The following is a 139,740-nucleotide window of genomic DNA, read 5'->3' as shown; positions in this document are numbered from 1 at the left end:
CGGAGGGCTTGAAGCCTTCACAGTGATGTCGGAGAAGCGGCCACTGGGCACCTTGGGGCCTGTGATGTATGGCAAGCTGCCCCGCCTAGAGGCCGACTCTGGGCCTGGGCACAACTTGCCCCCCTCTGCTGGTAACCAGGACCCCTGCAGCTACAAGGGTGCCTACTTCTCCTGCCCCATGGGGAGTGCTCCCAAAGTAGGGTCTGAGCGGTTGGCATCCTGGACCCCGTACCCACCCTTGTATCCTACCAGCGTGGCAGGACCCCCACTTCGGGGAGACAACGTGTTGTCTGGCTGCGTGCTCTACCGTCCACCAGCAGAGAGCTCTGAGAAGGTGCGGGACCCTGGTCCTGTCGAACTCCTGCCATTCAGTCCCCAGGCTCATTCCTACTCAGGCCCGCCGCTGGCAGCACCCAAACCTGTCTATCGCAGCCCTCTGTGTTACGGGCTTTCAGCCTGCCTGGGGGAAGGGGCAGCAAAGAGGTCACTGGATGTTGATTGGACAATGGTAACTGGGCCCCTAATACCCCCAGCCGACCCACCTTGTTCTCTGACCCTGGCTCCTGGCAAGGGCCAGTCCCTGGATGGCACCTTCTTGCGTGGGGTGCCAGCTGGGGGATCTGGCAGAGACTCCTCAGGGAGCTTCTCCCCGTGCCAAACATCAGGGAGCTTCTCCCCATGCCAGACATTCCTGGACAAGTATCGGACCATCCACAGCGCGGGCTTCCTGGCCTCCAAGTACACAGGTCCTTACTCTGGGGACCCTAAGCAGGCATTGTCCGAGGGACCCCCCAGTCCTTGGACCCAGCTGGCCCAGCCCCTAGGGCCAACCTACCAGGATACAGTACCGTCCCACTACCCACTGCCCCATCCTCCACAAGCCCTGTCTTGCCCTCCAGCCTGTCGCCACCCAGAGAAGCAGAGCAACTACAGTTCAGTTCCCCCACTGCAGCCTCTGGGAGCCCACAAGGGGGTTGGGTACCCAGCTGGTGGGCTGAACAGCCCCTACCTGAGGCAGCAGGCAGCCCAGACACACTGTATGCCCCCGCTGGGGCTGGACACTTACTCCTATTCCCCTGCTCCCCTCCCAGCACCCTCACCAAGCCTCAAGCTGGAGCCACCTATCACTCCACGGTGCCCACTGGACTTTGCCCCCCAGACTCTGGGCTTTCCTTATGCCAGGGAGGACCTCTCTCTCTGTGGAGCATCCCCGGGACTCGGAGGGTCACCGCCTTCCCAGAACAGTGTGCAGGCTGTGCCGCAGCCCAGTGCCTTCCAGCGGGCGTGCCAGCCTGTGCCTGCCAGCCAGCCATGCCCAGAGCCTGTGAGGCCTGCAGAGAAGCTGGTACGGGAAGCTGAGGACACGGTGTGGCTGCCCAGCTGCAGGAAAGAGAAACTCCAGCCCCAGCTCAGTGAGCACCCTGGGGCACCCATTGTTATCGCAGACAGTCCAGTTCCCCGAACCCCCCCGGCGCTCCCCCCGTGTGCGCAAGCGCGCCGGGCTCTTCCACGGAACGAGGCTGCGTTGCCGTCAGGCTCTCCGCCCATGCCCATTATTGACAACGTCTTCAGCCTTGCCCCCTACCGTGACTATCTGGATGTGCAGGCACCAGAGGCCGCAGGTGAGCCTGACCCACCCCCAGCTCCCAAGAACAGCCATGACAAAGACTCCAGGGGGACCCCTCCCGCCCAGGAGGCCCCTTCGAGGGTGCACTGCTCACTTAGGGAGGAGGTGGCACTGGACTTGAGTGTGAAGAAGTCAGTGGCAGAGTCTCCTATCAAGGTTTCTAGTCCTGCAGTGCAGGCCAAGCCCCCTGCAGCCATAGATGTGCCACCCCTGGGGAGCACAGTCCCTGAGGTACCAGTGACCACAGAAGCCACTCCAAAGACCAACTTCCACAGCTCTGTGGCCTTCATGTTCCGAAAATTCAAGATCCTCCGGCCCGCACCCCTGCCTGCAGCCGTGGTCCCGTCCGTGCCCACCTCAGCCCCTGCCTCTGCCCAGCCTTCGCCCACCCCTACATCTGTGCCCGTCGGACTACAGCTTCTCACCCAGCCCTTGCCCGTGGCCTGCTTCGACCTGCCGCTGCCCAGCCCTCCAGCTGTGGCTGTGGCAGCCACAGCCCAGACTCCTGCTCCATCGCCTTCTCCAGCTCAGCCTCCGATCCCAGCTTCTGCCCCTGCCACAGTGGACTCCCCAGAGCAGCACTTTGCAGGACTGCATGAGTCCTTATGTGACGCCATCTCAGGCTCGGTGGCCCACTCCCCGCCTGAGAAGCTGCGTGAATGGCTTGAGATGGCTGGGCCTTGGGGCCAGGCAGCATGGCAGGACTGCCAAGGTGTGCAGGGGCTGCTGGGCAAGCTGCTGTCCCAGCTGCAGCGCTTTGTGTGCACGCAGCAGTGTCCCTTCCCCCACGTGGTGCGGGCTGGTGCCATCTTTGTCCCCATCCACCTGGTGAAGGAGCGGCTCTTCCCAAGGCTGCCCCCTGCGTCCGTGGACCTGGTGCTGCAGGAGCACCGCGTGGAGCTCCGGCCTACCACACTGTCCGAGGAGCGGGCGCTGCGGGAGCGGGCGCTGCGGGGATGTACCTCACGCATGCTGAAACTGCTGGCACTGCGCCAGCTGCCTGACATCTACCCTGACCTACTCGGCCTGCAGTGGCGGGATTGTGTACGCCGCCAGCTGGGTGAGCATGCAACTGCCCCAGTCGCCACCGGAGCTGTGTGAGTGACAGGTGTGTGGCCTGTGTGTGCTCACAGCCAGAGGCTGAGGGGGTCCTGGGCCTCTGGAAAGGGCAAGGAGGCCCCAGAACTTGGGCCAGTGGGGGAGCTGGCCTTCCGGGTGGGCTCGGCCCCCAGGCATCCCTGAGAGCCTTCATAGCCTCTAAGCCTCTGAACATGCCAATTGCTCTATCCACATGGAAATGCTTTCCTGGCCATCCTAGCCCTGCGACCTCCCAAATCCGCCCCCCTCTGCCGTGCTTTCTGTGTCTTTGCTGCAGGCTGCTTTGGGCTCTTCGGGTCTGCCCTGGCCCTGTTTTCTATCTGATGTCATTTCCCGTGTCTGTACTGCCCAGCCTTCCCTGTTCTGAGCTCCCGCCCCAACACAGTTGCCTTCCCTGGTGTGCAGTTTTCAGTCTTCCCGAGTATTTGCAGTTTGCTTTTCGCAACTAAATGATGTCTGGTGCACATTGTCCTGCGTGTGCTCTGTGTGTCCCGGGGCCCCCCCTGATCCGTTCAGTAGCTTGAGCTTGCCTCCAGGAGCTGCTGCAGTGTCACATAGTGTGATACCATCTCACTCCTTCCTCCAGGACTTTGGTGGCGGTGCCCCACGGTGTCCGTCGCTGCCTCTCCTGCCTCAGATCTGGTGTCAATGCCCGAACCCCGCGTTGTCTCTCTCCACCCCCTGCCTTCTCACCACCAAGTCTGCCTGGGCTGTACCTGTAGAACTCTTCCTTGTCCCCTCCCTGTCCTGGCAGCCTTGCAAGCCCTGGCTTCTTACCTGGTTCAGGCTCCAGGTCCAGTGGAGAAGGGGCCTGGGGTAATGAGGGGCAGGTGTGGAGCTTGCAGTCTGGGTGATAAACATTGCTGACCCCGAAGCACTTAAGAAGTTGGGGTATTTGACCTAACGGTGAAAAGAAAATATAAATGTGAGCTTTCTGTGTTGAGTGAGAGACTGTGGGTGGGTGTCCTGCATCATTCAGAGGCCGCCCCAGCCCTGTCTGCTCCCTGTACAATTGGCTGTCTGTGGCCCAGAGACAGACGGGTCATTTATCCTGGGCTGCCTGCTGGACAGTGGGGCCCAGGTTCCTCACAGTGCCTGTCTGCTCTGAGTGGGCCTGCAGGAGTCGGACCTGGTGAGAAAATGATGGGCCCAGCTTCCTGCCACTGGCTGGATTTTGGTACCTCTGTCTCCACTCCCTCTCTGAGCTATGGGTCCTCCCCTCCATCTTTGGGGTGCCATGCCTCTGTGGTGTCCTTAGATAGTGTTCCCCGGGCAGCCTCTCTTCTAAGTAGGTATGCTTTTGGTCAGGAGTCCCCTCCCATACCCCGCTGTGTCTGGGCATTGCTTTCATGGCAGTCCCTGCCTGGGCTCCAGCAGAAAGATGGTGTTCTGTGCTGTATGGCCCTCTCTCCGTGCCTCAGTTTCCTCACCTGTACAGTGGGCCTTTGGACCAGGCTAATGGTTCCTGGCCTGTTGTGCCCCTTTCCTTTTGTCTTTGCACCCAAACAGCTTCCCCTGAGCGGTATCCTCATCAGATAGACCTCTGGCGTCACCTGGCGAGAAGCACGCCCTCCCAGCGTAATGGTCTGGCCAGTGGGCTCATGTAGGGAAGAAGGCTCTGATTCCTGTCACCCTGCTGGGGCCGTGCTGGCCTGGGACAGAATAGAACCACTGGTCTAGATGGCTTTGGAGGCCAGGAGATAGGACCTGGGGGTTTTGGGGTCTGTATCCTGACTGTGTTCATTTTCTAGGTGACGTGGAGGTTGAGGCTGGATCTGTGCCCTCCTCAGAACCCACCATGACCAGTAGTGAGCCAGAGAGCCTAGCCCTGGCCCAGAAGTCTTCCGTCTCCAAAGCCAGGAAGCCCAGGAGGAAGCCACCAACCCCTGGTCAGGAGAAAGCAGAGGTGACTGCTGGGGGAGGGTCCCGCGGTGCCTCACCTGTTCCTGCTCCCAGCACCAGCCCATCCAGCTCCACACTGAAGGCCCGCTTTCGCAGCCTGCTGGAAACCACCTGGCTCAGTGGCCTGGCACTGCCCACTTGGGGCCACAAGACCTCAGGACCAGCCCAGCCAGCGCCCCACGCACAGCTTTTGGGCAACCAGAGCCATTAGCTGTAGTGCTGGGGGCTGGTGCTGTTTGGACAGCTACTGTTTGGGGATCACTTTCTGTACCCCCTCCCTTCCACCTACACAGCTGCCCAGGGCCAGGAGTGGACATGCCCGAAGAGTTTCTCTGGCTCTCACCTGCGCGCCCCCACACCCCACACACCCCCACACCCCCGCTGGCATGACTGTCCCTGAGCTTTTAACTTGAGGCTTGCTCTTGGAAAAGACTATTTCCTGTTTCTTCTGGGAGAAGATGTGGGTTTTAGAGCCCAACTGACTTGGGCTTGGATCCTGGCTCCTGTGTTTCTTGCTGTGTGACCTGGCAAGTTACTTCCTCTCTTGAGCCCTCAGTTCCCCATTTGTAAAACAGGACAACACAGCCTACCTCACAGGGTTGTTGTGGGGGTGATGCCTGACACACACCCATCATGGTTTTCTCTCTGCTCCCTCCCTAGGACGGGCCCAGACCCCAGGCAGAACCCTCCTCCAATGGGACTTGGTTATCTTGGGGTGGTACAGTGGACAGTGTATATGACGCCCACACTTTCTAGAGTCGCCCCAGGGTTTGGGCCTGTAGCTCCCTGAGGGAGCCTGCCCTTCCCCTCCCCTGCTACAGGGGTGCAGGGGTATGGCCTGGGGCTGGCATCTTGGTTCTCGGCCTGCTGCTCTGAGGAGGTCCCAGGCCTGTCCTGAATTGACACTAGTGACTTCCCTGAGTGGCCAACCCCACCTGGTGTGTTATCCCAAGAAAGCTGTGTGTTTGCTGGAAGCCAGGGAGCCGCAGGACGGGAAGGGACAGCTGAGTGATGACAGCTCAGTTCTGGGAGGTCTCCAAAGATGTGGACTGAGGATGTCGCTGCTGTCCGAGCTGGAGCACCACTGTCCAAGCCTGCTGTAGGTCACCTCCTTACAGTGCTAAACTGAGCCGAGAGGCTGGCAAGCTGGGCTCGTGGCCTCTGAGGTTTGTAATAAGGGGGTGGGCCCTGGAGAGGGGCCATTAAACATTAAAGCATTTGGGTTGATTTTGGACCTGCAGCCTGGCTCTGGGGGTGGGGGTGGGGGTGGGGGTGGGGTCGGGGGCAGGTCGTAAGTTTAGTATGTCATCACTAGGTGCCTAGCCTTTCACTGGAACGTTGTAGCTGTCCTTGCTCCCAGCCCAGAAGGCTCTCTATGAACCTTGTCCCAGCTGGCTCTGGCCCCATGGGCCCTTGTCATGCCCACTGGCAGCCAGTTTTCTGCTTGGGAAAGCCCCTCCCTCCTGACACCTTTCTGGGTCCTGATGGCTGTTGGTCTGTAGCTCACTCACTGCCTGGTGAGAAATGCTGGTCACCAGGCCCCAGGACATGCCCCTCTCCTAGGAGCAAGGATGTGCCTGCCAGTTGCCCACTCCCCATGCTGGTGACTTCATCCTGGGGAAGGACAGCCCTTCCCACACTTTAGTTGGGCTTTAGAGGTTTGTTCTCAGCTGCTGAGGGTACTTCCTGCGCGATTTCCATTTCCACCCCATCTGCTCCAGGGGCTAGGCCAGGGGGCTAGCCTAACTTGGTTAAATCCAGTTACACATCCCTCCTGCACACAGCTGCGTCTCACGGCGGGAGCCTGGCCTGGCCCCAGGCGGCACTCACCCCGAGTACTGGACAGGCCGGAAGATAGGCAAGCCCAGCATATGGTCCCTGCAGCGACCTGGGGGAAGGGTGCTGTGGGAGCTCAGGAGGGCCCACCGCCTGGGGATAAGATGTCAGGTCCCAGAATAGCTGCTGCCTAAAGTGGGCCTTGCAGACCAGTAGGAAGGAGTAGTAAAAGCAGTTGTGAAGTGGTGTGAGTTGAACAGCCTAGAGGTGTGTCTGGGAAAGGGAAAATATCTTGGGTGTCAGGTACAGGGAACTGGACAGGAGGGGTGGGGCCCGAAGCCATGGCTCCAAATCCAACAAGCTTATAGCACTCAGGCAACTCATTCAGTCCTGGAACCTAGAGAATAGGGGTTGTGGTCCGTGTTGTCGACAGAAAACCAGTGTGGAGAGTTGGAAGCACCGGAGCCTACTTGTGTAGGAGGAAAGGGTGGTGACAGGCGGGGTCACTGGATCCCCCAGCCAGCCACACGCAGCCTCACCCACCTCGGCAAGGCCTTGTTAGATTGGGCCGTTTCTCCTTTATTTTTTACCGTTTTCCCTTCCTTTCTTCTTCCATCCCTTCCAGGCATAAATCTTGCTTATGGTTACCATGGTTTCAGGGCAGGGTCTGAGGTCTCAGGACGGCAGGGCTGCTCAGCTCCCGAGTCCATCTGTCTGCTTGTGTTCTAGAGGGCCATAATGGTGCAGAGGCTGGGTTAGTCATGTCGCGCTGGACCCAACCAAGGGAGGTGGCTGCTCCCCACGGGACAGCTCTGTCCTGGGAGCGTCAGTCTGAGGACAGAGACCTGGCTGGAACAGAATTGCTCAGGACTCCTCTGAGGGAGGCAGTGCTCCCTCCAAAGCCCGTCCCATTCCTTGGTGAGAGCTGAGGAAAGGGAAGTGTGTGGTGGAGGGAGCTAAACGTGCTTGTCCTCCCTCAGGGAAACGACTGAGACCCACTTGTTTCCTTGGTGAAATGTGGCTCATCTGGCCCCATGGTTCCCCTGTAACCGTCCAAGGCTCCTGGGCTGGGCTGTGCCCAGGCAGTACTTCTCAGACAGAATCACCTGGAAAATGATGTCCGGGCACCATCGAGAACTGGCTTAGGTAGAACCCAGGAATCTGAGTTTTAATCAAATTGCCAAGACGATTCTGAGCCAGGTGTTCAGGAATCATTCTGAGCATCGTCGACCACTCTAGGTTACAGACGGGGAGACAGAGGTCTAGGAACTTGCTAATGGTCACATCAAGTCAGGGGCTGTGACAAGACCCGGAGCCAGTCCTGAGGACTCAGGGCCAGCCGGCAAGCCAGAAACCAAAACGTCTACTCCTGGCTCTGCTCCATCCTCCTCTGCTGCCACTGGGTAGTCATCTACAGACCCTTTGCTTCTCAGAGCAGGCTGCTCTCCAAGCCCTAACTGTAGCCCCTCGCTCCTACCTGTAGTTCAGAGCTGGGACTCCAAGCTTGGTGGCTATTTCTCCTGAAACCCTACAAACCTCCCTCTGCCAGAGGGACCCGATCTTCTGCCAGTCTTTCGTCTGCTGACCTCAGCTCTTCCTCCTGAAGTGTCCCCAGTGAGGCCTGGCTGTCATCCACCCTGAATGGGAAAGAGACCCTAGAGACGGCGCCTACTCAGGGAGGCCTGGGTCCCCCACAGACCTGGATCCTGCCTGTCTTCCATAAGGCTCAGCTCCTCCCGCATGTGAGAGAGCCAGGGCAGCTGTGCCCAGCCTTCCCTGCCATCCCTCAGCTTGCCACCTGCTGGCCCTGAAGACACCCCAGGACCCCGCTTACAGAGGCCAGGTCTTCCCCAGCCCTGCCTACTACCACTCCAGTGGCCTCACGCCCAGCAGGTAGCAAGGGTCCCCAGCTGCTAAAGGACTGGTCTTTACCAGATATGCCTGGTTCTCCCCCAACACTGCCTTCTGGACCACTGCTTCTGGGCGCCCAGTCCTTTCTGGTTGTTGCCAGCTTGGAGCCTTCTTCCAGACCTGCTTCATCTGGAGTTAGCTTACCCTTCTGGCCTCAGGGCACCTCTGGCCCCAAGCCCCAGACAGCCTGGTCCCCTCCGGAATTCCTCAGGACTCCTGGCTCAGCTGATGCCGTGCTCTGCACATGAGACTTGCTTTCCATAAAGCCCCAGCTGGTAGCCCTGTTCCCTTCTGGTCCCCAGGCCCACCCCCCTGATGTAGGCCACAAACCCACCCCTACAGAGGAGGTGCTAAGGCTTCTGCACCACTTCCTCTTGCACTGGTCTTCCTCCCTCTGGAGCCCCTGTCAGGAACCTCGGGGGGACACAGCCCAATCCCTCTCCCCCATCACCCATGGGGGTTCTGGGTCCAGCATGGTCCTGACTGCTAGCGGACCCACACCAAGGCCTTGGCCTAGCCTAGCCGTGTAGTCCCCTCCTTTCTGACTGCTGGTCCTTCCACAGTGTAGACGCTTGAGTCCTGGGCAGGGAAGTAATGACGCCCCAAAGGTTCCTCTCAAGCAGAGAGGCTGTTTGACACCAGGCCCTGGCTCACTGGGCTGAGCGGGGCAGCAAGTCTCCAAGGCCACCTGGGCAGAGGGACTCGGTCCTGAGGAACCAATGCTCACAACTCCTGCCATGTTCCTGTCAAGCATTCTACCCCAGAGACCCAGCTATCCTCCTAACACGACTTCTGGGACCCCCATCCTGACTCACCCAGGGCCGTAGAGACCACCTCAGGAGGCTACAACCAGCTGGAAGGGGTATCCAATATACTGCACCCCTTTATATGGTACCCACTTTGGTGGGAGGGAACATGGCTCTGGGGAGTCGGCAAGTGCCGTCTTCCCCAGCCCCGAGCAGGTGGGTTCTCAGCTCAGGAGTCTGACCAGGTGAGACTGCCTGAGTCCAGTGCAGTCCTGCCCTCTAGCAGAGCCTCCCACCATGTTTGTCTTTGCAGCTGGCTAGCAGGCGCAGAGCCCCAGTGATGTCTGGGTGGCCTGTGTCCCCATCCCCAAGAGGAGATGGCTCCCGTCCTGGCCTGGACTTGGCTACCTTCAAGTTGGAAGCCACAGCTAACAGAAGGCTCTGGCACGGCCTGCCCACGGCCAGGGCAGGTACCATGTCAGGCTCCAGACCTGACCCTCAGGGTCCCTTGCTCTCCACTTCTATGTCACACAGGTCACCTGTGCACAGCTCCTGAGGAATACAGGCTCTGTCAGCGTCCGGCACGGACAGGAAGGAGAGGCTTGCCATCTGAGTTATGGGCAAGTCGATGGAGAAGCCTGGTTTAAGGGTCGGTGGAAGAGGGCCTGAGGTAGAATGTCTGGGCTTCCTCTCTCTGCTTAGCTTCCCTTCTTGGCCCTCAAGGCAGTTGCCCCCCATGTTGCTTACCTGCTCCAGGAACACACCATACTGCCCTTGGTCATTCCCTCCCTAGAGTGTAGCCTACTGTCTCCCGTGGGACTGAGGGTTTTGTTTTGCCCCAGGGTCCATGTGAGATGTAATTAGCCCTGATTTCCTCAACACAAAGCCAACGGGGGCAGAGACGTGGGGCAGAAATGCACGACGGTTGGTTCCTCCACAGCCCAGCTCTTAATGGCAGGTCATGCCCAGTGGATGGCAAGCTTAGAGGCCCCCTCTTTCTTGTCTTCTCTCATCGGCTCAGGTGCCCGCTGTCCTCTATGCCCGGCTCCCAGAAATCCACAGGTTGTTTCTAGTGAGTCTTCTCGGCTCCCTGGGGTTGGATGGAGCTCAGGCCTAGGGTTTGGGGCCCTGCCTGGCCTTCAAGGCCCGTCCAGGCTGAGGAGGCTCCTGGGCCAACAGTGCGACTACCACCCTCTGGCCGAGCCCTTTCCATACCCGCTGCTACAACCAGAGGTAAGGCTGAGTCTAGAGCCAGGTGGGGACACGCTGCCCCAGCTCAGACCTCCCACACTCTGTGGCAGCCCAAGTATGCCCATGCATGGGGGCTACTTTTCCTGGCGCGTGGACCTGGCCTTGCCGAGCCTGCTGGTGACTGGGGGGGTGCCTGCTGACTTCCAGAACATACCCACCCCCCCCACACACATTTGTCCCTCCTGGGTTCCCTGGCAGCCCCTCTGAAGATGTCTGTCCCTTTACCCCTCTGACTGTCCTGGGGCCCAGCTCAAACCTTCCCTGCCCTAAGAACCTTTCCATGAAGCATTGCCCCACCCTCACACACCTCACTTTATAGCTTTTGGTGGGGGCTTCTGTTGAATCTACACTACCGACCTGGTAGGAAGTATCACGGGTTGGGTTTTAGGGGACGGAACATGAGGTTCTAGACTAGGACCCAGATAGTGGTAACTCCCATAGGGATGTCTCTCATCTGCCTCAGCCTCACCTTCCAGGACCGGCCAGAGCCCTGCTTCCTCTGGCCCAGTGCCTGCTGAGAAGTGGGGTTGCCTCTGCTACCTAACTTGACTTTCAAGGCAATACTGACATCCCCAATGAGACAGGGGAGGACTGAGGCCCAGCATGGGGTTGCCCCAGGTCACAGACAACAGGAGTGAGCAGAGCTTGGGCCATGGCCCCGTGGAGGCTGGGCTAGCTTCTTTCCCAAACTGTCATCTACCAAAGCCTGGGGCTGCATGCCCTGTCCCCTGGTGTGTGGGGGAAGAGTGTTCCCACCTCCCAGATTTAGATTTGTAAAGCCCCCACCATGGGGATGTGTGGTGGTCAAGAAGGCAGGCTCTGGATTCAGATGGCTGGGGTTCAAGCCCAGCCCTGTCACTCTGTGACTTTGAGCAAGTCACTGAGCCTCTGTGCTTCCCTTTCCCCAGCTGTGTGATGGGGATAACAGTGCCGTTTCAGAGGTACTGGATGTGTGAACGGGGACTTCTGCAGGAGGTGGCAGGAGAGTGATCTAGGCAGCCTGCTTGTTTCCCTCTCTGAGCCTCTTTGTATTCATCTGGAGAATGGGGCTGCTCTGCTCCGGGACTGCTGTGAGAATTAAACAAGTCTGTGTCCTGCTGTGGTGGACCGAGTGTGGGAAGTGTGTCCTGCATGTCCTATCTGCCCACAGGGACGACCCCTTAGGAAAGACTCCTTGGCATGCCAGGCCCCTGCACCAGCCTGCAGACCCTCGAAGTCCGTCCAGCCTGATGGCCATCTGGTGGGCTCATCTTTCCCGGGGGTTCTGTCTCCTTATGTGTGGTAGGTTCTGTCGCACCACCTCCAAAGAGGCCACCTGAGCTGCATGGGTTCCCTTCCCTGTGTCCCCTCCTAGAGTCTGTGCCACCTCCTAAAACCTGCAGCATTCACTGGGTGTGTCTGACATCTACCTTCCTGCAATGCCTTCCATGAGGTTCCACACAGCCTGGGTTGTGGAGGGCCAGGAAACAAAAGCCCAGACAGGGGAGGGGCTCAGCTCACCTCAGTCCTCAGGCTCTGTGCCTGGTTATTCCACGCCCTTCCCTCCCAGGTCACCTCCAAGGGCTTGTGTAGTAATGGAGGTAGCTTAAGAGAACAAGGCTGGAATACCCTTTCTCCCTCCCAAAGATGAGAAACAGTAATGGGGATGTTTTACGTATAATGAAAGCTGGGGAGCATCTTCCAGCATCCCCTCCTCTACACTGGCCTGCGCTGCCCTGTATTCAGAAGATGTGGCTGCATGGAGAGAGGGGCTCCCTGGGATATGTGCATATATCAGGCTACAGCCTTGGGGGTGGGGGGTGAGCACAGGGGCCCTTCAGGGTAGGAATGAGAAGTTACAGAGGGACCTGCCACCCGCTACAGTCAACCCCAGTGTGGTGACTTGCCTGCCCACCCTCTTTGGCATTTGGTGCCAACTGCTGGGTTAGGCCAGGCTAAGCCTGGTCTGGGTCCTGGGCTCCTGGGTCCCCTGCAGGTGGGGAAGCCTTTGGGGCAGTATGTACTTGAGCCCCCCTGCCCTCCCAGATCCTGGGTTCAGAGACCATCCCCTGTGCCCATGCTGCCAAACAACTCTGCTTCCGGTGGGCCCAGGGGCCATCGGAGCTTTGTGGATCAAGGCCTTTGCCTCCTGGGAGATGCCAACGCTGCCCTGTCTGCTACCACCCCCTGGAGGCCAGTGGCTGGGTTCGGCCTCAGTCCCAGACCTCCCCAGCCAGGATCGCCTGCTCTCTGACCCTGGCTCGCCTCTGCAGCCCCGAACCTCCCCTGGCACAGCTCACACCCGCAGCACTCTGCTTTGCTACGCAGCAGCCAGGCCTCAGCTCAGCTCCCAGCACCCAAGCCTTCTGGTCTGAAGCTGCCCCCAGAAGTCCTCGTTCCCTCCCAGCACCCTGTCAGCCTTCTGCCCCGGCTGCCTCCTGTGGGCTCTACTCCGTACTGCTCCTGTCCTCACATTGGATGAATGCCTAAAACAAAAGGAATTTTTATACCAACTTCTGATTGCCCCTTGTCATTTAATTTTCCATACCTCAAAAGGACTGGAGTTTCACTTCCTTAAGACCAGTAATACCTCCAGGCCCCCTGTGCCAGGCCAGGTGTCGGGGAGCCAGCTCTGTTCCCTATCCTGTGACCTCTGAGGGGATGCAGTCTTCTCTCAGAGCTCTAGGGGAGGGACGCCAGGCTGTCATCGCCATGTGCTCCTGGGCCTGCGCTGCTGGGCAATCCTAGGGCCTGCCTCAGACTTAGGGACAGGTGTGTACAGCTTGGACCCTGCCCCTTCCTCCCCGGCTGCTCCCTCGTCTGTGCTGTGCCCCACTGTGAGCACTGGCTGGATCCCCACCGCCCTGGCATGGCCCTGGCCCTGCAGGGAGAGAAGACAGCACAAGGAGAGGCAGACTGGGGGCCCCTCGCCTGGGCCTAGGTCCTTGCTGTCATTGTCTGGCTGTGTGTGCTAGGGGTGGCCCTGCCTCAATTTCCCCATCTTCAGTGAAGTGGAGAGGTGGGAGGCCTGTGCGAGTGTGGGAAGCATTTGGATGGGGCCTGGCCCCAGTGAGCACGGACGTGGTAGTGAGGATTTTCTGAGACTGCACCCACCTTGGGTGTGGGGAGTCTGTGGTTAAAGCGCAGGTGGTCTCCCCAGTCTGGGGGTGTGAGTGACAAGCTGTTGCTTTCCTCCATGCCCCCTCTGTCCCAGCCCTGGGAGTCCAGGCCTTGGGAGTCTGAGGAGGAAAGAAGCCCCTTGCTGTGTGGCTCTGGCTGGTGCCTGCCCTCTCTGGCTCTGGGCTCTGTCTGTGGCTGTAGGAGGAGAGGCCTGCAGTTTGCGTTTCAGTGGAGGGAACAGCGGCATGAAGGGTCACCTGGGGGCAGAGAAAAGAGGGCAAAAACCAGGAGTCTGGAATAACTGAATGTATCCTGGGACAGTGCTGCCTGCCCTCCCTCACATCCACCTGGCCCTGGGGCTAAGGGGGAAACTCAGTTGGGGTCACACGTGTCCCTGTTTCTTGGAGGTGCCACTGGCTGGTCCTCATGTGGGGGAGGTAGAGAAGGCAAGCTCCCTCCCCCGGACTCCCTGGCATGTGCCGTCCTAGTTCTATCTGCCAGCCCCATACCCCTCCACGTCACATCTGGAGGTCAGGGGAAGGCTGGGAATGGACTGGGGTGAGTGGGGCCTGCTCAGAGGGTTCTGCTTTACCACTTTTGGGTCATCCTACCCCCATCCCCTCACCCATGGCAGAGCTTTGAGCTTTTGGGCGTATTGGTTTTACCACCCAGGCTTTATCGACACCCACTGGGAACTGTCTGCGACCTTGGCGGCTGGAGGACAGACCCCATCCACAGAGTAAATGTCCAGGGAGAGCAGAAACGGTTGAGCTCATCCCTGTCTGGAGAGGATCCTCAGGCCTCGGCATGTGGCCACCCTGGGGGTGGGGCTTCAGGCCCCCAGGCTGAGTGCTCCGAAGCGGGCACTCCATCACAGTGCCTGCAACAGGAAGGGTAGAGCTGCTGGCATCAGGCTGAGCCCCGGATGGAAACCCTTCAGCTCCAGGTGGAGGGCTCAGGTGGAGTGAGTAGGAAAGGGGCCAGCTCACCCCTCAGCTTGACTCAGAGGTCAAAGGCCCATCAGGCCCCACCAATCCCCCGAAAGAGCCCTGGCCTAGCCAGACATTCACTAGGACAAAGGAGAGGCCAAGAAACAGGACAAGAGCCACAGGATAGTTGGGGATGGGGTTACCTGGCCAGCTTGAGGTTTCAGAGCGGGTGACACCTAGAGCAGAGCAGGAAGATGACGGCTGGTATGGGTCCCCATCCTCCCAGACCGCAGACCTCTTAGAAGGCAAAGCCGGGCTTGCAGAGAAGTCCCAGGCGTGGTATCCAGGCCCAGAAGTTGCTGCGGGAACAGTTAGAGCTGGAGATGCCTTGGAGAGTTCCCAGGAGGACTCAGGGCCAGGCCTCTGGCCTAAAGACCCACTGAGGCTGAGTGGAGGCCGGGAGGCAGGCAGGGGAGGCAGTCTTTATAAGCAGGGCAAGCAGGGGCAGCAAGGCGGCGAGCCTGAGGCAGGAGGCAGATGGGGACGTGGGATACAGCCGAGGGAAGAGACCTGCAGGGAGAGGGTCTGGGGTGCCCATGTGCAGCAAGAGGCCCTCAGCTTCCTGCAGGGGGCGCAAGTCCAACGCAAGGCCCGGGCTGGTGCAGCCCTGAAGGTGATGTCCTCCCTGGCGGTCAGAGGGTTCAGCCTGGCAGGAGGAGTGTCACGGATGTCAGGGGTTGGACCACCCTGGGAGGTCAGGTCATCTCTTTCACTTCCTGCCCCACCCCCAGCATCCAGTCCTGATCCCTGTGTCACCAGAGCCACCATGGACTTATTGGAACTCCAAAGTTCTGCAGAGGTCTGAGGACAGTGGTTAGCTGGGGGTCAGGAGAGGACGAAGAGTGTCCCAGCTCTACGGAGCCTTGTAGGGTTCCTTCCATGAGGCTCCAGTCTCCTGCCTCTCCCTCCCCTTCACCCCATCCTTCACATATCTCGTCAGCATCCCCCAAAGTTCCTGGGACTCGGGATTCAAGCCCTTAGTGAAGAGTTGGTCCAGGATCTGCAGCTGACCTCACTTAGCACCAGCTCTGCATTCTCCCCAAGAGCCATGCAGGGGGTGGCATCAGCCTAGGCCCCTCTCTGGGAGCCCTGGGGTAGGACCAAGCTCTAGCGTTCTCATCCAGTGATCGGCCAAATCTAGTCCAAGGACCCAGTCCAGCCCACTACCTGTTTGGGTACAGCCCATGAGCTGAGAGTAGTTTTTACACTTTTAAATGATTAAAAAACATCAACAGTAAAATAATGTTTTGTGACACATGAAAGTTGTGTGATGTACAAACTCTGGTGTCCAGTAGGTTGTGCTGGCACACAGATACACGCCCACTGCTGGGAAGAGTGGGGGGTCGGCTCCAAGACCCTCTGGCCTCCAGGACTTCCTCTCTGATCTCTACAGAAACATCTCGCTCAGCCCTGCTCTCATCTAACTAACGCAATAATGCCACATAACTCTGCTCAGTCCCAGGGCTGCTGTAAGAAGGGCCTGCTGATAATTCAACTTATGCCTTTTTGGTTTTATTTGTACCTTTCTCTGCTCTGGTGGGAGACATGTAAGAAAGCCATTCCCTGGTCAGGGGTTCTATTGGGGCTTGTGAACATAAACAGTGCAGCCCTCTTTAAGAGGATGGGTGTGTGGGGAGCTCCAGTGTCTGCTGAAAGGGGTGTGATGGGCCCTCTGTGCGGAGGTTGAAGAGGGAACGTGCCCCATTGCTGGATGCTGGCTCCCTAGGGAGGGGGAGAGAGGGTAGAGACCCAAACCAATCCCACAGTACCCTGGGCTGCTGGCCCCCAGGGCAGCTGTGTGTGTGGCGCAGGGCAGAGCCCCGTGAAGAGGCTGCAGTGATGGGGCAGGTGGGGCTGGCCCAGCACCCTCTGTGGCTGCTCCCAAGAGCAGCTCCAGGCTGTGTAGCTGGAGTAGACTGATTGGACCCAGAACTCTCCTAAGTTGGGTGTTGAACTGATGCCCTCCTGGATTGCACAAGCCTGTATAAGTGTTCCTTTTGGGGAGGGGGTGCCCAGGAGAAGAAACTGAGCCTCCTGCAGACCGGGCACTGGGGTTGGAGCTGGGCACTTTTGCCCCTGACTTGGTGGGACGGTTTTTGTTGCTTATGTCAGGATTAAATAAGATCCTGTGCAGTAAGAGACTTCACTGGACCATACTGTGTCTGATCCAGCTTCTCATCTCTATCCAGCTCCCCATCAAAGGCTCCGTAGCCAATTCCTCTCTGTGGCCCCAGCACATGAGTATTTGTTGTGGAAATGAAATTCCATCCATTCTCCAGAAGAGGATCATTGAAGCCCAGAGAGACTCAGAGGCTGCTGGCCAAAGACACATGGGAATCCCAGCCCTGACCCACCATTAGCCCTGATGTAGGGTTTCTGGGGGGGGGGGATCCATTATGTAATTGGCCAGGCCTTGGAGGTGGGTGAGAAAGAGGGTCTAGAACTGGTATTAGATGTACATGCCCACCCACTGGTCTGAACTACTAGGGCAAGTACAGGGGAGAGTGAAGGTGTCACAGGTTCTGCCAGCACATGTTTGCAGAAGCAGGCCTCCAGCCCCCGCTGGCACACCCCCAGGCGTGGCTCCCACCTCCTAGGGCCAGCAGGAGCTACCTGGGACCCAGTCCTCCCCTGCACGGCCCCCAAACCCATGCTTCCTGTATGCTGTCTCGGAGTCACTGCGTGGCGCTCCCTCCTCTGCCCAGGACAGCCCCAGGAGAGGAGCAGGGCCGGCATGGCAGCAGGAGGGAACACCTGAGCCACCTGTGAAGGAGCGGGGCACCTTCCTGGGGATACACCTTATAGAATCCTGACGCCATGGGCATGGCCTGTGGGGAGTGGGCCTGGGAGCTGTCGGGGGAGCAGGGGCAGGGCTAGGGTGGGGCCACTGAGACATGACCCCAGGAGCATGCGTGTCCTTAAACATTGAGCCTGAGCGCCTCACTGGCTCACCCTGCATTAGCCCTGGATGGAGGTGTCTGGTTGCTGAGCCTGGCCAACTGCCCCCAGGACAGGCATCACCTCTCAAATGGGGCCCCTAGGGTAGGGCTATGTGCCTTCCATGCCTGCATTCCCCACAGAGCCGTGGCTGGGTGCGGCCCCATGGAGTTCCACCCACCCCGCACCCCCAAGCCGTGGAGGCCTACAGTCAAGGGAAGCAAAGTGAATGTCCCAGGCCTCAGCGGGGGAGCAAGAGGCCACCCCGCCTGCCGGAGGATCTGCTTTCCCAGCAGAACAAAGGGGGCAGAGCCAGGCCGAGGAGCTGGGGCAGGAAGGGCCTCCTGGCTGTGAGGCAAACGCTGATGGTCTCTGGGGCCAGGTTGGTCAGCTTGGACCCTGCAGGGCCATGGGGGTAGTTCAGGAAGCCCCAGGAGCCTCCTCACCCACCACACCTGCTTTGGGGCCAGGGCACACATTGGACCCCTCTAGGGAGCCCCCGGCACTCCCCAGACAAGGAGGCATTGGGAAGGGGGTGGGCTGGGGTGGAGACCCACTGTCAGAGGGACAGCTTCCCGACACCCGCCCTGCGCCTTTCACCTCGTGGTGCAGAGGCCAGAGGACTGTCAGAGGAGCCCTGGGCACGGCCCCCAAACACTAGGGAGGTGTTCACGCTACAGAGCCACATCCTCAGCGGGGCCCATGGGAGGCGGGGGGGACCCTGGGGCTGGATGGGGACCTGGCTGGTCCAATGAGTCAGCCAGTGTCCCAAGGGGGGCAAGCCACAGCCTGCACAGGAAAGAGCCGCCCTGTGTGACGTCACCCATCTGGGCCTCAGCTGCCTCCTCCATAAAATCGGGATAATGACCCCTTTCCTGAGGGTGTGCGCAAGGACTAACGGTATAGCCAGCAGCGCACAACGCTGGAGACAGTAAGTTCCCTTGGACAGCTCAAGCAGCTGGCTGTAATGGGAACATGGTGAATCCCACCCAGGGAGAGCCAGGAGCGGGGTTACCCAGCCAGGCTGCGCCGTCTAGGAGCTGTCCGGAAGCCAGCCTGGCCAGACTGAGAAAAACGTCCTTGGCTGCTTCATAAGGAGCAGGCCCTGGAGAGAGGGAAGGGTCTGAGGAACCTCAGAAAGCCTGTGGGCGACGGACCACCATGGACAGCCTCTCCACCATGGCCTGATGAGGCAGCCTGGCCTCAGCGTGGGGCTGAAAGAGCTTGTAGAGGGAGGCCTGGAAACCAGCAGATTCGAGATCCAAGATCGCTTTCTTTCTTCCTTCTCCTGAGTTTTGTGCTGTGCCATCCTGGAGTTGAAGAGACAAAACTTCTGTTCAGAATCAGAGCAGGGAAGTCAGAGAGGGAGATTTCAGTTCATTAAAAAGGGAATTTTCTAACCAGCTGGGAGCAAGACCTAGAGAGGTGGCACTGGTGAGCTCCCTGTCACTGGCAGTAATCAAGCCCCTATATTCCTACACTGGGAGGGATTTGCCTATAGGACTCAAGGTACACACTGAACTCACAACTCAAGTGGAGCTGTGATGACTTGGAAGTTCTCTCTCATGGGATTTCAGGGCTGGTACCCACTGGCAAACCTGGCTTTGGGTCTCCCCCAGCATCTGCAGAGTCTCAGGACCGGAAAGGGCCCCACCCCAGGGGATTTGTAGCTATTTACGTGTCATTTAAAGGTCCTGGCCTCAGGGAAGTGCCCTGGTGCTCTTGTTGGCCCTGCCTTCCCCACCACACTCGAGCAATGCCTGGCACCCCTACTGCAGCTGGAACTGGGGCTCAGAGCCGGCAGGTCACCTTAGGTCACACAGCAGAGCCAGTGGCAAAATCAGACATGGCCCTCCTGCCTGCCCATCCAGGGCTCTTCCTGGTCCCCAGGGTGCGCCGGGGGGCTGGGGAGGGCTGGCAGGATAGGACAGTCTAGAAAGTGCTCTCGTGGCCTGCAGAGGCACAAATTGGCTGGCAGGCGTGTGGCAGAGTCTGAGACTTGCTCATTTACCTGAAGGGCAGGACATCAATGCTCTCAAAGCTAGAGAAGCCTTCATGATAGATGGGCTGGAGCTGAGGACAGGCAGAGGCGCTGGAGGGTCATCACGCCCCTCCCCCCACTTCTCTGCAGCATCAGCTCAGCCTGTCCCCCCTCATTATCCCTGGCCTGGCCCCTCGCTGACCACCTGGACTGCCTGGGGCCACCCAAGCCATTCCCCGTACAGCCACAAGAGATCGCCTGCCAATCACCCTCTACTGAAAACCACAGGTGGCTCCAACTGTCTCCCAAACACACAGCTGTCCTAGGCCTTTCCTTCTCTGCTATTTCATTGAAAATCGCTCTCCAGTCCACTCATCCTGCGTCCCCACAGCTGCCACCCTGGCCCAGATCTGGACCTCTCTCTTGGGATGACAGCCCCTCCTCCTAACTGGTCTCCCATTCTCCCCGGTCAGCCCCCTGGCCCATGCTGTTCTCTATACAGCCGGTTGGCCTCTGCCCAGCTTCTCACCTCGGGGTCCTTGCACATGCTGTTTCCTCTGCTTAGAAAGCCACACGCTGTTTCATCTGGATGCCTTCTCTCCATCCCAGTTAAAATTCCCCTTTCAGTGTTGGAACTTTCAGTCCCACCCCAGTCCTCGGGGGAGGGGAGAGGGCCTGGAGATTGAGTCAATGGTTTAATCAATCATGCCTAGGTAATAAAAACATTTTTAATTCCCTTCTCAAAAAGGTGTTCTCTGGGCAACCCCACCCCCTAAATCAGTCTTCTACTTATCCTGTCTGTACTTCTGTATGTAGCTTATCAGGATTTGCTCCACCATTCCTTCGTTCTGTCTCCTTCTGCAGGCCGCAGGCTCCCTAGGGGCCAAGCTTGTCTTGCTCACTGTGGTTCCCCCAGCACTTAGGACAGTACCTTGTACAGTAGGTGCTCAGTTAGTTGTATGAATTAAGGAATTAGTTGAATGAACAAACAAATGCACTAATGGGCACAGATTCAGATAGAAGCCCCCTGGATGACAGGCAAGAGGCCGGGGCACGTTCTCTGTCCGTGGTTCCTAGGCAGGAGGCAGGTTTGGTTTGGGAACTCCGGCAGGGGCAGGCAGGCAGGGCATGGAATGTTGAGGGCCTGTTGGCCCTGACGGTGTTTGGAGTGGACAAAAATGCCAGGTGGCCCTCAAATCCCTGTCTAGTGCCCTGGTGGGTGGGGTCTCGGGGAGCAGGGGGAGTCCTCTCCCACAACACCCCCTGGAGTATTTCTGCCTGGGCTCTCCCTCCCTCTCACTTTTCTACTTAAGTTCCCACCTCACATCCTCCTCCCCACACCCAAAGGAGAGGCACAGGTGGGTGTTTGTTCGTTTGTCCATTCACTCGCTCATTCATTCAGCACTCCAGAGCCCCTAGCTGTACGTAGCTCTGTGCCCAGCTGCCCTCAGGGAGCTCATGGTTTGGGAGGCAGGCGGCGTAGGACTGTGTGGGAAAGATCGCGCCAGAGAGAGATATGCTGATGGGGGGCAGGGGTCTGAGTCAGCAGGAAAGGCCTCTCCCAAGAGACAGGCTTCACCGGGCAGAAAGGGCAGTGCAGGGCACGAGCTGGTCCACGGTGATGAGACAGCTTGCGCCAAAGCACAGAGGGGTGGCTGGGTTTAGTAGGCTCAGAAAGTAGGTGGGCCGGGCAGGCTGAGGCCAGCATCCAGCAACTGGTATCACACATTGTCACTCCAGGGAGGCAGGATTCCTCCGCTGAGAGGCTTCGCTGGTGATTCTGAAGGTCATGGAGCAGGTCACACGCCTGTCCTGGGGAGGAGGGTCCTGAACCCTGCACTGAGAGGGCCTGGCCTGGCCAGGATGAAGCAGAGAAGCAGACCGGGAGGGGGGCGGCACCTCCAGTGGCACCTGGGCAGCCAGAGGGAAGGTGGGAGGCACAGCTGAGGAAGAGGGTGGCTGATGAGTCTGGGCTGCCGGGGACCCTTGGCCCAGGCTGGGCTGCCCACGGAAGAGTGGCAGCCTGTAACAACCCGGGTAGCAGGGCAGGGGGCAGGCTGGAGATGTGGATGAAGCCTGTTGTTGTGGGGGGAGCGCAGACATGCAAGAGCCCGGAGAAGTTCTGGCTGCGATGGTGAAGGGAGATGCTATTGGTGACTGCCATGGTGGTGGTGGTAAGGAAGCTGGTGGCGACAGCAGCAAAGATAGAAGTGCAGGCGATGGGGACGATAATGTGAAGATAACTGAACAGGGTGCAGCTGAGGGCAATGGCGGCGTCAAAGGGCCACTGGGCCCAAACTGAAGGCCAGGCCATTTCTGGGTGACCCTGAGCCCACTGCGAGGACTGGGGAGGCCATGTGCAGCCCTGACCACCTTGGGCCTACAGGGAGAAGAGGCTCTGTGGCGGCCAAGCTGTTCACAATTGTTGGAAACACAGGTGGCCCCTGCGTTACTAAGGACACGGCCTTCTCTGGGGCCCTCGGAGCCAATGTCAAAAGTGGGGAGGCCCCTGACCCAACATTTCTAGCCCTTGATACAGATGGATCCAGGCTGTAGGGCTTGTGTATCTGCCCCTGAGCCAGGCTGTCAATTGCAGGTGTCCAGATGTGGGCGCAGGAGTGCTCCAACTGGCTGACAGGTTGGTCCAGAGACAACAGACGGAAGCAGCATGGATGGTCACAGCCAACCCAGGGACCTCCCTGGACTTTGTCCCAACCCCGAGATGCTTTGGGTCAGGAGAAGCCTGCGAGGGTGAGGTGGCAGCGACCTGTGGAGATCCAGGGGCCAAGGGCTGTTCTGCAGGTCCAGACACATAGCATGCTGGTTGGGACTTGGTGGCCCCGTAACTGCAGGCTCAGCCCCCGCGGATGGAGCTGCTCCAGGTGTGGCTCTGCCTGAGGCCCCAGCAGTTCCCAGAGGGGCAAGCTAGTCCGCGTGGGGAAAGGCTAGAGGAACTTCCTGGTCTCCGGCTGCTTCTGGGGAGGGCTCCTGTCTGGTGCCAGGAGGTCCTCCTGTCCTCTCAGCTGAGGGACAGACCCCAACAAGGACTATACCGAGGAGCTCAATGACAGGACTTTCTTCTTGCTGCCGCCTCGCAAAACAGATGTGCCAGAGGCCACGGGAGACCAGCGCAGGTCTTTGTGAGCTGGAAGAAGGGGTGGGGCAGAGGTCAAGACCACCAGGACAGCGGCAAACCAGGAGAGGCTGATTCTGTCAGCCACCAGTGGGGTGGCATTGGCCCACAGCCACTCAGCCAGCTGCCCTGCCTCCTTTAGGGGCCTGAGGAGATCCAAATCCTGGCCCCAGCTCTGTCCCCAAACCACTGAGCGACCCTGGCAGAGACCTCCCCTCTCTGATCCTAGCCCACCAAAGTTGGGGAAACCTTGCCCTGCCACCCAGAAAGGAGGACCATAAGGATAAGGGGCATCCTCAGGGTTCCTCTTCTCTCCCAGCCCAGCGCCACCCCGCTGCAGGGCCCCTGCCCAAGGAAAGGGAGACCTCTCCTGTGAGGCGCAGGCCCACCCGCGTGCTGGGAAGTGCTGCTCAGCTGTCCATCATAGAACAGGCTATTATCTTCTCACATTCCCAGAACACGGGGTGTTTCTTGAGGGCTGGGTGGGGTGCGGAACCATCTTTGAAAATCTTGGGGGTTAATACCATACCTGTTGACAAGTATGCACTGAGCCCCATGGGGGGCCAGCCCTGTGCCCCCCAAGTAGGTGACCCTGAGTGCCCCCAGGGAGCCCCAAGCCTGGCTGACTGGGGAGGGGATCCCCCAGCTGCTTGAAGCCAGAGTGCCATGAGAACAGGGAAGGTCAGGCCTGATGTGGCAGCCATGGGAGTCAGCTGAAGAGGAGGAATCGTATCCCTCAGGTGAGCACATGGGGTGTGGGACAGGCCCCAGGGCCAGCCTGCCCCACCTCCACTGCCCAGCCAGGAGAATGCCAGCAGCCAGAAGCTACTGCCCACCCACGCTGAAGGCTCCTGCTCATCTTCCAAGCCTCCAGAATCAGGGGCAGACACCCTCTCAGGTCCCCCTTCAGGAAAGGATTGTGGCCCAGTGGTGAGTTGTGGTTAGCAGACAGCCTCCAGCTGCCCCCAGGACTGCTCTGCCCTGCAGCTCAGGTCCCCACTGCCCAACCCACCTGGAGCCTCTAGCAAAAGGCCTCCAGCAAAGCCCTTCTCTGGGACTGCAGGCACTGCTGAATGAGGCCCCACCGCCTGAGAGGTTATGGGCCTCAAGGCCCATTGAGGACGAGTTAGAAGTCTTGTCCATGCTTCAAATGTCAGGTGGGATGCCCCTCATGGACGTGGTGAGGGTTTCAATGGTGTGACGGTCCGAGTGGGGGGTATTAGTGGTGCTGATGGTAGGGTGGGAATGGCTGTGGTGATGATGGCAGTCATGGCAGAGTTGTGATCGTGGCAGAGCACTAAGCATGGTGAGGGCTGTGTGTCCAGGAGGGGTGGCACTTAGTGGGAGGCAGCAACCCTAGCAGCCACATACCGCCCCCCACCCCAATCCTGCAGTTGCTTGGTCCCTGCTCCTGTTCCATCAGGTTGGATGGGGAGCCTGAGGGACTGAGGATGAGAAAATGGCCCCCCGGCCAACCCCGTGTTAGGCCCACGGGGATCCTGGCCAGAGGCTTGACGGGGTGCTGAGTGAGGAGGCGGTGGGCTTTGTGTACAGGCATTCTTCCCAGGTGCCCACCACTGCTCTGCCCAGTGGGTGGCAGGCCCAGAATGGTGTGGGCTCTCGCCAAGAGGCTCCTCCGGGGCCTTGCTTATGCCACTGCAGACACGGGAAAGGGCTGGGGTGGCCCTAAGAGGACAAGAAAGTTGGGGTGGGGCTGGAGGCTGGTGCCTTCATGGAAGCCCGGCACAGAGGATTACATTGTGCTCCACACCTCACCTCTGGGGGCCACAGGAAGTTGTCAGCTCTTTCCAAATCCTCCCACCAGGCTCCTGGCCTCTGTGGGACCTCCACGAGGGTCAGTGACTTTCAGACTAGAGAAAGCTGAGCCAGACTGCCACCCTCCCCTTCTCCCCACCCACTCTTTTTTTCTAAGGAAAGAAATCCTCCATGACCCACCCCCACCCCAAACACATCTCAGCTTTGCCCTTTGTCACTGTTCAATCCTTTGCTTTGTAAACCTGTGCTCCTCTGTCTGCACACCACCCACAAACCCCTTCTGGGTGAAGAGGTTACAGGTCCAAGCCTGGCCTGGCCAGTGTGGGGTGCGATGGCCCCCACCGAGGGCAGGGAGGCAGGCTGTGGTCTGTGGCCACTTCCACCTCCAGTCCTGATTTCATTACTCCTGTTCTCACCACAGCCCTTCCGTGAACCCCTCCTGTCCTGCAGGTTTGTGACTCCGGCCCCCAGGCCAAACAACCCACTATGGCATCCCCATTCTGTCTCCCTTGCTTGGATGCCCAGGTCTTACCTGATGACAGCCAAGAAGTGTCAGTGCCTCACGGAGCAAAGTGAGAGCTGCGTCAGTGCCCTCTGTCCAAGCCCTGCCCAGCCTGACAGGCCACCCGCGTTTCCAGGCACCCTCAGGGCCAGGAAGGTTTGGTTCTGTCTGATAGCTCCAGTCCAAGAGTGACAGCCGCCCACAGCACAGGACACTGGATCCTCCTCTCCTGCCCCTCCAGCTTCCCTCCGGGCCAGGCTGGACTGGAACCCAAGCTGCGCAGACCTAGACCCCTGCTAGAGATTCTCAGGGCTGAGGCCTACCTAGCAGCAATGGGCGAAGCAGGAGCTCCTGGGACGGGATGAGGGACAGAAGTGTGACTGAAGGCCACCCACAGCAGGTGAGGGCTCTGAGGTCGGGCTCCAGTCGCTGGAGCGGGCATATGCTTTCTAACCACCAAGGCCCTCTGGATCAAGAACAACTTTACAGAGAAAGCTCCGTCAAGAACTGAAGATCAGGGCTCAGCCTGTGTCTAGGGTGAGGGCCCAGGGTTTGCCCAGGATTGGGGCTCAGTCTGGGACAGGGTTGGTACTAGAATTGGCATTTGAGCTGGGCTAGACCTGGGCTCTCTCACTGCTCTTCCCCTGCATGGGCCTCCCATTGGAGGTGCTCTCAACACTTGAAATAGCCCATCCTAATACCTGAAATAAATCGAGTAGGAATTCTAGCCTCAGATCAACAAGGTTTCAATAAAAGAACATTTCAAATGTCCATAAGCTCCAGGACAGGATGGGGACCCAGCACGGAGGGTTGGGTGATACTCCTCTTCTCCTGGACCCGCCCCAACCCTCAGCCAGGGCCATCCCTGGTGTGCCAGCCCAGGCAGTGCCTCCCTCCTCCCCTGACAGGACCACCATCTAGCTCTTCTATGTTGAGTGCTTCCCCCCTCTGTGACCCCTCCGTAACACAGCTGAGTACAGATAGCAGCCCTCTCTCACTCTGTGATAGCTTAGGGCTTTCCACAGGGCTTCATTCTGCTTGACTCGAGAACAGGAAGAGGGGTCTGCACTGGGGGTCATCCTGTGTCCCTAGTCCAGCACCAGAAGAGAGGGTGTGTGGAGACCCAAAGGGTCCTGGAGAGCTGGACAGCAGCGGGCAAGGCGGAACCCCAAGGGGAGGATTGGACTGACCAGTCATCTCAGGGCTGACCAGGCAGAGCTTTGCCTAGACACACCGGTAGTAGGTCCAGTGGGAGCTCAGCTTTGCCTGTGTACCCAGCAGAGGTAAGGCCTGTCCAGCCGCAGAGATGGGTACAAATCTGGGCCTGCCCTTCCTGGCACTCTCCTCTGGCTCCCAAATCCCCTGTGGAGAAGGGGTGGGACCAGCGACCCTTGGCAAATGCCTGCCAGATCCAACCTTTAATCCCTGTTACCTTGCTTCTCAGAAAGGGGTTGCTGTGATGGTCTGAAGGCTCCAACCACTTGGCCAGGACAGAACAGGGGCTCGCAGGAGAGACAGGAGAAGAGCGTGGGAGCCAAGGACCCCCCCATCCTCTGCCAAGTTCTAAGTCCCCAGGGCTCCAGCCTGTCTTATTGACCTCATCCTGGCCCCTCCCCACACTAGCTCCTGCAGGAGCCCCTCCATTCTCCCGCTCTGCCACTCTCGCCCAGGTGGCCACATGCTGGCTCTGAGGGACAGCAGAGGCAGTATGAGAAAGGAAACAGCACCTTTCAGACTCACGGCGCTTCCAGGGAGGGTGTTGCCGGCAGACAGAACAGCATTAGCAAAAATGTCCAGGTGAGTCAGCTGAGAGGAGGAGAGAGGGCAGACCCCCCCACCCCCGCCTCCAGCCACATTCCAGAGCCTCCAGCTTCCAGTATCAGGGACGCAGCCAAGGCTCCCTCAGGGTCTGGGAAGGGTCCCTGCCTACTTCCTCATCGCCCAAGTATCCAGGATGTCACCCCACATCTTCCAAGCGGGCTGACAGGGTCAGAATCAGTCTGTGAGCCCTTGCCTGGGCCGAGGCCAAGTAGATGCCCCTGCTGAATGAGATTTTCTGTCTCCTTTCTGCACCTTAGCACTGCCTCTCCTCTGCCCACCTTTGCCCCATCTGTGGCCTCTCTCTCTCTCTCTCCTGGAAATAATGGTGCCCCAAGAAGGAAACCTGCCCCGGACTCCTCGGTCAGAGGCCCGACATCCAATGCCCCTCCTTCCTGAACCTTCCGCCCAGACTGGTACCTCTCCTGCTGGAACCTCTGGCTGGATTCCCCCCTTACCAAGTCAGCTGGTGTGTGGAGTTGAAAAATAATTTAAAAAAAGGAAATGATGGTTCTCATATAAAGATGAGCACATGTTAAAGGTTGTGCTTAATTCACTATTAATCAGGGAACCAAGCAGATATTACAACCAGTTCAAAGGAGAAGTCAAAGAAGCATAAATTAAATGGAGTAAAGGAATGTTACAAAAAATTATAAATGTAAAACTGGGTTTTCCATTGGTAGATAGTCAACTGAATCTCCAGCGGGCAATTTATTTGCATGATTATCGACAAGAATTATTTTGCATTGCCATCTGTCATCTACAATGTATAGAGTGGTTAAAAAGTGGTAAATTCTGTTCCACTTCATAGTGATAAAGTTAATTTATATATCAGGATCCACAAAATGGAGGCCATCACAGTGGCCCAGCCCACGTCACAAATCTAAATCTGCCTAAGTCGCCTACACTTATGGAAAACACCTCTGTCAAGGAATCCTAACAGACACTGATCACAATCCTCCAACTCAGCTTTAGGTAATTTACTTTATCCTAGAAAATAGAACCTGGTAGCCTTATAAGGAGATCCCCACTCTCCCAGCCAATCGTGCCCTGTGTCTTCTAATGATGTATAAAACTCAGCCCTGCCCAAAATCTCTAGGAAAGAGCTCTCCACTACTTGTGTGGTCTTGTACTCCCCCAATCCATAGATTGTTTTTCCTTAAATAAAATACATCCAAAAAAAAAAAAAAGGTCACAATGGTAAATGTTATGTGTATTTTTGCACAACAAAGAATTTTCCTTCATGGTAATCCTAAAGTATAGTTTGTATCAGAACAGCAGAAAAAAAAACTCAATTCTTTCCCTTTACTAACCAGCTTTTAAAATACAAGTTGGTTCTCTAGCATCTTCCAAAAGTGATTAACTTATTTTCTTCTAAATAAATAGAATGACAGACAGGCTTGACTCAGCCAACTATCAACTCAGAGCACTCCTAGATTGTTAACATATTTGGTGTGTTTCATTTCTTTGCAGTTCTTTTCGATGCTTGAAATGTCCTATCTTTGCTCAGCAGCAACAGGCTCTTCAAAGCCAAAGATAGGACTTAAAGAAACTCTCTTCTCCTGTTCCTAAAATCAGACACAGAATCAAATCATAAGGTTGGCAGAATTGCAAAGGAGACTGAATGTAATGGGTCTCTTATCCTCAGTGCAGAGCTCCTGATAGAAAAGGAATAGGATCTCCGTACCTATATGGGAAATGTGAGTGGGTACACCTGAGAACCTTGAACCTTCAGTTCCCCTGAATGCTGTGGCCTAGGACCAGTGAACCACCCACCCTCTGCCTCCTTACTGGAGGCCTACCTCTGCCTGGAGACGAGGCACAGAACTTCTCAGAGGCCTTACAGAGTGATTGCGTGTGTCCTTCTTATTACCACCAGACCAATAACTAGGGTCAGTCCCGCTCTGGGTGAAATGATTTATTCACCAAAAGTTTGCAAGAGCTTTCTGATATGTACTGGAAGACTCTGTGAGAGGAGGTGTAGGAGAAAATGAGGGTGGTGGACCAAGGGTAGAATAAAAGGTTGTATACATGAGAACGTATGGACCTGGGAGCCCTCAGCTGTGACTAAGGATTTAATGTCCTGGCAAGGACACCCCTGGCACGGCTCCTTGAAGCATCGGCATAGGCATGGTGGCTGCTGAGGTGGAGATTGTGTAACTGCTTTCCCAAAGCATCCCAAGGTTCAGGGAGGTAAGAGTGTTAGAAGATTTCATTACGTGCAAGCAGAGAATCCACCATGTGTCTCAGAGAAATGCTGCCAAGTTAACAAGGAGGGCTCCAGTGAAGGGGCACCTGAATCTCTGCAGGCCAGGCTTGCCAGCAGGTTATGCTGCCATGAAACCACCTTCCCAATGTCAGTGGGGATGGTGGGATGCCAGCACAGCACAGGGAAGGCGGCTGCCATAATTGAGTCTCTGCTATTCTTTTGTCACATCCTGGGAATTGGAGACCTAGCCCCACCCAAATTTTGGGCACACCCAGGCTGCTTCTGTGCAGACCGCCTGCCTTGGCTCAACTGCAGACTTTCTTAGGTTTGCTCAAAGGTTCACGGAACCGAGTAAAGCAGTGTCCGTCTTGAGCGTGTCCTGTACCTCTGGCTGAGCAGCCCTAAGAGCAGCACTAGTGGCAGCTGGCCTTAGTTTGCAGCTTGGCCTCTCAAGGTGATTCCAAGCACAGCACAGGTAGCAGCCATCTGTGGATTTCTTTGTGGCTCCTGTTGGGTGGGGCACATGCTGTGGCTGAACTTGACCTACGGCGGATCCTCCAAGGCGGTCCTGGGGCTGGCGCCCCCATTGGCCAGCTTCAAAAGGAGCTGGAGTATTACCCAGCCGCCTCAAAGTACGACACACCCAAGGGGCAGACTGGGCAGGCACCAGAGTCCTGCTGAGGCAGATCCTGCTCCGTAGGGTCAGCCCCTGCACAACAACTCTTCCACTGTAGTCACGGCCAGTCCTCACAACCAGTGAGGACACAAGTCCCTCCCACTGATGTGCGATTATCAACCAAGGCTCAACTGCAAGAGGAGGGCACACACACCCCACACAAGGGACACACCTGGGGCATGTGGCTCAGGTGATCAGGTGTGCCACTGGCCCCACAGCACACCTACTACATTAGGCCACTCTACTAAGACCGGAAGACACAGTAGCCCTACCTTGTCGTGTCCCACGCCACGAGAGTTGTGGGGAGCGAGGAGGGCTGCGCGCAGGGTTAAGAAAATACAGTAGTCAATAATAGATTATAAACAGGGCCAAGGGACCCCCAGTCTCAAGGACTGGATGCCCCGAATCGCGCCTATGCATTAGCTTTTATTAGTTAGGTGGGGAAGTAAGGGAGATAAAGCTTGTCAATCTCAAGATCTGTGAATCCTATACATCATAATAGGAAACTGATTCAAGCCAATCACCCTTGCCTGCAGGCAGCAGAACTGTAAGCCTCAGGATGTATGTACCTCCCCAAGGGACAAAACCTATATGCATATGAATACATGGAGAGCACATCACTGAATCTCTTCCCTTGCAGGTTTCGGGAAGGAATGCCGCTGCTGAGGCAGATGCTTTCTTTAGCCTGAGGAAGGTGGGGGGCTGTGCCCACCTCTATGAACCCCGTGGGTTCTCCTGTTGGTCCCCACTCAACTGCACCTGGCTTGAGTTGTCCCCCCTGTGGGGAATCTTACTCATTATTGGCTGACCAGCCATCTTTTTGGGGCCAAACAGGGAGACATAAGGTGCAAACACAAAGGTGAAGCAATGTCCCTGAAAGGATCTGTCTCACAGACTCTCCTTTCTTTAGGGGCAGGTACAAGGGGACAGATGGGTAGGCTGCTGTGTGGCCACACTACCTAATACATAGAAACAAACAGGGAGGCAGCCAAAATGGGGAGACAAAGAAACAGGTCCCAAATAAAAGAACAGAACAAAGCTCCAGAAAAAGAACTAAGCGAAATGGAGATAAGCAATCTATCAGATGCAGAGTTCCAAACACTGGTTATAAGGATGTTCATTGATCTTGTTAAGGTCTAGAATCGACCGCCCCTCAATTGGACAGAGGACACACGCGATAATGCAAGTCACACAGCGAGGTTTATTTCCAGCTAGCTGGGGTCCGAGTATCTGCCCGACGCAGCGGGTTTCAACAAGGACCCCGAGCACTCAAAGCCAAGGGTTTATATAGCATCTTTAAAGCATCCAGTAATTTTCCATAGCTTCAAAGAGTATACATATCATGGGCTTGTACCACATTCTGGGGATTTGACAAGATAAGCCAGCTTGTACCCCATCCAGTCGGCAGTTAACAAGATAAGCTCTTTTCAAACAGAACATCTGGTCCACACCCTGTTAAGGTCATCCAGAAAATGGCTTCCTTTCTTATGCTAACCTACTCTTACAATCTCAGGGAGAACTTCAACAGAGAGCTAGGAAGCATAAAAATGGAGATGGAAACCATGAAAAAGTCAGAAATAAAGGATTAAATAATGGAAATGGAGAATATATTACAGGGAATCAACAGTAGATTAGATGAAGCAGGGGATCCAACCAGCAATGTAGAGGATAAGGTAGCAGAAAACACCCAACCAGAACAGCAAAAAGAAAAAAGAATCCAAAAAATTGAGGAGAGTTTAAGGGGCCTCTGGGACAATATCAAGCGTACCGACATTCACATTATAGGGGTACCAGAAGGAGAAGAGAGTGAGCAAGGAACTGAAAACCTATTTGAAGAAATAATGACAGAAAACTTTCATAACCTGGTGAAAGAAATAGACATACAAGCCCAGGAAGAACAGAGTCCAAAACAAGATAAACCCAAAGAGGCCAACACCAAGACACATCATAATTAAAATGCCAAAGGTTAAAGACAATCAAATATATGGTGATGGAAGGAGAACTGACTCTGGGTGGTGAACACACAATGGGATTTATAGATGATGTAATACAGAATTGTCACCTGAAATCTATGTAATTTTACTAACAATTGTCACCCCAATAAATTAAAAAAAAAAAGGTTAAAGACAAAGAGAGAATCTTAAAAGCAGCAAGAGAAAAGCAGTTAGTTAGCTACAAAGGAGCCCCATAAGACTGGCAGCTGATTTCTCAACAGAAACTTTGCAGGTAAGAAGGGAGTGGCAGGAAATATTCCAAGTGATGAAAAGCAATAACATACAACCAAGAATACTCTACCCACAAAGGCTACCATTTAGAATTGAAGGACAGATAAGGAGCTTCCCAGACAAGAGAAAGCTGAAGGAGTTCATCACCACCACAATCACCACCACAATCACAAACGAGTATTACAAGACACATAATCTTAAAGGGACTTCTTTAAGATTGGAGGGGGGGTTAAGGATGGGTGAAAGGGGAAGGGATTAAGAAGTACAAATTGGGGGGTGGCCAGATGGCTCAATTGGTTAGAGCATAAGCTCTGAACAACAGGGTTGTTGGTTTGATTCCCACATGGGCCAGTGAGCTGCACCCTCCACAACTAGATTAAAGACAACGAGCTGCCGCTGAGCTACCGGAGGGGCGCCTGATTCCCACATGGGATGGTGGGCTGTGCCTCCTGCAATTAAAAATTGAAAACAACAACTGGACTTGGAGCTGAGCTGCGCCCTCCACAACTAGATTGAAGGACAATGACTTAGAGCTGATGGGCCCTGGAGAAACACACTGTTCCCCAGTATTCCCCAATAAAATAAAATAAAAATAGTACAGATTGGCTGTTATACAGTAGTCATGGTGATGTAGGGTATAAGGAATATCGTCAATAATATTGTAATAACTAGGTATGATGCCAGATAGGTACTAGATCTATCAGGGTGATAGATGGGAATGGGGTTGGGGGCAGGGTGAAAAAGGTGAAGGTATTAAGAAATACAAATTGACAGTTAATACAGTGTGGGGAATATAATCAACAATGCTGTAAAGATCGTGCAAGGTGCCTGATGGGCACGGGACTTCTCAGGGGGACCACGTTATGGACTGTGTCCAATGCACTGCACACCTGAAGCTGAGGTAGACTAATACTGAATGTCAACTATAACTAATATATAGGTGTATGTAGTCACGGGATGTGGAGTACAGCATAGGGAAGGTAGTCGATGGTATTGTAACAGCTGTATTATGTCAGAGGGGTAGTAGCTTGGGGGGTGGGTTATCACTTTATGAGGGGTTCAAATGTCTATTATGTTGCTCTGTACGCCTGAAACTAATAAAAAATAAATTTAAAAAAATGCAACCAATTTCTGAATATTAATTTTGTATCCTGCTACTTTACTTAATTCACTTATCAGTTCTAATACATTTTTGGTAGACTTTTTGGGATTCTCTCTATATAGTATCATGTCATCTGCAAATAATGACAATTTTACTTCCTCCTTTCCAATTTGGAGGCCTTTCATTTCTTTATCTTGTCTGACTGCGGTGGCGAGGACTTCCAGCACTGTGTGGTGAAAGCAGGCGTCCTCGTCTTGTTCTGATCTTAAGGGGAATGCTTTCAGTTTTTCCCCATTGAATACGATGTTAGCTATGATTTTGTCATGTAAGACCTTTATTATGTTGAGATATGTTTTCTCTATTCCCATTTTGTTGAGAGTTTTTATCATAAATGAATGCTGAATTTTTTCAGATGCTTTTTCTTCATCCATTGTTATAACCATATGATTCTTATTTTTTATTTTATTATGTATCACAATCATTGATTTGTGGCTATTGAACCAACTTTGCATACCAGGAATGAATCCCACTTGGTCATGGTGTATTATCTTTTTAGTGTATTGCTGAATTCAATTTGCTAATTTATTTTTGGGGGGGAACAATGTGTACTTCCAGGACTTTTTTCCATTCAAGTTGTTGTCCTTTCAATCTTAGTTGTGGAGGGTGCCATTCAGCTTCAAGTTGTTGTCCTTTCAGTCTTAGTTGTGGAGGGTGCAGCTCAGCTCCAGGTCCAGTTGCCGTTGCTAATTGCAGGGGGCACAGCCCACCATCCCTTGCGGGACTCGAGGAGTTGAACCAGCAACCTTGTGGTTGAGAGCCCACGGGCCCATGTGGGAATCGAACCAGCAGCCTTCGGAATTAGGAGCACGGAGCTCCAACCTCTTGAGCCACTGGGCTGGCCCCTCAATTTGCTAATATTTTGTTGAGGAGTTTTGCATCTATATTCATTAGGGATATCAGCTTATAATTTTCTTTTTTTTGTAATGTCTTTGTCTGGTTTGTGGATCAAGGTAATGGTGGCCTCGCAAAATCAGCGTGGGAGCTTTCCCTCCTGGATTTTTTGGAATAGTTTGAGGAGAATAGGTGTTATGTGTCAAAAAGTCTTTATTTTGCCTTCATTTATAAAAGTTTTTCTCTGAATATAGAATTCTAGAAAGATAACTTTTTTTTCAACACATTAGAGATAACAATCAATTATTTTTTAGTTTACATAGTTGCTAAGGAGAGTGGCCATCTTTATTCCTCTATGAATAATGGGCCTTCATTCTCTACCTTCTTTGAAGAGATATTTTTCTTTATCACTTTTTTTTTCTACAAATGTTATTGGCGAATATTGGGGAACAGTGTGTTTCTCCAGGGCCCCTCAGCGCCAAGTCGTTGTCCTTCAATCTAGTGGTGGAGGGAGCAGCTCAGCTCCAAGTCCAGTTGCCGTTTTCAATCTTTAGTTGCAGGGGGCGCTGCCCAGCATCCCATGTGGGAATTGAACCAGCAAGCTTGTTGTTAAGAGCTCACACTCTAACCAATTGAGCCATCCGGCCGCCCCTCTTTATCCCTTTTTTAAATGCAATTTTTAATGACACGTCTTGGTGTGGTTTTCTTCTCCTTGGAGTTAATTGAGGATCTTGGTTCTCTGGGATTACAGTTTTCATCAAATTTGGAAATTTTTTGGCCGTGATTTCTTCAAATATTTTTGTCTCCTCTCTCTTCTCTCTTTCTGGGATTTCAATTACATGTATGTTAGACAACTTGATATTGTCTCACAAATCACTGAAGTTCTCTCCATTTTTTTTCAGTCTTTTTTTTCTCTTTATCTTTCATTGTTCATGGCTTCTATTCAAGTCATTGCCTTCAAGGTCACTTTTTTTTTTCCTGTGGTGACTAATTTGTGTTAATCTCATGCACTGCTGACATTTTTATCTCTAGAGATTCCATATTATATTATATCTTCCATTTATCTCTTCTCACCATGTTCAGGCTTTTCCCTACCTTCTTGAACTTCTGGAGCATATTTTAAATTTTTAAATATCCCTATCTGGTAATTACATCATGGGGGATACGTTCTAAGACCCCCGCCCGCCACACTAGATGCCTGAATCCTATATATATGATGCAATAGGAAACTACAACATATCAATAATAAAGTTTAATTTATACATCAGGCACAGTAAGAGATTAACAACAATAACTAATAATAAAATAGAATACTAAGAATATACTGTAGTAAGATATGTCAATGTGTTCTTTCTGTCTTTCTAAATCTTATTGTACTGTACTCACCTTTTCACTTAAAGGCAGCACTTTACGCCTATACTAAATATATATACACTAAAATTCCCATTTTTAGTCCCTTGTGGGACTAAAAAAAATTCTTCCTCTTTATCGGAAACCTAAATTTTACTGGGCATCTTGTATTTTATCTGAAAACCCTACCCCAATGCCAAGGAGGAAAAAGAGTGCAAAGCCCCAGCCTTCTGCAGTTGGCCTGGCCTAGACTGCAACTGGTGCGGACGACTGCTCATTGAACAGATTAGAGATGTTCAGTTATTTACTATGTCAAAATTTTTGCCAGATTTGCATACTATTAAGTATTATATTTCACTTAATATTTTTATTTAAATCAATTATATTTCATTTTTTATTTAACTTTTAGTTTGAAATCATTATAGATTCCGAGATTTCAAAAATAACACAGAGAGGTTCAAAGTGTCCTTCACTCCATGTCCTCGAACGGTGACATCTGACATAAGTAGAGTACAATATCAAAACAATGACAAATGTATAGTTCTGCATCATTGTATTACATATGCATATTCATATAACCACCTATAATCAAAATACAGAACTATTCCATCAATGCAAAGAGTTCCTTCTGCTATTCCTTTGTAGTCACACCTACCTCCTCCCTTCCACCGTCCCTGTCCCCTGGCAACCAGTGATCTGCTTTGCATTTCTATAATTTTGTCATTTCAAGACTGTTATATATAATGGAATCATATACTATGATCTTTGGAGATTGGCTTTTTGTTTTCCACCCAGGATAAATCCCTTGAGACCCATCCAAGTTGTTGCATGTATCAATAGCTTGTTCCTCTTTATTGCTAAGTAGTATTTTATAGCATGGTTATAAAAAACTTTGCTTAACCATTCACCATTTGAAGAACATTTGATTGTTTCCAGGTTGGGGTTATGACAAATAAGTATGCCATGAATAATCACGTACAGGTTTTTGTGCAAACATAAGTTTTCATTTTTCTTGGACAAATGCCCAGGAGTGCAATTCGGTCATATAGAAGACATATGTTTAGTTTTTAAAGAAACTGACAAACTGTTTTCCAGAATGTCTGTACCATTTTATATTCCCATCAGCAATGTATGACAGATCCAGTTTACCCACGTCTTTGCCAGGAATTGATATTGTCACTTCTTTTGGGTTCAGCTGTCTTAATAAGTCTGTACTAATCTTTTACCATGGTCTTTATTTGCATTTCCCTAGTGGTTAGTGATGTTGAATATCTATTCATATGTTTTAAATCAACTCATTGTTAAAACCTAAACAAATATATTTAAAAAGGCTACTTGATTAGGGGATCTGAAAGTGTGGTCCCTGAACCAGGAGCATTAGCATCACCTGGGAACTTGTTAGGAATGCAAATTCTCAGGCTCCACTCCAGACCTACTGAATCACACACTCTGGGGAGTGGGGCTCAGCAATCTGTGATTTAACAAATGCTTCAGGGGATTCTGATATACCAAAGGTGGAAAATGAGGATCATGTACGAGAAATAGAAAGGACAGTAACCATAAAAATAAACGTGTCTGCATACCACCTAACACCGCCTTCTGTACCACCAGGCTCACATACCACCTTCTGGGCAGGGCCCATTTGCTGCCCAGCTCTGTTCTCACAGATTATGACAAGAGTACCCCGCCTCTTGGGGTTGTACAGTACACAACCTACACAGCTTTAGGTGGTGTTTCTGACTTTGGGGAACTTTGATCTAGTCCTAGCCACACCCCTGCCTGACCTTAATTTGACTAAGAACACGGAGGCTCTGAGGAGGGTAGAGACTTGCCCAAGGTCACCCAGCATCATGGGTAGACTCCTCTTCTAGTGGTCTTATCCCTGCTGAGACCCAGGGCAGGCTGCATACAATTTTTAGTCTGTTCAAAGCCTGCCCCTAGTCACTGCTGAGTGAAAAACTAGGTTCTGATACAGAATATAGACTAGGGTAGCATTTTATGAAATTCGTATTTATGCTGGCCAAAAGGAAAAACTCTACTCCTCTACACAATTAATACTCTGACATCAAATGTGTGGGTTTTCCCCCCACACCAACCAGCTCTCTGACACCAGCTGACCACCCAGGTTAAGGGCTCAGTCTCACATGATAGCCCCCATTTCAACAACAATTGCAAGTAGTGGGCCCACTGGTTACTCACGCGTCTGCCTGACTTGGCTTGAAATCAGGACCTCACAACCACTCCTCACATTTGACAATTTGCAAGAACGGTTCACGGAACTCAGGGAAACACTTACACTCACTGGTTCACTATACGGTTATAATACAGGACATGATAAAGGATACAGATGGGAAGCCCGATGAAGAGATACATAGGGTGAGACCTGGGCGGGTCCTGAGAGCAGAAGCTTCCGCCTCTGTAGAGTGCGTCACCCTCCCAACATGGCGGTGTGTTCAGCACCTGGGATCTTCGTGGCTCAGGGATTCTATAGAGGCTTCATCACACAGGCATGACCGACTGCTAACTCACGTCCAGCCCCTCTGCGAGCTTCTCATCAAGGCTTGGTATTCCTGGTACCAGCCGCCTCCTGAAGCTATCCAAGAGCCCACCAAGAGTTGCCTCATCGGGCCACAAAATGCTCAACCACCCACGAAATTCTGAGGGATTTAGGAGCTCTCTGTCAGGAACAAAGGGCAGAGACCAAATATATATTTCTTATTATACTATGCTTGTATACATATGGAAAAAGAAAATACTGTTAGAGCAGTTATTGGAAAGAGAGAGGGTTACCGATTTGGAGACGGGGTTTGTTAACTTTTCCTGATTTTTATACAAGAATGATTTTTTTTATATAATGTATTAAATATCATTTAAAAAATTAACATGAAGCCTTTACCTGTGACCCAGACCGGGCCTACCACTGGTAGGGTCAGAAAGCCTTCCCGATAGAACAGGCCCTGCCTCCACCCCAGTTTTGTAGGCTGGGCCCTCTGCCTGGACACCCCCACCTCCCTCCACATTCACACTCACCACCACCCCTCCCTCCAGGCCTGGGCACACACCTGACCAGAGGACATCATGGTCTGAGGGTCTTTCTGTCTGTCTGTCTGTCTGTTTCTAAAAAGAAAGGGGGGCTCCTTGGATTAGGCACTCGATTTCACCTATCACCCCGGGGCCTGGCATAGAGAAGCAGACGTTTCTCCAGCAGGTAGGACCAGCTCCCCTTTAACAATCCCCTGAGCAGGGAACCAGGTGTGGAGAGAGGGGTGGGTATGAAGCCCAGTGTTCTGCAGCCTGAGGAGGCGGAGGGGATGGACATGGGGCTTGCGGCGGGTCTGGAGGTGTGAGTGATGCAGTGGGGGCCGCAAGGACATGACCAGTCTCAGGGAGGGCTCATCCCTGGATTCCCCCTCTGTACACCTTAGTGCCCCACAGCTCCCTTGCCCCATGCCATGGCTGCACAGTGCAGGAAGGCCCAGCTGACGGTGAAGTTGTGCAGGGCCACCTGCTCCAGCCTGAGTCCTGTGCCCCCAGACCCTTCAAACCCCTTCAGGGAGACACTCATCTTTAATGTGGGGCTGCACGAATGTGGCAGCAAGCTGCAGGTGAGAGGAAGTAAGGCCCTTGGCGTTGGAAGCCAAAAACTCACATCCTGACCAGAGGCTGGACTGAACTTCCACTTTGATCTGTGGGATGAAAGGATGGGTCTTCAGGCCCCAGGGTTTCTGGATTGTGGTTAGAGCCCTTCCGTTATGGGCTCAGTGACTTGGGCTGACCCTGCCTTTCCCTGGGTCTCACCTCCATAGGTGCAGGCAGGGCTGGGCCAGGGCTTTCAAGACTCCCAGCTCTGAACGCTGGCTTTCTCTCAGGCTGGCAGGAGGTAAGACAGATGTGGCCTGGGCTCCCCTGCTTGCCTCCAACTCCTTGTGAAGCTCCTTCTCTTCACCTGTGAGGTGGCCGAGGCTGGAGCAAACAGGGTCTCGGACTCCTTCCCCAGGTGGGCCTGGGGAGCCTGCTTTACACGCCATGTTCCACTATACCCCACAGGGCACCTGGCATTCTGTGACTTCTAATTGTTCTTTGTTTTCTTAGATAGACTTTCATCTGCAAATACTAATGTGATGGACGGAAAAGGGGCCACAGGTTAAACCTGACAAGCTCAGGAAACTGAAAATGACCACCTAAGATGGCGTGAACATAAAAAATAAAAATTCATAAATCACATCTATAGTCTGAAGCTTCCTTCATAAAGTCCATCTTCACCTTAAGTTGGCCCGTCTATTATCTTTTTGCACCTGAGACGACATCCTTGGAATGTCAGTCATCGTGTTTTTTTTTCTGGACCAGAGCAGGAAAGTACAGAATCCCTCATTATTATTCTTGTCCCTTGATTAACATCTCTGTGAACTGTTAACTATCCTGTACCCACCTGTGTGAAAGAAGTACCTGCCTCTCCAATTTACTTTTATCCAATCCCAGAGGCATCCCCGCTTTGCTTTCTGCTACGCTCTTAATCCACCACCAATGGGTTTCCTGTAACCCTCCTCTGATTCCATGTATAAAATAAGCTGCAAAACCACCATTTTACGGAGCACTTTCTCAGTCCGTTGAGATTTTGCTTCCCAGCAATTGTCAGTTTGGCTCAAATAAACTCTTCCTAGCTTTTTCTTAGACTGGATATTTTTTCATAACACTAGTTTATTCTTTTACAACACTTATGCTAACGATGCTTATCTGTTTAGAATAGAGTTCTGTTTAGAACTGAGTTTCTCAATAGTAGCACTATTGACATTTTTGGCTGGATACTTCGTTGTTATGGAAACCGTCCCGTGCACTTTGGGAGGTTTAGCAGCGTCCCTGGCCTCTGCCCTCTAGATTCCAGCAGTACTCCCAAGCTGTGACAACCAAAGACATTGCCCAATATCCCCTGGGAGGCAGCATCACCCCCACTTGAGAATTCCTGGCCTAAGAGCCTCTAGAACAACGCTGGATCATAGCAATGATAGCACATTACTGCTGTTGACCTTAATGGGAATAGCCCTAGTGATAAAACATACTAGTGTCTGTACACTGCTGTCCAGGGCTACTATACTAGTGTAAAAAACAATAAACGGAGCCACTTTAAAATGGAACCAGAGCTATCATCTCAGAGGAACTGCCTTGCACGTCTTATACCTCAAAACTTTGGAAAGTTAAAACAAAGTGAAGGGAACCAAAAATTTTCCACCATGACGCTGCTTTTTTGGGATATTGATTTTCAGCTGTTTATTAAGAAACAAGGCTCAGAAAGAACCTTTGAGCCTCCCCCCTTTCCTGCCCAAGAGATTCAGACAGAAAAGCCTGCTGTAAGAAAGGAAACTTGGCTTAATCGCTTTAAGAATCTTCACCGTAGCACTCCTCAGGAAGGCTCCAAGCTTGTTACGCTAGATACCCCCTGGGTCCCAATCTTTCTGAGGTGCAGCAAGAATTTTCCTGCCCTGTATGTTCCCCTCTTCCTCAACTAACTGTAAATCGCCCATTCTCATTTCTGAAATCTAATACCCATTCCCCTCCTTCTCCTTTGTCACGTGGGGTGGCCTGCGGGGTCTCAGGTCCCACTCTGCACACAAGAATGCAGGACATGGTCAGACCAAAAAGGAATACCCACAGAGCCATAAGTAGGGGAGTCATACCACTATATTCTCACTGGCGGCATCCGCCTCTTTGCAATCCGCTCTTGCTAGCTCAGCCACCATCTTCTTGCTAGCCCCCATTCCCTCTGCTAGCGTAGCCATGGCAGTTATATTAGTGGCCAATGGCTCACTGGTTACAGCTGACGGCCAACTAGCCACAGCTGCTGGCCATCTGATCACAGTTGATGGCCATTTACTACCTGAGCCAGCACTTTTCTATGTGAGGTCAAGAGCCTCGAAACCACTCTCTGGGGCTCTGTCTGCACATCCTTTATTCAAAAATGTCGTGTTTGCCCAGTGTTGCCTCACTGTCTTTGGAATTTTCATGCTTATGTGAATTCCCTGTGCGCATGTATTAACACTTTGATTTTCTCCTGTTAATTTGCCTCTGTTAATTTGATCATTAACCCAGGTAAAAGAACTTAGAAAGTGGGAGGACAAGTAATAATTTTTTTTAGCCCCCACAAGGGCAAAGTAGTAACCTTTGGAATGGGCCTAAAGCAACATGATATCTCAAAGAACTGTTTGCAGGGCTTACAAGGAAGCAAATGTGACTACCAGACTGATGATTATGGAAATGAAAATTAAAAACATTGTTTAGACTAGCATCTCTATGTCAGCTTCTCTGCACCAATAGAAATTCCTTCCTTCTATTGATGTCATTGTTCCCCTTCTCTTTCTCATAAATATCCCCTGCCTTTGTCTCCTAATCGCAACACTATATGGAATTCTACCTGAATCAGTGATTCCGGAATAGCTATCCTTTTTTTTTTAATCTCATATAAATGTTGCCTCTCACTTTGGCTTCTTGTTTTCAGGTTAACATACTACACCATATCAAAGTTTAATTTGCAAAAAGTGAAAAACATGATGTCATGCGGGGCGGCCTGCGGGGTCTCAGCTCCCGCTCCCCACATAAGAACGCAGGACATGGTGAGGCCCAAAAGGAACACCCATGGAGCTATAGGTAGCAGAGTCATACCACTATAATCTCACTGGCGGCTGGGTTGGAGACACAGGAAGCAGGAGCCACACTGTCCGCAACCCTCACTGCTCCGCTTGCAGGCTCAGCCACCATCTTCTTGCTAGCCCCCATTTTCTGCTAGCGTAGCCACGGCAGTTATATTAGTGGCCAATGGCTCACTGGTTACAGCTGACAGCCAACTAGCCACAGCTGATGGCCGTCTGATCACAGTTGATGGCCATTTACTACCTGAGCCAGCACCTTTGTATGTGAGGCCGAGAGCCTGGAAACTGCTTTCTGGGGCTCTGTCCCCACACATGACTTTCACACAAAATATGAAGGAATGTGTCAAATAATTAATGAGGGAACAATAAGGTGGTAAAGCTGGTTCAAGGAACTTTTTGAGAAAAAGTATCTATATTATACTTGGCAAGGCATTTGAAATGTAAATGTGTGCTGAGTTACAGACAAAACTCGTTAAAGTCCTATAGGGCAACAGAACATGATCTTTGGAGTTATCTTTTCTACTGAACAGAAATCTGTAAGTTAACATTTTCTTACAGTATTGGTTTTCAAAGTATCGTCCCCAAACTGGAAGCATCAGCATCACTGGGGAACATGTTGGAAATGCAAATTTTCAGGTCCCCCACTGACGTATTTAAGAGAAACTGTGGGGGTGGGGCCCAGTGCTCTGTTTTAACAAGCCTACCAGTGACTCTGATGCACTATAATGTTTGAGAACCACTGCTCTAAATAGTCAAGTAATCTTTATTTGCAAAACAAATATCAGACAACACTCCAGTATGACACTAAAAGAATAAGCCATCCATCTTTTTGTCTTATTTCCAAATTTAAATCATTGGACTATCAGATGTTAAAGTTTGCTGTTTTGTTTTTCAAATATTCTATCAACTTAAGGAAGTTTTCATCTATTCCTAATTTTTCTTTTTTCTCTTTTTCAATAAAAAATGGTTTTCCAATTATATCACCTGTCTTCTTCTTTAACCTACAATATGATAAAATAGAAGTCGAACCATTCTTTTTTTTTTTTAACTTTTATTTATTTAAGTGTGTTTTTCCAGGACCCATCAGCTCCAAGTCAAGTAGTTGTTTCAATCTAGTTGTGGAGGGCGCAGCTCACTGACCCAGGTAGGGATCGAATCTGCAACCTTGTTGTTAAGAGCACTGCGCAGCGCTAACCCGCAGTCCCTGAAGTATTCTTAGATTCTTCAAATAAAATTTTCTTTGGCCGGTAATATTTTAACACACCATTGACTTCAGCATGATGTTTATGAGTTTTAAAAAGCTCTTTATAAATGAGATCAATTTTAGCATAAACTGGGAACCTTTCCACATCTTTCTGTTTGTGGAGTTGAATTGTCATGGGCTTTATCTGTCCTTCGTAACTTTGTGAGGCTCCAACAACAAAACCAGCTGGGCCTGGTGTACAGAGGGGTGGGACATGGCGGTGAAGAGAGACCTCAAACTGTTGTATTTCTTGTTTGATTATTAATCCATTCTCTCGTGTACTTGTGTTGTTGCTTTTTGGTGGTTGTTTTTCCCTCTTCAAGTGAATATTGGAAATAGTTTTCCTAGACCACCTATTTCCTCAAGCTCACCAGTAAGCAAACTAAGCAATTTATAACGTATGTTTCTCCCATCAGATTGGGAGAAATTAAGATAAAACATCTAATGTTGGTGAGGCAGTAGTGGAAGAATGCTCGTGAGCATGGCAATCCTTACCATCCTCTTTGCTAGGCAACCAGGGGGGGGGGCATCAAAACGGAAAAAAAATACCCAGGCACTTTGAAGATGTTTCCTTTCATGGGTGCCGGTGACATGGGGTGTACAGTTCATGGAACTTCACCAAGGTTTGTACTTACAATATGTACAATTTTCTGTACGTATATCGTATTTCAATAACGTTTAAAAAATATGGCTTTTATCAGAGCTCTATATGTGGGTGTCGCTTAGCGGTGGAGACCGTGGGAATGACCCGAGTGACCCTCCTAAGGGCGTTACTCTTAAGTGCCAGGCCCAGCTCCGGGGCCCCTGCTCCTTTAACTAGAACAGATGAAGTGGCTTCCGCTTCCTGTTTTCTGCGGCTTTGGGCGCCTCGGTTAAACGGGTTGTCGCCGGTCATTTCCGGGGAGGGTTTCTGGGGAGGCCGAGAAGAGCCTGTAGCATTTCGCCGCGTGGCAGCTCCGGGAACCACGAGCAGACCCCGCCCCGCGGAGGAGGCCCCGCCCCGCGGAGGAGGCCCCGCCCCGCGGAGGAGGCCCCGCCCCGCGGAGGAGGCCCCGCCCCGGTGTCACGTGACCGCCGTCTCAGCTGACCCCAGCGGCAGGAAGGAGAAAGGCCCAGGCCGGGCTTTCTGGCGCCATGGTGAGGGCGGAGGCGGGGGTGCGAGGCCGGGGTGCTGGGCGGGAAGGGCAGGAGCCCCCAGACGCCGTCGCTGCCCCCGCGGCAGGGTGCGGCGCGGCTGCGAGCAGGGGGAGGCGCCCGGGCCCTCGGCGAACGGCGTTGGTGCCGCGCGCGCCCAGGGGCCGGGGCGGGAGAGGCCCCGCCACCCGCGTGGCGCCGGGCGTCCGGGAGCCTCCTTGGCGGGAAGGACGGCGGAGCGGCCGTCCTGTGCCCGGCCCGCAGCGGAGCCCGCGGGGGTGCCCGCTTCTCCGCTCCCGCGCGCCGTGGGCGGCGGCGTGCCGAGCGTCGGGCGTGGTGTGACTCTCCACGTCGAGCAGCCCTTCTCTCTGGCTCCCGGAGCCACGGGAGCCGGTGCGGGGCGGAACGCGCCAACCATGCACCCGTTCGTTCCTTCGGCAGGGTTTGGGGACCCCTGTCCCCGGGCACCGCCCCAGCACGGGGACTCCAGCTGCAGGAGGGCGGGCAAGGTGGGGCTTCGGTGGCGTTCCTGGTGAAGCCTGGGGGGACGACCGAAGCGCCTCCGAGCCGCTGTGTGCGGAGGCTCCCTGAGGGCGGGCAGGGAGCAGCTGGCTCCGGTGCGTGCGTGGCGCGGCTCGCAGGGTGCAGGGTGGCGGCCACAGCTGCCGGCGGAGTCGCCTGCTCAGAGATGTCAGGGCACAGAGCACGGCCCCTAGAAATGCATGCCTTTCCCCTAGCTGGAAGAGCACAGCTGGAGGTTACTGAAATACGTGAGGCTGGACAGCCAAGCAAAGACCAAAGCTCGCTGGGTCTCGAGAGCCACTAAGGGAGTTTGGACTTGAAGAAGAGGGCGCCGGGAGGCTGATCCTTTTGGCCGACTTGTGGAGGGAACGAGAGGGGAGCAGAGAGCCTAGGCCGCGGCCGCAGACTCCCAGAAGATGCTGGTGACCTGAGTTAGGGTGGAGAGCGTGCAGACAGAATTGGGGACAGTCAGCTGGGTTCAGGAACTAAATGCATGGAGGAAAGGGAGAGGGAGGTGTCTGGGTCCGGTTCCCAGATGGTGGTGGTGGGTGGGGTGGGAAACCCAGCCGGGGAAGCAGGTTTCAGTGGGAAGGACGCGGAGCGAGGCGTCTGTGGGCCGCCAGATGCGCCTGGCTGGGTCCAGATTTAAGGCCCCGGAGCTCAGGAGAGGATCTACGATGGCAGTTATAAGTCAGGGAGTCATCAGCACAAAGATGATCGTCAGATCCTGAAAATATGTAACCTGTCTCAACGAAAATGTGAATTGGGAAGAGAGGGCCTAGGACAGAGCCTAGAGAAATGCCTGCATTTTAAGAAATTACACAAGGAACACATTCTTGTGATAAAGAATGTAAATAATGTAGAGGTAGCAGAAGTCAGGGGACCATGAACTTAGGAAAAATTATATATTTTAATTTTCACCAAATTCAAACTGAAGTGTAGTATTTCTTTTAATTATGAATGCCAGCAACAAACCCCAGGATTATTAGCAGCAACTCTGGCTTTGCCACTAATAGACGTCAGATACTGTCATCTCACATCACAGCTGTTGGCTTTGTTATGTAGTGTGTGCTCACCATTTCTAAATTACCATGGCTATTAGACTTGAAACATAGCATGTCACCAATTTGTTTTGAAGATTTGGATAACTTAGTTTCCCTTGCAGTCCTATGTATTTGTAAACTCATTGAGAAAGGCCAATAGACGCCAGCCGATGCACCCATGGCACAAAAAGGTTAAAAACCCTTAGAAAGAAGTACAAGGCTATCCTGAACACTCTGTCACCTTCTCAGCAGTCGCAGTCCACTGTCCCAAAGTAGTGACAGCAGGCTGTCTGCAGAGATCATCCCTGGGGCCTGGGAAAGGCAGGTGAGCCAGCCAATGAGACCGAGGCCAGGCCGGGGGAGCAGTCTGGAAGAGTATGCTACTTCAGGAAGCATGGGTGCGTGTCAGATGCCGCCGAGTTAAGGAAGGGGACCCTGGATTTAGTGATGAGCCGTTTGTGACTGTGGCTAGAGGACTTCACTGGAGGCCCACATAGAAGCCCCAGCAGTGGGATCAGGTGTGGTTGGGGAGTAGAGAGGAGCAGGAGGGTTGGAGGTGGAAGGGCCGTGGCGCAGGTCTAGTGGTGGATAAGGTGAACAGTGAGGCCAGGTAGAGGACACGGAGTTGCCAGGCTCCACTGAGGGCCCAGCCGATTCAGGAGGACATGGATTTGCCATACCCTCTGTTTGCAGCGTTTGTGCCCAGCAGCTGGAAGCAGCCCAGGTAGAGGTGTAGAAAGGTGGACATGTGTATTACTGCGGGTTAGCCTTGCCAGGCAAACAGGACAAAGACAGCTGATCAGGGCAATGCAGGATATTGGCAAGAAGTGGTTGACAGGGTGGGTCTGCATTCTGATGGAGAAGACAGAACTCACATAAATAACAAAATGTGACATATGTGGTGATAATTGCTGTGGAGATCAAGAAAGAAGGGACTAGAGCATTATGGTAAAGAGTGATTTCATTTTTTTAACCGCTTTATTGAGAACCACACATATGTAAATGTTCAATAATTTTGACATGTATGTGCTCATGAAAACATTACCAGGATCAAGATAAGGATATCCACTGGCCCTGAAAGTTCCGTGTGCAAGGGGCAGAGAAGGCCCCTTGGAAGAGGTGTTTGAGCAGAGGCCTGAGTGAGCTGAGAGAGAGAAAGCAAGCCACAGGGACGTGGCGGAGTGTGCCTGGTGTCACTGAGGAAAAGCAGGGAGGCCACGGTGGCTGGAGCCGGCTGGGAAAGGAGGAGGGGCCAGAGGTCCCTGGTGGCCAGAGGTCCCTGGCGGCGAGGCCACGGCCTTTGTTTTGATCTGTGCTGTACCCCAGCACTTCCAGTGGCACCTGTCTTAGAGAGGCAGCCAGTCGATGTTTGCTGAGCAGATCAATGCCTGGGGCAGGTGTCAGACAGAACAAGGCTGGGTGGCAGGGTGGGTGAGGGAGAGAGGGTTCTCTACACAGCTTGGTGGTCAGGGAGGACGAGTGGCTAGCGGGCATCCATCCTGGACAGAGCAGGGTCCTGGAGGAGCGGTAACCCCTGGCCCACCTCAGCCCCTCTCGCCTGACTGCCTGCCTCACTCCCATGCAGAGGTTCCGGTTCTGTGGAGACCTGGACTGTCCCGACTGGGTCCTGGCGGAGATCAGCACACTTGCCAAGATTGTTGAGTGCACAGGGTCCTCTCGGGGGCAGGGGGTGGAGGCTCTGGGAACCGGGGTGAGAGGTCAGCCTCTCCCCCCATCCTTGCATGCTGTGATGGTCACGTGGCTGGCCCTCTGTGAGCCGGCCCCCCAGCATGGAGGGAGGGCTGTGGTGGGCCAGTGTGGCTGACGTAAGGCCTTCCCCTGCAGTCCTCTGTGAAGCTGAGGCTGCTGTGCAGCCAGGTGCTGAAGGAGCTTCTGGGACAGGGGATTGATGTGAGTGCCGGGCCCAGCACCCCACTGTCCCCCGACTCTACGAACCTCCCCCCTGCCCTGAAAGTGCCCCAGCCCCAGGGAGGTGGCTGATGAGCCTCCAGCCTGGCCTGGAGTCCAACCACGGGGTCCAGGCTGAGGGCGTGGGGGCAGCTGCGAGTGGGGTGCAGTACCCCCTGAGGGCCGCCTTTCCCCACAGTACGAGAAGATCCTGAAGCTCACAGCTGACGCCAGGTTTGGTGAGTACCCCACCGAGCCTGCAGACCTTTGGACAAGTCTGGGTCCTCGGCCTGGGGCTGGCACCTCCTGAGGCCCCTCCCAGCAGCCCGCCCGGACCACCTGCCTGGGCAGAGAGACCTGAGGAGAAAGGTGTCGGCAGCCCTGTCGCCAGGGCCCTGCCCACAGTAGCAGCGCTCCTGGCTCAGGGAGGCCCGGGGACTGTGAACTGAGGATAGTAAGGCAACAAGGACACGGCTCGGGCCACTGACACCCCCTGCCTCGCCATGGGTCCCCCCAGAGTCAGGCGACGTGAAGGCCACGGTGGCAGTGCTGAGCTTCATCCTGTCCAGTGCGGCCAAGCACAGTGTGGACGGCGAGTCCTTGTCCAGTGAACTACAGCAGCTGGGGCTGCCCAAAGGTAGGGACGTGGGCAGGCGGGGGGGGGGAGGCCCTCCCGGGGCCAGGGGCCCGAGGCCTGCCCTCCTGGCGGCCCAGCCCCCACCTTCCCTCTGCCCCAGAGCACGCGGCCGGCCTGTGTCGCTGCTACGAGGAGAAGCAAAGCCCTCTGCGGGAGCACCTGCGAGCCGGCAGCCTGCGCGGTGAGGGTGGCGCGCGTCCGCGCGGGGGAATCCGGGCTCCATTCTTCAAGGGCATGTAGATGGGAGGCACTTGTCCTCAGAGGTTACCCATGATCACACGTCACAGAGCCAGGCCTGCGGACTCCAGCTAGGCTTCTTTCCTCTGGGGTCCGCTGTGGATAACTGAGCTCCCAGTTATGAGCACCTGCCCTGGGTCAGAGGTGAAAGGGAGAAGAGCTTCCAAGGGTCACACGGCCTGGAAGGCTGTGGGCTGTCTGGCCTGCCTCCCTGGTCCTGAGCGCCCCCCCCATGTCGCAGTGAACAGGTTGGCTGGCGTGGGCTGGCGGGTAGACTACACCCTGAGCTCCAGCCTGCTGCGCTCCGTGGAAGAGCCCTTAGTACACCTGCGGCTGGAGGTGGCAGCTGCCCCGGGAGCCCCAGCCCAGCCTGTTGCCATGTCCCTCTCAGCAGACAAGTTCCAGGTCCTCCTGACAGGTAAGGCTCCTGTACCTGGAGGGGTCCGGGGCCCTCCCGGGTCCCACCTGACTGCTGCCCACCTGCCTACCTCTCCCCCTGCAGAACTCAAGCAGGCCCAGACCCTGATGAGCTCCCTGGGCTGAGGAGAAGAGCGTCCGGGGCCGCGTGGAGCTGCCCTACCCATGTTGAGTCGCTGCCCTTTGAATCTCTCTTCAGGACCCTGGGGGCCTGGCTCCTGTATCTCCAGGTTCCCGCCTCAGAATTCAGCATAGGGGCCCTCAGGACTTTCCCAGTATTGCCTTCCCTCCCCCATGAAAGACACTTGTCAGTGGTTTTCTCGAGCAAGAGGAATAAACAGAAGTGTAAAGGAGTGTGTGCTAGGTTTCTTTTAGGTTCAGGTCAAAGGTTTTTGTGAGAGACATCAAGTAACATACAGACCTTCCTGGCCATCACTCGTTTTCTCTTTTCAACTGCTGACTGAGGCAGCTCAGGGGTGAGGCAGATGGAGGACCAAAATAGAACAGCCTGTCTGTAAATGGGAAAGTCAGGGTTCTTGCTCCCAGTCCTGTGATGCTCTTGGCTCTGCCCTGAGTGGCCTTGTCCTTACAGCAAGCGGTGGCCCCAAAGCCAGATGCCCCAAGTAGAGAAAGAAGAGAGCCCTTGTCTTCCTGCCATCTTTAGAAAGAGAGAAGGGCCCATGCAAGAACCACTCGTTGGCAAGATGGGGCTATGGAAGGAATATGCCCCCCCTGCTCCAAATTTCATATGTTGAAGCCCTAACTCCCAATAAGATGGTTTTAAGAGGTGGGGCCTTTGGGAGGTGATTGAGGGACCCTTGTGATGGGATAGGTGCCCATAAAAGAAGAGGAAGAGAGACTCTCTACAAGCGTGTACACATGAGAACACAGCAAGAAAACAGCTGTCTATAGGGCAGGAGAGGACTAAATTTGCCAGCTGGTTGATCTTGGACTTCCAAGAATCATGGAACCATGACAAATAGATGTCTGTTGTTGAAGCCCCCAGTCTAGGGTATTTTGTTATAGCAGTCTGAGCTGACTAAGGCAGATGGCCTCCCACGACTGGCTTAGACCAACCAGGGCTCCTTGTAGAAGAGATGAAGTCCAGGGCTGGGGTGGGTACCAAGAACCAAGAAAAACTCGAATGAGAGACAACCGACACCAACACCAAAGTAACTCATATGTTAGAATTCAATGCCAAGGATTTTAAAGCAGCCATCATAAAAATCCTTCAAGTCTCAGCAAAGAAATAGAAGATATAAAGAACCAGATAGAAATTTTAGAACTAAAGCTACAATAACCAAAGTGAAAATATCAGTGGATGGACTTAACAGCAGAAGAAAGGTCAATAGAAATTACCCAATCTGAACAACAGAGAAAATAGCTTGGAAAACAAACAAGAAAAATACACAATGAAACAGAACCTTGGAGACCTGTAGGACTATAACAAAAGATTAATATTTGTATCACCACAGAGTCCAAAAGATGAAGAAAAGAAGGTGGGACAGAAAAAGTATTGAAAGAAATAATGGCTAAAAAACTCCCAAGTATGGCAAAAGACTTAAACTTATAGCCCAAGAAGCAGAATGGACCCCACACAGGTTAAACCCAAAGAAATCCATGCCAAGATATATCATAATCAAACTTTTGAAAACTAAAGAAAAAGTCTTGAGAACAGCAAGCTAGAAACGACACCTTGCTGAGACGGGGGAAACAATTCGAATAACAGTGGCTTTCTCATCAGAAACTGCAGAGGCCAGAAGAAAGAGGCATGGCATTTTTCAGGCCCTGAAAGAAAAGAAGTGTCAACCCAGAAGTCTGTGGCTAGGGAAAATGACCTCAGGAATAAATGGGGACATTAAGACATTCTCAGATGAAAGAGAGAATGTACTTTGTACATAACTAATATGTACACAATAATGTATTTGTACATAACTAGTATACTTTGTTACCAGCAGACCTAACCCCAAAATACAAAGGCTAAAGGAGGATCTCTGAACAGAAAGGAAATGATAAAAGAAGGACTCTTGGAAAGAGTAAAAATATGGATATAGTAGACTTTGCTTCTCTTGTATATTTTAAAGTATGTTCAACAGTTGAAGCAAAACTTGTAACACTGTTGGATGTGGTTCTCAAGATATGTAGAGAAAATATTTAAGGTTATTATAAAAAGGAGAGGGTTAAAGGGAGGTAAGGTTTATACACTTCACTCAAGTTGACAAAGTGTTGATACCAGTGAACTGTGCATACGTGTGTAATGTAATATAGTAAGTCCTCAATGTTGATAGGTTGTGTGACTTGAACTGAAGTGACATAATTAATCCAACTTTACTACAGGCTAATTGATACAAACAAGAATTAAGTTCCTATAGCATCTCGTCAGTGTTATAACGACATTGTACAAAATGTTTATTTGAGGACCCTGCAGTAGGTAGAGTGACCACTTCAAAGGCTATACAATGTAACACTCAAAACAATTTAGATAAGTCAAACTGGAATTCTGAAAAATGTTCAGGTATCCCAAAGGAGGGCAAGAAAAAGAAAACAAAAGTGAAAAACAATAAAACAAGTGGCAGATAAGAGTCACAAGGAAAGCTCTAGGTCTCATCAAACGTGTAACATGAGCTTCGCCTCTTGTGGCATTGCCAGGGCGCATTGATTGCCTCTTCTGAGTTAGCGCAGAATCCCGTGGGCACTTTTCTCATTGCTATTGTAACATTGCATTGTAACTTTGTATTTACTCATTTGCCTTTTTTACCAGCCTGAGTTTAAGGATGAAGATTGTGTTTCCATGTGTGTATTAATATATCCTCAATGCCCAGTAAATGAAGGGGGTGGGGTGGAGAGATAAGAACTGCAACAGATTTAAAGATGTTGAATGTAAAAAAATCCATGAATCCATAAAAAAGTCTCTGCCCCCCCCAACTCCAAGTCAATCCTAATTTGTCACCATTGGTGGTTGTTATTGAACCAAATTCTTAGTCTGAAAATTGATCATTAAAAGGAAGGAATTTAGAATTTATTCTGTCCTTTTAATATTTCAGGATAATCAAACAGCCCTAGTCAATGAGGTAAAATTATTCTTCACAGAAAAATTCCAACTAATGTATTAATAGAAGGAATGACAGAATTAGAAAATAACCATTTTGGACTCCCAGTGAAACTGGGTATTTGTGTCATGCTAAATAGTCACTCACGTACAGAACCAAGGCCCCTCAGCCCGTAAGAGGGTAAGCACACAGTTTACTAAGAACACTACTCATCAGTAAGAAGGAATGCACTGATAAGCATAACAGCTTGGACGGATCTCAAATGCACTATGCTAAGAGAAAAAAAACAGACTCAAAAGGCTACATACTAAGGATTCCATTTATTTATTATGGAGAGGGCAAAACCGGAGGGACAGAAACCTAGTAACCAGTGGTTGTTGATTACAAAGGTGCATGGGCAAGTTTGGGGGGGATTATGGAAATGTTATCATTTGATTGTGGTGATGTGTATGTGTCAAAAGTCATACTCCAGGGCCTGCCCGGTGGCTCAGGTGGTGGGAGCGCTGGGCTCCTAATGCTGAGGTCTCTGGTTTGATTCGCACCTGGGCCAGTGAGCTGCGCCCTCTACAGCTGAGATTGCGAACAACAGCTCTCCCTGGAGCTGGGCTGCGGTGAGCGGCCGGAGGTCGGCGTGAGCTGTGGTGAGCCGCCGCGAGTGGCCAGCAGCCAGCGTGAGTGGCTGGTAGCCTCTGTGAGCTGCTGACCGACGGCTCATGATACCACGTGGGCGAGGGAGCTGTGTCCTACACAACTAGACTGAGACACAGCGGCTTGACCTGGAGCGTGGGGGGGGGAAGGCGGAAAAAGGGGGAAAAACAAAACAAACAGAAAAACTCATGCTCCAAAAAGGGTGAATTTACTGTATGTAAATTTTACCTTAATTTAAACAAACAAGAGTAACGAAACGAATCACCCCACAGATCAGGGTCGGCAGGTGTGAGACATTCCTCTACACACAGGTCTCGCCTCACAACCTCGCCTGGGAGCAATTCAGCATCACTGGTGTGGCAAAACCGGTGTTGTGTGTCTCCTGTTGTGGCGCAATTTGCAGTGCAGGCCAGCATCTAGGAGGTATCCTTGAATATATGCAGCCAGGCCGTTAGATGTGACACCCAATGTGCACGAAAAACTAGACAGGAACAAGCTTAAGGACATCCGAGAAAACAGCCCAATTCAGAACGTGATGGGGCATCTTAGAGCACAGCTGGCTTGGACTCTCCAGAAAGGTCAGAATGGTGGAAAGCAAAAAAGGAGATGAGGTGGGTGGGCAGTGGGGAGGGTGATTCCATCTACATTAAAAATGATTATAAAGAGACATACAATCCTTGATTGGACTTTGCCTTGAAAAAACAGCTATAAATGACATTTTGGGGACAATTAGGGAAATTTGAATGTGGACTATGTGTTACATGATATTAAGAAGTTACTGTTGGGGTGGCTGGTTGGCTCAGTTGGTTAGAGCACGGTGCTCATAACACCAAGGTTGGCGGGTTCCATCCCCACATGGGCCCCTGTGAGCTGCGCCCTCCACAACTAGATGGAAGCTACTTGACTTGGAGCTGATGGGGCCTGGAAAAACACAGGTTGTTTTTTTTTAGTTACTGTTTACACCTGAAACTAATATAAAATAATCTGAATGTCAGCTATAATTAAATAGAGGGATATAAAGTACAGGAATGTAGTCAATAATATTGTAATAACGGCAGTGTCAGATGGGTGACAGACTTACTGGAGTTATGACTGTGAGATATATAAATGTCTAATCACTATGTTTTGTACACCGGAAACTAATAAAAAAAGTTATTGTTTACTAGGTATGATAAAGGTATTGTGGCTGTGTAGGAAGTTGGTTTTTAGAGATGCATGCTGAAGTATTAGGAATGAAATGGTCGTTTGTCCACCTGAAATACATCAAACTAAATGAATTAATAGATGGGGGGGAGGAAGCACACGTTCTAGTATGAAGGGGGCAAATCGTGGCTACGCGTCAGACTCGCGTAGGCTGAGACCACAGCCGACCGTGACCGTGACTTAGCCTGTGTGTCTGCCTGTCCTCGCCTTTTCCTGGCCAATTGCTCTCCTCCCTCCTGGCACGTGATCTTATCCCCGCTCTGCCGGCCGTCTCGGGTCTCAGCCCACGACAACCGCAGACGGACCCTCCCCCACAAAACCGTGTGATGTGGGTTGTACTTCTGGGCCCCTGCTTTTTGTCGCTTGGCTGCGCTTCCCACCCGCAGGTGGCGATGATGTTTCTGTTTATATGCCATGTCTGACTGCGATGATACTTAGGGCCACCGCCAGGTCCCCCGGGCCTGCACCTGTCGCCCACCTGCCGCTCCCTGCGCACATCTGCAGGCGCCCCTGCAGTGACAGTAGCTGCTGCTTCTGCTGGGAGTGCCGACCCTGTCACTAGCCTGGCGACTTCCGTAGCCATAGACATCCGCGGCGCGGCACCTCGGACCTGACCGCAGATCCCGCCGGCGCCCCTCCTAGCCAAAGGCTTTGTCACACCCCCGCACCCCAGCTCGGGAACCCCGCCCCGAAGGCCCCTGCCCCCTGCCCCCTGCCCCCTGCCCGAGGAACTGCACTTCCCAGCAGACGCCGGAGCAGCGCCCGCAGCGCCCGGCCTGCTCTTTGGCTCCGCCGGCGACATCAACCGTTCAGCGGCTGCAGGTTGGCGGGGAGCGGCGCGGGGAGCAGGTGCCCCGGGGTGGGGGCGCCCCGGGCGTGTGCGGCAGCGCGCGGGACGGTGCGATCTGGGGGCCGGGGAGGGGCGGAGCAGGGTGTGCCGGGCACGGGCAGCCGGCCACACAGCGCTCGGCCCCGGCGGGCTCGGCCTCGGCCTCGGGACCGCCCTTTTCCCTCCGAGCGGGGCCTCGCGGGTGCCCGGTCCCGGGCGGCGCGGACGTGGGGGACAGGAAAGGGGCCTGTATGGGCCCAACTCCCCCCCGCCCGACCCCCGATCCCTCCGCGTCGGGGAGCGGGGCGGGAGTGGGCTGGCCGGGGCGTTCCTGCTGCACGCGGGCCCTCGGCCGGGGGCTCCTAGACGCCTTCCCGGCTGCCCTGCCCTCCTCGCAGCCCGGGGGCCGTCCCCGCGGCCCGCGCCTGCGTTTTAACTCGGCCTCACCGCCAACCGAGCCCCCGCGCGGTAGTTTCCCCGCTCCCACCTCCCAGGCGGGGCCGCTCACGCCCTCGGTGGCGTGGCAACGGCGGAGCTCGGGTCCGAGCGTGGGGCGAAGAGCAAGCGGAGCTTCCACTGGGGGGCAGTCGCGGTGCAGGCAGACGACAGTCACACAATTTGGGATTCGGGAGTGCGCGGGGGCGTGCGCTGCTACCTCCCAAGGCTGTGCGGGGAGGGCGGCTCGCGTTCCTAGACAGGGGACGGCAGGGCCACGGGCTGAGGACAGCAGGGCGGTGTGCTGGGCGCCAGCGGGGCGGGGCTGGGGCGAAATGAGGCGACAGCGTGGGCCCGGGAAGGGCCGGGCTTCGTTCTAAAGGCAGCAGGGTCCCCGGAAGGCCGCGGAAGGGCGAGCCGGCAGGGCGGGCAGCCTTGCCCAGCCGGCTCGCCGCGTGGCCTGCGCCGTCCCAGCTTTTCCAGCTGGGGGCCGGGGCGGGGCGGGGCCGGGCCAGCACCCTCCTGCCTGCCCCGGCCCTGCTGACCCTCCGGCGCCCTCTCTGCAAACCCCACCTCACGAGGGGCACACCTGGCCCGCTGGCCGTCCTCCTCCCGCACAGGATGCCCGAGGGCCCCGAGCTGCACCTGGCCAGCCGCTTTGTGAACGAGGCGTGCGGAGGGCTGCTGTTCGCCGGCCGCGTGGAGAAGTCACCCGTCAGCCGCAACCCGGAGGTGCCCTTTGAGAGCAGCGCCTACCGCATCGCGGCGTCAGCCCGCGGCAAGGAGCTGCGCCTGACCCTGCGCCCGCTGCCGGGGGCCCGGCCCCCACGGGCGCCCCTGGCGCTGGTCTTCCGCTTCGGCATGTCGGGCTCCTTCCAGCTGGCGCCCCGCGAGGCGCTGCCCGCCCACGCGCACCTGCGCTTCTACACAGCTCCGCCCGCGCCCCGCCTCGCCCTGTGCTTCGTGGACGTCCGCCGCTTCGGCCGCTGGGACGTCGGGGGCGAGTGGCAGCCAGGCCGCGGGCCCTGTGTCTTGCTGCAGTACGAGCAGTTCAGGTGGGACCAGCAGCTGCTGTGATGCCCAGCGCTGGGCTCTGCGCCTGGCTCTGTCAGCGCCTCGGAGGCCCGCGAGGGGCAAGTCCCAGCCCCTTCTGAGCCTCAGTCCCCTCCTCTGAGACCAAGGCAGTGTCCTTCCCTGGGGACAGCTCCCTGAGCTAATGGGTGTGAAGCCCCCAAACTGATGTGGTATGAGGTGCGGGCAAGACGTGGGCGAGCAGGCATGCCACGGCCCCTCACACGGCTCCTGGGCCCTCAGGGGCTAAGAAAGGTGGAGGGCTCTCACCTGGCGAAGGGAGGCTGGGCAGGAAGGAAGGGTTTCAAGGTGGTGGGGAGGGGACTGCCTCATGACATGGTTTCTGAGTCAGCTTTCGTGGTCTCCCACATTCTGCCTGCCCACTGGTCTGTCTCTCACCGTCTCCGTGACTGTCTCCTGCCTGCGGGAGGAGTTAGCAGCCCGACCTGGGGTGTGATACAGTTAGTAAGATGGCAGGGTCAGCCACTTCCCTTCCTCTGAAGAGGAAACGTGTACGAGTCTCTGCTTCATACCAGGCCCTATTCTAGGTGATGGGGTGCAGCAGTGATGAAGACCGATGTATTCCTTGCTCTCAGAGCCCACGTTCACGCAGGGCAGGGGAAACAAGGAAACAAACTAGATAAATTCAAATAGACACATTCCTGAAGGAAAAATCTAATGACTTTTGGCCCAGGAGGTGGGGGCATTAGGAAAGGCCACTCTAGGAGGTGATATTTGAGCTGAGGCCTGGCTGAGAGCCAGCCCTACGATGCTCTAGAGGAAAAGGATTCAAACTGGAGATCTGGCAGGTCCTCCTTTCCTCGGAGCAGCTCACCTTCATGGGCCCCGAGGAGTGGCGCAGGGTGTCTCTGGTGCCACAGAAGCCACTGAGCCTTCCCAGGCATGACCCCAAGTGCAGCCCCAAGGAGACACCTGTGGTCCTGGATTCTCCTCCTGTCAGGTCCCAGTGTAACTCGTGGCCAGCTGGCTCTGAAGTTGCTAATGCCTGGTGAGCATTTCAGTTGTTTGGTCCTACAGCTGGGAGCCTGGAGGGATCTACTCCCCTCAGAGAGCTGGCCACCCAGGCGAACCTTCCACTCTTCCTTTCCCCCCAGTACTCTGTCTTTGGGCCCCCTATTTTAGATGCTCTTCAGGTCCATCACTGAGTCAGTCTTGCCATGACACAGTGAAGAGAGACCCATGACCCTTGGAGGTGGGGTGGGGGCTGCTGGGGCCCTCGCTAGCCAGGATTGGCTCACACACACACACACAACCTGCTGCACAGAGCTAGTACCAGCCTCCTTGGAATCGGCAGGTCTTGAGAAGAATTGACCCCACCAATGTTAATTCCCCATCTCTAACTAACCAGAAGTTCTAGAAAGGGAGCTCCAGATCACAGGCATGCCTGAGGTCCTGTGATTACCTTGCTCTCAAAAATGTCTGGAGCCTGAGGCACTCTGGTGATATACAAACAACAGATACAGACTCACGTGTGTTCTCTTGAACTTGTAGCTTTTGATTGGTATGTTTTATCTTTCATAGTGAATTAAAAATCCTGTTGTTCCCATTTAACAGATAGGAAAACTGAGGTTTCCACTGTCAAAACAGCAGAGGCTGGGGTAAGGGGAACTGGGACTCCCAATTTCCTTCCCCTGGCACTTAGGAACAGGATCCCCCAGCTCCTCCTCCCATCCCATGGCGAGGTGGGGGATGGGAGCAGAATTGGTCTCACATGCCCAGGCTGTGTCCCACCAGGGAGAATGTGTTACGAAACCTAGCAGACAAGACCTTTGACCGGCCCATCTGCGAAGCTCTCTTGGACCAGAGGTTCTTCAATGGCATTGGCAACTACCTGCGGGCAGAGATTCTGTACCGGTCAGCAGGCAGGCCATGGACACGAGGGAAGCCTGGGGTGGGCTGGTGTGCCCTGCAATCCCCACTGCTTAGCATGGCCCCCCTCCACCCACTGCAGGCTGAGGATACCCCCCTTTGAGAAGGCCCGTACGGTTCTGGAGGCCCTGCAGCAGCACAAGCCGGTGAGCATGTAGCGAGGCCGGTGCACACTTGTCAGTGAGGGCTGCAGGTGGGCTCGGCTAGGTGTCTCCAGTGTGGCTCATGCAGGTCCTTTCTGGGCTTCAAGCCTCAGTTTCCCCTTCTTACAATGTGTGTGTTGGGGTTGGGGCTGAGGATAAGTCCTACCAAGCTCAGAGATGGTCTGCTCCCTGGGGGTGGCCAGCTGCCTCACGCTGACAGCCAGGCCCTGCCCCTGCCGCTTCTCCAGAGCCCGGAGCTGACCCTGAGCCAGAAGATCAGGGCCAAGCTGCAGAACCCGGACCTGCTGGAGCTGTGCCACTCAGTGCCCAAGGAAGTGGTTCAGCTGGGTGAGTCCCGGGAGGCAGAGACGCCCAACTACGTCTGCTTTGGAATGCTGTAACCCCGGGACAGCTGCTGCGCCCCTCTGGGCCCGGTTCCCTGCCTGGGAAATGGAAGTTTGTAGACCCAGTCGTTGCTAAGTGGACTAGGCCTCCTCCTCATCAGGTGTCTATGTCCTCCAAGCTGCTCAGGAGGCAAGCGGGGCAGGATTCTTAACCCTCCTCTAGGATGGGCAAGCCATGGCCCAGAGTGGGGAAGACACCAACCTGAGACCACACAGCTGGAGAAGGGAGAGCCTTGGCCCCTGATTCGGTCCGTCAGGCTCCCCCTCCTGTGTCCGCCTGAGTCTGACCTCTGCCCTCTGCCTGGCTCCTCTTTCCACAGGGGGCAAGGGTTATGGTCAGGAGAGTGGGGAGGAGGACTTCGCGGCCTTTCGAGCCTGGCTGCAGTGCTATGGCGTGGCGGGCATGAGCTCCCTTCGGGACCGGCACGGCCGTACCATCTGGTTCCAGGTTTGGGCCCTAATGCTCACATAGGCAGACAGAGACCCCCAAGGAGGCGGGTATGGTGGAGAGACCTTGGGTCACAGTAGGGCAGGAGCTGGGGTTTCTGTCTAGGTCCCCAAGATTTAACTATTAAATCTTGCATTTTTGTCCTTTATTAAATCTTGCATTTTTGTCCCCCAAGATTTAACTTTATTAAATCTTGCATTTTTGTCCTTAACCCCTCAATAATAAAGAATGTGTCCCTGAGAGGCTAAGCCTTCCCTTGGTATCCTCCTCCCATCCTCTGAGTCCCAGGGTCCCAGCTAGTGGAGCAGCCCAAGGCAGGGTGGCTTTGATGCTGGTTCTAACCCGGCAGAGAGTGTGTGTGTGGGGGGGATCAGAGGCTTCCAAGGGGAAGAGCTACAAGGATATGGAAGGATCAGTGAGTCCTGCCTCTCCAAGGAAAAACAGCCCCCGCGCCAATCAGGCTGATCCTTGAATTCTCCCCATCCCTTTAGGGGGATCCTGGACCTCTGGCACCCAAAGGTGAGTTACTTCTACTCTAGGGAGCTAAGAGAGCAGAAAGGACGCGTTGCCTGCAAGGGCTGCAGCAGTCCCTGCTCCCCACGCCACCCCTGGGAGTTACCCTGGAGTGGGAGGGTGGGAATCTGGAGAAAGGTCCCAAGGCACCAGGACATGCAACACCAGCGTCAGTATTGTGCAGGGGGCAAGTCCCGCAAGAAGAAATCCAAGGGAGCACCGCGGGGTCCTGAGGACAGAATGGAGGTAGCTCCCATTCCCAATGCCTCCCTGCACTCTCCCCTGCCCTGGGGGACCTCCCACACCAGCCTTTTGGTCAGCTGACTTCTGTTGACAATGGGAGGCAGTAGGGGGTCCTAACCCACCTCTGAACTACTCTCTCTGAGCCCCTCAGGAACCTGTGCCTCTCCCACCCAGGACCCTCCACCTCCAAACAAGACCCCTTCCAGGACACGAAGGGCACAGAGAGGCCATCCTGAGCAAACTACAGCCCAGCAGCCCGAGGGGACTAGCGTCCAGCAGGACCCAGAAGTCCCCCCAGTTGCTGAGAAAGGGAAGAGGAGGGGGCGACAGGCAACCTCAGGTGGGCCTTCCTCAGCACCCTCCTTTGCGGATGGACAGGCACCACCCACAGGGGTTCTCCAGGGGATTCGGTGTGGACAAAGGAGGGAGGGGGGCTGTCAAGGCCTGGGCCTGAGCTGCCACCTCACCTGTCCTCCCCGCAGCCTGCCACAAACCCCGAAGCATCAAGGCTGACACCGTGTCTCTGGAGCCCGAGGGCACCGTGGCGCCATAGCAGGGGGCTCTCCCAGCTGGCGCCTTCCTTCCGGCTGCCTGGCCTTGGGTCTCCGCCTGTGCCTCCCTAGGGGCAGGCGGTGGCTGAAGGGGGCTGGGTGCCCACGGCCCTGGGGCTGCTCCCTAAACAACTGTGATGTTTTCAACTGTATCTCACCTCCCCCATTTTTAAGCCCATGTGAAAAATGCTGTATTTTTAAAAAAATAAGTTAATAAACTTGGGAACTTCTTGGGTTGGCTGCAGAAGTCTGGGATGGCCGAGTTAGGAGGGCCTATTGCCTGGCCCTGAGGACGGGGCCACCTCCTGGTCTGTAAGGCCCTGGCTCTCAGAGAGGACAGTCGGCCTCTGCAGGCGCAACCCCTCAGGGTGCATAGACGCTGGCCCCAGGCAGCCCGGGGCTCCCGGGCCTGCAGCTGCCCCGGACTAGGTAGGGGCCAGCCAGAGCCCAGCAAGCGCAGGCCCTCCGCCTGCTCAGGGGCTTCTTACCTCATGCTTAGTCAATTCGGGGTCACTGATATCCCCACGCTCTCACGGGGCTGCAACCCAGCCCCTGCACACAGATCACCTCAGACTTTGCCCCTGTCCCCCAATGCCTGGGGACAAGCCTGGGGCTGGGCCCTAAGGGGAGAGAGGAAGGGCCACCAGCAGGGTTCCTAAGGCACGGGTTTATTGTTCTAGAGGTAACTCGTCCTTGCTTCAGATGGGGGAGGCAAAAAAGAGGAGCCCCCAAAGCCTTCGGGAAACAAACCCCACCCTCAGGGACTCAGTTCAGTGGGGGCTGCAGTGTGAGCAACAGGGATCGCACTTGGAAGGGAGAAAAGGTGAGCTTCAGGCGGGCCTCCCTAAGGGGCAAGTGGCCAGCAGGGTCGCGCTGTTCCAGGAGGTCGCAGCTGGAGAACAAGAGGGACTGTGAGGGCCCTTCGAGGGCAGGACACCCACTCCCACCCCGCAGCCCACTCACAGGACGGCCTCCTGAACCGGCAGCGATGTGTGCAGCCAGCAGTCCACGTGGCTCCCATGGGCCTCGTACAGCCTGAGGACCAGCGTGCGACCCTGAGGACTGGCCTCAGCCTGCGGAGGGCGGTGGGCGGTGGGCGGGGGGGCGGCGGGCGCAGGCGGGGCGGGCGCACCCCACTCAGGCCCGCCCCTCCGCGCCCAGCCCCGCCGCGCCCAGCCCCGCCCCGCCGCACCCCGCCCCGCCCCGCCGCACCCCGCCCCGCCCCGCCGCGCCCCGCCCCGCCGCACCCCACCGCGCCCCGCCGCACCCCGCCCCGCCCCGCCGCACCCCGCCCCGCCCCGCCGCACCCCACCCCGCCCCGCCGCACCCCGCCCCGCCCCGCCCCGCCGCACCCCACCCCGCCCCGCCCCGCCGCACCCCGCCCCGCCCCGCCCCGCCGCACCCCACCCCGCCCCGCCCCGCCGCACCCCGCCCCGCCCCGCCCCGCCGCACCCCACCCCGCCCCGCCCCGCCGCACCCCACCCCGCCCCGCCCCGCCGCACCCCGCCCCGCCCCGCCCCGCCGCACCCCACCCCGCCCCGCCCCGCCGCACCCCGCCCCGCCCCGCCGCACCCCGCCGCGCCCCGCCGCTTGCCTGCTTGACGGTCTCCAGCACGACGGCTGGCGAGGACACGGAGAAGGCACTCCAGGCCGCGGCGGGCGCCGGGCCCGGGGCGGGCAGCGCCAACAGTGGGAAATTGAGGCTGTAGGCCGCGCGGATAACGCCCGCGTCCTGGAAGGAGCCTAGGCGCGGGCCGGAGAGGGATACGCGCTGGGAACGGGGGTCGGCGCGAGGCGCCGGTTTCCCCAGCGACAAGCGCACAAAGCGAGGCTCGGAGAGGGGCGCGGCGGCACTCACCCTCGTGCGGCATCAGCGCGTAGGTGAACTCGTGGCGCCCCATGTCCGCAGTGGCGTCGGGGGCCTTGGGCGCCCGCAAGCTGGGGGGGGAGGGCTGGGCTGCAGTTCCGGCCGGGGAGACCCGCGGGCCCGCCCGCCCGCGCCCGCGCGCCGCACTCACAGCGACAGGCTGAGGACGCCGCCGCGCGCCGCCGCGCCGTACTTGCAGTCGTTGAGCAGCGCCAGCCCGAAGCCGTGCTCCGACAGGTCCATCCAGCGGTGCGCCCACACCTGCAGGGCCCACGCCAGGCGTCCTCAGGCCCGCCTCGGCCCGTCATTCGGGCGAGCGCACGGTCTGGGGGCCCAGGACTGACGCCAGCTCTCAGCCACGGGCGGCCTAGTACCCGCTACACAGCGGCCACTAGCCGCCGGCTCCCCAGGAGGACGCCGCGCACCCGCCCACCCCGCACGGCCCCGCACACCTCGTAGCGCGCCCAGTCCCAAGACGTGTTGTAGTGGGTGGGCCGCTGCAGGTGTCCGAACTGGACCTCATAGGTGGCCTGGGGGCTCCGCACACGAGCAGGGAACTCCACCTTCAGGAACTTGTGGGCCTCGTGCCAGTGCACCTGGAGTGGGGGAAGGGGTGAGGGAGGGGCAGACACAGCCGGGGAGGACGGCCGCCACCCGCGCCTGCTACCTCGGTGTGGAAGCGGACGTAGGGGCAGCCCACGTCCAGGACGACCTCCTGGCTGAGCCGACTGTTGGGGCTGATCTGCAGCAGGAAGCAGGCGCTGCCCCGCACCCCGCCCGCAGTGCCGACCTCCAGGGCCCCTGCCTGGCCCAGCACTGGCTTCCTGTGGGGTAGGGGTGGGAGGCACTGAGCCCGGGCCTGCTGACGGGTAGGCGGAGCCAGAGGCCTGTCTACCCCTCCCCCACCCCTGCGCCCTGCCCGCAGCACCGTGTCTCCAGGTGGTAGTCCATGACGTCCCACGCGTCCCAGTAGAGGGGGACATCATCAAACAGCACAAACTGGTTTCCCAAGGCACCCTCGGCAATGGCCTCCCTGAGAGGAGATGACGTTTGGTTCTTTACATCTGTATGCTCAGTGGTCTCTCCAGCTGCTTGACGTAGAGTGGGGACAGGGTGACTAGGCCCAGGGGGATGGGTCTCCCAGCCCCGCCTGCCCTGCTCCATGAGTGGGTCCCAGCCCAGAGCCACTGGTGAGCTGCTGTGGGCAGTGCTGGGGCAGGGAACGGAACGGGGTCTAGAATCCACCTGCCAGACCCGGAGAGAGGGCAGCGAGAGGCTGGTACCTGCCAGAGGCCACCAGCAGCAGGGATGTCAGGCGGCCGGTCGGCTCCAACCTCACCCGGATGATGCCATTGTCCAGAGTCACAGAACCATCAGTCTTGGCAGGAGGGGGCCTTGAAGTTGAGTTGGCAGGGGCTTCCCAACAATAGCTCCCCACCCCAGCCCCAGCCCTGCCTCACCACGTGCTCCAGACTAGGGGGCTCAGAAGCCCATGTTGAGGAGGGCCCAGGACAGCCCCCGCCCCACCCGGATGTGTGTGCCAGCACTCACCTCTTGCACGACAAACACGGGCTGCTGGGGCAGGAAAGGCTGCAGTGAGTTGGGGGCAGGCGCAGGAGCATAGCCCATGCTGGGCACTGTCACCAGGGCTGGGGACGAGGCCTGGGCATCAGCGCAGCCTCATGTGGGGGTGAACGGCTGGGCGGAGATGCCCCTCCTATCGTGCTACTCTCCAGCCTAGGGCACCCAGGCAGGGAGCCCTAGGGGAGTGTGGCTGGCCTCTATCCGTCCTGCTGCGTGGCAGCTTCTCCCCAGCTCATACCTAAGCTGTGGGCCCCTCCAGGCCTGGGCAGGGCCAGCACTTCAGTGCGTTTCCAGGGCAGCGTGTTGACAATGAGGAGACCCTCAGGACCTGGCTCCCCGGCACACAGCGCTGCGGCTGCCTTGCTGAGCAGTGTGTTGCCATGGGAACGGATGTCTGAGGAAAGATTGGTTGGTCACGGTGGGCAGTGGGTCTGGGGTGACGCAAGTGTCCCACAGGGGACACTGGGCTCAGTCCTGGGTGTGGAGAGGGCAGCCTAACCTTCGTAGTGGGACATGGCCTCCTCTGCTACCAGCTGAATGCAACTTCCCGTCACTACGTCATGGAACTGGTTCAGCAGCAGGAGCCTGGAGGAGCCAAGGGCAGGGATGGGGAAGACTGAGTGGGCTGGCAGGAGGAAGGAGGGCTGGGAGGGGCAGCTACACAGGTGTCTGGGGTGAGGGCAGGCGGGGTGGGGGGCAGGGGGCAGAGCAGGGCCAACCTCCAGAGGTCCTGCAGCTGGGCTGCCGGGTACAGGAAGTGGACACTGCGGGCTAGGGCCAGGCTGCTGAGCAGCTCCACGTCGTGCAGGATGCGCTCACATTCCCGGTTCCCTTTCTTGATCTGAGCCAGGACAGCGGGGGTGGGGGGACGAGTGGCAGTGTTGTCTGCTCAAGCATCCCAGGAACCTGCCCAAGCCCTCCCTGGCTCAGACCCCGATGGCCCTGCAAGTCCTCCTGATAAAGACCCCTGTAGGTGTCGCAGCCTCCCTCCCTCAGCTCAAGCCTCCTCCAGGCTCCTGACCCAGCAGGCTCTTGCACTTCTCTCCTCAGCTCCTCCTTGGAACACACCTCCTCCCCAGGTCTAGGCCGGCTCTGTCTCCTGCTTCCTCACTGACCCTCTACAGATCAAGAGCACACTCTCCCTGCTCAGCTGAGCTGCCAGCTTCTGACCTGAGCGTGGGTGGTGTAAGTGCCATTATGCAGCTCCAGGAAGAGCTCCCCGACCCACGTGCACAGCTGCCCCGAGTCACTCTCCAGCGCAGAGAAGAGTCGCCCAGGAGAAGACAGCTGCACCCTGAGGGAGACCACAAGCCTGGCTCACCGTTCTTCCACACCACAACGGACAAGAGGTACAGCCCCCAAAGAAAGGAGCTGCCCCCAGAACGCTCCCAGTCCACACAGAGCCAGCTCTGGACACTCCACGAGAGTTCTCTCTCTGGTGAGTTTAAGTCCCTTCCCACTCAGCTTTCCCCCCACCGCCACCCCCAAAGTGGAAGGTGGGAGGAGCCCAAGGTCCAGGATTGGGGAAGGACAGGCCCAGTGGAGGGTGGAGCCACATGTTTGAGCAGAAAGAACGGCTCAAGCCAAGGGCTCTGGACAGGGCTGTGAGCAGCTCAGTGAGGGCTGCAAGTGGGCCAGGCCTGACCTGGGCAGCCCATCTGTATTGCACAGTCGCTTCAAGCGGTCCACCATGGTCTGGGTGGGGCCACCGCCCCCATCCCCAAAGCCAAAAAGGAAGGCACTGTGGTTGGTCCTCCCTTTGTCCCGGTTTTTGGCCACTGTCTTCAGCACCTGAACAGGCAGGGGCAGGTCAGGTCAGCATGGGTCAGCCTAGGACAAGACACCCAGCCCTCTTCAGTCTTCCCCACCCCCCAGACCCCCACCTCAGCTACTAGGTACCCTCTCACCTCCTCCACACTGCCCTCCATTCCATATGAGTCACCGGGTGGGAAGTGGGTCAGCACACGGGAGCCATCCAGCCCCTCCCAGAAAAAGGTATGGTGCTTCAGGTAAGGAGACAGAGGCAGAGGAGAGCAGCCAGCATCAGGGCTGAGGCGGGCTTGGGCCTTCCCGACCTGCCCTGCCCTGCCCGCGTGACTAAGCAGGGGGCATGCCCTCTCTGCGTGGGGGTGGGGGGGTCTGTCCAGGACCCCTGAATAAGCCTGGGAAGAGATGAATGGGCCAGGTGGGGCTCAGGCCCACTCTAACGTCACCTCCTGGGGTCTGCTCACCGGGAAGGAGTTCACCAAGTTCCAGCTCAGTTTCTGGGTCAGGAAGTGCCTGATGCCACAGCCGCGCATGATCTGGGGGAGCTGAGCTGAGTAGCCAAATGTGTCCGGCAGCCAGAACTGTGCGGGAGAAGGGGCTCTGGGGCGTGGGAACAAGGGCTGTTGGTGCAGCAGCCCCCGCCTCAGCCCTCACTCAAGGTCCAGGTCCAGCCCCCTGCGCCTGCAGGCACGGCAGCCCCTAGCCTACCTCGGAACATATCTTCCCAAACTCCTGCAGGAAGAAGCTCTGGCCCTGGAGGAACTGTCTCACCATGGCCTCTCCACTGGGCAGGTTCCCATCCTAGCAGAGGGAAGAGTGAGGCAGCCGGGGTCACGCCAGATGGGGACAGGCAGGAGCGCAGGCCGCACACCCCGTCAGGACGAGCCAGGGCTCTGACCCAGGGCTAGAGCCAGCACCCAGCTGTCCACCTGTCTGCGTGCCGGGGGAGCTTCTGGGCTGGGTCGTGCAGTCCCAGTGCTTGAGGCCCTCCTCCGCCTTAGAATTCCAGAGACTAATAAGCACTGCACAGAAGGGTGTGAAGGGCCTACAGGAAGCCACAAAGCCGAGGCAGGAAGCCCATGACCCTGGCCAGAGGCTGAGGGTGTGCAGACCACTTACCATCTCCACCCAGGTGCCCCCCACAGGCACGAACTGCCCTCGGCAGGCGAACTCCTGGAGCCGGGCGTGCAGGCCAGGGTAGTGGGTCTTCACCCACTCCAGCTGCTGCGCCTGTGAGGCAGATGGGGAGGGAGCTGCACAGGGAGTGACAAGGACCCCACCCAGGGCAGAGTATCTGGGGCCCAGTGCGAAGCTGAGGGTGGGAAGAGCCCTGCCCCTCAGGCCAGAGAAGCTCCCGGAAGCTGTTTTGGATCTGGTGCCCCACATGGCTGTCCCTCTGACCTGAGAGCAGGCAAAGATGAACTCAGGATTCCGCTCCATGAGCCGCACGGCTGTCACCCAACTCCGGGCACATTTCCGCACAGTCTCCTTGAAGGGCCAAAGCCAGGCTAGATGGGAAGGGGGCGGAGGGTGGAGGCGAGCAGCAAGGCCCAGCTGCACACAGGTCTGCAGCCTCACGCGTCCGCCCTACCCTGACCAGGCCCAGCCTGGACCTCGAGGGCTGTCCTTGCTTTCCTCCCACCCAGGTCCTTCCTTTTGCAGCCTGTGGCACCCGTCCTGAGCTGTCACTTCAATCACCTCTGCAAGGTGGGAGGAGGGGTTGGGGAAAGGAGGCCACCAGGGCTATCAGGTCAATTTTACAGGTCAGGAAATGGAGGCCCTGCACCCTGGTTTAGACACCCCCAGAGAGGATCCTATGAGAAGCGGGTTAACCCTCGGTCAACTCTTTCTCTAACACACACTGATGGATATCTCAGAACAGAGGGCACAGCTCCCCAAGATGGGCCGTGCAGGGCAGCCATCCTGCGTGAAGCTCTCCAGCCTCTCTTGAGCACTAGGCCTCGGTTCCTTACCAGCCAGAGCCCCAACCCCCCACCCCCCACCCTGGCATATCAGAGAAAGCCCTTGTTCTGGTCCTGAAACCTTAGTTGCATCAGATCCAATACTTTGGGGAGCTTGTTAAAAATGTGGACTTCCCATAAGCCTCACAAATACTGCCAATTCATCAGGTTAAAAACTGAACCCCTGATCCTCCCTAGGAAACCTCACCCGGCACTTGAACCCCCACCTCAATTACTTCCACATCACTCCTCTCTGATGACATGGGCACCTTGTCAAATTCTTATTCATTCTCACTCAGTTCAGTCACTTCCTCCTGAAAGTCTCTTTTGAATCCCCCCAACCCAGCTGAGTTAAGTGCCTCTTCTGGGCTCCCCAGCCCCCGCATACTTTCCTCCATCATGGCACCAACTGTGTCTGCCCATTTTGTGATCATCAGTCTATAATTCTACCCAGCACCTAGCCTGGGGTCACATGGGGTATCAGATTTTGTTGAAATGAATAAATGAAGTTATATCCAGCAAAGCCCATGGTCCAAACCCCTTGCTCCATTTTACAGATGGAGAAAATCGAGGCCCAAGAGAGGCAAGAACTTGCTGAGAATCACATAGAGCTCCCAGGGCATTCCTGTCCCCCCAGCCAACCCAGCCAGCTGCCCCCTACCTGTATCAATGTGGCAGTGCCCTGTGGCATGGATGGTATGTTGGCTTTCACCTCCACGCTGGCCAAAGAACCTGGAGGCCAGGTCCTGGGCCATCGGGAAGGTCTGGGGCTGGGTAGGATCGCACACGTTCACGATCTGGTTGGCTGTGTACAGCGCCTGGAAGCTGCGCTGGTTGTCCTCCCCGAGGCCCTGCGGCAGGGTTCTCTCCTTAATCCCATCTCCAAGGGTTCTCAGCAGAGCTCTGCCCTACCTCCAGCCCTCTGCCCTGCTGGTCTCCCTCCTCCCCCCTTTAGAGAAATCCTCAGCACCGGGCTAGGCAGAAACACTCTCCCTGTTTGGGATTCCCAGAGTCCCAACTATCCAAGCCAAGAAACTGCCTGCCTCGAGTTCTCTAGAGAGTGGCCAAGTGGGGTGGGGCGTCAAGTACCTTGGCAATGCCCAGTAGCAGCTCCAGGTCCACCAGGAGCTTATGGACATCCCGGTGGAAGACGGCCAGCTCAGCCCGGCTCACCTGGAACATCTTCCCTGGGTCAGGGGCTGCGATCATGGTGCCCTTGCCAGCCCCCAGGAGCCCATTGCAGGCTACTTCCACATAGAGGGTCAGGCTGCAAACGTGGGGAGGCAGCCTCAGGCCAAGGGACTGGCAGAGGCCTCTGGGGGTTTGGGGAGGGAGGTCTGAGGAGGCATCCAGACGACCCCTCCCCACTCACCTCCAGGACCCACCACCCAGAGGACCCTGCAGTACGTCAGGTGTGTGTGCGCGCGGGTGGGCCACAGTACAAGCAGCAGCCTAAACGCACACTGTGATGGTGACAGCCTGGCCACGGTCGGCACGAGCAAGCAGCCCAGCCTGGAACTGTGTGACTCATGCTGCTCTTTAGACTTTTGTTCCCCCAGCTGTCTTTACAGAGCACTGCCTTGGTCTCAGAACCCTCTCTGCATATTAAAAACATGTTTGGATCTCCCAGAGCAAAGACCCATCAGCCAACACGGGGCAGGTCGTTCTTTGGAGCAGCACGGTGGGCTGCGGTGCTGTTCTGCTCGGTCTTCAGAGAGCAAACACGACTTCCTTAGGGCAGCCCTCCCCGACCTTCCTCCCACCCCTCTCCTAAGTCTGGAACCGAGTTCTCACACTGAGCTCCCAGCATTGTCTCTGAGTCCTCAGAGGTTTGTAATTGCATACGTGTATGAGGCCCCTGGCTGTGGAGGACCGCACCACTCACCATCAGTCCCAGCATCCAGAAGCACCAGACACACCGAGTTCAACAAATATTATAACATACAATCGTAATGTCTAAGAAAGAGTTTTTAATGGTCTCATAAAATGCTTGTGTTGTAAAACGGAATGAAAAAAATCAGGATGCAAAATATCAAAGAAATACAACCTCAACTAGTACAAACTGTGCGTGGAAGAATTCTGAGATGAATGCCTAGATATGAATAATGGTCATCTCCAGGTGGTGGGACAATGTGATGTATTTACTTCTTTGTGTTTTTCTGTGTTTACCGTAAAAAAGCAAGCATTACTTTTTTTATAGCCAGAAAAAACAACCTGCTTTTAAAAAACAAAATGAGATTTGAGGATGGTGTGTTGGAAGCAGGTGTGTTTCCAAGATCATTCTGGGCCTCAGCTCCTCCTCCCCCACTGTTGTCCCCTCCCCCATAACCCTGGTCAACCAGGGCACAGGGACTCACTCACCTCCGGGGGTCTCCTGCCCCCAGCCTGTCAGTAAGGACATAGCTGGTCTTCTCTCCCTCTTTGGTCAAACCCTGGTAGAAGAGGAGTGACAGAGACCGGCCTGAGGATTTTGGACAGTTCAGGTGAAGTATAAGCTGAGGGAGGCCAGGCCCCTCCACCTGGTCCCCAGCTCTGCCTTCTCTCTCCCAGCAAGGCCGATTGATAAATCAGGGACCCCTGGTAGCAGGTGCCCCAATCCCCATGGCAGCCAGTGTCATGACCACCAAATGGCACCAGCAGAAAAGACCCTGGTGTTATGGGAAGGGTCTTGGGCAGGCATCAGAAGACCTGAGTGTGGCTTCTGGTGGCCTCTGTATTCCTGAGGAAGTATCTGAAAGGAAACTCTTGAAATCAGGGATAGGTCTGCCTCAGTCCCTGCTTTATCCCCCGTGCTTAGCCTAGCGCCCTGCCTGGAGAGGGCATTTAGGAGCCACCTGCTGAGCCAATGGAGGGAAGGGGCAGGTCTTTGCCATCCTTCCATACAGGAAGGACAACAGTCCTACCCTGAGGCCGAGTCCAGCTGGAATGGAAACTCTATGTGCAGAGTATGTCTATAGAAACTACGTGGAAGAAGGAAGTAAGCTCCGTCTACCTCAGCTTGTTAATCTGGAATGGGCATAAGGACCCACCACATAGGGTTATAAAGATTAGACGTGATGTGGTTGGGGGCATAAACAAGACGCTGAATCAGTCGCTATCTCTGGGGAACTGGGCTGGGACGGCAGGCAGAGATCCATTACTCCAGGGCAAGAGGACTTAATTTTTACTTTATACTGTCCAGAACTGTTTGAAAAATTTCCCCCATATGTGTACATTACAGATAATAAAAACTAGTTCATTAAAAACTAAACAGTGATGTGGTCTACAAAACCACTGGTCTGGTGCCTGGCACCTAGTAGAGGGTTAATAAATGATTCTGCTGTACTTATTATTGCATGACACTTGACTAGGAACTCCTGTCAGCCCAGAATGAGAAGGGGGCCAAGGAGTGGTGGTGTTGGTTTAGCGCTAATTACGTTGCAACCCATAAGCCATCCATTTAACTTCCCAGTATAAGGGGGGCCAATAAAACAGGGGTGCAAGCAGCAACCCCCCCAGTCCTGAAGTCCTGGTATCAGCCTGTAGGGACAACCACTCAGCTGCGGCTTCTCCAGAGACCAGAACTGAAATGCGGCCATGCTGGGCCTTAGGGCAAGGCTCCTTACCTGCACAGGTTCCCCGTCGTGCCACACCAGGCCTTCTCCATCACTTTCCCAGCAAAGGTGAACTTCCTGACCCACCCATGCCTCCGGGATGGTCAGCTCCACCCGGAACCAACAGGTCCACCATCTGCAAGAGAGCCACTGAGATGGACCTCAGGGTTGGCTGCGTCCTTTTGAAACGGTGCTTCCTTGAATAAAGGGTCAGTAGGGGCTTGAGACTTTCCCTAAGTATCTGTAGCATCACAAGGTACACACTTTTGATCGACAAGAAAGAAGCCACGGGGTGTGCAGCATGGTGCAGAACAGAGGCAGAGGAGACAGCGGTCTGTGACCCATCCTTCAGGACTGGGGGAAAGGGGGAAAGAGCTGCCGCGACGGCCGAGGGACGGGGGGCTGTTCCCAGCGGAGGGGGCTGCTCTGCCGCGGGCGGCCGCCTAGGCCAGAGGGTCGGCACCGGAGGTGCGGGTGGCCCCTCCCGAGGGTGGGCGGCCAGGAAGGGGGCCCCTGCCTTGGGCCCGCTGGCCCCACGCTCCTCTGCGAGTTACCCACGTGGGTCCGAAGCTGTCGCCGACCTGCGCGGGGCGGAAGTCCTGCCGGACCGCCTCCTGGTAGGGAAGCCTGTCCGGGGTCAGGAAGCTGGCGAGCGCGGACACCGGGCAGCTGTCCCCGAAGAGCCTGGCCGGGAGGGACCAGTGGGCGCGCGCTCGAGGCCCGCTCTCCCCCCGTCCCCTCCTCCCGGCTCCTGCCTGGCCCCCGGCTCGGGTGGCCGCAGTGTGGCGATCCCCCGGGAAGGGAAGGCTGAGGCGCCCTGGACGAGGGGCCACACCTGCCGCGGAGATTACAGTCGGTAAAGTAGAGCGGCGACACGAACTTCTCCACCCGCTCCAGCGTCGTGCGCCAGTGCTTCAGGGCCGGGGCCGCCGCCGCCGCCATCGCCGCGCCGTGCTCCCGGGAGAGGCCCGGGCGCTGCCAGCGCGGGCTGCAGCCAAAGGTTCCGGCGTCCCGAGGCGCCTTCCCGCGGGGCCGTTGTTCTTGCAGCACGCAGCTCCCAACTTGGAGCCGGGCGCTGAAAACGGAAGGCAGTGCTTCCGGGGCTGTCTTCGCTGTCGCCCGGGCTAGCGGGCCGGCCACCCGGCAAACCCCTACACGGGAAGCGTGACGCCTCGCTTCCCCGCCCGTTTCCGGCGGACCGTCTCCGTCCGGAAGCTAACGAGGCGCGAGACGCCGAGCGCGCAGCTCCGCGGGAGCGCGCGGCAACCCCCCGGCCCTCCAGGCCCAGCCCACCTCTGGCTCTGGCGTCCCGGGGCAAGAACCGGGGCTCCAGGGATGCACATGGTGTTAAACGGGGAGGGATTTGCACCCCAGGGACCGCTGCTTCCTCTGCTGTTCTATATCAATGACTGTCAGTCATCACCAGAAACCAGCAAGATTGTAACTTGCGATGCCTATCAGTCATAGCACTGCAGACCCTAATAGAATACTGTATTTCACCACAGCACCGACGAATTCAGAGAAACCATAATGCCAGAAACACCTCAATTTTCACGTTACCCTAGTAGACCACTGGCAGCTTTTTCCCCCCTCCTAGGATTACCAGGGAGTTATCTATAAAACCGTTAGTAAGAAAAATATATACACAGCATTAGCCCTGATATTTTAATGAAAATACTGACCAAGTCAAATTTACATTTCAAATGCAAATTACACGGAAAGGTGACTGTACAGAATATCAAACATGATTTAAAATAAAGATAACTTGCTATAATACAGGCTGGGTTCAGAGCTTGGAGCTCAGATATCAGAAGGCAGGAGGGTTAAAAATGCTGCTTGTGAAAACCCTGGTTGTAGGTGAAGCCCCCCCTTCTTTCAGTTGCACTGGTAGACTGGGATTTTCTCCTGAACCGGCCCCGAAACCCTATCCTGACCTGCAAGCAGGTGCTCTGGACTTAACTGTGCAGAAACAGCAACAGCTGGGGCCCCATCAGTTTCCCCTGCAATTCCATGCAGGGATCAAACCAGCAACCTTGGTGTTACATATTAGCACCATGCTCTAACCAACTGAGCTAATCAGCCACCCCACATGATCTTCTTCTTGAGTGAGCAGAGGGGAATAGTTGAGTTATTGCTGAGAAAACCTGAAGATCTCCCCCTTCCCAATCAGTCTGTATCACTCTATCCCAAAGTTAAGACATTGCCACAGCTTCACCCTAGAATCTCCTCCCACAAGGCTCTTGTGTCACTCTACATTTCTGGGTTCAGTGTCTCTTGTGTTATGTTCCCCCCACCCCACCTCCAACACACAAACAAATAAAAAATCTAAAATCATTAGTTTACCATGTATTTTGAAAGTCCAGAAGCCAAAACTTTGTGGGGTTTTAGTGGTGGTGATGGTGATTTTTAATTAAAAAGCAAAAACCACACAACACTGGTTACTTACAACTCTGACTAGGGTCACAGTTGCTAAAGGAAAATCCAGAAGTCCAGGCTGACCACACGTAAAAATCCTAATCACTCATGTCTGCCAGTTTAAATTTATGTTATTAAAAAAATATATATTCCATTTTCACTTGCTAATGAAATGTACCAAATCTGTTCCCTCCCAACCCCATTTATACCACACGCCTTATACACACTTCTTTGAAATACTGGTTTGGTATTTAAGTTGTTCACCCCCATTTCCAATAAGGGTAACAAAAAATATAGAGAATACAAACTATATAGCTGGACAACTTACACAAATATAAAGTATTTCCAAACAGTTGAAATAAGGGGGGGGGGAACCATGTACTAAAAGAATGAAAATTTGGGATATTTTGACTTGAGACAAATACAAGTGACTGCTAACTATTTAAAGCAAAATCCTGTTGGTACCGTGGATAAGGAACTAAGCCCAAATCCCTGCTTCCCAATAGTTCTCCTCTGAGGACAAGGGACTTGGGTTGCAAGTTTATTCCTTAAGTAAGAACCAAGCTTTATTTATTTACAAAAAAAAAAAAAAAGAAAAGAAAAATAAAGTTGGGGCAAAGGGGAAGACAAGTTTTACACAAAAGTACTACAACGGTAACTCCCTTTGGTAAAAAGTGTAATAAATGTCTTGTACATCTGTTCATAGGTACTAAATCTGAAGCCACATAGAACTATGGTACACAAGAAGCTAGAGCAGTTATGCTAGCACATCAAAGCATATTTCTTTTAATAAAAAATTGACAGTATGTACATTATTTACAAAAAAAGAAAAAAACCAAGTTAAAATTGTGTGTGTGTGTGTGTGTGTGTGTGAGAGAGAGAGAGAGAGAGAGAGAGAGAGAGAGAGAGAGAGAGAGAGAGAGAGAGAGAGAGAGAGAAAGCTGGTGGATGGCACTAAGGTAGACTAGTGAAGAAGCAGGTACAAAACAGTTCCACGGGAGCTAAAAAGGAGGACTGATTGGAACTTGTTGAGGTTGCGAACCAGAGGAGAGAGTGAAGGGAAGGTGGCAAGGGAGTCACCAGGAGTCACACCCACGAGATGACCAAGTCTAAAGCCAGACGCAGCTCCTCTATCAAATCTAGATGTGCTCGAGCGAGTGACCAGGAATAGAATCAAATCCAGTTTTGTCCCCCTTTTGGGGGGAGAGGAGTAGTGACCATCAGTTACCACCCATCTAGGTGTTGAGTCCTCCCCCAGTCTGTTTGTCGATGCATGCCCATCAGTTAAGGTGTGAACAGCACCTGGTTCCCTCAGCAAAGGTCAGGCCCCAGGAAACTCCAGTCTTAGCTCTGCTGGTGTGTGCACGCAAGCTGAGTGTCTCTGTGCTTGCATGGATTTCCTTCCCCTTCAGGCAGGATACTACCGAAAACCCCGTGAGGAATGTTCCAGCTCCAGCCGTGTAAGGTACCCATGTTTCTTACACATAGCCCACTTGGCGCCAGGTTGCACCAGCCACATACAGGTCAGGTGGCCATGTCCCAGAGAGGCCCAGTGAGGCTTGAAAGGCATGTTCCTCATTTCTTCAGTGCATGGGAGGGTCCGTGAACCCACCCCCACCCCACACACACCTCCCTCCAGTTATGTACTCTGGCTCTGCAGTTACGGGGCTTTGAACACGGTGCCGTACTTGACACGGTACTTGTTAATGCTGACAAAGTGCAGGGTTTCTGTGTCACAGGTGGTGGTACAGGGCACCAGGCCCTCCAGCCCCTCACCCATGAGCCACTTGCTGGTCTCTGCTGCCATTTCACGGGGCACATGCTCCTTGGTCCATTTATCTACCCAGGCCTGGAACCTCTGATGGAGCCTCTTGCTTACACGCTCATGGGACTGCAAAATAGAACAAGCAAAAAACAATGAACTAGGACCGAAAACTCCCTTCAAATACAAAGCCCAATTTTCTCCTAAAGTAGCAAAGATGTGGGCTCAAGTCTCTGATACCACTGGTTAAAAACGAACGAACAAACAAACGATTGAATGAAAGAAAGAGAGACAGGAAGAAAGCAAGCAAGCAGGCAGGCAATAGGAGTCTGTTCAAGAAGAGAACTGAAAAGGTTAAGAACAGAGCATGTAAGGAGTTGGAACCCATTAAGCCCCCAAAGAAATTCCAACTCAGGGTCCGGGCAGAAGTAGCTCAGCACTTCTCAATTTTAGCATTCATTAGCATCACCTGGGCAACCTGATAAACTACAGACTGCCTTCCATCTACCTACATTTTAAAATCAGCATCGCAGCTGATTCTAATGTACCCCAAGTGCGACCCAAGTTGCGGTACATTAGGTGGCACCTGGGGTGCTGCTGGTCATTTCTATCAGCATGGCATGCACCGCGAAGGAAGGCAGCACACCACAGAAGACTTCAGACCCACTCTCCCTTCAGAGCACCCCAACCCCACCTGGCACAGCACATCTCCAATGCAGGTTCACGTTCCTACCTATGCAACCAGAAATATGTACTGGTGCCCACATGCAAGGCAGAGTAGGGGATAAGGGTGGATGAGGGGCTGCCCAGTTCCCCAAACCATTTGAATCAGAAACATACAAACAACGCACAGCACCAGGCGCGAAGCACATCAAAGCGCCCACCCAACATCTGCCAATGTTCTGTCGTCCTTGCACACACATCCAATTCCAAGCAGTGCTTGATCGGCCCCTCAAACCTGGCAACCCCTTTCTATTCACAGCTGTGCCCCCAAATTTCCCACTGACTCAAGCAAAACAAATAAAACCAAACAGCGAAGACCGCCAGGCATCATCCTGGACGCCCTCCTTCCTCTTCCCTCGGGTGCTGACCTAATCATTACCACATCCTGACAACTGCACCTCCGAATTACATCTCCAGTCTGTCTGATTCTCACAACTCCACTGCCACCCTTCTGCTAGCCCGTCAGCAGCACGTCTCATTTGGACAAAAGCAGTCCAACTCAGTGCTCACACTCAGTCCCATTCTCCTCAGAGTCCAAACCATGTCCCCCATGTACCTCAAACAAAATCCAAACCATGGCCTGCGAGACTAAGTATGTGGCCTCTGCCCACCCTTCCAACGTCACGCCTCCCACATTCCTGTGGCTCCAGCCACACGGCTGGTGTTAGTTCCTCACACATGCCAAGTCCTTTCCTCCCTCCCTTGCCTTGCACTTGCTTGTTTCCTCTGCCTAGAAAATACCAACCACCAACTCTTTACCAGGCTGGATCCTTGTCACTGTTCAGGCCTTAAGTGTCTCCTCCTTAGAGAGGTCCCCCCCCAATGAACGCTGGGCCTGCGTGCCGGTTCCCCTTGGTCACTTCACCTAGTTTCTCTGTTGGTAGTGCAGATCACACTATCTTATCTGCTCTATTTCATGACTGTCGTCCAGGACCTGGAACAATATCTGGTACCTAAGTGCGTCAGGAAGCCCTCACAATTGAGATGACGTGTGAGAGCAAGGAGGCCTCATGCAAGCAATACCACCTGCAAGTAAATGCTGGAAGGTGCCACCAGCTGTTACGGGTTCAACCGTGCTCCCCGCCCTCCAATTCACAGGGTGACATTCTAACCCCCAGCACCTCGGAATGGGACCTTGTTTGGAAGTAAGGCTGTTGAAGATATAATTAGTTTCGTGGAGGTCGTAGGTTGTAGGGTGAACCCATAATGCAGTATGACTGGCATCCTTTAAGAGGGGGAAATTGTGGACAGACATGCACACAGGGAGAGCACTATGTGAGAGGCGGGCAGATATTCGCAAGCCGCAGAATTCCAAAGGCCAGCACAGCACCCGAGCCCAGGAGAGGAGGAAGATTCTCCCAGACAGCCCTTGGCAGGTCTGAACCCCTCTGCAGCACCCCGATCTCGGACTTCTGGCTTCCAGAACTCTGAGACAATACACTTCTGATTGTGTAAGTCATGCACCTGTGGTACTCTGTCGCGGAATCAACAGACTAATACTCCTGCTTACTCAACAGTTCTCAAACGAAGAGGAGGTTTTCATAAAGGAAGAGCAAAGCCCCGACGCCTTGGGGCCGGCTGGGCCTCACCTGATGGGCCCGGAGCAGGGCGGTCCTCCGATACATGTAGTCCTCAGACTTGATCACATACACCATCTTGTAGGAATTCAGCTTGAACCTACACTCCAGCTTATCCAGGCTATCCACATTCTCCATGTTCTTCTTGCTGTTGCCTTCCTTCCCTTCCTTTTCCTGCTGTTCTCGACCACGCTGGCACTTCCGGATCCTCCGAAGGTTCCTGCAAAGCAGAAAGCCCCGCAGGATGACAGCTCATCCAGACAGACTCACACGACTCCTCCAGAAGAGTTTTCCTTATTCTGCGTTCACAGCACTCATCACAAGTTTATTTACATACATATAAAAAGTGCCCAGTGGTGTCATTGTAAAACAAATATTCAACTGCAGAGATACACAGAAATCTTCAACCATGCCCTACCCCAATTTTTCAAATCCCACTTGCCTTGGCAGAGGTAGCAATTGTTAGCAGTTTTGATTTAAAACCTTCGAGGTCTCCCAAAATTAAATAAGCAGTCACTTGCTGTAGTTCTGCTTTTGGGATTTAAGAGACAAAATCAGATCACACTATAAATATTACCCTGCTCTTCTCAACTTTGCCCTGACTCTCATGCAGATGTTTTCATCTCACCGCACATAGATCTGTCTCCCTCTCTTTAATGGCTGCAGAGGAATGTGACTTAATTTAACCATTCCTTAACAGGAATCAATCAGGGCTCCTCCTCTGAACCACAGAGCACAGAAAATTATTTTAATGCCTATTTTTTCAATTCTTCCATAGATGGTTCATTAACTAATGTTATTCTACATACACAGGAAAGAAGACAATTCTCATCAATGGATGCCTTGATGCGTATTTAGAGCTTCATTCTCTCCAACAATGACCAGAGAAAGCTTAGCTAGACAATTACACTTTTTCCAATACTTTGCTCTTAGAAACACTGCTTCGGTGAATGTCTTTCTATACATGTATTTCTGTAGGACAGCAGTTCTTTGGTCCAAGGACCCCTGGCAGTCTCAAGACCCTTTTCAGGAGGTTTGTGAAATCACAATTACTTTTATCATAGTACTAAAACATTATTTGCCTTCCCTTTTTACTTCATTAACACACACACTCGCAGTGCGAAAGTAGTGGAGAATAAAAATGCTGGTGGCAGCACCAAGCTGTCCTCAGAAACCGTGGTATCCTTCTTTCCAGGTACTGGCAATGAAAAAGAAAGCTGGTTTAGCGGAAGAATGTCCTGATGAAACTGAATTTTAAATGGGACCCCAATCCCTTAGTTCGCATGGTTTTAGTATGCTATGTGGTGAAATGGGAACCACACCGAAGTACAGAACCCCTGAAGAAAGGCACTGAGTTTGCCTGAGCTGCAGACGGAGCACCAGTGTTACCTGAAAGACGACCGACTAGACAGCTTGGGGTAGCTGGTACACACGTGCCCAAAACTGAACAAGGGAGACTGGCACTTCAAGGAAAACAACTGCACACATTGTTGCCCATAGTAAGATTTGAGCTTTCTAGTGAAACTTGGGAGTTTGGTACACTAGTACTTGCCACCGTAAGCTAACAGCTGCCCACTATCTAAACATGTGTCTGATGAGGTCAACGGCAATGTTAATGTGATTTTTTTGGATATTGTAAAATGAAAATGTGTAAACGCCTGGGAGGTCTACCGTTTTCCGAAAAAACAATTGCATGAAGCTATATAGAACGCGTGGAAACAATTCATTCCAAGTATAAGATACACAAATGGACTTTGATATTAACTACGACAAGCTCATTGATGTTTCACTGACACCGCAACTAACCTTCAGGAAACTACCACTCGAAGAGTTTTGTCCTATCAAAGAATATCCCCAATTATTTGAAAGAATATGAGAATAATTATCTTTCTAGCTACACATTTGAGTAAGGCCAGATTTTCTTCACATGTTTCAACCAAATAACATAGTGGTAAATACTACCAGACATAATTCGTATAAACAAAAGCTCAATCTCTCAGAGTGAAGGAATCTCAAGGCCCAAAAGACTGAGAACCGCAGCTCTAAGGCAATTAGAAACCAAAGTTCTGGGGTAAAGGTCACACACATTAACGCGGACTCCAGAATGACTGCATCAATTCCTGTATTTTCCTAGGGCACATCAAAGTGCCTCCCTTCTCTGTACTCTCTGCACACAGATTACAAATCTTTTAAAACCTTGTGCCGACCTAGTGAGAAACATGTATTTTTATTATACCATTTCATAAACACAGAGACTAAGTCTGTTCTGTTTCGGGGCCTGGCAGAGCAGCTGCCCGAAGTCTGCGCCAGGCATCAGTGACCGCAGGAACCTAGCAGAGCCCTTCCGCTCACACCCCTTTCCTAGTTCCCACTGGGGCGGAGTCTAATGATCCTGGGGTAATACTGTGTTTCCCCGAAAATAAGACCTAGCTGGACAATCACCTTTAATGTGTCTTTTGGAGCAAAAATTAATGTGAGACCCGGTCTTACACCATATTGTATTGTATTATATATTATAGAAGACCTGGTCTTACATTATAGTAAAATAATACCGGGTCTTATATTAATTTTTGCTCCAAAAGATGCATTAGAGGTGATTGTCCAGCTAGGTCTTATTTTTGGGGAAACACGGTACCTTTCTGGAAATGTAAGGCATGAAATTCAATTCTAAACTTTTGGGATGGAAGAAAGCCACTCTACTACAGCAAGACCTGTTTCCTACTTTTGAAACTCTTTTTCAACCTCAGAGAACCAGCATTACAATCTGCCCTTATGTGGGAGTGGTGGGGAATTGAAAAGATGATCCCCAAAGAGTTAATAGAGTGGATGGCTGGTTTGCTCAGTGTTAGCGTGCAGTGCTCATAACAGCAAGGTAACCGGTTCGATTCCCACATGGGCCAGTGAGCTGCGCCCTCCACAACTAGATTGAAAACAACGACTTGACATGGAGCTAATGGGTCCTGGAAAAACACACTGTTCCCCAATATTTCCCAAAAATAAAAAATAAAAAGTTAACAGAGCAGGCCTAAGACTGTTATCCTTTGCAAAGCCTGCTTATTATAAGGTTGTGTCCTTTGGCTGGGGGTTTGGATCTTGGATTTGGGGAGAGTCTCCATGTTCCCTAAATGGTAAGAGTTAGCTCACTATACGTAAACGATTTGTACAAAATAATATGGTTCATGCTGAAAATGTGCTTTCCTTCTGGAAGTCTGAAATTTGGGTACATGCTGGGCAGGGGTGCCCACATGACTAGCACACAATAAAAAACCCTGGCAGACAGCATTGGAGACGTGTAGTAGTAGTTTGCTGCTGGGGGAACCCTGAGTACTCTGCGTGACTCCACGGGAAGAGGGCTCTGGAACCGTGTGCCTGTTCCCGAATGGCTTGGCTTTGTGTCCTGTCACACGTCCCTAACCAACGCACGGATAGTCACTGCGGGTTCTCTAAAAAGCTCCCTTCCCTGATGCTTTGGCATGGGCTCCAGGTAAGCTCCTGGTGTAACAGCAACACAAGCCTTGACTAGTGTCCTAAGCAGACAGAACAATGACTGGAGTATGTGACAAGCAAGAATCTGAAGGTGGTTTAAGGCTCTCACAGCCTGCGCAGGTGCACACGGACACGTAACTTGGGCCACTCACCGTGGGAGAAATACTGGTTTCCGAGTGAGATGTTCACGAAGCTCCGGAGAGGCAGCATCGGAATTCACGTATCGCTCCACGTAGTCTGACCAGCGCTAGGGGAGGTGGGGAGAGCACACACACTGAACTCCATCCTCAGCAGGCAGCCTAGCAAACGCTATGACTACAATGTCTGAGACCCCTAAAGTTTCAAGGTCAAAAAATTTCTTTCCATAATAACATGCTTGTTACTTGGTATTGAAACACAGCTTAAAAATCCTATTAGACAGCAAAACCCAAAGTTTCTCTGAGATATTTAAATGTTACCAGAAGTCATAAATGTGCAGAAGCTGGCTCATTGACAAGTTTTAATTCCCCACAGAGCGTTTTGTTAAAGAATACAATGATAGTGGCAAATGTATGGAAATCGGTGTCTTTCACATTAAAATCTGGATTCTGGCATCTCTTTAAAAAATTGTAAAGATCCGGCAACCACAAGCCAGTATTCCCACAAAAACAGTCTCCCCTCCGTATACCCCAACACCACACATGGGGCTTGCCTCTCTCATTGACAGTACCAGCCAGACCCAGCTGTGATAACCAACTCACTCTGTCTGCTCTGTGGGGTTGGGAGCTCCTGGCTTCATCTATCCCAACAAAAAGTAAACAAGACACAAAGAGTCCAGATGATACCAGGCAGATGGTACCTCATTTGTTGTTTCTTATATTTCACGATAAAACCAAGAAACGTGCCAGTCACGACACTGCCTCAGAGGAGATAGCTTTACTGAGGGCTAGATGACTGCCATCACCTGAATACTTACCACCCGGCAGCCCTTCTATTCAGTTTAAGACATGGCAGGAATGACCTGTACTTTAAGCATCAGGCCCTGACACTTAAACAGGCCTACGGCTGTCTTGGCCTTCTAGAAGACTGTCAAGTGGGCAGACTCTCAGGACGTGACAGCTCTCGGAGCAATTTCTGCAATATACTTGTCCATACCTCTGCTTCTACTGGGTCATCCGAGTTCTCCTCTTCTGTGTCCAAAAGCTCAATGGTCAGCTGAACCTGGCCTTGGCTCTGAATGAACATAAGCTGCAACAAGAAACCTGAATGTAAACAAAAGACCATCTCCAAAGCTATACACTACCTAGCTTCTCAAGGGGTGGGAGGTGGGGAGGCAATAAAGTTGTAAAGCTCTGTTCCAAAGGAAGAGATGAGGAAGGCACTCCAAAGCTCAGGAGACCGCTGATTACAAAGGGAAGTTTAATGTAGCTACCAGCAAAATGAAGTGTTAGAGCAAAAAGCACCATGTTATGTTTCATATGTCTTGAATTAGCTAAAACAATAATCAATGTCAGTAAGAGTGCTTTAAAAGCAGTTTGTTCATTAGGAAGAAACATGGCAAAGAAGAACTATAAAATGACAATGCCATTTCACTTGATAATTCCATTTCTAGGACTTAATGCAAAGATTCAAACAAGTCTACAGTGGTTTAAAAAAAAAAGAGAAAGAAAAAAAGGAATAAGAAGAAAAAAGGAACCCTCGCACACCAAGGTGAAGTGGAAAACATCAACATGACAGAGCAGCAACCGCATTTCCATTGCAAAGGAGTCACACCGCCTGGGGTTAGGAACACAAATACTGCCATAGGAAGTGATTGATATGTGTAGTGGTATCAGTCACTGGAAGTTCTGGAAATTCTCAGTTCTGCTAATGCTATTTGTGCGATTTTGTAAAAAGTCCACATTTAAAAGCAATACCGTGATAGAGGTAAAAAGCAAGTCATGTTTCGGCGATAGCACGCGTAAGTCCCCTTTCAGAGCCCCTGGATTCCCACAGCCCTCATCCTCAGGGCTTGCTGCGGACAAGATCACTACTCAAATCACCCGGGAAGATACTAGAAGGAAGCTTGAGAATCATTTATTTCTACTTTCTTTCCTTTAGGTTTACACAGGAAAAAACCTAAAATTCAGAGTTCTGATTTCTCAGTCAGTAAGCAAACAGGACCAGAAGCCAGTTATGGTTCCTAATGCTCTTCTGGAGAAGCTTTAAAAATTCCCATCTGCTAGTAAAATTTAAAACACGGCAAGAACAACTCTCTCTCTCTCTCTCTCTCTCTTCCAAAATCGATTTGGAAAAAACTGCCCCTAGGAGTTTACTAACTGCCCTGCACCTAGGACGACCTATAGTACAGACTGGTCCTACTGCTCTAAGGAAATCACCCTTCAAAGTGACATTAAGCAGATATGCTTCAAACCGAACTCAATTTCACCGCCGCAGGCTCCTTCTCCTGCTGCCGGTCCTGCCCACGTGTACGCCCAGCACTCTCCAAGCTCTCCAAGTCTCGACTAGCCGCATTATTACACTGCCCACACCCATCACCCCAATTTGGTAACTGCCTCCAGTGGTGTGCATGCCCCTCTGATCCTTCCACTACTCCTTCCTCCGTGCTACCAAACTGATCTTTCTGAAAGCTCAAATCCAGTGGGACAGTGAGCCCTTACTAATGCCTCCCTGCTCACCCACCACAAGAAACCCAAACCATGTCCTCAGTGTGGCTGTCAAGCTCCTCTACCATTTGGAGTCCCCTTCTACACAGCCCCTCGGCCAGCACCTGTACTTCATTCACTCCACACAGTCACTGGATGTCTGCTATTTATCAGGCAGGGGCACACTCAGAAAAGAACATGGTTTCTGGTTTGGAGCAGCTCAATTTAGTACCGGAAACAGGAATACAAACAGCTGTATTTACATTAGAACTAAGTAACTACAAAGGTACTGTATTTTAGAGACATGACCAATATGCTGTGAGAACAAACATTTCCTCCTCAGTGAGCTGAAAACGATTTCACTTCACTTAAGTGACACTCAGCTGGACACCGAAGGTCTAGGGGAAGACCAATCAGTGATAGATAAATTATGACAGCGAGAAACATTTTAGTAAGCACATAAAAAGAACCCCATCCCTACCCGGAGAGGTGAAAGACATGAATAAGCAATACACAGAAGAGGGTGAAAAAAAGGGCAACAGTAGGAAATGGGGAAATGTGAATTTAAATAACATAATTTTCTAACCACCTAACTGGCAAAAACAAAGAAGTTGGATAACACCGAATGACTAAGGATGATGCAATAAATGCCCTTAGGAAAGTGTACACTGGTATAGCCTGACATTTTGAAGAGTGAAGTGGTAATATCCATTAAAATTGAAAATTAAAAATATGCATACCCTTTTAACCAGTTAATTTCACTTGTTTGTCTCTACTCTAGGCAAATACTAACAAGCACACAAAAACACAAGTATAAGAAAATGCATTCAATGTAGTGCTATTTGAGATAGTAGGAAAATGGAAATAGTTTAAATGTTTACACATAAGGGAATGATTTTTAAAAATATATGGTACATTCATACTATTGACACAGCAGTTGAAAAAAAATAAACTGGATCTACAAAAACCAAAATAGAGCAATTCTAAGACATATTAGGTGAAAAAGCAGATGTAGAATATACACGGTCTAATATCATTTATTTCTAAATACACACACATATGTACGTATATATAATAAATGCATAGAAAAGGGTCTGAATGGACAGAGAGAACTAAACATACTGATTTTTTAAAAGCAGTATAGAATGTGCATAGGAGAAATAAAGGGAGAGGAGGCTGGAGTTTTGGGCGGGGCTGGCAGGGGCTCTGGAGGCTGCTTACTCTGAACTTAGTGGTCATGCTGTTAACATTTACTGAGGAAACACTTCCAAGACAACGATCACTTGGTGACACGATTTTCCTGCTTACTAAATAAGCCTTTGCCCTGCTATTCTCTCTGCCACTCTAACAACTATTCTTACCTACTACAGGGTCTGTCCATTTCTTCACAGGCCCTCACCAACAGTTTCATATGCTGTTAACTCACTGTGGGTACTCATTGAAAGTAAACACGCAGTCAACTCAAAATAAACACTTACATTAAATCTTTCTACTAGGCCAACTATAAACCTGAACCTGCCCTCCTAAATACATACAGGCTTTGTTTACCTATGCACATTTATTACATAGCTGCAATCATAGTATTTTATTTGCGTCAGTATTCTTATAATTTATAATTAACTTTAAAGGGCTGCAAAATATGCCATCCAGTATTCACATAATACCACCCCCATAGTGGGAAGAACATGTAGATTGTTTCCATACATGCTTTTCAAATTAGCGATTACAATGGTGGAAAACTGGAAACAACCTAGAGAGGTATAATTCAAACAAGAGAGGTATAATTCTCTACAAAATGAAATATCAGAGAGTCACAAATAGATGCTGAAGGCTCTGAAGTGTTGTTAATTGAGCAAAATAAGTTACACAACACTGTCTAGTATAATCTCTTTCAAAATATTTACAAGCATAGAAAAGTCTAGTAATGTCATCAGTGATTATTTCTGAGAAGAATTGTAGGTAACTTTTTTCTGCATTTCCTATTTTTTCTACTGTGATAAAGGATTACATTTATAAACATTTTAAGACAAAATACTTACAAAGTTCTACCCTATGAAAAAATGTTCAAAGAAATAAAGCAGAACACAAAATTGTAAAAATCATATGTAACTAATTTTTTTCAAAGGAAAAGTAATAGACTGTGCTTGGGAGACTTTACTTCTACTTTTCTATATTTGTGTGTTTCCTTAGTGAGCTCACAGGAACTCGGAGGTTCTCTGGGAGTGGCATCACTGGGCAAAGCACCCATATGGTACGGCTTTGACTGCTGGTGGAGACGGTCCCAACTACGCACAGTCACCACCAGTCCTTCACTGCACAAGTGACTCTCACCTTAAAGCAGTTCTCATCCGACATGAGCTGCTCTGCCTTCCGCTGATACGCTGACTCCAGCAGATTCCTCGAGGTCTGCGTGTTCAGCTGGCCTCCAGTGGCCCCGTTGTTATTTTCTGCCAGGTATAGGTCAGTCACCTGTACACAGATCTCATCGCTCACGATGTGCTGCAGCTGGAATCAAGCAAAGGCGAGGTGCCAGTGAACCAAGAAGACGCTTGTCCCTGTCACACAGTTAACCTTCCTCTAACCGGTCCTGTCACTCAGCTCAAAAAGGTTTTTTGGGTTGGTCATTTAAAAAAATCAATCACACAAGACCACTATTTTATTTTCTTGGAGAATAACCAAGCTAGAATCTTCAACCATATCACTGGTCCATGAGTAAAACTTTCATACCTATTTAAGGGCAAAACCACAGGCAAGTCAGGTTAACGTGCTACTTATTTCAAGTTCTAAAGAACTTTAAAAAGATTTTTATGTGACATGGCTTCCCATTTTTATAGCACTTATTTACCATTTACAATTTGCTTTCATACATACTCTCTTTTGATCCAGACAAGTGTACTGGGAAGAGGTTGTAGAGGAGTGACACACGAGATAAATTTACACGTTAGATGAGAAAACTCGGTGTGTGTCAAGGAGCCTTAGAGACCAGTCTGTATTTTTAGCCCTTGTACAAAGTCTGAAACTCAAGAGGTGTTTAAGAAGCTGTTGCTGAATTAACTGCCCTGAAGGAGGAAGCTGAAGGAGCAGAGTTAGGACTAATATTCGAGCTCTCTGATGCCAGGCCAATATTCTTTCTAACACCCCATCTATTTTCCTACATCTGATATGTAGGAAACTATCAGATTAGATAGACTTACAACTGTCTTATCAAACTATCTGGTAACTAGAAAGTTGAATCAGAGTTTCTTTCCATGGTCATGGATATTTCTATTGTGAAATAAAAATTCCCTCAAATGAAATTATCCATCAAAATGCCAGAGAACGTAAAAAACAAGATACAAGCAAGCAAAAATTTCAATGCAATATCAATTTGTCTACTTTCCTTTAAAATTCTCATAACCACTAAGCCATTCTATTTTTAGGAAGATACATTCTTTTTGAAGTACTATTAACTATGAAAATTATTTTTAATATTTAAAAAAGTCTTAAATGACAAGTATTTGTAGATAAATGGACACAGTGAGACATCAGAAGGTGAGTGATTTGATGGTGGCAGGAAAGCCAGCAACTGGAGATGGCTGAATAAATTACAATCAGTCCAGACAAAGGCTACTAATGGACAATTAAAATCATGCTTATAACGTGGTAAGAGAAAAGCTTAAGATACCATGTTTCAGAGAAAGAGAAAGTAGTGTTAACAAAGAATATCCAAAGCCTGGTATCCACCACGTAGACCAGGTCACTGACTCTCCACCCACACCCTCTTTCTTGGACATGTTCGCCCTTCTAGTCTTTGGAAAGGGCAGCACTGTAACTATTCCAGCGACAACTAGACAACTGCACCCGGAAGCTGGCAGATTCTTGCTACTGCCAATGTGAAATGACACAATGAGTGTGCCTAGCAGACAGAGGAGTGTCTGGATGGGAGGTCAGGTCGCTCTGGGACCAGGGGCACTGCCGTGGTAAGCCGAAGCCTCAGGGGCAGAGAAAAGCATGAGAATGAGCAGACATCCAGAAGGCAGGCATGCAGGCAAGGAAAAAATGTCCCAGTGCAATCTCTACGTGGTTGGGCATATTTTGAATTCTGTACTAGATGTGTGAGACCACCTACAGTAATCTTAAGACAAATCCCTCTTAAACTCGTTTGGAAACGGTAAGATAAATGAATGGCTTGACCTTGAATTGTATGTTCTATCTTTAGTCAGCAATGAACTCTGGGAGAACACCAAATGAACTGAGAGAAGATGTCACCAACTGAGGGGTTAAGATAAGAACCATGAACATGTTTCAAAAAGCACTGAATTTGGGTTTCTGGATAAAACCTGTTTCCATAAAAAGACTGGACGTTATGTGTTATTGACTCAAAATCATAACCAGGTGCTTCTAATAAATGGACTAATTATGTCTATTGTTTCAAAAACCAACCTCAACTTATAAAAAGTTCCTTTTAGGGTGGCTGGAAGGCTCAGTTGGTTAGAGCGCGAGCTCTGAACAACAGGGTTGCCGGTTCGATTCCCCCATGGGATGGTGGGCTGCGCCCCCTGCAACTAAAGATTGAAAACGGCAACTGGACTTAGAGCTGAGCGACACTGGAGAAACACACTGTCTCCCAATATTCCCCAAGAAAAAACAAAGTTCCTTGTATTGAATTCATAGTAGTTGTGCTGGAAGTATGAAAGACAACTTCTAGCTGTAGCAGCAGCAAACTTGTAAGCAGAAACATAAGCACATGGCAACTTTCAGGGGATGTTAACTGGGATTAGTCTCTCAAAAATTATGACCAGAACTCACTGCATTCATCCAGTGATTTCTGTTAGTCACCACACAGACCGCTTAAGGGAAGGCCTAAAAATTCTTCAACTTTCAAGAACAAAACTGCCTGACAACTTCTGTGAAGATGCCAAAACTCAGTCACATGAAGTGCTCTTACTTGACTCAGCAGATTCTGTGAGAAAGATGCAGAGCCATGCGTCCTTTCAGATTCGAGGCAAAAGCATGGGCACTCTGCAAATGATTCCACATTTTACACCAAGCACTGAGCAACAACAAGCTTTCTTTCTACAATGGCAATGTAGACTCTAGAAGTATAACTTTATTTTTTAGGTTTTCACTTTAAAGAAAATAATGCACAGGTGTGGTCTCTTTGGGGGCCGACTGGGAGAAAGACTGGGAGAAAGACAAATCAATAATGCAAGTGTCTTGATACTGAACAGTGACAGGTGACCTTTTCCAAAAAAAGAAGCAGTCCCTCAAAAATCAATCAATCAATCAATTAATAAAATTAAAAAAAAATTTAAAAAGCAGTGCATCGACAACAGCCTGCCTTCAGGAGTTCAGAACTCAAGGCAACGAAGCAGAGGAGCGGAAACCTGACTGACTGACTATTCATGCTCTCTGCTATGAAGTTATCGCTGTTGCAGAGAACATGTTTACAAGCTCCCAGAGTGCCCCAGGAAAACACCACAAACCTAACTCAGAGGGAACCTCAGATAGTAAGGTGGGCAATGTGTTATAAAAGATGGTATGTGAAACCTTCCTGTAAAAAGAACTTCAAATATTAAACAAGGAAAGTATGAGAATTACCAGCATCTACAGAAGCTGAAAGCTCTCCCCACACTCAGAAGACGAGGGAAGGGCCAGGCCAGCGGGCAGAGCGCCAGGCCTGGGGGCTCACAGCTGGGAGGGGGGGCACACTGAGCAAAGCAGGGGTCAGTGCTGTGGCAGAAGTACTGCCCCATGGTTGCCAATGGAAACGACAGCCCACCACCAAACCACTCGTTACCCACAGGGCTGTGAGCCTGCCGGCGCTCACCTGCCGGACGATGCTTTGGATGAGCTTGTCCATGGTGAAGGCGATGTAGGCATGGATGGTGAACATCTCCCGCAGCGAGTCCTCGTACTGGGACGAGTCGATGTTGCCGTCTAGCAGGCTACGCACCATGTCCAGGAAAGCTGGGTAATAGTCCTCCACATCCACGTCCACTGCGGGAGAGGGCAAAGGTGAGGCTCCACTGCTGGGAGGCTCGGGGAGCAGGCAGGGCGGCTGCGCCGCGCTCAGCAGCACCGGGAGGACCAGCCCTCAGGGACTGCACATCCCTCTCAACCTGTTGCGCAGACCAAATCCGACCGGTGGCCGCAGCCCCCAGCGCCGCCCACCGGAGTGACTAGGTCGTGACCAGCGGCTTCTCCCTGACAAGCCACAAAGACACTTACTGCCAGCTTGGCTGGCTCTGCATAGGCGCACAAACTACCCGGGGAAGAGGTCTCCTCCGAAGGCTGGTGGCCCCTCTGCTAAGAGCATTCCTGACATGGGTCACAGCCCACAAAGCTCCTCCAGTGCCGCAGACTGCAGACAGGGTGACTGTTGCACTGGGCCACCTGTCGGGAACTGAACAACCAATGCTGGAATAATGACGCTATCTCCATCTGTCCAAGTAAGTCCTGCGTAATGATGCTCACTCCACAACTACATGGAACGGTCTGTACTCAGTGCCCAGGAACCACTCTGCCACCAGCGAGAACCTTACCGGCTGTTTCAGAGACACTGGCAACTAGCAGGGGCACGGGAACGGTGAAACGCCTGCCTTTGCTTCACTACAGGAAAAGCGACTACCTGAGGCTCAAAGCTGGGCGCATCTGGTCTCGGCCTGGGCTGGCAATCAAGGCAGTGGCAGGAGGGGCTGCTGGAGGTGCTTATGCTGCTTCTTGATCCAGGTACTGGGACCACTACAGAGGAGTGTTTACTTTGTAAAAGTTCACTGAGCCATACAATTTGGAGCTGTGTGCTTTCCGATACACGGGTCAGTTTCAATAAAAAGTTCACTAACATTGAAGTTACAAAAGGGACTGCCTCACTGACACTTGGTTCCCCGCTTGCACCGTCCGCACAGGGGCCAAGGCTGAGGGGGACAGCCTGCTGCGCTGCCGTGGGCGGACTCCGGGAGGCCGGGCTGCCCGGGACGGCCCCTGTTCCCACGCGGCAGCTGCTCGTGCGGCATCACAGGCCGCTGCCTCGCTCAGAGCTACGCACAGCGGTGTGGTCAGGCCAGGATCAGGCTCCGGGTGCACAGCACAGACTGCGGCACACGAGCTGAGAGCAGTGTGAAGTGGCATTACCACTCAAGACCACACTGTGTAAGCTCACACCCAGGGGGGTCAGTGGTCACGCCAGGGTGAGGCCATTTCTCTCATTTCTACCCGTGCAGGTGGACTCACCACACTAAGGTCCACAAGCCGTCTCTCTTAAGCTCGAGTTAATATAGATAAAGGCTTTTAGAATTAATCCCAGTGTCATTAGCTCTTCAACAGATAGAAGGCTGGAGCTACACCTGGGCTTACAACAGCAACAGTTAAAAAAAAAAATAATGATGATTTGCTCCACAGCTCGGCTATTTCCTCAAGAGCACAGAAAAAAGGCTTCATGAAAAAGTTTTTGGCTCACAACTTCAACACTGAACAGTTACTTACAAGTAGGAGGCCCATAATTACTTAGAGCACAAGGTGGCTTCCTTAACCCTTATTCATTTTCCTTTTCCCGAGTTCTCTATCTTCATCACTGTTTTGCCTGTTCTGCTGTCTCATACCACCTCGAGTTTCAATCTCCTCTCCATAACCTATCTCTGTTTATTAGGAACTAGTCACAAACCGCTCTGGTTAAAGAGAAGTTCTACCTAGACATATGAGAAAATTCACACCTGTCTTAGGCATGAACCACCAGGAATTTACGTCCTGTCATGGAATGGAAACGTTGCCGTTCAGTCCCTCTCTCCTTTAAAACCCTCTGCAATAACCCAGGGACCCGCCTCTGGGAAACTAACGGCGCTGACCATCCCTCCTCGCCACCCCCCCCCACCCCGCTTCCCTGGTGTCCAAAGGATCAGCCACTGAGTGTCCTGGACAGCAAGCACGGCACAGGGCGCTGTGCGTCTTTTCTCCCATTCTCCCAACCACCCCACAGGGTAACAGGCAGCACCCCTACTTAATCCATAGGTTCAGAGCGTTTAAGTAAGATCACACGACTGGTAAGTCACAGAGCTAGGATGTGACCCCCTGAGGCCTGTCTGTGCCCCACGTATAAAGGAAGCAGTGGCGAGTCTAACTAGGCCCTGAGGTCCCCAACCCCTCACTCCCTCTGTAAACCAACAGTACAGGCACTCACTAGGTTCTTTGAGACGAAGCTGGATGGCAGGGCTGTCGCTTTTGTCTCGCTTTATGCCCAGCACTTCCCGTTCCCACTCTCGCTCTCGGTTTTCCTCTTCGATCTGCCGTTCCGCTTGGGAACAAATCCGCAGGAGCCTGAGGCAGAGAATCTGGTGCAGCCGCATAAAGATATACCAGTTGTTGTTCACATAGAAGAGGTTGTACACCTCATCCATCCCTCTGAGCTTCTGAGCTGCTGTGTTACTAAACAGCAGCTTGGACTTTGGGGGGCTGCCTCCAACGCCGTTGTGCTTCTTGGCTGCTCCTGTGGCTTCGTCCACATCCATCTCCTCTTCTTCCTCTTCTTCCACATCTGAGAGATCACCCCTTTGAGCAAAGAGCAGGTCTGGAATGAAATGGTGCATGATTTGCTTGATTTTGTACTTGTCCTCCTTCTGAATGCCTGTCTGCCTCTTCACGTGGTGGATGATGAGAGCCGCGGCGTCCTCCAGGATCTGTTTGTCTTCATAGGCCAGCGAGAGGTGCGGGCCGACGGGCACACCGGCATTCTCCTCCGAGGCCTGCTCTTGCCGCTACCAGGAGACAGACACAAAGGGTTAAGTGCCGTATTGACAGCAACAACAAACAGCGTGAGACCACACCAACAGTACAGTCCGCAGTAACCACAGCACCTGGGATTCCAATCCCAAACCTCCAAACAATAAGGTAATATGGAAGATGTGGTTTCATACCAAAATGGTACCTTCTAGACTTTAAAGACTTATAGGGGACAATGGGACAGAATTGGGACCATATTTTAAAACTGTGGATTAGCATTTATGGAGGATACACTATGAGATCTGGGATTTACTTTCAAGTATTTCTGGGTGGGAGTGCAGAGGTGTAAGATGTAATAGCAGGGGCAAACAGGAGTTAATGTTTAAGTTTATATAAGAACTAATTTTACTATTCTCTCCCCTTGTCCATATTTGATATTTTCTTTTTTTTTTTTTTTTTTTTTAAAATTACTACTATTTTTTTTTTTGTTGAGAGCCCACTGGCCCATGTGGGAATCGAACCCGCAGCCTTCAGAGTTAAGAGCACGGAGCTCCAACCGCCTGCGCCACCGGGCCGGCCATATTTGATATTTTCACAATAAAGTTTTTTCAGAACTGAAGATCAAACTACTTCTACGAACTTCTTTTCTTTTTTTTAAAGATTTTATTGGGGAAGGGGAACAGGACTTTACTGGGGAACAGTGTGTACTTCCAGGACTTTTCCAAGTCAAGTTGTTGTCCTTTCAGTCTTAGTGGTGGAGGCGCAGCTCAGCTCCAGGTCCAGTCCCCGTTGTTAGTTGCAGGGGGCGCTGCCCACCATCCCTTGGAGGGAGTGGAGGAGTCGAATCGGCAGCCTTGTGGTTGAGAGCCCACGCTTCAACCAACTGAGCCATCTGGCCCCCCAGGAGCTGAGCAGCAGCTCATTGACTTCATTCTAGTTGCAGAGGGCACAGCTCACTGGCCCATGTGGGAATCAAACCGGCAGCCCCGATGCCCAGAGCTCGCGCTCTAACCAACTGAGCCACCCGTCTGCTCCCGGAACTTTTCAATCACAGTGCATTTATGTTTTTATCCATCACCTAATTGTATGAACTCAAAGAAAGCAGAATTAATTTCTTATTCATCTCTATATCCTAGCTCCCGTACTATATACATAAACCTTGTAAGTGTGCTGAATAAACAAGGATTAGAAAGAGTTTAGGGATCAGTGATAAGGGTTGAAACTGTGGGAAGTTGAGATGGATTATACAAATGAATACAAGGTATTTTGTCAGGGAAACAGATGGGAAGAGGAGTTGGACAGGGAGGCGGTGGAGTAAACTAACACCATGGTATTAAATTGGGAAACCAGTAAAACAGCTTAGGGATAAAGGAGAGGTTTAGATTTAAAATGGTAGAATCAGGAACAGAAGTCTACACCAGTCATGAAGCAAAATTCGAGTCTTAGAGGGTCTCACTTTCACTTAACAGGTCATTTCCAGGAATCAGAGTTATGCTGAACCCAAAGATGGGAGTCTCTCCCAGCCGTAGAAACCTCCTGCTCACCTCATCATAGATGCTCTCAATCTCGTTGAGTAAGCTCTTAGACCTCAGCACCTTGGTGTCGTTCTGTTTAAAGTTGATGCCCTGGTGGTCCAGAGACTTCAAATAGTATTTCTCATTTTGCTCTCTCCACACCTTGTTAAAGCCCCTCTGAGCTTCTCGCCATTCTTCCTCTTTCATCTTTAACCTAGAGGGGTGGGGGTGGAAACAAGATGTGGGAATTCAGATGTGGGGCATCACACTCCCTGGGTGGGATTCTGGCTCTGCCATGACAGCCACACAGAAGTGTTTCCTGACCAGTGAAGTGGGGTAACAGCACCTCTTAATCATTAAGAGTTCAGAAATGAGAAACATGTTATACTTACTTGATTTCAAAAGTCAAAAGATATAAAAAGGCCTGTCAAAATTATTGGCAACTTGGGATAAATGTTATTCAAACCAGTCGTGAACTCTGTTATATGAGGGATTATTTATTCAGGACTGATTTTATGGAAGTAACTTGTCCCAAAGTCAGAGATCCTACTTAGAATAGTCATTTCTCAAACAGCCTCCCTGGAATACCCCTGAAAAGGGGTTCTCTTCCTTGGCCAGCTAATGCAAAGTTAAACAAATGTCTTTGCTACAGCACTTCTAAGAATGTTTACTCTGCTAATGTAAATGTAGAAGTCCAAGGGCAGAGAACCTGCACAATAATGTTCCTTTGGACACAGTTTGGAAACTTCTGATGAGAACAACTGATCCTAACCCTCCAGGAGAAGAGAGGAGAGTAAAATCAAAACCAGCATGGAGACTGCAGAATACCCTGTATCTCAAAGGCAAGTGAAAGGCTACCGGCAAAAAGAGGAACCACCTGTCAGCACTTGAGGGAAGAACAATAAAACAGGGGCATCTAGGAACTGGGCAGCATGACTAAGGACCCAGGTCCTGGCTGGCTGACAGTGTGGTCCAGAGTGCCCTGGCTCTGGCCCACTTCCTGATGGCTGGCCATAGATAGGCATGAAATCCCTCCACGCCACAGACTGAAAAAGGAGACATTCTTGGTAGGAATGGAAATCCAAGTCTCTTTAAATAATACATATCAATTTTACACAGACAAGGAGTGATTCTTATTAAAAACCAAAGATGTACAACAGTTCATACTGAACGGCAGGAACGTGGGTGGTGGTTTTCTTCTTTGTTCTTTTCTATATTTTAAAATATGGCCTCAAACACAGAGCATTCCACTATGGACTTTCAAGGTTTGTCCTCTCCTGGTGGTTATACACAACCCCATCAAGAAGCCCCACTGTCATGCGCACTTGAGCAGCACATACTGGAGGTACCAAAAAAATGTATACACCTGACTTGTACTCATCTTTTGTTATCAGTATATATTGAGTATTACAATTTTAATAGTTTTTTCCTTTCATAAAGTATGTATACATATTTTTGGCACCCTCTCTATATAAAATTGGAATGAAACAAAGAAAATCAGCACGGCCCCTGTGCAAGGATGACATGCCAATTTGTGAAGCATTCCATTTGTTTTTTAAATTCATGAAGCGTTCCATTTTTTATTTTTTTAAAAGGAAGCTCCACTATCCCATGCTGCACCTGATTTTCAACCCACATGGGGAGAACTGGTGGTCTCCTGGGATAACCAGGAAAATAAGAGCGTCACTTAATGGACACTGAGCCTGTCGTGAAGCAGAGGAGAGCATGAAGGGCATTTGTGCAGGTACCTTTTAAGGACAATGGGGACGGCGATGGAGGGGTTCTTCCTCAGCCCGTCAATAATGTCAGCTGCTTTGTCAGCGTAGATCCTCTGCAGTGCTTTCCGATGGATGACTTCCGATGTACCCCCAAGGCTGTTGTCCAAGCGGAATTTGGCTTGTTCCTCAGCAGACAAGCGGGAAAGCTTCTTCTGTATTGCTTCCAGAACCCGGATCGTTGCCAGATTGGTCTCTAAAACTACGTCAAGCTAAAGAAGAAGACAAAGGGAGTTCAGGACCCAACCAGAACAGAATAGAGATCAGACGTAGAAGGTGGGGCGTCACACTCCCTGGAGGGGATCCTGGCTCTGCCATCCCAGCCGTAAGACTGCTTCCTTACCAGTGAAGTAGGACTAGTAGATCTCCTCTCATGAAGTTGTTTTCTGGGTTTAACGATACAATCCACATAAAGTAAAGGTCTAGCACAGGGCTGTCCAAACTGCCGTCCGCGATCCATTTTTTATTGGCCCGCAGCAAATTCCAAAAATATATTTAGTTTACTTAAATAAACCTAGGTGAGGCAATACGTCATCTCGAGTGAGTGGCCCAGCTGTTTGTGTATTTTACTGAATATGACCCTTGGTGAAAAACATTGAAAAAAGTTTGGACACCCCTGGTCTAGCACAATGCCTGGCACACAACAAACAAATGATGGACAAGCGGGAGGATGTCAAAGTTGTGTATGTAGGGACCCATTTCAATTCTCACTGAATTCCTGGCAAGGGCGTGCCTAGCCTGACGTGGTCAAGGATATGACTGGCAGCCTTTGAGGTAAATTTTTTCCCTAGGCTTAACACAAAATTCTCTAGGTGAGAAAGAGAAAACGAAGCAAACAAGCAGTCTCAAAGGCCTACAACCAAATGTCTGTAGAAGCTTCCCTAAGTTTTCTAGTTTGGGGACTGTGATAGTCATTTTGTCAAATATTTCTGGTCTCCTTCTCCCCAATTTTGGAACAAGATGGACTGAACTTCCTGGCTCCCTTGTGATTGGATGGGACAATGTAACTAGTACTAGCAAGTGAGTTGTAAATCGGTGAGTCAAAGTAATGTTTGTTACTTCTAGGCTAGAGCTTTTAACAGTGCAAGACCCTTCTTCTGTAGGGTAGATGTTGAGGAAAATTTGCCTTCATTGGTTAATGTGAGCTTTTATCTATTAGCTTTTATCTGTGCCTGCATGTGAGGTGATTTCTGTGCTGTGATCAAAGGTTGAGTAATCCCGCCTTTGGTCTCATTCTCCTGAACAGAAGAGACATGAGATGAGGTTTTCTGTTTGGTCTCATTTTCTCAAGCAGGGGAGATATGAGATGATATTTGCTGTTCTGTCTGTGCTGTGAGGTGATGGTTAGCTTAGGATTAAAGAAATTCTTGATCAGAGGTTGAGAGAATTCCCTCCTTGTTCTGTCTGTTTCGCCCACATCAGCAGATGAAGTGAAGAAGTAGCTAAGTTATATCAGGACGACGTGACAGCCATGTTGTCAGGCTTTGGAAGACCTTGGGCTGAAGGTCCCAAGCAATAACAGTAGATATTGCTTGTCCAGATGAACTAGCCCTTCGGCCGGATATGTAATACATTTTCTTTTTTTTATCAATGACTGCCGGACACTGCCAGAACTGGCCATTCCCGGAGGGGGAGGCGGGAACAAGAAACTTGGCTCAGGAGCCGGCCCGGTGGCTCAGGCAGTCAGAGCTCCGTGCTCCTAACTCCGAAGGCTGCTGGTTCTATTCCCACATGGGCCAGTGGGCTCTCAACCACAAGGTTGCCAGTTCGATTCCTCGAGTCCTGCAAGGGGTGGTGGACAGCGCCCCCTGCAACTAAGATTGAACACGGCACCTTGAGCTGAGCTGCCTCTGAGCTCCCGGATGGCTCAGTTGGTTGGAGCGCGTCCTCTCAACCACAAGGTTGACGGTTCAACTCCCGCAAGGGATGGTGAGCTGTGCCCCCTGCAACTAGCAACGGCAACTGGACCTGGTAGCCCTCTACAACTAAGACTGAAAGGACAACAACTTGACGCTGAACGGCACCCTCCACAACTAAGATTGAAAGGACAACTTGACTTGGAAAAAAGAAGTTCTAGAAGTACACACTGTTCACCAATAAAAGTCCTGTTCCCCTTCCCCAATAAAATAAAATTAAAAAAAAAAAAAAGAAATAAAAGTAACTTGGCTCGAAGGTACATCTGAGAAAATACATGACAGACCTCAGTTGGCAGTTTAATTATTATTTCGTCATTTGTCATTGGTGATTTTTCATTATTCTAACATTTTGAAGACTTCCAGTAACACGCAGCTTACAGCACCAGGGGATGTCCTGACTACCAGCCTCACCACCTGGTGAGGGCTGGCTGGTTCCCGGCCTCCCCAGTGTTGTTCCCCATGGTTAGCCTTCTTGAAAACTTGTTAGCATCTAGAAAACTTGTCTGCAGCTTGCAGCTTACAATGTCAGAAGGCGTCCTAACTTCTAGTAACAACAACGACAACAGCAGCAGCAGCAGCATTCTTGGGAACTAACAGGCCGCTGTGTGGGAGACGCCTGAGTTTCTCTCAGCTACAGACCTGGCAAGGTTTTGATTTATGACTTTTCTAGTGCTGTTCTCTGGTGAGCTTTTGGCATCTACTGTAATAGTTACTATTCTATAGAGCTTATTACTGCTTTTGGGCACTCCTTAGTGATGTTAGTTGTGTCTGTAGCCAAGTGATTTTTGATCAATAGTAAATATATGTTAGGATCTCTTAAACTTATATGTATGTGTACTCCTTTGACATGACATTGTTATCAATGTGTACAGTTTAGTCTGAACCACCTTTACTTTCTAACATTAGTATATTCTACTAATTGCCTTTGTCTTTTGCTATTGCATATTGCTAAATAGTTACATATTAAATAAATAAATTAATTAGTCCCATACTAGCGTGTGTCCCTTCTCCTTCTTTTCCCCCGTTCGTCATTATACCTTCTAAGCTCTCTTTTTCACTCTAGTAACTGGCAATGTTCAAGATGGTGGCAACCTATCAGACTGGGTCCTCAAGTAATTCTGATGAGCAGAATCCCCTAATAACATCAATGCACATGCAGCAAGATTAAGAAATAAATCTGTTTCTTCAGGCCACTGAGATTTGGTGGTTGTCTATATTGCAGGGTCACTAAACTATCCTGATGTATAAAGGAACGCTCCTTCAAACTAGTCCACCTCACCCAATCCTAAGCACACACACGCACAGGCGCACACACCACACTTCCGTTATATTCACTCCTGTAATCACCAATGGGAAATGAAGATGCTTCCTCTCATTTGCAGACATATTAGTTGCGAACAGAAACGTCTTACCAAAAACAGATGCCAATCTCCTCTAACTCAGATGACCTTACTAAACATAGGTAACAAAGAAATGCTTTCTTTAGCCTGATAAAACTTTCCATGGAAGTAAACATCTGTCATGATTTAGTTTTCTGCAAATGGTTGAAACTCCTCATATACCCTGCCAGTGGCCAAGCAACACGTGGCTCTTCATTCAAAACATGCCCGATTATCCGATGGACACTTGTCTCGTTAGGGAGACCACTTCAGGGAAGATGTAGATGCCTGACCACTGACTGCACTGTACACCTGAAGCTGAAGCTGAACAATAATGAGTGTCAATTACAAGTTTTTATATATATGTGTGTGTGTGTGTGTGTGTGTGTGTGTGTGTGTGTGTATATATATATATATGTAGGTATATACTTACAAGAAGCAGAGTACAGCATTAGGAATAGAGACAGTGGAAATGTAATGGCTCTGTGCGATGTCAGAGGGATAGTGGATAGGGGGTGGGGGGTGGACACAGTGTGAGGGATATAAATGGTAAATGTCTAACTATTGTTAGTGCATTGTTTTGTGCACCTGAAACTAAACAAACAAACAAACAAACAAACAAAAACATGCCGGAAGCAGCCAGAGCGGGTCTGAGGGGTAACTGCCAGAGTGCTAAATCAGTATGGATTTGAAAAAGAGCAAGACAGCACCACCCAGAGAATAAGCAGGGCCAGTCAGTTTTCTATAATATGTTAAATATGTTATGTTAAATACATGTAATTTTACCTCTTTAGATACATTAATAACATTCCCTTTTTTGTTGATGGTTATCAGTGAGCTGAACATTTAAGCACACCGGGGATTCCACTTTTAGTACTCCCATTTCCTGATATAGAGCTCTACCAGCTCATCCCTTCTCACCTACTTTATTAAGATAAAGTCCCTAATTTAACTGTTTCAAAAGGAGCCAAATCAACATCAGAAATATGAGAGAATTCCAGTTCTCACAGAAGAGCTGGTTTGCTAACCACCTAAGAATAACAATACACACTTTAAATAATTTCAAACAGCTTCAAGATAGCCTTGTGATGCTGTTTATATACCATGTAAAATACAGTAACCTTTACAATGCCGTTAAAAATTCAAAGGATTATTATTCAGCCATCAATGGATAATTTCAATTAGGAGGATTAAAGTGGCCTAGATAAATCACATTTGTCATAAAAAATATTACAAGCTCATAAAGCATGATAAGCACAACAAACATCTACCACAAAAGAATGTGAGTCTCTGGATCTTCAGTCTTAAAAGCCAACCCTCACAGATACGTACTTAAAATATCTTATCATTTAGCATCTTTCATTTCCCCAAACTTCAAATGATAAGAGGAGCTTGTACCTCAAAGCGTTCATCTTCACAACGATAGATATGTTCTTCATATTGAGTTTTTTTGGAACTAACAAAGGTGGAGTCCTCAGACCAGGAAGGGAAGGAAACCCAGGTATCATTTAAAACCTTTAGGTAAAAGAAGAGAAACAGAAGTCTGACAAAGCTTCCTGGTGATTAAACATCCTCAATAAAAAGATAAAAACCCTAGGGGAAGGAAAAAACATTTACTATTACAAGTTTACAAAATATCAGTAAGGAAAAGGTTATGAGTAAGTGTAAAACATTTTTTTAAAGACAGAGAAGGGTCTTGATTTCCTCACTCATACAAATTCTTGATCCCTAGGACCACAGCCTTCTAGAGAAAGCGGAGGATTCGGGGTTGATCCTCTGGGGAAGGTCTTACCTCTTTACAGAGAGGAGTCCGTCCTGTACACTTGGGCTGCTGGTAACTCTTTGGGAGGGCTCGGTAGCTGGAACCCAACCGTTTACAAGAGGCATAATCTATCTCCATGGCAATGCCTTCTGTGGCTCGTTCCTTTGGAAAGGTTTCCAGATGTACAGACTCCTTATAGCCCAGAAAGTTTTTAAACCAGTTAAACAGTTCAGGGAATTTCCTGAAGAATCAAACCAAACACTGATGAGCAATCAGAAGCACGATGCAGTTATCCTGAAGTCCGGCTACTACTATTTGATGCTGGGTCAGAACGCTGCGACAAGGGACCAATTACAAGGACAACGACTATTTCCTGCCTCAGAAGCACTGCTTCTGAGCATCTGGTTTCTCCTGGTCTTACAGAGTGCTCTAAGATGAATGAAGGTGGTGAAGGAAGAACTGCACTGAAACTAGACAGTGACCAGCCACTCTTCGGATCAAGAATATTGCATCAATATTCAGATAATTCTTAGGTTGTCAAATACAGTCAAGATTCTAGAACCCTGAAAGAGACTGGTCTCTATAAACATCCAACACCGGGCAGGGGACCAGGAGACCACTAATCTTGGCCAATGCCCTCTCTATTTTTTCGTCTCTAGAGGTGAATTACAAGACTTCTTGGAAGACTCTCTTGACAGAAGTTTTATAAACCAACCGACTCCGCACAATCAAATGAATTTTGCCTATCACATACTCTCACAAACTAAGTTTTATTTCACTCCCATGTCATGTATCAGGGCTAAGCCTCTCAAGTCCACTTACCCCAGGAAAGGAGAGACTAACTGCACAAGCTCAGCCCGAGAGATCACCTCTTGGTTAAAGATGACAAGACAGCGCAGGAAGTTCTCGTAGGCCTCCGTGCTCCGCAGCGCCTTGCGGACCTTAGGGGACAACCGAGGAGAGATCATTCAGTGGGGAATCCAGAGATCCCGGATCGCTTTTAAATGACTGGGGAAATCTGAAGTTATGTGACGAGACTAAAGAATTAATACTAGTTTTCTAGATGTGATATTGGACGGTGTGAAAAATAGTATTATTTTAAAGGGAAATTTAGTAAAACACTTATGAATAAAATACTATCTGCGATCTGTGGCCAAAAAATCTGGGGTAGGTGAGAATGCATATGAAGGAAGTATACTGGCTAGCAGTTGGGAACTGCTGAAGCTGGACGATGGGCACGAGGCATCATTTTACTATTCTCTTTTAATTTCACATATGTTTAAAATTTTCCATAATAAAAAATTTTTCAAAACGAGATCCTGGAGTAAAGAAGATATTTACCTTCCCATATGCTTGACTTTCCAGACCAAAATCAGAGTTACCCAATCTTCTGTTTCCTCTAACATGTTTTACAGCAAGAATCTTTGTCAACACTGTTTTCAAACTCTGGTAAACCTTTAATAATGATATTTTCTTTTTCCTTCTTTGTCGCTCTCTTTTTTTTTTTTTTTTTAAAGGAGGGCACAGCTCACCGTGGCCCATGCGGGGATCGAACTGGCAACCTTGGTGCTACCAGCACCACGCTTTAACCAACTGGGTTAACCGGCCACCCCAAATAATGATAAGATACTTCTGTCCTCTGACCTGATCCTTTTCCTTCTTCCGTTTATAATACTGAGCATTTGAGTATCCAAAAATCTTTGTTGATTGGCATAGACAAAGTAAAACTAGCCTGGCTATATGAGCCACTTGGAGTTTCGGTATCAAAAGTAACTATTTAGCACCGTGGTCCTTTAGTGGGGACTGCAGACCCTCACCAAACCAACTGCTTTATCAGCCCCTTCTCTAGGCTCCCATGTACTTTCTGTAACTGTCAATCGGTAGACAGTATATGGAATATGTACTTTCAAAGCCAAAGAGGAAAGAGCACTGCCCTTTTTGTACTACCATGTTTCCCTGAAAATAAGACCTAGCTGGACAATCAGCTCTAAAGGCTCTTTTGGAGCAAAAATGTAAGTCCCGGTATTATTATATTGTATTATAATTATAATTATATTATATAAGACCTGGTCTTACAGTAAACTAAGACCGAGTCTTATATTAATTTTTGCTCCGAAAGACGCATTAGAGCTGATTGTCCAGCTAGGTCTTAATTTCGGGAAAACACAGTAGATTTATATATATCCTTTTTAAAAAAGGAACTTGTTCAGTCGCCCCACTCTTTCTTTGCCATTTGTTGGTTGTGACCTGGACTTCTACATTTGCCCTAAAAACATCCAAATGACCGGGCAGCCCTCAGACATGACTCAAATCAGAGCCAGAGACTCTTGACTGCTGGGCCGAACAGCTCACATGAGCACAGGCAGCTAGAGAGCGATGAGGAGGCATCAACCATGGAGATGCTAAATCATTCACCCTTCTGCAGGAACCCAGAGGTGCAAGACAAGGGCAAACCACCAGCAGATCAAGCCAAGCTGGCTCCTGCCAGTGAGAAGCCTGACGGTTACCAGCTGCTAATCACCCACTTGCCTCCAAGGAGGAAGTCAGACACAGGAGAAGTCAAACATCCCCACAACACCCACCACTGACACCAGCGAGCGCAACGCAGGCTACTCATTAGAATCCCCTGGGGAGCTGTGACAACATACAATTAAATCAGAATCCCCAGGAACCCTAGAGGCAACACTGCGAACAAGGATCACAAGCAATTACAAGATGACAAGTCACCTTAAGTCCTCAACAACTGGCGCACTGACACCCCCCACTATACAGACCTGGACACTTGCAACTGGGCGTTCCCAGACATTTTTGGAGAGTATTTAGAGCATGCTTGTTGTTAAAGCTGTCTTTTACGAGGGTAAATGTTTTATTTCTTGCAAACGATTTCACAAAACCAAAGCAGACAAAATACCATTTCTCTGGTTGTGCCAATAGTTCTAGTAGACTGAAAGGACCTACAACCTGGAAACTATGTTAAGTTGTGGAACGTCCTAATCAGCTTGACGCTGCTGAAGCAAAATCTTCTTGGGGATGGGGTAATTTTCTTTTGGCATTAACAGTCGATATTAAATCTAACTCATTCATTTACTCACCTTATCAAAAAATAATGATTCGGTTCCTACACCATGCTTGCTGGCATCTGCCATAGAAGAATCCTTCAGGTTAAGCAGTTTGGGTTTCTTCTGCAAAAACACGAAAAAACCCACAAATGTGTAAGATTCAAATGGTGGGCTCCTCTGAATTGTATTTCCAGCTGTGTTCACTGCGTTCTTCATTGATCATTGCTGATTAACAATTTGCAATGAATGAGAGAATTAAAGTCCCTACCCAACTCGCTTTGCACCCTACGAGACTTCCACACGTCTTCTCTATTGCAGTTTGCTTATCTGTTTTTCCCCAGAGATTCACAAATGTCCACTCCCCAAAGATTCTCTCTGCAAATGGTCCCAGCATTACAATGATATTACACTTAACATCCTTATTTATTCCAAGGGCCCAAAGTAACTTTATTTAGATCCCAATGCCACTGCCTTGTCTTCCTAGCTGAGGAGGCAAAAGAGGCTGTTTGTAAAAACAGCTGGAGTATACAGCCTAGAGTGGATAGAAATCAATCTTTAACCTTTATCTTTCAATTTAAAAATTCAGGGGGAAAAAAAGCATAGCTAATTTTTCTAACAGAAGAAATACCTGTCTTGTCAGCAATATCCACTCAGACCAATTTCAAAGGAAAAGGACAGGCCATGACATATTGTCAGGCGATAATTTACTCTTAAAATGCCACCTCTCAGGGATCCGTGAAGAAATGTACAGACTTTGGGAGAAGCAACATTCACCTTTGCACCCAGAGTTCCCCGGCTGAGAAGCCACTGCTTCCAGTGCCCAAGGAAAAAGCAGGCAGGGAATTCTAACCCCCAATATAGTGTTTCCATCTGTGGGGATAAAGTGCGGGAGGAGACCAACTCATGAAGGGAGATCTACTGACCTGATTATTGCTACTCACATAAATAATATTCTTTACCGAAGTGAAGAAATAGAAACTATTACTATGTTTAACTTGCTTTGAAAGGAGAAACCATTACAAGCACTAAAAAAGTCCTTCAAAAGTGTCAGCAACACCCAACACGTCAGTCTATGAGTTATCTGCCTGTTCACCTATCACCTCTCACTATTAGTAATTCCACTGGCTTTTGTTCTTTAATTAAATTCTGCAGACGTGCCTTTCCTCTCTTCCGTGCTGTATACTGCTTTAGAATGAACCGAAGCACGTTCAGTACCAATATCAGCCCTTTCCCTAGGCCAGCTGCACCACAAACGAGGATGGGACCGGCCTGGCTTTCTGCAGGCAGATCAGCAGTGTTTGCTGTAACAAGGGGCATCATATGACAGGTCCCTAACAGGAGTTTAAGAGCTCCTTCTGTTATAGCCCTGAGGTCTGACCTTGGAGACAAGGTCTGGCAACCCAACAACAGGACGGGACCATGGGCTCGACAGGCCTCTAACCTATTTCACAAGAGCACTCGCACTTTCCTCACAGGAGGACTTCAAAGACCATTGACTTATTTCTGAAATAATTATCAGACATAATAATCTTATTTCTTAGGACAAGGCAGGTTTATGGCATCAAATCAGAAGGGAAAAAATAAGTCTCAGAAACCATTGGCAGAAAACAAAACAAAAAAAATAAATGACAGCTAACAGCAGAGAGAAAAAATATAGAGAAAACCAGTAAAAACTCAAAAAAGCACAGTGATCTGAGTAATTACTAGTATTCTAACATTCTAACATTCTTGCAAAGCCACGTAAGAAGCTTGGCGCTGAGTTTCTGAGACCTAGACCACCCCACTCTGAGCATCCAGATCCAACCGTCAGCAGGCTCAGGACAGAACACGGGACCAACCCCAGAGAACCTGTGCACTAAAACTGCTCCTGGAAGTCAAGGCCAGCGGTGGCTGCCCGTTCTCACCTTCACCGGGGGGGTGGTCCCCGTGCCAGAGTGCCTACGGATCTGGCAGCCGTTCTGGCTGGGCCTCTGTGGCTTGTTGTTCAGTTGGGGCTTCTTCACAGTGCCTCCGTGATCATTTCTCACAGAATCAACCTTCTCAGCAGTTGTTTTGCTTAAAAGCTAATTAAGACACATGAAAGAGATTAATGCGCTCATCAAAGCAAGTAAGTATCATTTAGAAAAAGTCCCCCACCCCATTCCAGCTTCCTAACTTATCTAATAATTCTAAATAGTGTACAGTTCTTATCAATACAACTTACCACTGAGCTGTTGGCATCTGGTAAGAACTGTCCAAACTCTGACAACAGATCTTCCTGATTTTTAAACAGACGAGCCACCTGGGCATAAACCTCCTGCTCAGTCAACGCTGGAGTGTAGTTTCCTCCAGCTTCCTTGGCATTCCGCTGCTCTTTCTGATAAATTGCAAATGGGAAGAGATCATACTGGAGGAGCACTGTTTGGAATGACTCACTTCTGCTCTCTGAGATGTCTGACAGGAGCTCTGTATGTTACCTACTTGGAGTGCACTTATGAAGAAAGTCTGTGTTCTCAGAAACTGTTTTAACTGCAAGCTTGTAAGTTGAAGGAGTGGAAGATGGACCTGGCCATTCCTTTTAAAACTAGGGACGTTAATGTGTGAATGCTCAGGGGACTACTACCAATTAATGAAACAAAGAACAGAATTTCTCCTCCTTCTACTGAAAATTAACTATATACTACACAAGTCATCTTCTGAACTTCCCACATAAATAAGCATTCGTTTGCCAGGGCATAACTTTAAAAAATCCTGACTGTCTGCTACAAGGCAATTAAAGCCAAGCAATCACACGTATTATAAACATGTATCATGGTTTCTAACTCATTTTCAGTAAGAATTAGTGAGCACAGAAACAGTTATTCAACTTCTTCTCGGACTAGATACCCTCAGAAGTTGACCTGGTAACAACAGGTTGAAAAGGCAACTCTCTTACCTGATACGTGTGCAAAATCTCCAGGAATGCTTTGTAGATGTCTGGTTGGCCCTGGAACCTGTTCTTGATCTTATTAACATAGTTGATGGCATGATTGAACTCCACAGGCTGATTGTTCTGCAAGGATGGGGCCGTTCCCAATGAGACTGTCACTGGTGTGTGAGGTTGGACAGGTGGAGAACGTGGGGATGCATATGGTGGGAGTGGGGGAGTCTGCTGACTGGCTGCAGTATGTGCTTGTAGTTGGGAAGGCTAAAAAGAAAAAAGTCTTTATTCTCCTCCGGAACACAGATGGTTAGACATAGGAAAGAAATTCAAACTAAAGAGAAGCAAGGTATCTGATCAACTTATATCCTTTATTTCCTCTGGCCAGGCCATTTTAGCCCAACTCAAATCACACTGGGCAGGGGTGGGAGGTGCGGAGGGTTCACACATTCTAATACAAATATTTCAGTCTCAAAGTTTCTAAGTACAACCTTGAAAGTAGATACAAGGAAGAATTTTTCATATGCAATTTTAAGCTCACTAGGCTCAACAGGTACAAATAGAATAGAAAAAGACCTCATTCTACAATGATCTTTAACGTCAAAACAATTCAATTATTGCAATAACTCCACATAAAAATCTTCTAAAAACCAGCTCTGCCCACCAGAATTCTGAAATGACAGAAAGAAGTTCTGTATTTACTGTCCTGTGTGACCCACACCAGACACACAAGGCTCCTGAGCACGTGAAATACTAGTGCAACTGAAGAACGGAATTTATCTTAAATAAGTTAAATTTAAATATAGCCCCACAGGGCTGGTGGCTGCTGTATCACAGTGCAGTTCTAGGCCAAGAACACCCCATCCTCGTCATCAGAACATCGTCATCAGCAGGACCTTTCGCTCAGCTTGGTGTGAGCTACTCTGTAAACCGAGTGACTTCTGTAAAACAATGACCGTGCAGGCAGCAGCAGAAGCTGACCATTCCTGCCTTTGTTGTCAAAGTGCTACTACACAAAGCCACCACCTGTGGGATGATCGTGGGCTCAATAAGCAGAAGTTGGAGGCAAGACAGTCCTTGAAGTCTGCCGATGTCTTGAAATCAACAGATCTCTAAGTATGTGGTATATAAAGGTGAACCATTGTATAGGGATGTGACCTGCATCCTCTCTAATGAAACCACTGTAGCATGTGTATCTAAGTCTTGTATAAAGGGGAAATGCGAAAGGAGGGTGTTTTCTAGGGATGCATTTCATGTGACAGTTTTCCAAGTGCTCACCTTGCTGACTTTGGCAGGTGGGGGCTGAGGAGCTGGCTGGACAGGAGCTGGGGTTGACTGGGCTGAAGGCTGGGAAGGATGCTGGGGTGTTGGCTGAGGCGGGGGCTGGAGGCCGTGGGTGGGGATCTGGTGCACCTGGCCTGGAGTCGTTACGTTCACCATGTCATTGGTCTGCACCTCGATCTTGTAGCCGGGGGGCAGGAAGGTATTGAAGCCCATGATGAGGTCGGGGTGGCCTTTGAACAGCTGGGACACACGACTTATCACTCCTGGAGTGTCAATGCTGATGAGAAAACGAGAATTAAAGTGGCAAGCTCAACAAACACCTAGTAAGAAGGAAAATTCATATTCCACTAGGTTCTCTGAACATGAGAATAGATAAACATCAAGCTGCATGTTATACATAAAGAATACAAAGAACTCTGAAATTCCAAAGATATTTAGCTTCACAAAGAGATTTGGTCACAATTCTAAACAGTCCTACCAAGGAGATACTCAGTAACTCTAAAGCTTCAATTCCCATGCCAAGATCCAGCCCGCGGCCCACCAGATAAATCATCATGGATCTCCATGTTCAGAGAGGTGAGTGACTCTCCTCTAACAGTGAGCCATGACAGAACTGCAGTATGCCTTCATTCAAACAGCAAATAGCCTAATCATGACCAGTCCACTCCCTTGATTAAGTTCTAAGAAAAATTTTAGTTAAGAAAAATTTACCAGTAGGGAGAAAACAAAGATCGAGGGCTTATAATTTTCTTCAATAAAGCAACACATAAAATAAAAAGACCCTGAAAATTAACCCCCCAAACGAGGGCATCCTTTGTCTTTCAGGAGATGAGAATAAACTATATCCTCCCCCCAAAATCAACATTCCAAGCACAAAGCTTGAGTGTAACCACATACATCTTTTACCTCTGAGATTTAAATTCCTTCATGATGTCAAGGAAATCATTGTAGACCTGAGGCTGACTACCAAATTGCAGCTTCACCTGGTCAAGATAGGACAGCGCATCCTCCACCTGAGGAAAGTTATAAAAAGAAAATAAGCCAAGAATTATAAAAAAAAAAAAAAAATGATTTATGCCCAAATAAAATTAACATAGTAAGTGAAATAGAAATATACAATAAATATACATGAAAGTATTAAAAATCAGTATGAACCAGGTGCGGTGGCCAAGCAAATGGTAAGGCGTCGCTGTCATAAACCAAAATATTAGTATGGATGCCCATAATAAAACTCAAACTTCAAATAAAAATCAACTCAAAATCTATAGCCTTGCCTTGGATAATCTTGGAGAAAATGATTAGTGAAGAATAATCACATTAATATATCACTCATTCGTTCATTTATTCATTTCGCAAAATCTATTAAAGCCACAACATGCTCCATCAGGGCCAACGTGAGGAACTAAGGATCAGTGACAAACAAGCCACACACCGTGCTCTATGTTAGTTCATTCATATCTAGCTGGGAATCCTCACACAGTGGGTAAGTGGATAATCACTCAACACCCAGAGAGCACATGAGAAGGGCACAAAGGCTTTCTTTCCCAGGAAGCAATGTCTAAACTGAGTACTAAGCATGAGTACAAATTAGCAAAAGTGAAGACCTATGAAGAAAATCAGAGGAAGCAGCATGGGCAAAATGCTAGAGAGGACACACCACCTTATGGTACATGGGGAAACTGAGAACAGTTTAGTTTGGCTGGAGGATTTGGGATGGAGAGGAGGAATGGTGGACGAAGAGCAACGAGAAATGCACGAGAGAGGAAGCAGGCCTTGTAAATCCTGTTAGAAAGCAATTGAGATTTTTATCATCTGCATCTCAGTGCACTCAGCTGAGCTACAGTGCTGAGAACCAATTGGTGCAAAGGGAGGAAAGACTGAAGGTACCAGGAAAACCAGTTATGCTCTACGGCTAACTCACATGTGAACAATAGTGGCTTGAATTCTCGTATTGACTAAACCAGGGGTGTCCAAACTTTTTCAACGTTTTTCACCAAGGTCCATATGCGGTAAAATACACAAACAGCCGGGCCACTCACTCGAGGTGAAGTCCGTATTGCCTCACCTGGTTTATTTAAGTAAACTAAATATATTTTTGGAATTTGCTGCGGGCCAATTAACAATGGATCATGGGCCGCAGTTGGCCCACGGGCAGCAGTTTGGACACCCCTGGACTAAAGAAACAGGGAGAAATGGACAGATTGAAAAGCTTTTTAGGAGGTAGAAGTGTCATTTTGGGGATTGACTAATATGGGGGATAAGGGAAGTGCATTCACTAAATTATAAATTATTTGGGTCTTCACAAAAATGAACAGTTTGAAAAATAAACAAACACCAAAAATTTAAACAAGAGCACACATGGTATGTTATTACTACAGAGAAAGAAAAAGTGCAGAAACCTGGAAAGAAATATGTGATGTGTGTGCGTTTGGAAGAACAGGTATGGGTTATAGTGAACCACTGTTTAAAAATTAGTTATAAAACAGCACTATGCTTTAAAAACATCAACTTGACATGCATATTATAAATGAGACACCTGCATGTAAGAACAATGAGAAAATTCTCTCACTACCTGAAATATAGTTCAAAGGCATGTATACAGTTCTAGGAACCACAGCTACTATGTTTCCCCGAAAATAAGACCTAGCTGGACCATCAGCTCTAATGCGTCTTTTGGAGCAAAAATTAATATAAGACCTGGTATTATATTATATTATATTATATTATATTATATTATATTATACCCGGCATTATATTATACCCGGTATTTTATTGTACTGTATTATATTATAATTATATTATATGACTGGGTCTTATAGTAAAATAAAACCGGGTCTTATTTTTTTGCTCCAAAAGGTGCATTAGAGCTGACTGTCTACCTAGGTCTTATTTTCGGGGAAACACGGTAGAAGAAAACCCCTTGGAACTACACATTTAAGGAGGTACTAGGGTACACCCCTCAATTCTGCTGATGCATTTTCCTGGCTCACTTCAACAAGCATTTATTACATTAAAGTCCCTAACCTCCTGAAACTCATAATCTTGTTGGGGAGACAAACACAAACAACTGTGAAGAGAACTTGCTAAACATGTGCCAGATATTTATGCTGCTGGCATTCAACAAATAACTAAATCACACCAAATAAGCCTCATTATTCAAATTTTCCTTGTCATCAGTGTGCCAAAGACAAAAATGTGTAGACAATATTGATGCCTAAAATAACCTACACGTTCTCACTGGACACTTCCTTACTATAGAATTAAATGGTTTACGGAAGTTGATTCAAATGCTTGTAAAGCGTTTTAAGACTGAGCCAAACATGGCAGGCAATGTGGGAATACCGAATGAGATTGCATGGAGGCACAGGAAAGCATTTTACCTCTCCTCATGAGAAAGAAAATGCAACAAGTTACCGTGTTCAGGAATCGTACAGAGCTTGTAACTACAAGAACAGAGCAAGAAGTCCTAACTCCACCCATGACTCATTCTATAACCTCAACTCCAAAGCCCTTTCTCGCTTCCTTGACAGTTTCTCTAACACAAACAAAGCACAATCTACCTACTTATAACAGAGTGAGGAAGGTGAGTAAAACAGGAGCTGTGCTTTGATGGAGCTGGCTGACAAAAGCCATAAACACATTTTTGTTAATTAATAGCAAGTTTTAAGCTCTTTTGCAACATTAAGGTATTAAATGCTGAATACTATATTAATATGAAATGAAATCACAACAAACCAAGTTTTAAACAGTATTTTTCAGGGCTTGGTGAAGTGCTAAGTCTATAGCAATACTACACTTTGGTACACAGACATCACTACACAAGCAGAGAATAAAAATGTCATGAGGAAAACATCAATATAGCTTATACACCTTTTCCCCAGGACGGAGCCCAGAGTGAAATTTTGGGCTAAAATAATCTGTACTATAAAGACTATGCTTAAATACAGTCAACTTTTAATTACTTAAGCTAATATAGACAAAGCAAATTTTACAAAATCCCTCTATATCGCTTAGCTTTGGTATGCTTTATATTTATGTAGCATTTAACTTTCCTTAAGACCAAAATTAAACAAGTTCCTGAGAACCCAAACTAAGGAGGACAGGGTGAGGGAGAACTAGACTAAGTACCAAGGAGAACAGAAAGCCGAGGTATTTGTTCACTCCTACCTGCAAGCTGCTTGATATAATTAGGCTGACAGGACCAAATAAAGATTCAACATCTTATCTCTATAGTTCTTTAATTTTGTTATTTCCTGCACTTGAGTTTAAATTTTACATAAATGTAAAATTAGAAAAACTGAAATCTGACACACTTGCTGCATCACACGTTTAAAAAAACAGCACTGAAGTAAGCACAGAAAAAAGGTTAGCTGGGAAAACAAGCGTCACTTCTCCACAGATGCCTCATGAATTTCAAAGCACTGAAAACCTACAGCACATACTCAGCAGAACAGATTAAAACACTAATGCTTCATTCACAATTAGAATCTTCCTCTATCTTTATAAAGGTTCCCCAAAAAGGTGTGTGTTTTACTAAGGATGAACTCGAAGATGATAGCCAATTCCATTATTCATAAACAGGAATTTAAGAGAATCAACCCAAAAGATAATAAATACTGGGCCCATTTACTGTACTGGACTTTAGCCAACCATGTGTATGCTCCATAAAACCTTACACCACCCTGAGAATTAAGAACTACCAGTTCAAAAGGAGGCATCCAGAAAGTGGACTTTGCTAATTTCGTATGAAAATAGCTCCTCAATCCTGATACATCCGAGTGCCATGCATTCATCCATTCTCAATAACGTTTCTTGGAGTTATTATCTCAATCAGGCACTGGTGCTATGATGGGGAATCTAAGTGGGTTTCAAAACAAAAACAAAGTAAAACTTCCTGTGACTGAGGAGCCCTTATTGGTGTGTTAAAAGCTGTACCACTGGGTGGCCAGATGTCTCAGTTGGTTAGAACGTGAGCTCTGAACAACAGGGTTGCTGGTTCGATGCCCACATGGGCCAGTGAGCTGCGCCCTCCACTAGATTGAAGACAATGAGCTGCCACTGAGCTGCTGGAGGGGCGGCCAGATGGCTCAGTTGGTTAGAGCATGAGCTCTCAACAATACGGTTCAATTCCCACATGGGATGCTGGGCTGCGCCCCCTGTAACTGAGATTGAAAACGGCCACTGGACTTGGAGCTGAGCTGATGGGCCCTGGAAAAACACACTGTTCCCCAATATAATTTATATTTATATACATAAAAAAAAAGTTAAAAAGAAAGCGATACCACCACTGTTAACAACTGAAGCCCATGCTGCTGCTAGAAGACAAACTTCGTGACAGAAGAAAAGGAGATGAATACCACCTTGAGCCTCTGAAACTGCTGCTGTCCCTGCACTGGTGCGACAGGCGGGGCTGGGTGAGCGTGACTCTGGACCACCTGGCCTCCGTGAGGCTGCACGGCTGCTGGGTGATGATGGCTGCTGTGCACCGCTGCTATGGTGGGCCCATGGCTGCCACTGGAGCCCTGCGGCACAGCTGAAACCTGCAGTGGACAGAGTACACACAGGAAGTTCAAGATTGTGCATTCAAGATCACGCATGCGTACCTTTGCATACACAAAGATAATTAACTAGAAATCCAAATTTCCGACAAGATGGAATCGGTGAGATAAGAGCCCACCAAAATTATAATAGCATTCTCTGCATTGTTATATATTACACAGCTCCATACTTCTTAAACTATCTGTGGTTAAGTACCAGTTTTTATTTTTTCTTAAATTCCAATCCATTTTCTTGTGTAAAACAGAATAAAAATGAATTACTAGATAAGTGAAATAAAAAAATACCTAAGCCCGTAATTTTCATTATTGGATTTTACAGATATAAAATTACAATGTCCAGTCACTATGAAAGTTTCCTAACACTCAATTTCTATACTCATTACAGGATAGCAAGAAACTATGCATATCAGCCATCTGTAGACCATCTTTTGAATAGCACTAATATAGAAGCACGCATTTTAACGTTAAAAAATGTTCATAATCCGTAAGTTGAATGTATTCATTCATGTGTTACATATGAATTTAAACTTTAAATAATTTTTAAAAGCACATACAAACTTTTAAAAGCATGTATATATATGTAATACAATAAAAAGATTTTAAACTCTAGACAATAAATATACAATATATCAAAATGTCAGTATTTTATCTTCTGGTCGTGGGGTTAGAGAAGATTTTTACCTTTGTTCATTTTGCTTATCCTAATTTGCTACTTCTAAAGTAAAATAAAAATTTCTTCCAAATTGTTGGTGGTTTGACCTCAAACATATTTCTTTTCTATTCTCGCATTCATAATCATTCTCTCTCTCTCTCTCTCTCTCTCCCTCTCACATCCTCTTATAAGTTTAAGGGTGGCATAAAAGTATAAGTCCCTTTCCTCCCATTTCTATTGCAAGAAATGCTATATACAAAGTGATCAAACAATACAGTTAACGTTTAAATTTTAAAAATTTACTACAGTGAAAGACACATTGCCATTATTCCTCCTCAAAATACCCCTCCTCACTTCGAACACACTCATTCCATCATTCTTGCCGCTTTCTGAAGCAGTTCTGGAAGGCCTCTTTTGTGAGTCTGTAGTTATACTGTCATGGCTGCCTTCATGTCCTGCATCAATTTAATATGTTTACCTTTCATGGTCATTTTGACTTTGGGGAAGAGCCAGAAGTCGCATAGTGTCAGATCCAGCGAATAACGACACAATGTAATGTTTTTATTGGACAGAAATTGCCGTACACCAGAAGCGGTGTGTGACACAGAGTGCTGTCATGATGGAGGGTGATTTACAGCACACTTTAAAACACACCTTCTCTCAACCGTAGCTCACACCTGACTGACTGCACCAAACCAGTTGAAACTTGTCACACACTGTTACTAAGGTCCGACATGCCGCTTCCCACATTGAAGATCCCTGCCTTTCCGTTGGATGGCACTCGGCAGCAGCATTCACCGTATTTTGTGATCACAACGGAAAGGGTCCGTGTCACACACCACTCCTGGTACAGCAATTTCTGTCAAAAACACTACGGTGTATCTCATCCACCTTATTCACTGGATCTGGCCCCATGCGGCTTCTGGCTCTTCCCCAAAGTCAGAATAATTCAGGACATCGAGGCAGCCATGACTGTGCAACTAAAGACACTCAGGAAAGAGGACTTCCAGAACTGCTTCAGAAAGTGGCAAGAGCGATGGGATAAGTGTGTTTGAAGTGAGGGGAAGTATTCTGAGGGGGATTAATGGCAATGTGTCTTCTGCTGTAATAATTTTTTAAATTTAAACAATCATCGTTTTATTTAATCATACGTCATGAAATTTCCAGAGCTTTTTAAAAAATTTTCCTATTTCAGAACTGTTAATCACTACAGAAGACAACTAAGGACAAGTATACCTGATATGCTACATCTCCAAAACAAGGAGAATTAATAACATGAAACTTTCTCCAAACAATGTAAGTTGTGTACTACAACGTAAGAGAAAATAAGTTTTTTTCAAGTCCCCACAAATTTGTGTAAGGATTACCCTGGGTAGACCCCTGGTCAGGAGGGAAATAAAACGACTACTTACAAATCCACAGAAATAATACAATATACATTATGGGTAAAAAGAAATTTAGACAATTCCAAAAGCTCTAATGTATCTCTCACAAGAAGCGCTATTATTCTGAGCTTCTAATCCTAACATGCATATACTGGACAGGTTTTTACAAGACTTAGCTGGAGTTTTAATTATTTGCTATAGCTGGTTTGTTTGAACCAGTTTCTAGTATAGGAACAGATGTAACTTACCCTCAGTGTAGGAAATAATCATGAACCTGTTCAGATAAAAGTAATAACCAAGGAAAACAAGCAAGTTTTCCTTCTTCCAAGCCCTGACTTAAAGATGTGACCTGGAGCAGTCCTGACTGCTGCCCCAGCCCCACATGAAGGCATTACCCAGCTTCAAAAGTGACAATTCCTGAGGAAGAGGGAGACCTAAGGAATCACTTTATCCTACTTCTTTGATTGTTTTCTCTTATAATTAAAGAACCAAACACAAACTGTAAAGCTGCTCTCAAGAAAAATTATACCAATTTATATTCCCGGTACCAGTCATACCTTTTTAAAAGTCATTAACAAGTTAGGTTGCCGAGCTTTTTAAAAAATTACTTGTCTCTCTCTCTCTCTCTCTCTCTCTCTCTCTCTCTCTCTCTATATATATATATATATATATATGTATATACATATATATATATTCAAGTGGAAAGCTGTCTACTATATGTTAAGTGAAAAGAGCAAATAAGAGTATATACTGTATGACCCAAATTGTGTAAAAAGTGTACCTAGTTAGGCAGGTAAATACAGATATACTGTATATGCATAAAAATTTTGGATACCCAGGAAATGCACCAGTGGGATAAAGTCTGAGGGGGTCAAAGGAAAAACTAATCATATCATCTTTTTGAAATGGTGATATTTACTTTCATAATTAAAAAGGGCAAAAAATTTTAATTTCTTCCATTTTTACAAAACAGAGTGAACAGACAAGAGATCAGTGACAAGTGTTGGTCAGGATGTGGAACGACAGGCACATACAATGCTGGTGGAAATGTAAGCTGGCCCAACTTGGCAAAGCCTCTAACATCACCTGTAAGGTGAAGATACGCATACCCTACAAACCAGCCATCCCTCTAGGACTCAAACTACTCTTCCTCACGTGCCCTCAAACCTGCTAAGGGGCCTGCAAGAAGATAAGGACTTTGCACCACAACGTACCCCAACCACTTTACTAATAAGCTAATAAGCTACCTCTGAAGTGAGGGAAAAGGAAATGGGACCAGGAAGGAGGAATGCAGTGAATGTCAAAGTCGTGACAACATTCTTCTTTTAAAAAAACTTAGATGTTGAGTACACAAATGCACACAGTTTTCCTTATTTTTCACACCTTACACATACCCCCTAGATATGTTTTATATCTCCCCGAATGCTTAATAAAACATGTTCCTGTTGGAGGAAACCACCAGTCCCGAGGCATGGCCGCCCTCAGGCGAGTGCCCCGGGGGCTCCAGCGTACCTGATAGCTGGGAGTGACAGAGTACTGGATCCCAGCGGCTGACTGCATGGTGTCGGACACGGCCTCATACACGGGAGGGGCGGGGGCCAGCACCCGGTGCTGGTGAGGAAAGGCCTCTGTGCTGCCAGGGAGCCGACGCTGCTGGGCTGCGTACACCGGTGACTCCTGGTCATCCAAACGGCGCTTCATTCTGCGCTCATGCTCAGGGATGCACTGCACAACCTGCAGAAACCACAAGCAACAACATGCAAACCCAGTCGTGCCCCAGTACAACGTGTGCAACTTAGGACCCGTCACCCAAATCTAGTATGAGCTCAACTCCTGGAAGTGACGGCCTGCTTCACCCTGGAGGCGATCGCGGGACAGTGTTAAGAGCTTGTGTGCGCACCCGGACCCCAATGGGCAGGTTCTCATCATTGAAAGACATTTAAACAACACATTTAATTAATTTGTACTTCAGCAGAGCTGAAACATAAACCCTGTTAAAAAACACACAAATAACACCTGTCTTTATTCTCTACTTTTCTCCTCAAATGCCATCATTCCTACCATTAATTAGATATTCACATGTTACAAAAACATTTAAGTGCTTCTTCCTGACTCCTCTCAAAACCTGTACTCTAACTGTGGTCTAATTTTTAAAATATCAACTGCTTCAACAATTAAATGGCATCACTGAAAGAGCACGGGGCCAGGAGTAGGACAATGGTTCTAGAGTTGCCAACTTAAGAAGCCATGTACATTTCCAAAAGTTCCTCAAGCCATGTGAATTTGTTTCTCCAACTATAAAATAAAAAGGTTGGAGTAGATAATTTTTTAAAAATAGTTTTTGATTTTCAGCTACAGTTGACATACAATTATCATATCAGCTTCAGGTGTACAACAGTGATTAGACATTTATATAACCTAGGATGGAACAGATCGTTTCTAAGGTTTCTTCTGACTCTAACATTCTTGAACACTAAGGCGATTCCAGAATCCCTTAGTTTGTTAATCGCTCTGTGGGGACACATTCTTTCCTGTAGGACATAAAAAGTGTCCCGGCTACACGCTGGCTGGGAAGCTGGCCGGGTCTCTTCAGAGCTATTGCAACACCAGCATCAGCACTAACGTAACCATATCAATAACAAAGCTCCAACCAGCCCAAGACAAAATGGGGCCAAACCCTACCACTTTCTCAGTCACAAAAAATATCTTAAAAAGACACCACTCCTGTGGTAAGAAGATAAAAAAACACAGTAATAGTAGGAGATCTCACAAGTCGTTACCCCGCCATCTGAAGCAAAACTCTTTCTGTAAATGGAAAACAAAAATGCCTTTACCTAATTGCTAAGTTACCCATCCCTCTTTTCTTCCTTCCCTGAAGGTGAAGAAGTTCTCACAAGACCCCCAAGGCCGCTGCACCTCTTCTGTCCTCACCGCCACCACCCCCGCCTGCCTGTCATGCTAATCCTCAGCCTTGAAGTAGGGTCTTGGAATTTTCTCACACCTCCCAAACCTCCCTTAACCCTGGCTCGGCAGCACAAATGCTTCCTGTGCAAGCTGGTCATCTTTAATACTTTTTGCAAATCACAACCACAAATAGCCTCTTGCTGTTGACCCTGACTTTATATCAAAAGACTACGTCTCCCAAATTCATGTGTGATATATGTTGAACTAGTTAACTGGAGTTGAAAACAGTGCTGACAGCTGCTGAGGGGAAATACCGTGTTTCCCTGAAAATAAGACCTAACCAGACCATCAGACCGGGTCTTCTATTAATTTTTGCCCCAAAAGACGCATTAGAGTTGATGGTCTGGTTAGGTCTTATTTTCAGGGAAACATGGTAATTTAAATGTCTTAATTTGTTTTCCTAGACTTCTGCAGTAAGAAACAGTATGGTTAGCTCGATATTTAAAAACTTAAGAAAGTAGCAAGAGGTTGGAAACACAGATTTACCCATGCTATTGGATAGTGAAGAGCCACCAGTCAGCTAACTATGAACAGTCACCCTCAACCCACTTGCAACCAGGAACTAGGTCTAAAAAATGGACAGAGTGAAAAGTCGTAAAAACCTTTTGGCTGCCACTTCTCCGTACACTGATGATCCAGACCATAGTTTGGTCTTGGGCTCTGTTCGTTTGAAACCTAGATCCTTCAACTCACCTGAGATTAATCTCTGTAACCAAAAGCCAAGTCAATACTTCATAAATGAAAAACCAAATTTAGCTCAAAAAAGCCCGACCGAGGACTATGGAAAAAAAGACACGAGTACCTGACAAGACCTGGATTCTAACCCAAACTCTTGACTCGAAGACTTTGGTCCTATTTCCTGACCTCTAAAAGAAGGTGATTCCCAAACGCTGGTTTATGGACCAGTCTATAGGAAAATGGAAAAGAAAGAGGTGGGGAGGACTGTGGTTAAGTTTTTCGTGGGTTAAGTAGTAAAGTACTATGAGTCTGAGATCATGTCCTACTGTTTTGCTGTTGAAATTTCTTTATAAAATGATTGTGATTTTATAAAGTATTTAATTTCATTTGCCTCTAAAGAGTTTGCCTTCCAGACTGTCTCTAAGACACTGAAGAGGCAGCCCAGGGTCTGTACTTTCTCTAAGCCACACTTTACTCCTTTAATAATCATCACTCTTAATTCTATTTCCTAAATGGTTCTCGAATCAACTGCTGCTTCTCCAGCCATACCGTCACTGCCTTATCTCAGGCCCTCATCACCCCTTACCCCAATTGCTGCCAACACCCTTCAGCCTCTCTCCAGTTTAGTCTACCTTCCAGGCTGCTTTCCAAATGGTCAGCCCCAAATGCAAATACACTCCAGTAGTAAATTCATCAGTGGCTTCCTTCCAATTATTTCAAACAGCAATTCAAATTCCTTAGTTTTGCCTACAAAATTTTCCCTTACTGACTGGGGGATAATTTAACTTACCAATTATCCCCTTCTAGTCTCCACCCTATTGTCCAGTCCTGTCAAATGGCTTCCCACTTCCCTAATAAGCCTCAAGTCTGTAAGTATCTTCAAGGTACGGTCCTTTCCAAATCTGTCTGCATCTCCGTCCTAAAAAGTCACAGACACTCAAGTACTGTGTACACAGAAGGAAAAGAACACATAATAGTTAGCCTGACAATATAGTTAGCAATATTGAGTGCCAAGTACCATTCTATACAATCTACAAATCTTCATTTAATCCCCACAACAATGTGCTGTTCTTCTCTATTTTATAAATGAGGAAACTGAAACACAAACATTAAGTGAACTGCCCAAAGTTGTACAGCTAACAGGCAAAGTTGGGATGCGAATCCAGGAAATCTACCTCCGGAACATGGATTCTTAACCTCCTTCCTCACTATCCTACCTCTCACAGAAGAAATGAAGGCAGAAGGAAGAGTTCCTTCACTTTTTGAAGGCATACATGCTGAAGCAACTGCAGCTTTAACCTCTCACACACTTAGCTCATTCATCCTTCTGCAGCCTCAATCCAATGAAGCAGGAATGCTTTGGCTGTATTCATTCACTCAACAAATGTTCAGTGAGCAGATATGAGGGTGGGAGATGACCTTGGTCCTTGCCCAAGAAAAGCTTAGGAACTAGTTGGGAAGACCCCATACTACTAATCAAAGAAATACAAAGTAAAATGATACCCCAAAGCAACTGGCCAACAGAGAATGATGACATTCAGTGTGGGTGAGTGTAGGGTTTCCAGGCGGGAATTCCCGCCCGTTCTTAGGAATTCTTTTCACTTTCCCGTTCCCGAACCCCAAGATATAAACTGTTTTCTGTTCTCCTCGATGAATCATTTCCACAAAGTGACGGCCGATACTACAAAACACCTGGGTTCAAGGAGCAGACTTTCCCGATTTCCCAACCAACTTTTCTTGGGATTCGGGAATGGGGGAGGGGGGAATTCCCAAGAATGGGCAGGAATTCCCACCAGGAAACCCTACCAATAAACAGGTAAAATGTCTAGGAGATATATTGTGAGTAGTATGTTTATTTCCCAATGTGGGTATTACTGGGTTCAAGGAGCCGATTTTCCCGATTTCCTGACAAACTTTTCTCGGGATTCGGGAATGAGAAAGCGAAATAAAATCCCTGAGAACGCGAAATAAAATCCCTGAGAACAGGCGGGAATTCCCACCTGGAAACCCTAGGTGAGTGTGTAGGGAAACACTGTCAGTGGAAGTTTTAATTGGTATAGACTATTTGGTTGGCAACTTGTAGGCATGTATTAAAATTTTTAATTAAATTCAAAATGTGCATGCCCTTTAACCCAGCAATTCCACTTCTAGGTCTCTATCCTACATATCTGCCAAATATGTTTATTGCAGAAAAGTACGAAATATCTAAATTTCTATGGATAGCTAAATAAACGCAATACAGCCATATTATAAAAACTAAGTAGCAATTAGAAAGACTAGGGTTCATCTACAAGGAAAGTGCTCCTCAGTGAAAAGAACAAGCTACAATGTGATGAACACACACCCAATGGACTCTCAAGATTTGTGCATTTCATTTTATGTAAATTTTGCATCAACAGGAAAAAGCTATAAACAAATAATGAACTCTAGATAAGGATATGCATGCTTAAATACTCAGGTAAAAGTGTACTAATGCCTGAAATTCACTTTGAAATACATCAAGAAATTAGTTTGGATTAATAGATGAAGGAATAGGTAAACGCATAAGTGACAAAGTACTGTAAAAATGGTAATGGAAAAATCTAGGTGGTGTATATGAGTGCCCACTATAAAATTCTATCAACTCTTCTGTATATTTGAAGATTTTCTTAAAATCTTGGGAGGAAAAGCTAACAATATAAATCAGTTCACGAGTGGTACAAGTATTATAAATTTGGAAAGGAGTAGAAATGTGTACGTTGGGAAAAACTCTAGAGAAGATAAATGTTTAGCTGTATCTTGAAAATTAGGGATGAACTGGGGCATGGGGTATACAGGATGAAATTAAAATATTACAGTAACTGCAGCTTTTCAGGTGACAGTTATTTACAATCTTTGCCCATTCATCTGTCCCACATACTAATTCCTAGTGTCTCCACGGGCCAGGCTCTGTGCTTGGAGTGGGGGTTCTAGCACGGAACAGGACCAATATCCCGCTCCACAACAACCACATCTTCCAAACAGGGCTGCTAGCAGCGGTTGTGCCCCTCACCACAGTCCTGTCAGATGGGGCCCACCCAGAACCCTCCTCTTTAGAGGGCAACTGATACGCAAAGCTGTTAATGACTTGTTTAAGGTCACATAGCTAGCTAAAGGATCCAGAGACTAGATTCTTTCTCCCTGGAGGACATGACCAATCTGGAGCAGAAATATTGGACAGACTATAGCATCCTGCTTGCAGAGGTACAGTGTTAATTCCTGACTATATTCCAGTACCAGATGATGGAGCCGCAAGTCAGACACAAAGCTACTTTCAAGCTCTGCTTCAGCTGAAATGATTTTCACATGCCTCTATGGTCTCCAACTGTTTCCGATTTGGAGCTTACACTGTTATCAGAACTCTTGTCTGTGAAGACAGAATTGAAAAAAAAAAAAAAGCACTTTGAGGGATTTGGAGGGATGGAAACTAGTGAAAAAGACTAATGTGAACAATGTCAGCAGAATACTAAAAAAGTCACCTGGCCATGTGTGATAACAAAAAGGTGGAACAGCTACCAATCGTCATGCAAAGGCATCAAAATGCCCAAATAAAGCAAGCAGAGCAGGGCAATTCTGATACTGCAGGGGAATCTTCTGGGGCAGAACTGGGGAGTGAATGTGAAAGCTTTCAGACAAATGTTAGAAGGGCAGGGGGAAAAAGATAACCCTTTCAGAATAATAAAAAAAAAACAATTTGCTAGTTCTACAACCTAAAATGTCTTTAATAAAATGTTTCCCTCCTGGAAATCCCGACATTTTCCCATGATTATTAAAATCCAAACAGAAAATCTAACTTTAAAGAATCTTATCTTTTCATTTAAAGTGCACAAATTGGCTTAAATGGAGGCCACAGAATTATTTTAGTTAAGGTAAGCTCAGAGTAACAGAGTGTACGAAACAAACTACCCTATTCTGGATGCTTTTAAGTATGCAATACTGTACTTTCTTTTTTTTATTGGGGAATATTGGGGAACTGATTTTTTCCAGGGCCCACCAGCTCCAAGTCAAGTCGTTGTACTTCAATCTAGTTGCAGGGGGCGCAGCCCACCATTCCATGCAGGAATTGAACTAGCAACCTTGTTGGTGCTCTAACCAACTGAGCCATCAGGTCGTCCCTCTGGAAGCTCAGCGGTAGCTTGTTGTTTTCAATCTAGTAGTGGAGGGTGCAAGTAACTGGCCCATGTGGGAATCGAACCAGCAACCCTGTTGTTAAGAGCTTGAGCTCTAATCAACTGAGCCATCAGGCCGCCCCCTGCACTCTTTTTGAAATGTATTTAACTTATGGTTGACCCTTTAGTGCCTCTTAATTATGTATCGAGATCATCCTGAATTAGACACATTTTTAAATTCCTTTATATAATAAAAAAGTCCTCTGAAATTATTCTCTTACTGGTGGTGGTCAGCATTACCTAAGATGTGTCCTGCTCAGTTTACTTCAATGAATACTCTCAAAAAAATGGAAAGTTTCTCTTCAGAAGCTAAGAAAATTTGTCAAAGCATGAAGTGAATGTAACTACTTCAACCCAGAGCAACTGCCCACCATAATCTACTTCAAAACCTGTCCCAAACTCCACTTCTGGATTTAACTCTGCTAGAAAATGAAAACTATTCCAAAATAAATTAAAAAGTCAATCTATTTACATTTCCCATATTACTTAGAATAATAGATCAACAAAATTAACGACGCTTTCTTCTCAAAACACCGCACGATCTAATACCCAAGCCTCCCCTGAACTCAGTTTTGCATCCTTCCAACAAGATGGTCCTTTACCGGGGAGATTTTGCCCCACTGAGGCACATGTGGCAATGTCAGAAGACATTTTTGGTTGTCACAATTGGGGGGAGGGGTGCTACTGGCAGTTTATGAATAGAGAACTTCCTACAATACACAGGACAGCCCCCTACAACAAAGAATTATTCAACCCAAAATACTGAATAGGGCCAAGGATGAGAAACCTCGATCTAATATAATGGTAACCCCATTAGGAATATACCTTTTGTGAGCTTTGGCGCTTATTTCATAGTGTGTGACAATTTTTACCAAGGTGGCTCAGGAGAATCATCTTAGTTGTGCAAAAGACATCACCGCTTTCTTTATAACACGATTCACCTTTAACCCTCAGCATACCAAAAAAAAACTTATTATCATTTACCACTTGGGTGAAAAACAACTTTATTAAAAATGTGAGTAACAGGGGGTGTCCGGTTAGCTCAGTTGGTTAGAGCGCAGTGCTCTTAACACCAAGGTTGCAGGTTCAATCCCCACATGGGCCCCTGTGAGCTTCACCCTCAACAACTAGATTGAAACAACTACTTGACCTGGAGCTGATGGGTCCTGGAAAACCTCACTTAAATAAAGTTTAAAAAAAAGTTAGTAACAATTTAAATCTCCAAATTATTATTCCATGTTTTCCTGGTTTTGAAAATGTAGATACCCAATGTAGGCAATATCCATTAAAGCGCAACAGACTAGTCATCAACTGTGATGCGTGAACTTGGAACACAGCCATTTTGCAAATTCTGATTCGATTTCAGGTACGTCCCCGTAAAAGTTCCAGTTTATCACCACTGCGGGGTCTTTTTTTCCCCCCCTTGTATCATCAAACACAATACTTTAAAAACTCAGTCTTAATTTGGTAAAAGAGAGGACAATCATTTTCCTTGCTCTGTAACCGCAGGCATTCTCAGTTTCAGACTAATAAATACCAACTGGAACAATCAATCCATGACTGTTTTCATTTCTACACCATGTTTCCTTCCAATAACCTTGGTACACACAGCAGTGTCCATTTGAAACCACACCAAGTAAGTTTTGGTACACAAACATCTTAAAAGACAAAAAAATACTATTGTACATCCTTTTAGCAAATTGGAATGTTTTTGATTCTCAGTGGAAGTATTACATTCTGAAGTCCTTCCCATTAAATGACTACCTGAGTCATTCATGAAGAAATATGAGAACGCCATTTTTCATTTTTCCCTCAAATACATTGTGCACTCCTAAGTTCTTCAATTTGAGACAATTCATCTAAGATATTGTCATCTGAAGACTCAAAATCTGCAACTTGGCTTACGCAATCACTTGTACTGTCATTACAGTCTAGAGTACAGCTGTCTGCGGCACTGCATTCATCTACTACTAGGTTCCTCTAATAATTGTGAAGTGCATTCCTCTGTTAGTTTTCTTCTCTTTGCTATTATAGGAGGAAAACGAAAACTATGGATTACCAAATATGCTCAATGTAAAGCTTTAAAAGTTATGATAGTATAAAGAACTGCCATATAATCTTCATCCAGATGTTAAATGTTCACATCTTACATAATGTTTAAGATGGTTATCTCCCAACTTCTTTTATACTTTCTTGAAAGATGCCATAAGGCTTTGGGTAAGGCAGGAAGAAAACCGAAGTGTAATAGTGATGATTTATTTTACTACTGCATCACACTCATAGGCAATTCCATCATTCTTCCATTTTATTATTATTTTAGTTGTTTTTAGCAAGGTTGGGAATAATTGATGAGCAATAATGAAATAATTCCTAGGATGATGAAATACCAAAAAGTTTCAAGACACTGGAAAACTAAGATCATTAAGATCCCATAACATAGCTCAGATGTACAAATAATAACTAAAATGATTTATTCCATTAAAAAGAAAAGTAAATTTTCTGTTCTTTCGAAGATCTACAATAAATAAGAATCACGAAATATAAATCTTTGCAAGTAGTACTGCTCAAAAAGAAACTCGAAAACTAAAATTGGGTCCAATTGACATTGATGTTACAAGTAGAAAATGAACAGGAAACTGGTTCAATTCAGAGGGTATTAACTGTATTAATGTTAATGTTATGACTTAGATCACTGTATTATATAGTTTTTTAAAATGCATTTGGGAAATCTTTTTTGAAGTCTAAAATAATTTCAAAGTGAAAAGTTAAAAAATATTTAAGAATCACAGGGGAATATAAAAGAAGGAAATCATTGTGTATCCCTATTCTGAAGGACACTTAACATTTAGTTTGTGTGATATCTATAAATTAACTGAGAATGGTATAAAACAACAGACTAAGTATAACAGGAGATATGCTAGCTAAAGCTACAAAGAAAGCATTATAAAGAATAGGACTCGAGAAGGTTCTTAGGAGGATAGGGAGATGTGTCACTCACCTCAAACTGCCTTTGTACTATTAGCTGTATTTCTGCCCCTACACAGACACGGATACACACACCTTTAACCATCTTTGTATGCTCCACTGTGCTTAGCACACTGCCTTGCCTGTGGTGGAAACCACATCATTCATTCCCACATGCATGCATTCTCTAATATTTACTGAGCACATACAGTGTTTCCCTGAAAATAAGACCGAGCCGGACCATCAGCTCTAATGCGTCTTTTGGAGCAAAAATTAACATAAGACCTGGTCTTATTTTACTATAAATTTTAAATTAATATTAATTTATATTTATTATATATAAATATAAATTATATTACATATAAATATAAATTACTTATTTAATAAATATAAATTTTAATAAATATAAATTTATACATATTTATATATTAATATAAATTAATATAAGACCCGGTCTTATTTTACTACCAGGTCTATAATATAATATAATACCAGGTCTTATATTAACGTTTGCTCCAAAAGACACATTAGAGCTGACTGTCCGGCCAGGTCTTATTTTCGGGGAAACACAGTACGCTAGGTGCCAGGCATTGTTTCAGGAGCTGGGGCTACCGTAGTAAACAAAACTAAAACCTCCTTCCTCACGAAGTTAACATTTTAGTGGGAGAAACAGACAATAAATAAGATGATAAAGCATTCAGACAAGTGTTAAGAAAAAAGCAGAGAACGTTTTTGAAATTTTAGATAAGAGTGACCAAAGAATACCTCACTGACAAGGTAATTTCTGAGTAAAGGAAGTAAAGAGCTAGCCACACGGAAAACAGCACTGGAAACATTACAAGCAGAGGGGCAGCAAACGCAGTGACCAGGTGCACACATGAGTTTCGTATTTCCCAAAGACAGCAGGAAGGTTGGGTAGCTATAGCAGAATGGAGGAAAGAGGGGTGACTAGGAAATGAAGTCAGAGAGGTAATGGGGTTGGGGATAGTGGCTTGTTCTCATCAGTCATAATAAGGACTCTGCCTTAATACTCAGACTGAAATGGAAAGCCACAGGGAAGGGACGTGGTCTTTGAATACAGAGTAAATAGGATTTGCCAACAGACAACATATGAAAAAGACAGAAAGTGAGATGTCCAAGATGCCTAGCAGGTATCTGAGAGGAAATAAGAAGTGCCCCCCCCCCCCCCCCGCTATGTTAGTCTATAGTACAGGGGAGAGAGGTCTCAGAGACAGAAATTTGAGTCATCAGCAGTTTGGATTTTAGGAAAGGTAATATAGTGGCTAGGGTAGCTCTCCAAAATCAAGTGTATTCACATTTTTGCACAAGAGGGACAGGCCTACACCAGGTTGTACCCCTAAATTAGCTGTGAAACCAAACTTACCCACCAACCAACACAAATTCTTGCATTTCAGAGTTGCAGGAAAGGGACTGTGGACCTTTACATGCTTCAACAGCCTGCGAGGTGGCCAGCCTAGCCTTGGAGCGTACCAGCAGGACTGAGAAGTGTCTGCTGCCAAGAGGCTGGTAAATACGAATGACATGCGGGCATACACGCCAGACAGGGATGGGGAGTAGAAAAGCAAAAAAAGGAGGGGCAAAAAAAAGAGATGGGTAAGTCAGAAATCGCTCCCAATGCCTAACTAACTTTGAAGCCAATTGCAACTAAACAGAGGTAGGTTCTAGTTAGCAAACTTTATAATGTCATTAGAATTCCCGTTGTAAGGTATATATCACCGACTGGGTCCCAGCACTGTCACTATCAAGACAAGTTAAGGATCGGTCCAGACAAACTGTGCGCCACAGGTGAGTGCTCCTGGAGAAAAACCAGCGTCAGGCAGCTGCCCTGCCAATGTGTGAGCACAAAACCTCCATGCGTTTGGTTGTAACTGACAACAATTCTCACTGGGCATGTCTTTTAAATAGAGACCCAAAAAGAAAGTTACATCATTTAAAAAGGCAAGGTTTTGCTTTTTTTTTAATGTGTTGTTAAAAGACTGTTAGATAATTGTCTAAAGACAATTAGAATTCACACTTTAAAAAAACTGTCAGTCAGGAAAACAAAATTCCTTGAAATAGTTGGAAAGAATGTAATTTAATAATGGCAGAACCCTGATTCACAGACTACCCAAGTATGAGGGGTTTCATTATTTGACCTTAACCCCAACAAAAAACAAACATCCAAAATTATTTACTTAAACTGTAACAAGAAAAAGATAAAAACCCTAAGATATTACTTCTACTGTTCACTTGTTAAAGCAGCAGAAACATAAACCCACGTGAAGGAAAAGAGGTGCTAGGAAGCGGTTGACCGTATTAATAAGACATCTTGAGCTTGACAGGGTAACGGTAACTATACCGTGGTACCTCGGTTTTCGAACATAGAAGACAGTTCGAGTTCTGAAACGTTCAAAAACAGCCTGAAACTTGGAAAACAGCCGACGAACCAAAATGTTCGTCAATGGAGACGTTAAAAAAACCAAGGTACTATTGTATATGCCAATTTCATAATTTCTTCATTGTGATCCTAACTTCCAAAGCAGCAGAAGCAGGATTCACAAACTCTGGAAGAGAGATTACAATCCACTTGCCAATTTCAACATGATGCCATCCCTTTTCACATATCAAAGCACGGAGGGTACCTTGAATGAGATGTCCGAAGTCATTTAACAACTTGCTTCAACTGGATCTATGATTTCAAACTTCACGTTGCTCACTCCATGTCCCCTCCTCCTCCACCCAAAGGTCGGCTCTCCCTTCTCTGAATTCCTTACAGCTATTTGTACTTGACTCTTAATGGCATTCAACCAACACTGTGTAGTAAAATCATCAATGTGTATACTGCCTTTCCTTCTAACAATGTAATCTTCTCGAGGACAAAGATTCTTCCTGTGTCAGCCCAGAGCTATATAAGAAAGTGGTCAATAAATGGGGTGTTGATTCAATTCACCTTAAGAATCCGAGTCCCAATCGTTTCCCTCAAAACTGCTTTCAAAAATCATACTGCTGGTTCCTCAAAAAAAAATAAATAAAATAAAATAAAGAAAGAACTGCATATGATGCAGTAATTCCGCTTCTGGGTATACACCCAGAAGAAAGCAGGTACTTGAAGAGATATTTATACATCCATGTTCATTATTATATTCACAAGAGCCAAGAGGTGGAAACAATCCAAATGTCCACCAACACATGACTAAATAATCAAAATGTGGTATATACATACAATGGAACGTTACTGACCGATTAAAAGGTAATTCTGACACATACTACAACATGGATAAACCTTGAAGACATTGTTCTACGTGAAATAAGCCAGACACAACTGACAAATATTGTATGATTCCACTTCCATGAAGTAATCACACTCACAGAGACAGAAAGTAGAATAGTGGTTGCCAGGGGCTGGGGGGGATTTATGTTATTGTTTAGTTGGTAAAGTTTGGGAAGACGAAAAAGTTCTGGAGATGGATGGCAGTGGACAGCTATGTGAATGTCCTTAAGGCCACTGAACTGTACATTTAAAAGTGGTATATCAGCCGGCCCGGGGCTCAGGTGGTTGGAGCTCCGTGCTCCTAACTCCGAAGGCTGCCAGTTCAATTCCCACATGGGCCAGTGGGCTCTCAACCACAAGGCTGCCAGTTCAATTCCTCGAGTCCCGCAAGGGATGGTGGGCTCTGCCCCCTGCAACTAAGATTGAACACGGCACCTTGAGCTGAGCTGCCGCTGAGCTCCCGGATGGCTCTGTTGGTTGGAGTGCGTCCTCTCAACCACAAGGTTGCCGGTTCGACTCCCACAAGAAATGGTGGGCTGTGCTCCCTGCAACTAGAAACGGCAACTGGACCTGGAGCTGAGCTGCGCCCTCCACAACTAAGACTGAAAGGACAACTTGAAGCTGAACAGCACCCTCCACAACTCAGATTGAAAGGACAACAACTTGACTTGGAAAAAAGGCCTGGAAGTACACACTGTTCTCCAATAAAGTCCTGTTCCCCTTCCCCAATAAAATCTTTAAAAAAAAAAAAAAAAAGAAAAAATGGTATAGATGGTAAATTTTATGATGTGTGTGTATCTTTTTACCACAATTTTTAAAAAGCACACTGTTCCTTCTGTTTAGCATCCTTAGACCAGAGGCAGCTGAAGTGTAGAGTTAAGAGCATACAGACTCTGGGAGCAGAACGCCTGGCTTCAGATTCTGGCTTGGCCACTTACCGTGTGTCTAACCTCTCCGTGCCATTCATCTTTGAAACATGGATTTCATAGTCCCCACTATATGGGATTGTCATGAAAATTAAATGGGTTAACAGATGTACAGTGCCTACCTCAGTGTTTGGGACATCGCAAGGGCTCAATAAATCTTGAGTTATTATTATTCAAGGAGACAGACGGTGTACTTTGCAAAAGCATGTAGCTATCATTTTTATAAGAACTACAGAAAGTAACGCTTAACAAACTCTTCGTTGGTGGAGTTACCCAGAAGAATGAGAAAGCCTTTTAAAGCCCTGCACTAAATTACTGAATGTCATGAATGTAATCTTTTCATCTCAACTAAAACTGACAGCCATTAACATCTGCCTTACACAGCTCTCCAGTATCCTGTCTGTTTGCACTGACGATGTGAACAGGACTAGGCTTTGCTAGGAATCTTATCAAATTACCACACACCTCCTTCCTTAGAAAAGAAAAAAAAATCTTACTCTTCAGGTGAAACCTTAATTACCAAATGCCTTTAATTCTGACAAAGCTATATAGTATATAATACTAATATTTGGACAGATAAGAAGCATTTATGAAAACTTGTCTAAGACAGTATATCCAGGTTCTTGCATGAATTCTTAAAGCCTGTGTGGGACTTGTGATGCTGCCGCACCAACAGGCAATATTCTTTAAGGGCAAGAATTCCATTTCCCAGCATACAGCACCGCAAATGGTGGGAACAATTACGTGTTGACAAAAGTTTCCTCAGTGGTAAGTTCTCCACTATCTTTGTCAGTTTATAGCATCAGGAAAAATACCCAGGTTTTCAGTCTCCACACCAGTTCTATTACAGCCACCATTAATCAAACTAAAAAGCTACTGTTGCCACTCCTACTTCCCTAGCTGAGAAGGTGGGACTTACTCTCTTCACAAGTGTCTTGCTTGCACAGAGCACCAAGCTCAGTCCCAACTGAGCAAAGTACAAACCTAGAATTTACTTCAGTTCAGACAAGTAGCCAGAGGACTTGCTCAGATGTTACTGAATAAAGAAACATACTCATTCAATGTTTATTTTCTCATGAAAACTATCAAAAACACTTAATTTCTCTTAAGAGAATGTATCGTATCAAGTCTGAGCAAAATTTTCAATTAAAACAGTTCATTAAACCTGAAATGCCCTAGGGCAACTCCCCACTACACACTGGTTGGAGAACACTCCATAAGTCACATACACAGGCTACACTAGTGCTCGACTTCAGCCTACTTTCTGTAATAAAACAGGGCCAGAACACTAGATTTTATCGAATCGAAAGTGGTCTAGATGTTCTAACAATTAGAGAAAATCAGAAAAATTTTCAAGAACACCTATAGTTACCTAAATTGCAACTTATTTCTCTGCAAAATTAAGCTCATACAGCAGAACCACCTGTGTAATGAAAGCATTCAGAAAAGCAAAGGTAAAAGGAATCAGAGCATTTTGTACTGTTATTTTTATGTCACCATCTTTTAAAAACAAATCATTTTTAATTTACATTTTACATTTAAAATGTAAATCCCATCCTCCCTTTTCTAAATCTGAGCCTTGTGAAGAACAGGAGCTCCCACATCCTTTTTCATGGCTAACTGGATTTGAAGTTCTAAGGCTCGGAAACAGTGGCCGAGTCTTAACTACCCACCACCCCATTGGCTCAAAGGAAGCCCCGCCCCGTACAGCCACGGTAATTTAACATCCAGAGAACTCCAGGAAGGACAGTCCCGGGCCACATTTCCAGTCTCTGATCCCTCTCCGTCCCTCCCCCCCATCACCGCTGCAGAAGCATGGTCACAGCACAAGCTGAGCTCGACCAGACTTCAACGCAAGGACCTTGGGCAGTTCGTCCCAATAATTACAACGAAGAGAGGAACGGTGGTGACCATACTCCCACTGTCCAAGCTGCCGGGTGCCATCCCCACTGCAAGCACCACGGAGAGACAACAGCTCCAGCACCGGGCCCGGGCCCCAGGCAAATGGCAATGCCGGAGCCACGACTGTTAAGTCCTGACACCTCCACAGCTCTGGTCGGCAAGGGCCCCTCCCACCCCGGAGACGTAGGGCGGGGCAAATCTAGGCGCCCAGACTCTCAAGCCAGCTCCAACAGCGGGCTTTCCCGAGCCCCGCCTCACTTGCCAAGGAGGCGGAAACCGGGGGGAGGGGAGGACGGCCCGGGGGCGTGGCATCGCCGCTCCGAACGGCCCCTCCGGCCAACCGGATCCCGAGGAGGAGGAGGAAGCCAGACTTCACGCCCCCTCCCTGCCTCGCCCCGCAGCCACACGCGGAAGACCCCCTGCCCGGCCCCCAACCCAGCAGGCCGGTGCGCGGAAGGCAGGCCGCGGCCCCGCCCACCCCGGAGGACAGGAGGGGGCCGACCGCAGAAAGCACTCAGCACAGGGCCGGTCCCGCCCCTTTCTCCACAATCGCACGCGCGCGCCGACCCCGCCCCTGAGCGGCGGCGCGAGAGCCCGCCTCCTCCGCGCGCACCGGGACTACGCTCTCCTCCCCCTCCCGCACGGAGCTACCCTGCTCCGCCCCCCCCCCCGCACAGATCCACACACCTCCCGCCCGGCTGCTCTACGGGAAGCCGAGGAGGTCAGCCCCCACCCGTAAAAATACACACCCTCGAGTCCCGCGTTACTCGCCACCAGGCTCCCCGCCCCGACCCCGGCCCGGCGTGTTCTCACCGCAAAGCTGCTCCGGCCGCTCCTTACTGCGTGTCCCTCTCGGCGTGAGCCTCGGGCTCAGCAGGGAGGCCCGAGAACGGCGCGGAGCATAGGCCCGCCGAAGGGGACTGGCACTCTCCTCTCCGCTAAAGAGGCGGTCACAGGCTCCGGTGCCCAGACTGGGAAGGAGGGAGGGAGGGAGGGAAACTCCGAGGGGGGAAGGGGAGGGGGGGAAGATGGAGAAACCGTCTCCGCCGCCTCTACCGCCGCGGCCGCTTCTCTGTTACCCGGGAAATCCCGCCCACTCCGCCGGCCCGCCCCGCAGAGGAAAGACTCAACTTCGCTCCGCCACAGGCTATATTACCCGCCTGTCAAAGGTTTAGCCAATCGCTGTGCCTTGCCCGCCGACGGCCCGCCCTTTCCCCCTTGCTGGATGGGGAGGGGGAGCCGCTCGCCTCCTCCACGCCCCTATTGGCGGGGAGCGTCCCTAACTCAACCCCGCCTATTGGAGACGAATTGCTGAATCCCACCCCCAAGCCGCAACACTATTGGATGATGGAGGGAAGCTCTTTACGTCTCATTGGAGGACTCCACATATCCCGCCCTGTGCCGTCTCAGCTACAGGCCCAACAAGTCAGCTCCCGCCCTCGCCGGTCACCGCATTGGAAGGCTACCCCGGCTCTCCCGCTGCCCTAGGAAGGTAAGTAACCGATGTGGGGTAAAATGTCGGTAAGTGAGACAAGGCTCCTCCTACCACACTGCCGGGCCAGGCCCCGCCCCCAACCATCGGATTGGAGATCTCGCGCCCGGTAGAAGCCTCCATTGGCTAGGACGCCCGTCTAGAAGGGACTGGCTCCGCCCTGCGCGAGGAGGCTGAACCTTAGCAGTCCTTTTGTGGAATGTTTACACTAGAGACTGAGCGCAGAGAGTTCCAGGGCCCGAAACAGGAGGTGCTGCGAAGCTCAGCAGCCAAGGTCCGGTCCCTGGGATTTTAAGGGGGAAGACGGTAGCAGCATTACCACCCTTGGATGACCCCCTTACAGAAAAAGAAAAGGAGAACCTCATCCTTCCTATCAGTTCTCTCTTTACAGTTTACATTTCCACACGCTGCCTCCTCGTAAACAAATATGCAGAGCAGCCGACAACTCCTATCAGTAAGTAGAGTGCAGAATTAAGGGCTGGAAATCAAAACCGAGAGTAGCCCCAGGGGTTGCCAACCTGCTGCACACTTCTCACACCGACATTCCCTAAACCTGAATGAGCAGTCTTAAAAGGGCGGAGATAACCAAAATGAAGGCAGGTCCCTAACAGCCACCGCCCTGGCAAGCCTCCGGAAGGCGGAGCGCGAAGCGTCAGGCACTTGCGATTTCCAGGGAGGCATCTTCAGACTCGAAGAATTGAGGAAGGAGATCAAACAGGCCATGGCATACATAAACCATCCCACACTTCAGAGAAAGGATAAAAATTCGAGTTGAGGACAAAAAAATAGTAAGAGCGGCTGTTCACGTTCTCCTCGGCCGAGTACTAATGGCAGAACATAGACCCTCTTTGTACAAGTTTTAGTGCCTCGAACACACACACAGTGGTTGCAGTGCCTAGGTTGCTTTTATTTATTCCCTCGATACAGCGAACTGACCCTGTCCTCGCTTTGGAGGGCGCTCAGGGGGCGCCAGGAGAGGAGGGGGCGGGACTAGAGGTTTCCCGCTCTCCAGCAAAGAGGCCCAGTCCACAAGTGGCAGGCCCCGGGGAATCTCGGTCCTCCTGTCTTGTCCTCCCTACGCTAAGCGGGGACAGCAGAAGCGAGCGCTGGCAACAGGTGGGCCTGACTGCAAGGGTGGCTTCCAGGCACAAGGACAAGGCAGCTAACTGTGAACCCCACGAGCAGTCGACAAATGGGAGCCGCCTTGCCGGGAGCCAAGCCCTGCCCCGGCACACAACTCTAAAAATAATACCGACTAAAGCGAACCCCGGGCCAAATCCCCCGGAGGTTCCGAAGGAGTGGCACTTCTGCAGAACTGACCAGAGGCTACCTTTAACTCTGGGTCGTCTCCACTCCCTGGACTGGGTGCACCACGGCGCTCCCACCTCATATCAAGAACCACTCCGAACCCAAGCAGGATTCGGCCACCGCGCCTCCTCCCCCCGCCTCCTGACTTCTCTGTCAACAAGGGATGAGCTGCCCTGGATCCAGCCTAAGGCATCCAGGCCAATCCTAGATTGCTTAGTTTTAGATAAAGATAACTAAGGACAGGGGCTGCCTTGCTCTGGTAAGAAAACACAGTCAGCGTCCGTAGCGTTCTCAAGCTTCAGCTCAGGGCGATCTTTGGGAAGTTAAGGGGCGCGGGAATAGCGAGGCCGCAGAGTCAGAACTTTAGTACTTGGCCCGGCAGGGCAGATATCACGCCCTGCAGAACACAAAGCTCTAAGCCCCTAACCGCACTCCACACCTTCAACCCCTAACTTCATCGCAAAGGTTACTACTAGATCTCGAGCCTTGGAGGATCATTGTGTTATTCTCGGCTCTCCCCGCCCCGCCTCGCCAAAGGCTCCAAGTCCGGTACTTCCGGGCGGGAGGACAGTTCGAAGGAGCAAGGCGGGTCTCACACGTGTGCCTACAGCGCACACAACCCGGGAAGGAGGCGGGAGGCAGGGGTGGACTTCCCCCTCCAACCTTGCTACGCCGGAGGCGGGACAACATCCCACCAATCAGAAGTAGGGGCGGAACCTTGCGCCTCTCGTAAGCCGCAGGAACCCTTCCTCCGCCCTTCACGGAAAAAAATCCTAGCAACTTAAACTCCAGCCCGGCCTCCGATAGGCGGAGCTCGGGAGAATGTCATCCAATCGATAACCGAGAATAAAAGGGAGTCGCGCCCAACCAGTGGAAGACAAGAGAAGGCGGGCCCTCTAGAAGAGTCCGAGGTGGGTGGAAGACAGGAAAAGCTCCGCCCCCCAGTTCTCCGCGCCAGTTGCACAAGCCGTCGTCGGGGTAGACATGTAGTAAACAGGGTAGGCCAAGCAGTGGATGCTGGAGAGGCCGGGCGCTCTGGGGGCTCGGGCCCCTACTCCTCGCCCGGAGGCGTTCCGACTGACGGCAGCAGTTCGCGCCGGAGCCCCACCTCCCAGCCCGCGGCCGCCATCCCGGCTGACAGGCGCGCCCCTCCCCTCCCGCTGATGCATTTCCTTTTCCCGAGTCCGAGCGTGGAGACTGTTTTCCCAGTTTCCGACCTTCACTGCCCCTTTCAGGCCACCCCCTCGTGGGCGCGCTCGCACGCCCGCGCCCCCGCCCCCGCCGCCTTGGGGTGGGCGGGGAGGGAAGCAGCTCCTTGTCTGCGGGATCAGCGGTAGCAAGGGTCGAAGCGGCCGAGTTCCTGGAGCTTTTGCACACCGCCGGGCCGCGTTCCGCGCGGGCTCGCGGCCGGGCTGGGTCACGGGCCCGAGGCCGGCTCTACCGCCACGGCCCACGATTTCGGCACGCCTAGACCTACGCGAGGGGCTCTTTCCGGTGGCCTCCCCGCCCCCGGCCGCCCCTCCTGCCAGGCCTGCGTTTCCCCGCCCCCAGAGTCCATAACAACCGCGGGCCCGCGGCGCCCGCGCCTCCCCGGAGCGCGCCCACCGCCCCTTCCGACAAGTTTGCGGATAGAAAAGCAACCCTCGGGGCGGCTGCCGCACTCGCCCGGCGTGGTTGGCGGAGAAAGCTGCGGGCCTCAGCTCGCTCGCGAACTCCAGCTCTCGACCCACTCGGCTTCGGAGGGCGCGGGCCGCTGCCCCCTGCCGAGCCCGCGCGCCGCAGCTCGGGTCCGGTTCCAGTCGGTGTGCGGAGTCTCCTTTTTTTCCCCCCTTTACAATAATTTTTTTTAAGGCATTTCAGAAGCATAGGGAGATCCTCTCCTGCCCGCCCCCTTCCCCAGTCCGCCACCGCAACCTACCGAAACCGACTGCTCGGTGCAATAAACTAGGCGGCACGGCCCGCGGACTGGCTACCCCGGGCCGGGCCGACCCCCTCCCCACGGAGCCCCCTCGGCTGGGAAACACTGGCGAGCGGGCGGCGCCAAGCGCGCTCCTTCCTGGCCTGCCCCCTGCCTTCCTCGGACTCCGAGCCTGCCCCAGCTCCGTCTCGGGGCCCGCGGCGCCCGCACTGTGTCGGACCGGCCCAAGCGACGGCCCGGCGAACTAGCCCCCCAAACGCCGGAGATTGGGGAGACCAAATTAAAAGCAGCTGTTTAACATACCTTGCGAGCCAGGCGAGGAGTCCTGAATGGGGGGAACGCCCCCCACGGACCATTGGCTCCCAAGCGCTCGCGTCAGTCACCATCGGCCCGCCTCCTCCCCTCGCCCCACCTCTTTCCTTCATTGAACTCCCCCTCCCGCCAACAAATATATATATAGATAAATGAGCCGCGCGTGGGAGGCGCATCTGTGGCAGAGGACCCTGGCTCTCCGGCACCGCTGCCTCGAGTTTCTTGAGGCTCTTGGACTGGAGGCAGACCTTGTAGGACTTGATCCACAGGGTGGGCTGGGAGGAGGAGCCAGTGAGGCTACCCCGCCCCCACGCCCTGCGCGCGCACGCACGCACGCACGCACGCACGCACGCGCGGTACGGGGGGCACAGGGAGGCTAGAGAGACAGCCTAGCGACTGACCGGAAGGTCTCAGCTCCCCTGGCCGTGTAACCTAACCGTGCATGGCCCATTCTGTTAGGCGCCTGCCTTAAAAATGAACTGTGTAAGCGGTAAGTCCTGCGTTGAGGGCAACAGGCACTTGTCTGAGCACCTACCGCGGGTGAGGCAGACACATTCGTGTGGCCCCCGCTGGCGCTGCCATTACAGAGGGCGGATAGGACGCTCACGCTGTGCCTTGCACGGGCTCCGGACCTCCCGAGGAGATGCTCCAGCAAAGAGCTGAAGCAGGGCAGAAATGTGTGCATAGGTATCCGTAGTCGCTCAGAGCAGGGAGACTTTTCTAGCTGGAGAAAGCCGGGCAAGTCTCACGGAAGAGGTGGCGTTCAAGTGGGGGCTTAACGGTTTCCTCAGGCAGAAATGGAGGGGCGAGTCGTTTTCAGCAACGGGCCCCAAGGAGTAAATGCACGACGCTGTGAAAGGCCTTGCAGTGTGGCTGCAGTCGTGACAGGCAGGGTTGAAAGATGGAACCAAATGGCCGAAGGCTCGAATGCGGAGCGTGCAGGCAGCGCGGCCTCTGACTGCAGGCCCGGAACGGGTGCGGCGCCGAGGGTGCGCTGGGGGAGGGGTGCCTACCGGCAGCACGGGAGGGCCCGAAGGAGACCGCGGGGTGCATCTGCCGGGGGAGGTCAACGGCGGGGGTCTCTCCCCGCCCCCCAGTCCAGAAAGCCGGCAGGACACCTCGAGCCGAAGCTCTGATTCAGCTTCTTCCTCGAAGCGTTTGCAGTGTGTGTCTTAACCTCCAAACGGAGTTTCTGGGGGCAAGGCTCAACAGAGCTGAGCCTGAGGTCAGGACACACACTGGTGTCCAGGCAAGGAAGTGTAGGTGAGACGGCGTGTGCAGCGTGAGAGCCTTAGGGTCCCGTGGTCACAACGGGGGCTGCTGCCCGTAGGCCGTCCCGGCATTTCAGGTGAGCTGTGACATGGACCTGACCAGGACAGTGGCAATCGGTAAGCAAGGCTGTTTCAGAGTGGCTAGTGGAGGGAAAGGGGTCAGCGTCCTGGTGTGTGCAGAGGGAGCAGAGCCTGAGGCTACTGGTTAGGTAATCTGGGTCCTGGAGTTAGCGTGCTCAGTAACTGGTGGGCGATACACCCCTCAGCAAGTCCCATCCTCCCTCTGGGCCTGTTTCCCCAACTTGGAAAATGGGGATGGAAAATGGAGTTGAAAGACAGGCTCAAAGGACCCTTCCCCACTGAGAGTTCATGGGGCTGGGGTGTCGGATGGGGAGGGAAGCTTGACACTGAGGGGGGAGGGGGGAAGAATTACTGATTAGGGAAGGGCAGTGTGTCCTAAAGTGAGGACTAACATTTGGGTGGTAGCTTAGTCGAATCATTGAGGGAAAGGGTATGGAAGGGAAAGGCCAGGAGCCGAGGACTGGGTGTCCAGTGGGAGGCCCAGCAGCTGGCAGGGCCACGGAGGTTGAAGTCCATTCTCAGACTGGGGGCTCCCTAGGGTGAGAACCAATTTTGACTATTATCAGAACAGAGATCCCCCTGATATCTGGGGCCCTATCTCAGATTCCTGCTCTATTTCCCAGAAGCTGTGACCTAGATGAAGGCCTAACAGATACTGTGTGAATGTGAGATGAGACAGAGTGTAGAGCAGAAAGAACATTAGAAGCTGAGTCCCATGGTGCCCACTTAGTCTCTCCTCTGTGGCTCACCCTCCTGTGCTGTACAAGAGGATAACACAGCAATCCTTGCTCCGTTATGAAGATCAAATGCAATGGTATTTAATATACCTTGTGAGGTTCTGAGCTTCTGTGGAGGCCAAAGGCCCAAGCACTTGACTGTAAGCCTGGACAGCACATGGTGTACTGTGGATGAAGTTACTTAGGGAGTATTTACAACTAGAACAGTTACTCCCACTCAATAGAACCAGATTTTGCTGCCATTCCCTACCTTCTATGTGCACCCCCTGGTGGAAATCCCCACT

The 139,740-nt window shown here is 50.2% G+C and overlaps 5 protein-coding genes across 20 annotated transcripts in view; 3 read left to right on the top strand and 2 right to left on the bottom strand.

Moving 5' to 3' along the window:
• LOC308497613 (uncharacterized protein C15orf39) overlaps positions 1-5,860 on the top strand; it is a 9,978-nt gene extending 4,118 nt beyond the window's left edge. The window contains exons 2-3 of one of the 2 annotated variants that reach the window (XM_081048484.1): positions 1-2,735; positions 4,477-5,860. The exon at positions 1-2,735 is cut by the window's left edge and continues 25 nt beyond it. In XM_081048484.1, coding sequence (XP_080904610.1) covers positions 26-2,728 — 2,703 coding nt within the window. In that variant the 5' untranslated portion in view covers positions 1-25 and the 3' untranslated portion in view covers positions 2,729-2,735; positions 4,477-5,860. The remainder of the gene's footprint in view (positions 2,736-4,476) is intronic. The other variant, XM_081048483.1, reaches the window with a different exon arrangement.
• Positions 5,861-43,879: 38,019 nt separating this feature from the next.
• On the top strand, positions 43,880-51,802 carry COMMD4 (COMM domain containing 4). Of its 4 annotated transcripts, none has more exons than XM_081047882.1 (8): positions 43,880-44,020; positions 47,168-47,239; positions 47,428-47,493; positions 47,690-47,729; positions 48,008-48,127; positions 48,228-48,308; positions 48,606-48,782; positions 48,867-51,802. In XM_081047882.1, the coding sequence occupies exons 1-8, from the start codon at positions 44,018-44,020 to the stop codon at positions 48,905-48,907; spliced, it is 600 nt and encodes a 199-aa protein (XP_080904008.1). In that variant the 5' UTR covers positions 43,880-44,017; the 3' UTR covers positions 48,908-51,802. The 4 variants fall into 4 exon arrangements, with proteins under 4 accessions (XP_080904008.1, XP_080904009.1, XP_080904006.1 ...); XM_081047880.1 differs by lacking the exon at positions 43,880-44,020 and adding an exon at positions 44,142-44,526; XM_081047881.1 differs by lacking the exon at positions 43,880-44,020 and adding an exon at positions 44,941-44,961.
• A 2,267-nt stretch (positions 51,803-54,069) lies between these two features.
• NEIL1 (nei like DNA glycosylase 1) lies at positions 54,070-61,229 on the top strand. 7 transcript variants are annotated; one of them, XM_081047875.1, is made up of 10 exons: positions 54,070-54,504; positions 55,567-56,001; positions 57,773-57,892; positions 57,990-58,053; positions 58,299-58,398; positions 58,775-58,902; positions 59,394-59,421; positions 59,600-59,661; positions 59,833-59,998; positions 60,141-60,440. In XM_081047875.1, exons 2-10 carry the CDS (start codon positions 55,568-55,570, stop codon positions 60,209-60,211), a joined length of 1,173 nt encoding a protein of 390 aa, XP_080904001.1. In that variant the 5' UTR covers positions 54,070-54,504; position 55,567; the 3' UTR covers positions 60,212-60,440. The 7 variants fall into 7 exon arrangements, 5 of the variants coding, with proteins under 5 accessions (XP_080904001.1, XP_080904004.1, XP_080904005.1 ...); XM_081047879.1 differs by having other exon boundaries at positions 54,250-54,504; positions 59,810-59,998; XR_013993304.1 differs by lacking the exon at positions 60,141-60,440 and adding an exon at positions 61,092-61,229 and having other exon boundaries at positions 54,370-54,504; positions 59,802-59,998.
• MAN2C1 (mannosidase alpha class 2C member 1) lies at positions 60,862-72,181 on the bottom strand. Of its 4 annotated transcripts, none has more exons than XM_081047873.1 (26): positions 71,817-72,181; positions 71,540-71,665; positions 70,994-71,117; positions 69,750-69,820; positions 68,478-68,655; positions 68,050-68,239; positions 66,829-66,935; positions 66,547-66,657; positions 66,136-66,228; positions 65,892-66,008; positions 65,568-65,663; positions 65,306-65,451; positions 64,831-64,954; positions 64,380-64,501; positions 64,160-64,245; positions 63,899-64,054; positions 63,628-63,725; positions 63,360-63,454; positions 63,005-63,109; positions 62,744-62,900; positions 62,529-62,672; positions 62,228-62,337; positions 62,068-62,147; positions 61,804-61,952; positions 61,173-61,244; positions 60,862-61,101 (listed from the first exon to the last, which is right to left on the bottom strand). In XM_081047873.1, the coding sequence occupies exons 1-26, from the start codon at positions 71,921-71,923 to the stop codon at positions 61,054-61,056; spliced, it is 3,012 nt and encodes a 1,003-aa protein (XP_080903999.1). In that variant the 5' UTR covers positions 71,924-72,181; the 3' UTR covers positions 60,862-61,053. The 4 variants fall into 4 exon arrangements, with proteins under 4 accessions (XP_080903999.1, XP_080903997.1, XP_080903998.1 ...); XM_081047871.1 differs by having other exon boundaries at positions 61,173-61,282; positions 71,817-72,178; XM_081047872.1 differs by having other exon boundaries at positions 61,173-61,282; positions 62,270-62,337; positions 71,817-72,167.
• A 439-nt stretch (positions 72,182-72,620) lies between these two features.
• SIN3A (SIN3 transcription regulator family member A) lies at positions 72,621-137,475 on the bottom strand. Of its 3 annotated transcripts, XM_081049986.1 has the most exons (22): positions 133,151-133,428; positions 119,212-119,316; positions 116,958-117,179; positions 113,211-113,390; positions 108,757-108,863; positions 107,845-108,127; positions 106,582-106,833; positions 105,871-106,023; positions 105,572-105,730; positions 103,701-103,790; positions 101,431-101,549; positions 100,639-100,849; positions 100,245-100,361; positions 95,525-95,763; positions 93,807-93,990; positions 91,724-92,297; positions 89,378-89,547; positions 85,900-86,073; positions 82,079-82,171; positions 81,097-81,191; positions 77,471-77,678; positions 72,621-75,287 (listed from the first exon to the last, which is right to left on the bottom strand). In XM_081049986.1, exons 3-22 carry the CDS (start codon positions 117,144-117,146, stop codon positions 75,057-75,059), a joined length of 3,828 nt encoding a protein of 1,275 aa, XP_080906112.1. In that variant the 5' UTR covers positions 117,147-117,179; positions 119,212-119,316; positions 133,151-133,428; the 3' UTR covers positions 72,621-75,056. The 3 variants fall into 3 exon arrangements, with proteins under 3 accessions (XP_080906112.1, XP_080906111.1, XP_080906110.1); XM_081049985.1 differs by lacking the exons at positions 119,212-119,316; positions 133,151-133,428 and adding an exon at positions 137,359-137,475; XM_081049984.1 differs by lacking the exon at positions 119,212-119,316 and having other exon boundaries at positions 133,151-133,431.
• Between the last annotated feature and the right edge of the window lie 2,265 nt (positions 137,476-139,740).

This window comes from Rhinolophus hipposideros, assembly GCF_964194185.1.
Source record: "Rhinolophus hipposideros genome assembly, chromosome: 5".
NCBI lineage: Eukaryota > Metazoa > Chordata > Mammalia > Chiroptera > Rhinolophidae > Rhinolophus > Rhinolophus hipposideros.
Note: the sequence above shows the minus strand (reverse complement) of the source record. Positions and strands in the feature narration are given on the sequence as shown.

What these genes read in the sequence shown, in the direction of transcription:
- NEIL1 (XM_081047879.1), top strand. Translation starts at nt 55,568, where the DNA reads ATGCCCGAGGGCCCCGAGCTGCACCTGGCCAGCCGCTTTGTGAACGAG. An exon ending in CTGCAGTACGAGCAGTTCAG is followed by an intron (nt 56,002 to 57,772) that starts GTGGGACCAGCA and finishes GTGTCCCACCAG; the next exon opens with GGAGAATGTGTTACGAAACC. An exon ending in GTCCTGAGGACAGAATGGAG is followed by an intron (nt 59,662 to 59,809) that starts GTAGCTCCCATT and finishes TGAGCCCCTCAG; the next exon opens with GAACCTGTGCCTCTCCCACC.
- COMMD4 (XM_081047880.1), top strand. Translation starts at nt 44,434, where the DNA reads ATGCACCCGTTCGTTCCTTCGGCAGGGTTTGGGGACCCCTGTCCCCGG. An exon ending in TTCTGGGACAGGGGATTGAT is followed by an intron (nt 47,494 to 47,689) that starts GTGAGTGCCGGG and finishes CTTTCCCCACAG; the next exon opens with TACGAGAAGATCCTGAAGCT. An exon ending in GCGAGCCGGCAGCCTGCGCG is followed by an intron (nt 48,309 to 48,605) that starts GTGAGGGTGGCG and finishes CCCATGTCGCAG; the next exon opens with TGAACAGGTTGGCTGGCGTG.
- MAN2C1 (XM_081047874.1), bottom strand. Translation starts at nt 71,923, where the DNA reads ATGGCGGCGGCGGCGGCCCCGGCCCTGAAGCACTGGCGCACGACGCTG. An exon ending in TGCTACTGGGCATTGCCAAG is followed by an intron (nt 68,240 to 68,477) that starts GTACTTGACGCC and finishes ACCCTGCCGCAG; the next exon opens with GGCCTCGGGGAGGACAACCA. An exon ending in TCATCTTTGCCTGCTCTCAG is followed by an intron (nt 66,658 to 66,828) that starts GTCAGAGGGACA and finishes TCTGCCTCACAG; the next exon opens with GCGCAGCAGCTGGAGTGGGT.
- SIN3A (XM_081049985.1), bottom strand. Translation starts at nt 117,146, where the DNA reads ATGAAGCGCCGTTTGGATGACCAGGAGTCACCGGTGTACGCAGCCCAG. An exon ending in TTAGTCTCTCCTTTCCTGGG is followed by an intron (nt 100,850 to 101,430) that starts GTAAGTGGACTT and finishes TTGATTCTTCAG; the next exon opens with GAAATTCCCTGAACTGTTTA. An exon ending in TTGAGAGCATCTATGATGAG is followed by an intron (nt 92,298 to 93,806) that starts GTGAGCAGGAGG and finishes GTCTCCTGGTAG; the next exon opens with CGGCAAGAGCAGGCCTCGGA.